We start from the raw sequence: 144,179 nt of genomic DNA, 5'->3' as shown, positions 1-144,179 counted from the left end.
CAGTCAAGTTACCATTGTACCCCTAGGGGGTAGGCCTATATAAACCCCCCAGGGCACCCATGCAAGGGGTTGGATCCTAGTAGTTCTAGACCATACCAGATAGAAGGAGAGAGCTAGCCTTGCCCTCTTCTACCACCAGAAATAGCTCAAGGAGCAACCGTGTAAACACTTGGCCATAGTGATCATGCGGAGACCCCGCAGAGCAGCTGTAGGGGTATTATCTCCCCGGAGAGCCCCGAAGCTGGGTAAGATTCGCCGGCGAACATGTCTTCGCCTCATCCCGTTTACAGGCACCGGTGACGTTCTACTCGCCCCCACCATGATAATCCATCCGTTGGCATATGTCGCACTAAACCCCCAACATGTGGTGACTCCGGCCCTTGATCCGGAGCAGATTGCGCTGTCCGAGGACGGGTGGATGGACCCCGCCCTAGAGGCCGCACACTCAGCGGCGATAGAGCCGAATACTGACTTCACCTCCTATGAGACCTATGTTGCTGGACCTTTGGATTCGTCCGCGGCCACGGTCTCCGAACCGCCCGTGTTCGTACCTATCAAATCTGATTGGGCGCCGATCATGGAGTTTTCCTTCGTGGATATCTTTCAGCACTCGCCCTTGGGCGATGTGCTAAATTATTAAGTTCTCTCTCCTTGTCAGGAGGCCCTTGGCTGAACTGTGTTCGGCTCGAGTGGGAAGCTGACAACAAAGAAATTCATTCCCCACCCACCACCCACTTAAGAGCCACTGTCGATGACTTAACCGACATGCTTGATTTCGGCTCCGAAGACATTGATGACATGGACGACGATGCGGGAGACGAACAGGAACCACCGCCCGCAGGGCGCTGGACTGCCACTTCAACATATTATATATACATGGTGGATACACCCAAAGAAAATGATGACGAGCAACGGGAGGAAGCAGCGAAGGACAATTCCCTCGAGAAGCAACCAAAGAGACGGCATAAGCGCCGCTCCAAATCCCGCCCCGGCAAAAACAGCGATAACAGTGCAAGAAAGAGTAACACCCCGGTCGACCCCAAAGGAGACAACAACCACATGAACCCAGTGGTGGAGCAGGGTGAACCATCGGACGGCGAACATAGTACGGAGCCACTGTCTGGTCATGACGACCCCGAGGGTAAAACTCATCACCCTGTCTCCGCAGACATGAATAGTCCGGACAGCGATGCACACATCATCCCTGAAAGACACTTGGAACAAGAGAACCTTCATAAAAGGCTAATTGAAACCGCCCGGAGCTTTAAGAAGCATAAGCAAAGGCTTAAGACCGCACAGAATACGCTCAATAGCAGATGGAATAAAGTGCTTCACACGGAATAAAAGTACGGCGGTAATCAACACACAAAAACCTATCCAAAGTGCAAGTTGTTGCCTGAATTCAATGACGAGGCCTTAGAGCCCACTCAGCCGGAAAATAAAATGGTCAATCAACTGGACCGGCCACCCCGTGGCCGCGACAGGGCGGCTAACGATGATGTACACAAAAAAGCTGGTTTCACCAGGTCCATTTACGAACCTAGGAAGCGCGTTCCGGCATAGAATCATCGCCGCCCAAATGACTATACTGACAGAATAATAGTTCGGAATCAATACCGAACACTACAACCGTCAGACACACCAAAATACAGGGGTGTCGCGCACCCCCTATGCTTCACCAACAAGGTACTGGACCATGAATTCCCAGAAGGATTCAAACCCGTGAACATAGAGTCACACGACGGAACAACAGACCCTGGGGTCTGGATTGAGGACTTTATCCTTCACATCCACATGGCTCGTGGAGATGATCTCCACGCCACCAAATACTTGCCCTTAAAGCTGAAAGGACCAGCTAGGCACTGGTTGAAAAGCCACCCCGAAAACTCAATTGGAAGTTGGGAAGAGCTCGAGGATGCTTTTAGGGCTAGTTTTCAAGGGACCTATGTCCGACCTCCGGATGCAGACGCATTAAGTCACATAATTCAGCAACCCGGAGAGTCAGCCTGAAAGCTTTGGAACAGATTCCTCACTAAGAAGAATCAAATTGTTGATTGCCCGGACGCCGAAGCCTTACCGGCTTTCAAAAATAGTGTCCGGGATGAATGGCTTGCCAGACACCTCGGCCAGGAAAAACCAAGGACAATGGCAGCCCTAACAAGCCTTATGACCCGCTTTTGCGCGGGCGTGGATGGTTGACTGGCCTGCAGTGGCACCAGCAACCCAAGCACATCCGAAGTCAGGGATGGCAATGGAAAACCACGATGCAACAAAAGCAAGCGTCGAAGCAACGAAGACAGCCTAGACAACCCGGCGGTAAACGCCGGATTCAGGGGCTCTCGACCCGGTCAACGGAAAAAGCCATTCAAAGGCAGTAGAGATGGACCGTCCAGCCTAAACAAGATTCTGGACATATTATGTCAGATTCACGGCACCTCCGATAAACCTGCAAATCACACCAACAGAGAATGCTGGGTCTTTAAGCAGGCCGGCAAGCTAAACGCGGAACACAAGGGGAGGGAGACACCAAGTGAAGATGAGGATGAGCCTCACCAACAAAACACTAGTGGACAGAAAAAAATTCCCATCAGAAGTAAAAATAGTGAACATGATTCACATAACAAAGAGGAGGAGCACACACGCACTCCGAGACGTATACACCGTAGAGCCCGTTACCCCCAAGTTCAACCCTTGGTCGGCCTGCCCGATCACTTTTGATCGCAGGGATCACCCAACTAGTATCCGGCATGGAGGATCAGCTGCCTTGGTACTAGACGCAATAATTGACGGATACCATCTCACCCGAGTCCTTATGAACGGCGGCAGTAGTCTTAATCTAATATATCAAGACACAGTCTGCAAAATGGGGATAGACCGAACAAGAATCATCCAAAGCAATACTACCTTTAAAGGAGCAGTACCAGGCCCAGAGGCCCGCTGCACGGGTTCTATAGTACTAGAGGGTGTATTCGGTTGTCCTGACAACTTGAGAAGCGAAGAATTAACCTTCGACATCGCTCCATTATGAAGCGGCTATCAAGCACTACTCGGAAGAACAGCCTTCGCTCGTTTTAATGCAATACCGCATTACGCTTATCTTAAGCTTAAGATGCCCGGTCCACATGGCATCATCATAGTTAGTGGAAACTCAGAGCGTTCCTTACATGCGAAGGAATGTACGGCGGCTTTTGCAGCCGAACGCTGAATGACCCCTCCAACTAGAATAATTGATCGGTCGTCAAGACCGCGGACACGGCTAGATGAGTCCGGCGCACCCCTCGCTATAACAGTTCAGACAAACCCGAGATCGGGTCGATGGATATACCCCCATAGTGTTGGGGAACGTAGTAATTTCAAAAAATTTCCTACGCACACGCAAGATCATGGTGATGATATAGCAACGAGGGGAGAGTGTTGTCTACGTACCCTTGTAGACCGAAGTGGAAGCGTTGACGCAACGTAGAGGAAGTAGTCATACGTCCTCCGGTTCAACCGATCCAAGTACCGTTACTCCGGCACCTCCGAGTTCTTGACACGCGTACAGCTCGACGACGCACCCTCGATCTCTGATCTAGCAGAGGCGCCGAGGGGGAGTTCCGTCAGCACGACGGCGTGGTGACGGTCTTGATGTTCTCCTGTTGCAGGGCTTCGCCTAAGCACCGCTACAATATGACCGAGGTGTAATATCGTGGAGGGGGGCACCGCACACGGCTAAGGAACGATCAATGATCAACATGTGTGTCCTAGGGTGCCCCCTTACCCCCGTATATAAAGGAGGGAGGGAGGAGGTGGCTGGCCCTAGGGGGGCGCGCCATGAGGAGGGGGAAACCTACTCCAAGTAGGTTTCCCTCTCTTTTCCTTATCTTATTTGGAGGGGGAAGGAAAGAGTACTAGTATTAGGAAGTAGTACTAGTAGTAGTAATAGGAAGAGGGGGAAGGAAAAAGGAAAGGGGGGGCCGGCCCCCCTCCCCAATTCGGATTGGGCTTGGGGGGGGGGCGCCCCCCTCCCTTGCTCCTTCTCTCTTCTTCCTACATGGGCCCAATAAGGCCCATATACCTCCCGGGGGGTTCCGGTAACCTCCCGGGGCTCCAAACTTCTCCGGAACCTTTCCGGTGTCCAAATATATCCGTCCAATATATCAATCTTTATGTCTCGACCATTTCGAGACTCCTCGTCATGTCCGCAATCATATCCGGGACTCCGAACAACCTTCGGTACATCAAAATACATAAACTCATAATATAACTGTCATCGAAACCTTAAGCGTGCGGACCCTACGGTTTGAGAACGATGTAGACATGACTGAGACACATCTCTGGTCAATAACCAATAGCGGGACCTGGATGCCCATATTGGTTCCTACATATTCTACGAAGATCTTTATCGGTCAAACCGCATAACAACATACGTTGTTCCCTTTGTCATCGGTATGTTACTTGTCCGAGATTCGATCGTCGGTATCCAATACCTAGTTCAATCTCGTTATCGACAAGTCTCTTTACTCGTTCTGTAATACTTCATCTTATAACTAACTCATTAGTTACATGCTTGCAAGGCTTAGGTGATGAGCATTGCCGAGAGGGCCCAGAGATACCTCTCCGACAATCGGAGTGACAAAACCTAATCTCGAATTATGCTAACTCAACATGTACCTTCGGAGACACCTGTAGTACTCCTTTATAATCACCCAGTTACGTTGTGACGTTTGGTAGTACCCAAAGTGTTCCTCCGGTAAACGGGAGTTACACAATTCTCATAGTTACAGGAACATGTATAAGTCATGAAGGAAGGAATAGCAGAATACTAAACGATCAAGTGCTAAGCTAACGGGATGGGTCATGTCAATCACCTCATTCTCCTAATGATGTGATCCCATTAATCAAATGACAACACATGTCAATGGTTAGGAAACATAACCATCTTTGATTAATGAGCTAGTCAAGTAGAGGCATACTAGTGACTATATGTTTGTCTATGTATTCACACATGTATCATGTTTCCGGTTAATACAATTCTAGCATGAATAATAAACATTTATCATGAAATGAGGAAATAAATAATAACTTTATTATTGCCTCTAGGGCATATTTCTTTCAGTCTCCCACTTGCACTAGAGTCAATAATCTAGATTACATAGTAATGATTCTAACACCCATGGAGTCTTGGTGCTGATCATGTTTTGCTCGTGAGAGAGGCTTAGTCAACGGGTCTGCAACATTCAGATCCGTATGTATCTTGCAAATCTCTATGTCTCCCACTTGGACTTGATCCCGAATGGAATTGAAGCGTCTCTTGATGTGCTTGGTCCTCTGGTGAAATCTGGATTCCTTTGCCAAGGCAATTGCACCAGTATTGTCACAAAAGATCTTCATTGGTCCCGATGCACTAGGTATGACACCTAGATCGGAAATGAACTCCTTCATCCAGACTCCTTCATTTGCTGCTTTAGAAGCAGCTATGTACTCCGCTTCACATGTAGATCCCGCCACGACGCTTTGTTTAGAACTGCACCAACTTACAGCTCCACCGTTTAATAAAAACACGTATCCGGTCTGCGATTTAGAATCGTCCGGATCAGTGTCAAAGCTTGCATCGACGTAACCATTTACGACTAGCTCTTTGTCACCTCCATATACGAGAAACATATCCTTAGTCCTTTTCAGGTATTTCAGGATGTTCTTGACCGCTGTCCAGTGATCCACTCCTGGATTACTTTGGTACCTACCTGCCAAGCTTATTGCTAAGCATACGTCAGGTCTGGTACACAGCATTGCATACATGATAGAGCCTATGGATGAAGCATAGGGAACATCTTTCATTTTCTCTCTATCTTCTGCTGTGGTCGGGCATTGAGTTTGACTCAACTTTACACCTTGTAGCACAGGCAAGAATCCTTTCTTTGCCTGATCCATTTTGAACTTTTTCAAAATTTTGTCAAGGTATGTACTTTGTGAAAGTCCTATTAAGCGTCTTGATCTATCTCTATAGATCTTTATGCCCAATATGTAAGAAGCTTCACCGAGGTCTTTCATAGAAAAACTTTTATTCAAGTATCCCTTTATGCTATCCAGAAATTCTATATCATTTCCAATTAATAATATGTCATCAACATATAAAACTAGAAATGCTACAGAGCTCCCACTCACTTTCTTGTAAATACAGGCTTCTCCAAAAGTCTGTATAAAACCATATGCTTTGATCACACTATCAAAACGTTTATTCCAACTCCGAGATGCTTGCACCAGTCCATAAATGGAACGTTGGAGCTTGCATACTTTGTCAGCACTTTTTGGATCAACAAAACCTTCAGGTTGCATCATATACAACTCTTCTTCTAGAAATCCATTCAAGAATGCAGTCTTGACATCCATTTGCCAAATTTCATAATCATGAAATGCAGCCATAGCCAACATGATTCGGACAGACTTAAGCATCGCTACGGGTGAGAAAGTCTCATCGTAGTCAACCCCTTGAACTTGTCGAAAACCTTTTGCAACAAGTCGAGCTTTGTAGATAGTAACATTACCATCAGCGTCAGTCTTCTTCTTAAAGATCCATTTATTCTCAATGGCTTGCCGATCATCGGGCAAGTCAACCAAAGTCCATACTTTGTTTTCATACATGGATCCTATCTCAGATTTCATGGCCTCTAGCCATTTTGCGGAATCTGGGCTCATCATCGCTTCCTCATAGTTCGTAGGTTCATCATGGTCTAGTAACATGACTTCCAGAATAGGATTTCCGTACCACTCTGGTGCGGATCTTACTCTGGTAGACCTACGAGGTTCAGTAGAAACTTGATATGAAGTTTCATGATCAATATCATTAGCTTCCTCACTAATTGGTGTAGTTGTCACAGGAACCGGTTCTTGTGATGAACTACTTTCCAATAAGGGAGTAGATACAGTTATCTCATCAAGTTCTACTTTCCTCCCACTCACTTCTTTCGAGAGAAACTCCTTCTCTAGAAAGGATCCGATTTTAGCAACGAAAATCTTGCCTTCAGATCTGTGATAGAAGGTGTACCCAATTGTCTCCTTTGGGTATCCTATGAAGACACATTTCTCCGATTTGGGTTCGAGCTTATCTGGTTGAAGTTTCTTCACATAAGCATCGCAGCCCCAAACTTTGAGAAACGACAACTTTGGTTTCTTGCCAAACCACAGTTCATAAGGTGTCGTCTCAACGGATTTTGATGGTGCCCTATTTAACGTGAATGCGGCCGTCTCTAAAGCATAACCCCAAAACGATAGCGGTAAATCGGTAAGAGACATCATAGATCGCACCATATCAAGTAAAGTACGATTACGATGTTCGGACACACCATTTCGCTGTGGTGTTCCAGGTGGCGTGAGTTGCGAAACTATTCCACATTGTTTCAAATGTAAACCAAACTCGTAACTCAAATATTCTCCTCCACGATCAGATTGTAGAAACTTTATTTTCTTGTTACGATGATTTTCTACTTCACTCTGAAATTCTTTGAACTTTTCAAATGTTTCAGACTTGTGCTTCATCAAGTAGATATACCCATATCTGCTCAAATCATCTGTGAAGGTGAGGAAATAACGATATCCGCCACGAGCCTCAACATTCATCGGACCACATACATCTGTATGTATGATTTCCAACAAATCTGTTGCTCTCTCCATAGATCCGGAGAACGGTGTTTTGGTCATCTTGCCCATGAGGCACGGTTCGCAAGTACCAAGTGATTCATAGTCAAGTGATTCCAGAAGTCCATCAGTATGGAGTTTCTTCATGCGTTTTACACCGATATGACCTAAACGGCAGTGCCACAAATATGTTGCACTATCATTATCAACTCTGCATCTTTTGGCTTCAACATTATGAATATGTGTATCACTACTATCGAGATTTAATAAAAATAGACCACTCTTCAAGGGTGCATGACCATAAAAGATATTACTCATATAAATAGAACAACCATTATTCTCTGATTTAAATGAATAACCATCTCGCATCAAACAAGATCCAGATATAATGTTCATGCTCAACGCAGGCACCAAATAACAATTATTCAGGTCTAAAACTAATCCCGATGGTAGATGTAGAGGTAGCGTGCCGACCGCGATCACATCGACTTTGGAACCATTTCCCACGCGCATCGTCACCTCGTCCTTAGCTAATCTTCGCTTAATCTGTAGTCCCTGTTTCGAGTTGCAAATGTTAGCAACAGAACCAGTATCAAATACCCAGGTGCTACTGCGAGCATTAGTAAGGTACACATCAATAACATGTATATCACATATACCTTTGTTCACTTTGCCATCCTTCTTATCCGCCAAATACTTGGGGCAGTTCCGCTTCCAGTGTCCAGTCTGCTTGCAGTAGAAGCACTCAGTTTCAGGCTTAGGTCCAGACTTGGGTTTCTTCACTTGAGCAGCAACTTGTTTGCCGTTCTTTTTGAAGTTCCCCTTCTTCTTCCCTTTGCCCCTTTTCTTGAAACCAGTGGTCTTGTTGACCATCAACACTTGATGCTCCTTTTTGATTTCTACCTCCGCGGCTTTCAGCATCGCGAAGAGCTCGGGAATAGTCTTGTTCATCCCTTGCATATTATAGTTCATCACAAAGCTCTTGTAGCTTGGTGGCAGTGATTGGAGAATTCTGTCAATGACGCTATCATCCGGAAGATTAACTCCCAGTTGAATCAAGTGATTATTATACCCAGACATTTTTAGTATATGCTCACTGACAGAACTGTTCTCCTCCATCTTGCAGCTGTTGAACTTATTGGAGACTTCATATCTCTCAATCCGGGCATTTGCTTGAAATATTAACTTCAACTCCTGGAACATCTCATATGCCCCATGACGTTCAAAACGTCGTTGAAGACCCGGTTCTAAGCCGTAAAGCATGGCACACTGAACTATAGAGTAGTCATCAGCTTTGCTCTGCCAGACGTTCTTAACGTCGTCAGTTGCATCAGCAGCAGGCCTGGCACCCAGCGGTGCTTCCAGGACGTAACTCTTCTGTGCAGCAATGAGGATAATCCTCAGGTTACGGACCCAGTCCGTGTAATTGCTACCATCATCTTTCAACTTTGCTTTCTCAAGGAACGCATTAAAATTGAACGGAACAATAGCACGAGCCATCTATCTACATACAAACATAGACAAGCAAAATACTATCAGGTACTAAGTTCATGATAAATTTAAGTTCAATTAATCATATTACTAAAGAACTCCCACTTAGATAGACATCTCTCTAGTCATCTAAGTGATTACGTGATCCAAATCAACTAAACCATGTCCGATCATCACGTGAGATGGAGTAGTTTCAATGGTGAACATCTCTATGTTGATCATATCTACTATATGATTCACGCTCGACCTTTCGGTCCCCGTGTTCCGAGGCCATATCTATATATGCTAGGCTCGTCAAGTATAACCTGAGTATTCCGCGTGTGCAACTGTTTTGCACCCGTTGTATTTGAACGTAGAGCCTATCACACCCGATCATCACGTGGTGTCTCAGCACGAAGAACTTTCGCAACGGTGCATACTCAGGGAGAACACTTCTTGATAATTAGTGAGAGATCATCTTAAAATGCTACCGTCAATCAAAGCAAGATAAGATGCATAAAGGATAAACATCACATGCAATCAATATAAGTGATATGATATGGCCATCATCATCTTGTGCTTGTGATCTCCATCTTCGAAGCACCGTTGTGATCACCATCGTCACCGGCGCGACACCTTGATCTCCATCGTAGCATCGTTGTCGTTATGCCATCTATTGCTTCTACGACTATCACTACCGCTTAGTGATAAAGTAAAGCAATTATAGGGCGTTTGCATTTCATACAATAAAGCGACAACCATATGGCTCCTGCCAGTTGCCGATAACTTCGGTTACAAAACATGATCATCTCATACAATAAAATATAGCATCATGTCTTGGCCATATCACATCACAACATGCCCTGCAAAAACAAGTTAGACGTCCTCTACTTTGTTGTTGCAAATTTTACGTGGCTGCTACGGGCTTAAGCAAGAACCAATCTCACCTACGCATCAAAACCACAACGATAGTTTGTCAAATAGACTCCATTTTAACCTTCACAAGGACCGGGCGTAGCCACACTCGGTTCAACTAAAGTGAGAGAGACAGACACCCGCTAGCCACCTTTAAGCACGAGTGCTCGTAACGGTGAAACCAGTCTCGCGTAAGCGTACGCGTAATGTCGGTCCGGGCCGCTTCATCTCACAATACCGCTGAACCAAAGTATGACATGCTGGTAGGCAGTATGACTTATATCGTCCACAACTCACTTGTGTTCTACTCGTGCATATAACATCAACGCATAAAACCTAGGCTCGGATGCCACTGTTGGGGAACGTAGTAATTTCAAAAAATTTCCTACGCACACGCAAGATCATGGTGATGATATAGCAATGAGGGGAGAGTGTTGTCTACGTACCCTTGTAGACCGAAGCGGAAGCGTTGACGCAACGTAGAGGAAGTAGTCGTACGTCCTCCGGTTCAACCGATCCAAGTACCGTTACTCCGGCACCTCCGAGTTCTTGACACGCATACAGCTCGATGACGCACCCTCGATCTCCGATCCAGCAGAGGCGCCGAGGGGGAGTTCCGTCAGCACGACGTCGTGGTGACGATCTTGATGTTCTCCTGTTGCAGGGCTTCGCCTAAGCACCGCTACAATATGACCGAGGTGTAATATCGTGGAGGGGGGCACCGCACACGGCTAAGGAACGATCAATGATCAACATGTGTGTCCTAGGGTGCCCCCTTACCCCCGTATATAAAGGAGGGAGGGAGGAGGTGGCCGGCCCTAGGGGGGCGCGCCATGAGGAGGGGGAAACCTACTCCAAGTAGGTTTCCCTCTCTTTTCCTTATCTTATTTGGAGGGGGAAGGAAAGAGTACTAGTATTAGGAAGTAGTACTAGTAGTAGTAATAGGAAGAGGGGGAAGGAGAAAGGAAAGGGGGGGCCGGCCCCCCTCCCCAATTCGGATTGGGCTTGGGGGGGCGCGCCCCCCTCCCTTGCTCCTTCTCTCTTCTTCCTACATGGGCCCAATAAGGCCCATATACCTCCCGGGGGGTTCCGGTAACCTCCCGGGGCTCCAAACTTCTCCGGAACCTTTCCGGTGTCCAAATATATCCGTCCAATATATCAATCTTTATGTCTCGACCATTTCGAGACTCCTCGTCATGTCCGCAATCATATCCGGGACTCCGAACAACCTTCGGTACATCAAAATACATAAACTCATAATATAACTGTCATCGAAACCTTAAGCGTGCGGACCCTACGGTTCGAGAACGATGTAGACATGACTGAGACACATCTCTGGTCAATAAACAATAGCGGGACCTGGATGCCCATATTGGTTCCTACATATTCTACGAAGATCTTTATCGGTCAAACCGCATAACAACATACGTTGTTCCCTTTGTCATCGGTATGTTACTTGTCCAAGATTCGATCGTCGGTATCCAATACCTAGTTCAATCTCGTTATCGACAAGTCTCTTTACTCGTTCTGTAATACTTCATCTTATAACTAACTCATTAGTTACATGCTTGCAAGGCTTAGGTGATGAGCATTGCCGAGAGGGCCCAGAGATACCTCTCCGACAATCGGAGTGACAAAACCTAATCTCGAATTATGCTAACTCAACATGTACCTTCGGAGACACCTGTAGTACTCCTTTATAATCACCCAGTTACATTGTGACGTTTGGTAGTACCCAAAGTGTTCCTCCGGTAAACGGGAGTTACACAATTCTCATAGTTACAGGAACATGTATAAGTCATGAAGGAAGCAATAGCAGAATACTAAACGATCAAGTGCTAAGCTAACGGGATGGGTCATGTCAATCACCTCATTCTCCTAATGATGTGATCCCATTAATCAAATGACAACACATGTCAATGGTTAGGAAACATAACCATCTTTGATTAATGAGCTAGTCAAGTAGAGGCATACTAGTGACTATATGTTTGTCTATGTATTCACACATGTATCATGTTTCCGGTTAATACAATTCTAGCATGAATAATAAACATTTATCATGAAATGAGGAAATAAATAATAACTTTATTATTGCCTCTAGGGCATATTTCCTTCACATAGGTGGCGCTAGGGGCTTCCTGCATGTAAAAAGAACTATAGTTCGGTTCGATCTTACTTAGATTAAATTTCCATGGTCTATCAAGAATAACCTATTTTCCACATGTCGGAGTTATTGGCGACGGATACCCCAAGAAGGCATGACAATAAATCAAGACAACGGGGCTAGCAAAGCCCATCAGTCTGACTGCCCGGCCGCTCCTATCGGCTCCCCGTCCGACTGCTATTCCCGGCCGGCTGTCGGCTGCCGACTGCGCCAACCATCCGGCTGCCGACGGCGCCGACCAACCGACTGCCGACTGCGCCAACCATCCGGCTGCCGACAGCGCCGACCAACCGGCTGCCGACTCCAGCCCAACTCGACATTGACAAGACACCGACAAGACATCGACAAGACAGACACACCACGGCCATGCCTGGCCACTATTGCTGCATAGGCGTACACTATTCATCCATCACCATCAACAGTGTGCAGTACCATCAATAGTGTAACTTGTCCCCTGGGCACTAGTATATAAAGTGATCCAGGGGAGCGAGCCATCGGGCCATGGCGACAAGGCCTCACGCAGGTTAGCAAGCTAACTAGCTATCCATCCATCCAGGATGAACACACTCCGTGCATACATGCTAACTAGCAAGCTAGCTAGCACACACACACCATTCATCCATCCACCCACGGCCAGGCACACACTTGTGCTCATATGCATATATGAGGCCAGATGCCTATGGCACTGACCTCAGATACAGCTCCAGAAGCATTCTGTACCGGATATACTCACACATGCAGGAGTAGGGGTGTTATCTCTCCGCAGAGCCTCGAACCTGGGTAAACTACCGCGTACTACTCGCATACCCGCTCCCGGGCCTATCAGCAGTAGTCTTGCCCACCATGATAAGCCATCCTTTAGCATATGTCACACCCAACCCCCAACATTTGGCGCCCACCGTGGGGCGGTACTATGCTACCGCACTGCTGCTGGTTTCGCAGTCCGGGCGGGACCATCTTCGCCATCACCGCCGCGGCGTCGAGCCGTCTCTCCGGAAGCGCTTGGGGGCTCGACTTCGACCCATCCCCGCAGCGGCCACGCGGGACGGCACGTCCTCGTCGTTGGCCTCGCCGCCTTTGTCATCACCACCGTTGCGACGCCGGTTGTCCGTCCGTGCACGCCGCGCGCGGGTCCTTGCTTCGGTCGGACGCATCCGTCCGTGCACCGCTCGCGTCCGCTCCCCTTCGTGCTGTGCTCCATCCGAAATGCGCGTCGCTCCTCTAGATACCATCTGCTTGCAAGCTAGCTAGATGCAAGTCAACCATAGCCATACACAAGCTAGTTAACCCCCGTACATTGGTCCGATGATGGCTAGGAACCAAACCACTTCTAAAGTTCAGCTGGGCACGCCACTACGCCCGTGGGTTTCTGCCGATGCTGCCTTAGCGGTAGCTCACCTTGGCCACACCCATGTGCGCGCCAAGCCTGCTGCTCGAGCGCAGCCGCTTCCTCCTCTATCGCTACCGCTGCAACTGCCTCTGATGCGCTCCAGCCTGAGACAGCGGCACCCACTGTAACACCTCGGATGTAATTTACCTTATATGTATCCCAACTCTTGCCGTTTCCGGCCTAAGTTATTTTATTTTCCTCGGGTTCAGGTTTCTTTCTCGTGTGCATTTTTGTCTTTGTCGTGCATCTCATATCATGTCATCATGTGCATGGCATTTGCATACGTGTGCGTCTCATGCATCCGAGCATTTTCCCCGTTGTCCGTTTTACATTCCGGCGCTCCTATCTCCTTCGGTGCCCCTTTCTACCTCTTTTCGTCTGTGGGGGTTAAACACTTCCGAATTGGACCGGGACTAGCCAAGCGGTCTTGGTTTACTACCGGTAGACCGCCTGTCAACTTCCGTGCCATTTCGACTTCGTTTGATACTCCAACGGTTAACCGAGGGACCGAGAAGGCCTCGTTTGTGTTGCAGCCCAACACCCTTCCAATTTGGCCCAAAACCCACCAAAAACCCTTCCATCATCTAGAGCGTTTGATCACGATCGCGTGGCCGAAAACCGTGCTCAATTTGGAGCCTCCTAGCTCTTCCTACCTATAAAACTAGGCCTTCCCCGAAATTTTCGGATCTTCCACCCCCAAAGCCTAAAAAAAATCCCCGCCGCTACCGGACAATGTCCGCCACCTAGCGGACACACCGCCGCCAGCCACTCACCGGACGCCAAGTGGAAGCTGGCGCCCACTTTGCCGCCGCGGACCCGAGAGCCGTAGCCGGCCCTCCCATCGTCCGTCCGGGCCGAGCCGGATCCGTGTCCCCGCCACCGTCCTCCTCCCGTCCGGTGGTCCTTCCGCCGCGCCGCTGCACGCCATCATCACCGGCGCCCGGCGCCGCCTCAAGTCCCACTCTGGCGTGCTGCCCCGACCGGCTGCCGCGCTCCTCCGCCGCCCCTTCGCCGACCCGCTCCGGCGCCGCCCACCGCCGCCGTCTGCCGCTCCCTCGTCTCCCGCGCCGGCGTCCACTACTCCGGTGAAGTCCCTCCACTCCGGCATCAAGTCCCACTCCAGCCGCCGTGTCCTTCGTCTCCGGCGATCCTCGGGAGCTGCACCTGCTACAGTGCTCGCCCTGATCCAGATCCAGATTCAAACGAGGGTTGACTTTTATCCCAAACCATAGATATTTTTGCAATCTTCATCATGTTGTATCTCTGCATCTGTAATTCCGATTTGCGCGTGTAGCATATCAAAATGTTCATCTCGGCGAGTAAATCATTTCATCTCATTGCATCATTTTCATTTGAGCTCATCTTGGTGCCCGAAATGCTGTTGGAAGAGGGCTATGTGGTGAATTTGTCAGATCTGTTTCATCAAATAGCTATTTGTCATTTTTGCCATGATTAATGTGTGCATGCTATGATCCTGAGCTCTACATGTGTTTTGTTATATGCCATGCCATCTTGGCAGATGTGCTTACCATGCATTTTTTGTGATATGTGTGGTGACTAGCACAAGCTTGCAAAGTAGCGTAATCGGTAATGCTGATTTCAGGGACTTTGAATTTCGGCCCAAATCTCGGGGCTACACCCAGCGGGTGCGCTGACGCGCCCCCGCCAAGAAGAAGACAAAGTAGTTGCCGGGAGATCCGGCCCGACTGCTCAGCAGTCGGCCCGAATCTCAGGGGTTACACCCAGTGGGTGCGCTGACACGCCCCCGCAAAGAAGAAGACAATGTAGTTATCGGGAGATCCGGCCCGACTGCTCAGCAGTCGGCCCAAATCTCGGGGGCTACACCCAGCGGGTGCGCTGATGCGCCCCGCGACGAAGAAGACAAGGTAGTTGCCGAAAGATCCGGCCCAACTGCTTAGTAGTCGGCCGAATCTCGGGGGCTACACCCAGTGGGTGCGCTGGCGCACCCCCACGGAAGATTGCAAACAAGAGAAGAGTTTTGTCCGGCTGCCAGCAGCCGGCAGAAGAGAAAAAAGAAGAAAAAGGGCGCTGCAAGATGCCTCGCCGGCTGGCCGGCCTAGACCCCCCTTCAATTACCCGGAGGCTCGAAGGCTACACCCAGCGGGTGCGCCAACGCACTCCGCGAGCGCCAAGCCGCGCCAGCTGTCTTTGGCAAAATTCCACCTCGCCTACATGAAAATCAATGTGAGCTCCTCACCCGCATATTTTTGCACCGCGAAAGCACGGATAACCTTGAGTGATACTCGGGGACTATCTCCGCATTTTATTACAGTTGCATCACTGTTTATCCCGGTGCCAGCCAGAGTTGGCCCGGGGACTGGCCGCTTGGCCTGAGATGTTAGTTCCCGCAGACGGCTACGCGAAAAACGTCCGGGAAGAAAAAATGGCTCGGGCAACCCGGCCGTTTCCTTTACAAGTATCTACTCGGTTGAATCTGCTCCCAGACTCTAAGTACTATACACTCCGCTTCACAGCCCACTCTCAGCCACAGACCATAGAGCGGCTGTCCGGCAAGCGAGAGCACAAGCCAAAAAGCGAAGGGAACACGAAAAAGATTAAGGGGGCTCGGACGAAACCGAGTCAGCACCCTTTGCATAAACTTGCAATGCTAAAAGAAAACATTTGATATATCTGTGTGGACTAACTTTGTCTTTTTGCATGATCATTTCCGTGGGGAACCCCCCTCCTCGCTCGGAGGCTCGGAGACTACATTAACACATGCCAAGGAACCTCCGCCCAACTTTGCCAAGTTGCCCGAAGGCTCGGGGTCTACTGTCGGAGTTATTGGCGATGGATACCCCGAAGAAGGGATGACCATAAATCAAGACATCGGGGCTAGCAAAGCCCCTCATTCCGACTCCCCGGCCGCTCCTGTCGGCTCCCCGTCCGACTGCTCTGCCCGACCAGCTGCCGGCTGCCGACTGCGCCAACCATCCGGCTGCCGACAGCACCGACCAATCGGGTGCCGACTGCAGCCCGACTCGACACCGACAAGACATCGACAAGATAGCCACACCGCGGCCATGCCTGGCCACTATTGCTGCATAGGCATACACTATTCATCCATCACCATCAACAGTGTGTAGTACCATCAATACTGTAATTTGTCCCTTGGGCACTAGTATATAAAGTGACCCAGGAGAGCGATCCATCGGGCCATGGCCACAATGCCTCACGCAGGCTAGCAAGCTAACTAGCTATCCATCCATCCAGGATGAACACACTCCATGCATACATGCTAACTAGCAAGCTAGCTAGCACACACACACACCCATTCATCCATCCACCCACGGCCAAGCACACACTTGTGCTCATATGCAACTCGAGGAGCATTCTGTACCAGATGCCTAAGGTATTGACCTCAGATACAACTCGAGGAGCATTCTGTACCAGATATACTCACACATGTAGGAGTAGGGTAGTTATCTCTCGGGAGAGCCCAAACCTAGGTAAACTATCGCGTGCTACTCGCATACCCGCTCCCGGTCCTATCAGCAACAGTCTTGCCCACCATGATAAGTCATCCTTTGGCATATGTCGCACCCAACCCCCGACATTTGGCGCCCACTGTGGGACGGTACCCATCCAGGACGGCACTGCTGCTGGTTTCGCAGTCCGGGCGGGACCATCTTCGCCATCACCGTCGCGGCATCGCGGCGTCTCTCCGGTAGAGCTTGGGGGCTCGACTTCTATCCGTCCCCGGAGCGGCCGCGCGGGATGGCGCGTCCTCGTCGTCGGCCTCTCCGCCTTCGTCTTCACCACCGTTGTGATGCTGGCTGTCCGTCCGCGCGCGCCACGTGCGGGTCCTTGCTTCGGTCGACCGCATCCGTCCGCGCACCGCTCACGTCCTCTCCCCTCCGCGCTGTGCTCCGGCCGAAACGCGCGTCACTCCTCCATATACCATCTTCTTGCAAGCTAGCTAGATGCAAGTCAACCATAGCCATACACAAACTAGTTAACCCCCGTACATTGGTCCGATGATGGCTAGGAACCAAACCACTTCTACGGTTTACCTGGGCATGCCACCACGCATGTGGGTTTCCGCCGATGCTGCCCGAGCGGTAGCTCACCTCGGCCACACCTATGTGCGCACCAAGCCTGCTGCTCGAGCGCAGTCGCTTCCTCCACTATCACTACCGCTGCTACTACCTCTGATGCGCTCCGGCCTCAGCCATCAGCACCCACACCCTCTTGCTCCCGTCGTTGTTGTGCTGTTGCTCTTGTCGTGGCCCGCTACTAGCTCCTGCTGCTGTTGCTACTTGTTGCGTTACCGCACTTGCCTCCGTTAGCATGTTTGTCGGCAACCGCACGCGTGCCGCATTGACCGGCTCGCCATCCCGTCCTGGCCGGCTCCCGCGCTGCTCCACGCTAGACTGATGCATGTACCTGGAAATTCAGGGTTCATTATCAAGGGCTTTGCTCAGCCCGGTATATATTATAAAGTCCGAATACCTTAGGGAGTGTTCGGCGTCGTGAGTTTGGCCTTATATGCATCAACTCCGAATCATGTCTTTGGTCAAATGTTGGGTTTGCCTGGGTCCCATGTTTTGCTACCTTACGTTCCGCTCTATCGGCTAAGGCGGCACCGGGAGAACTACTGCAATTGTGCCCTGGTTCATCCGGATGAGCACCTCAGTAGAGAAAGCCGAAAACTGACTGTCATGATTAGGGGTGGAAAGTGGTAGCGGATAATCCGAAATATCCGATATTCGTATTCGAGAAAATGCCTATTCGTATCCGAAACATCCGCATCCGAACCAAAATGGTAATGGAAATTATCCATATCCGAATTTATTAAAGAAATAAAAAATAAAATATGGTATGAGATTTTGACACAAATATGGATATGGAAGTGGATATATCCATATCCAAATAAGATTATGGGAGGTAATTTTTAAAATCCTAGGCCCAATATTCCAATTATCCAACATAAAAGCCAAATAAGTGGTCAAATTTTACTCTTTATATGATTAAACTTATAAATAATTATGGATTACAATAGTATTTATTCATAAACCTATTTATCATTGACTTATTGTATGTCACACGTTGATTATTTTAGGTCACATAGCTATCGACTAATTTACTTAAGCAATATGTTGATATTATTCGTATCCGTTCCGAATCAAGAAATATCCGATACGTATCCGTATTCGAATAATATCCAAGCCGTATCCGTATCTGATAACATCCGTATTCGGATTCGTATTCGTTTTGAAAATATGAAAATGGAAGTGGTAAGAGCACTATCCGATCCACATCCGATCCGTTTCCACCCCTAGTCATGATAAAGCGTGAGACTGGTCAACCACTCGAGGACTCAGCGGAATCTTCGTGATTCCTCCGCATTAACGAAGGACCGTTTTCCCGGTCATGTATGTACGTGCACCGTATTCGGATAAGCGTGGAAATACCAGGGGCTATATAGTAGCCCCACTGTCCAACTCCTATGGCTAAGTGAAAGTGTTAAAGCAATATAGTCCGATTGCCTTGTTCGCCGCGCTATCACCTCCTTCATGGACCAAGACGTTGGATCAAGTGTGAATACGTGCTTTTCTGAACACCCCCGCATTATGTGCGTGGGGGCTGAAGCCGACGACTGCAAACTTTCAGGTTATATACTTACATAAACGGCCGCACATGAGGCATCATAATACCTTCAGGAAATAAAAACAGCCTGTATAATTTAAATAATACTATTTTTACAATGGGGATACATGTCACTCGAACATGATACACTTCGAGCACTGAGCCTCTATTAAACGAGTGCCTTCTAGGACTTCTTCTAAATAGTGCTCGGCCGAGACCTGGCCTATGGCCGGACTCTGGGTTGCAATAGCGGTGGCATCCATCTCTGCCCAGTATGTCTTAACACGGGCAAGAGCCATTCATGCACCCTCTATGCACGCCGACCTCTTTGCAGCATCGATATGCTGCACAGCACCAAGGAATCATTGCACTAAACCAAAATAACTATTCGGCTTTGGTCCTTCCGGCCAAAGATGATCCACGACAGACCTCATGGCAAGCCCGTACAACCTATGGAGCTCAGCCCACTCGGCCATTTGCTCATTTAACTACAGCGGACGCGTCGGAGCACTGAACTGCGACCAAAACAACTTCTCTACTTCGTGATCTTCTTGATCTTTGAAAACTTCAGTCGCATCAGTAGCACTCATTGCCAAGTCTGCATACGCGTCTGCAGCACTCCATAATCGATCCAGAGGGGCATACTTCGGATCTCCGAACTTCATCCGCAACAAAAAGGGCTTCCCAGCCATGATATCTCCGGCTTGACGGAGCTCCTCCTCTGCCGCTCTGATTTTAGAACGGGTTTCCTTGGATGCCTCCACGGCTCTCTTCAGGTCAGCCGCTCTCACTTGGCTTTCCTTTTCAAGAAGCTCATATCGGCCGGCGGCATGTTTCAGCTCAACAGCCATCTTGGCTATTTCCTCTTCGCTCTTGCGATGAGCAACCTGCTCGGCTCTTAAGTCTTCGGCCGCCTTTAGGGCGGCCGCATCACTTCTCCTGGCTTGTTCCTTGGATCGGGCAAGTTCCGCCCGAAGGGTCTCCACGGCCGCAGCTCCATCTGCAGTCAAAACATGTTATAGATACTAGCATCATGCTCCTCTTAATACTTGTTGACCACCCGAAAATACATACCCTGTGCCTCGTCAAGCCGCTTGTTCACAAGTGCAATGTCGGCATCTGCCACGTCCAGTTGCCGGCTCAGTCCGGCCAACTCAATAGTCTGGCCAGCCACCGGACCATCCGCAGCCTGCACATGAAAAGCAACGCGATCATTACTTGGGACAATGATCCTCTGTTTGCCGCCTAGGGACAGCAACCAGAGTCTCAGGGGCTACTATCTGTATAGAGCACACCTAGCGTGTGCGGTACCGTCAAATTTTTTTATATTACTTTGGGTACCTCAAAGGCTTTTAGCAGGCTCGTAAAAGCTTCATGCAACCCACTTTTGGCGGATGAGATCCTCTCAACCACCGTACCCATTAAAATACGATGCTCCTTTGAGATAGCCGCTTGCTCCAAAAGATCTGTCAGTACGTCCGGTTGCACACCAGGTAATCCTGGACTCTTTCCGTGACTCCCTTTAGGAGCTGAATACTCCGGACTTCGGGTGGCCGAAGGGTTACCTTCTGGCCTTGGCGGATCAGGAGAAATCCTCCGTGATGACACCTCACGGTCATCCGCCCCAGGTGGCGGGGAGACAAGGGTAGGCGTTTCACTGTCCATCATCTCCGGAAGAAGATCCCCCGAAGACGAACTCTGTCGGGAAGAGCTATGACCCGAACTGCAAGACATATGTCTCGGTTATTGTTCGTGGAGATAAAGCAAAATATATTTACCAAAAGTACTTTTGTTCACTTACAGCTGGGTGGAGGGCTGATCCCCTTGCGGGCACTGTGCGGAAGGAATGCCCTCTAGGTTAGGGCCCCCTAGCGAGGGTTTGTTCTCTCATTTGGAAACCCTTGTTTCCAAGTCTTCAGGAGCGGTCCTTTTCCTTCCTTGGGGAGAGGGAATTTCAGATTCTTCTCCCCGGTTATCCTCCTTCTTGGAGGTACTAATTCCCCGGTTTGGATGAGTAACGCGCGAGGCTCGCTTTCGGCTTCTTCATCTCTCCCTTTATCTTCCCCCGAGGGCACTTGATAAGGTGCGCGCTCGAGCATCCTGGCTACTACAGGATCCGGCGAGCCCTCGGGAAGGGGGGCCGAACACCTGATCATCTTTGCCTTTCTTACCCAGTCCTGGCCAAGAGCAATTCTTTCATAGTTATGTTATGACAAATGAAAGGACAGTGTGTTTGATCATGGAAATACTTACCTGGGTATCTGGACGATTACAGTTGAGACCCGAATCCTCGGTGGTGTCCGGACACTTTATTCGTGATCCAAAGAACAATCCATACATCTCTTCGAGCGTCACGCCAAAGAACTGCTGAATTGTTCGCGGTCCTTCCGGGTTGAACTCCCACATACGGAGAGATCAACGTTGGCATGGCAGGACCCAACGAACTAGCATAACTTGCATTACTTTGACGAGACCGGCATCCCTCTTGAGGAGATCTCGGATGCGACTTTGCAATGTCAGCACGTCATTAATCGGCCCCCAGTCTAGCGCCTTGTTGACCCATGACGCTAGTTGTGGTTGGGAGCCCGAACGGAAGGCGGGGGCAGCCACCCACTTAGTACTTCGGGGAGCTGTGATGTAAAACCACTCCTGTTGCCATAAGTTGGACATCTACAGGAAGGAACCCTTTGGCCATGGGGCATCGACGCCTTTGCTTATTGAGGCACCTCCGCATTCTGTGTGTCAGCCATCGATCATCTTCAGCTTCACATTGAAGGTCTTGAGCCATAAGCCGAAGTGTGGAGTGATGAGGAGGAAGGCTTCACATACAACGATAAACGACGAGATGTGGAGGATGGAATCTGGAGCTAGATCATGGAAATCGAGCCCATAATAGAACATGAGCCCTCTGACAAAGGGATCAAGACTAAAGCCTAGCCCTCGGAGGAAGTGGGAAACAAATACGATACTCTCGTTGGGTTCGGGAGTGGGGATGACCTTCCCTCGGGCAGGCAGCCTGTGCGAGATTTTGGCGGTCAGATACCTGGCCTCCCTTAGCTTCTTGATGTCCTCCTCTGTGACAGAAGAAGCCATCCACCAGCCCTGAAGGTTGGATCTGGACATGATTGAAGGTCCGAAGTGCTTCTCCTGAGCCTTGGGTGTTGGAACTCGGGGTGGGGGAAGGGAGGGATTGAGCGCGAGAAGAAAAGGACAGGCTTTGGCCCCTTTATAAAGAAGGTGAATATCAAGCGTCCTCCGTGTGGCCGTTTGGAACTTGCCTAAAATTGAGGAGTCATACTAACGAGCACGATTGGGTTACCCACACCCGTATTGATGAGAATCCCGTGACAAGGGGACACAATCTCTGCTTCGACAAGACGTGCCAATAAAACTGCCTCACAACACGTGCAGTGGCAGGCAGGGAAAAATGGTTCGAATAATAACCAAGGCCATGCCGTGATGTCACATTATGAAAAGTTGTCAGCAGATTAGATTTGTGGAAATATTGTACTCTCTACGGTGGTATGTGGAATTTGTTTTGCAGAGCCGGACACTATCCTTGTGTTCAAAATCTTCTATGGAGTATTCGGAGGAGGAACCCGCCTTGCAATGCCGAAGACAATCTACGCGCCGGACTCATCGTCATTGAAGCCTGGTTCAGGGGCTACTGAGGGAGTCTTGGACTAGGGGGTCCTCGGACAGTCGGACTATATCCCTTGGCCGGAATGTTGGCTACGAAGATACAAGATTGAAGACTTCGTCCCGTGTCCGGGTGGGACTCTCCTTTGCGTGGAAGGCAAGCTTGGCAATTCGGATATGTATATCTCCTCCCTTGTAACCGACTCTGTGTAACTCTAGCCCCCTCCAGTGTCTATATAAACCGGAGGGTTTAGTCCGTAGGACAACAACAATCATACCATAGGCTTTAGGGTTTAGCCTGTCCGATCTCGTGGTAGATCAACTCTTGTAATACTCATATCATCAAGATCAATCAAGCAGGAAGCAGGGTATTACCTCCATCGAGAGGGCCCGAACCTGGGTAAACATTGTGTGCCCCGCCTCCTATTACCATCTGCCTTAGACGCACAGTTCGGGACCCCCTACCCGAGATCCGCCGGTTTTGACACCGACAGTGGTGGATTGCCTCTTGGGCTAAATGAAGAACTACTTGCAGCGGAATAAGTACTCAGAAGTAAACATAACAAAACATGAGCATGGTCTTCATGATGAAATGAAAACAAACACAAAGTACAGAAAGCATAAACACAGGATAAATAGAATGAAGACCAAAATACTGAAGAAATTGAGCAGAGGAAATAGAGGAAGTCTTCAGTCAAAGTCTTCAAACAGATATGAACAAGCACACAACACAGAAATGAGGAAATGGAAGGGTTGAGGAAATGGAACCAATTAGCTCGGTGAAGACAATGATTTGGTAGACCAGTTCCAACTGCTGTGACAGTTGTACGTCTGGTTAGGGCGGCTAGGTATTTCAACCCGAGGACACACAGTCCTGGACACCCAGTCCTGAACATGCAGCTCAGGACACTTAGTCCTCACCGTATTCCCCTTGAGCTAAGGTCACACAGACCTCGCCCAATCACTCATGGTAAGTCTTCAGGTGACTTCCAAACCTTCACAGACTCGGTCACTCGGTGATCCACAATTTCCTCTTGGATGCTCTAGACCATGATGCCTAACCATCTGGAAGATGCACAATCTTCAAAGGTAACAAGCGTCGGATCCACGCATGATCAATCTCTTCAGTGATGCTCAATCAATTTGGGTTTGTAGGTGTTTTGGTTTGGTTTTTCCTCACTTGATGATTTTCACTCAAAATCCTCGGATGATGGGATGCTCTCAAATGACAAGTGTCAGTTTCTCTCAGAGCAGCCAACCATCTAGTGGTCTCCGGTTGGGGACGTCAGGACGACGCCAGCCCCTCGACTAGCCAGCATTTTAGAACCGTTGAAGTGCATGATCCAATTGGAGTATGCATCGTACTCTTTACGGAGTTCGGCCTCCGTCCATTCAGCGACAAAGTCGGCCAATACTTGCGACTTAATGGCTCTTCGAGGTTTGTATGTTATGTCGAACCTGGGGAGCTCAATTGCCCATTTAGCAATCCGGCCCATAGCGTCGCGGTTGTTTATAATATCATTAAGTGGCACTTCTGAGGCTACTGTAATCGAACACTCTTGAAAGTAGTGTCGCAGCTTCCGGGATGCCATGAATACCGCATAGGGAATTTATGGGTACCGTGATTTGCATGGAGTGAGGACAGTGGATACATAGTATACCGGCTTTTGAAGAGGGAATTTATGTCCGTCAGCTTCTCGTTCGATGACGAGCACTGGGCTTACAACTTGATGAGTTACTGCAATGTACAACAGCATTGGTTCACTGATGTTTGGCGCAGCCAGGATTGGGTTGGATGCCAAAATGGCCTTTATTTCTTACAATCCGGCCGTGGCAGCGTCTGTCCACTCGAAGTGTTCGGTGAGCCGAAGGAGGCGATAAAGGGGTAAAGCCTTTTCTCCTAAGTGGGAGATAAAGCGGCTTAGAGCTGCCATGCATCCAGTTAACTTCTGGATTTGTTTGAGGTCTGTTGGGGTAGCCAACTGTGACAAAGCTCGGATTTTGGCCGGATTAGCTTCAATACCTCTACTGGAGACGATGAAACCCAGGAGCTTTCCGGCTGGTATGCCGAAAACGCATTTTTCTGGATTGAGCTTGATGTCGTATGTTCGGAGGTTGTCGAATGTGAGCCTCAAGTCGTCTATCAAAGAGTCGACGTGTTTGGTTTTGACGACCACATCATCTACGTATGCCTCTAGTGTTTTGCCGATTTGTTTCTCCAGACATGTCTGAATCATGCGCTAATATGTTGCGCCAGCGTTTTTGAGCCCAGAAGGCATTGTGTTGAAACAGAAGGGACCGTATGGTGTGATGAATGTTGTTGCGGCTTGGTCGGACTCCGCCATCTTGATTTGGTGGTAACCGGAGTATGCGTCGAGGAAACACAATGACTCGTGTCCTGCGGTACCATCAATAATTTGATCAATGTGGGGGAGGGGGAAGGGATCCTTTGGGCAAGCTTTATTGAGGTCCTTGAAATCGACACAAAGGCGCCAGGATTTATCCTTCTTTGGTACCATCACCAGGTTTGCTAGCCAGTCCGTGTGTTTTATTTCTCTGATGAATCCGGCCTCCAATAACTTGGCTAGTTCCTCTCCCATGTCCTGTCTCTTAGGTTTGTAGAAACGCCGAAGAGCTTGCTTGACCGGCTTGAATCCCTTTAGGATATTGAGACTATGCTCGGCCAGCCTGCGTGGGATTCCCAGCATGTCTGAGGGATGCCAGGCGAATATGTCCCAATTCTCGCGCAGGAACTCGCGTAGTGCGGCGTCCATTGCGGGGTTTAACTGTGCCCCGATGGAGGCTATTTTTGTAGGGTCCATTGGGTGGACTTGGAATTTGACTATTTCATCTGCTGGTTTAAAAGAGGTGGACTTGGATCTCTTATCAAGGATCACGTTGTCCCTGTCCACTATGGAGTGTAGCGTGGTTAATTCCTCGGCCGAGAGGGCTTCGGATAATGCCTCGGGGGCCAGTGCGGCTGTTTTGTTTTCGGCGCGGAGTGCTGTGTCCGGATCACTGGCGAGGGTGATGATTCCGTTGGGCCCGGGCATTTTGAGCTTCATGTACCCATAATGGAGTACGGCTTGGAAGATCGTGAACGCCTCACGTCCTAAAAGGGCGTGGTATCCACTGCTGAACGGGGCCACTTCAAATGTAATTTCTTCGGACCTATATTTCTCTGGCGTACCGAATACCACATCTAGTGTGATTTTCCCAGCGCATCATACCTTCCGACTTGGTATGATTCCCCTGAAGGTTGTGCTACTTTGCTCAATGTGGTTCCAGTCTATTTCCATTTTTTTGAAGAGTTTCCTCATAGATGAGGTTTAATCCGCTGCTGCCGTCCATGAGTACTTTGGTGAGTCGAAATTCGTCCACAATTGGACTAGGGACCAGTCCGGCTGGTGCTCGGGCTGTTCGGAATTTAGGTTTGTCACTGGCATTGAAGGTAATAGCCGTGTCACTCCATGGATTTATTGCTGCTATGTGGCAGATTTCGGCCATGCTGCGGAGTGTTCGCTTGCGCCTATTATTTGACGCGAAGGTCTCAAAGACTGTTAACACCGTATTGTTATCCACGGGATGGTGCTCTGTGGCATTTGGGATAACAAGATCCTCACCACTTTTGGCCACCTGCCGGAGTATCCAACATGTTCTAAGGCTGTGCGTTGGTATTGTATCCGCTGTACTATGAATTTTGCAGGGTCTGTTAAGCCATCCCTCCAGTACGGTTCCATGCCCTGTAGAGGGTTTTTGTTTCTTTGCAACTATCTCGGGTGTCTTATGATAGTGCACCCTTTTACTTCGAACTGGGTGTATATTCGGAGCCAGATTATCCCAAAATTTCATTTCGGTTTTCCAGGCGCTTTCCATCGCACAGTACTTTCATACTATGGACGCCAAGTCAATGAAGCGTGATATGTCACATCGACTTAAGGCGTTAATGATTCCCTTGTCCGTGCAATTATTGCAGAAAAGTGAGATTGCATCTTCCTCGCAACAGTCCTTAACCTTGTTCATCACAAGGAGGAATCTGGCCCAATAATGATGTACTGTTTCATGGGGCTCTTGCTTGATGTGGGAAAGATCGTTTATGTCTGGGTGGGTGGGTGGAATTGAGTCCGAGCCCCTACCCGATCTGAGACCCAGGGGCTGAGGAGTTTCCAATCTTGGAAGTTCGGGTTCCGGAGTGCTGCCCGATAAGTCTGGCCCGCTGCCTGATTCTAGGTTCAAGGCTTGGCTGATGTCCTCCCATAAGCGGGTATCTGGCTCGGAGAGCTCAGGAATCCGGACATAGTTAGTCCTCAAAATAGAGGAAGAGTTGCCGTATTGTTCCTCCACCACCACAACGTGATGGGTGACCGATGGAGAGTTAATCTCCCTTTGATCGGGTTTAAGCCCAATCCGATCACAGTCTGTAGCGACTCCCAAGGCAGCGAGGCGATCCAAGAGTTTGTTTAGGGAAGAGAGCTCCATTGGATCCATCTGCTCAGCGAATTTCGAGCCGATGTGGATGCTGTTTTTGATGACCGGAGAAGTCATCATCGATGCAGCGGCCGAACAGGCAGTCATGACAAAACTGCCTAGCCGGAGAGTTTGGCCGACAGCCAGAGCTCTCCCAGCGGTAATGTTGTTTTTAACAATGAGATGAGGCATCCTTCCTTATGGTGACGTCACAGAGGAACTCTCAATGAAAGCACCAATGTCAGTGTAAAAACCGGCAGATCTCGGGTAGGGGGTCCCAAACTGTGTGTTTAAGGCGGATGGTAACAGGAGGCAGGGGACACGATGTTTTACCCAGGTTCGGCTCTCTTGATGGAGGTAAAATCCTACGTCTTGCTTGATTTATTCTTGATGATATGAGTATTACAAGAGTCGATCTACCACGAGATGGGAGAGGCTAAACCCTAGAAGCTAGCCTATGGTATCATTGTATGTTGTCCTACGGACTAAAACCCTCCGGTTTATATAGACACCAGAGGGGGCTAGGGTTACACAAGGTCGGTTACAAAGGAGGAGATATACATATCTGTATTGCCTAGCTTGCCTTCCACGCCAAATAGAGTCCCATTCGGACATGAGACGAAGTCTTCAATCTTGTATCTTCATAGTCCAACAGTCCAGCCAAAGGATATAGTCCGGCTGTCCGGAGACCCCCTAATCCAGGACTCCCTCACTCAGAGACCAGAGGAACTTCTTCTCTGTCACTTAAGAAATTGGCTGAGCTGTATGAGATTTCAATGGCGTCACTCGAAGGGATTGGTAGGTGTAGGATTTGAGTTGAGCATCACTTGGAAATTTTTCCTTAGTATTTCCTTGACCCCCTTTAACACATGGTGTTTCCTATGACTCAAGAAAGAGAAAATAAAACAAAGAAAACAAAAGTCTTCATGCTTCATGTTCCTCGAATGAATACCAAGTTTTCAGGATCACACCAATTTCTTCACTTTCAAAGTCTTCAGAAATCCAAAGTCTTCAGTCGAAGAACTTCATTTTTAGGGGTCGACTTTGTCTTTAAATATCAAACTCCTCATAGACTTATAGACCTGTGTACACTCACAAACGCATCAGTCCCTTAAGCTATAAGTCTTCAATACACAAAAATCACTAAGGGGCACTAGATGCACTTACACTTAAGAACACATAAATGGAAGGCCTACTAACTAAATGGCATCACGGGATGCTTTCCAGAATGGTGGCCAAAATCATCACACCGGGAACACAAAACATGGCTAGATTACTAGGTGAATCCCTGAAACACCTAGGGTCATAATAATGGATCCAACATATATGTCGAGGCAATAGAGTACCTCAACTCAATGATTAGTGTGGTTTAACTGGCCCAAAGGGACATCGGGAACGGAAAGAAGGGATTTGCAAATGCATCAGACTATTTAGAAACCTGGAATGACTCGGACAGCATAACGACTGCAAATGCTCGAAATAGACTTGAGACATCCTGTAAAATAGTGGCATGACCACTCAACACCACAAAATCAAGGTTCCAAGACCAACTGTTAACACACAGAATTACTAGAAACTGAATTGGGACTTGAATTCATCAATCCTATAAGTCTACGGGTTAGTAACACGTGATCCTGATAGAAGAAGAGAAAGCCTAGTTCCTTCACCCCATAGAAAAGATAGGATGACTCGGATCAGAAGGCCATAAGGTAAAGAAGTAAAAAGTGCATTATGTTCCTTCCCACAATCAATTCCCCTATATATAACTAAAGCATTTCTAGACTCGACTTCGACCAGTTTGGCTTGGTAGTCCTACAGGCAGTCAGGCTCTGATACCAAAGCTGTCAGGACCCCGATCCCAAGTCACACCGGTCTAGCATGTAACACATCATATCACTTTGTGGCCTCACGCACAGTATTCCCACGGGTGCCACCTTACCTGGCCCAGGACCGTTTGTGCCTTTTGGCTCACGTATATGATAGTGTCACTAGCATCCATATGACAGAGAACCCGGGCCGACATGGCTAGTCGTAAACCCAAAGTGGCACTAACTTACAGGAACATGCATACATGACCCAGCAACGAACGTGTCGGTCATCAGCGAGTGAATCTGGGCTGTAGCAGGCTAACAGGACTCCGGTAGACACCGCGTGACATTTCCCCGAAGGGACAGACACAGGAACGAAGAAGGACACATCCCGGCCAGCCTAAGTATTCCAGAGCAGTAGCAAGCTACCATGGCTCAGTGGAAGAACTAGGAGACATTTCCTGGTAACAAAGGCTACTAAGGATAAACAAGTAGGTTGTCGGATCCCACACATACCAAGCATTTCAAAACATACACAGAATATGCTCTATATGTGCAAATACAACATGGCATCACAAAGAAACTCTACAACTCAAAGTATTTATTCATTAGGCTCCGAGGAGCCAAGTATTACAAACATGGGTCTCATGACCCAACATACAGAGCATACAAGCAACAAAGAGGAAGCATAAACATGTCTGAGTACAGCAACTACAAATGAAAAAGGCTGAGAAGCCTGACTATCTACAAGACCCTGCCGAGGGCACAAGATTGTAGCTAAGGTAACAAGCTAAACATCGAAGTCCACGTGGAACTACTAGTGAGACTGAAGTCTCTTTGCAAAACATAAAATAAGCAAACGTGAGTACAAATGTACCTAGCAAGACTTACATCAGAACTAGCTACATATGCATCAGTATCAACAAAGGGGTGGTGGGGTTTAACTGCAGCAAGCCAGCTTTGACTCGGTGGCTATCCTAAACTACGACTGCAAGTAATTCTTTTGATGTGGCGCACACGAGTCCACATATTTACCAATCAATACACCACTATGGATCCGCTCCCATCTCCCTACGAGAACGCCATCCATAGAACTCACGCTTATCTTGCACATTTTAGAGTATCCACTTTCACTTGTCTATGAACTATATAGGCAACCCAGAAGTCCTTTAGCGCGGATGCCGCTATTCGAATAGATGATGTTAACCCTGCAGGGGTGTACTTCTTCACACATGCTCTCACCACTTATCGTCGTTTACACGACATGTACTCGGCAACCTTCAAGCGGAAGCCTAGCGAGGGTGTCGGCCACGAACCGACTAACCAAACAAGTCTCAGTCCAGGTTTATCGCCTATTCGGGTTCCATCTGCAAGGAGATCCGGCCGGGGTTTCGCTCACGGCCCCAAACAATGAGTTCAGGGTTCCCGAGGCACCAAACGGGCATCCCGGTACACCGTGCCTCGTGTCTCTACCGCATGATAGCCCACCCCTAGGGTCAGCGCTACGCACGGCCCTCAACACATATCCTACAAGCACCAGAAACTAGTTGCAACTCCTGGACAGTGATCAAGGCGATTAATAAGTCGAGAGGGGCACTTAAGCATTCCAATGCATGGTAGTAGCTGTTCATGGATCACAAACACAGAACTCAGTTCCTGAGGACGGTTTCAATGAGACAACCACCATGTACTCCTACATGGCCTGTCACCGCTACCTTTACCAAATCGTGTTCACACACTTAGCTCTCAACAGTAGGACATGTTCACAACTTTCCAATTCATCCCCAATGAATCAGACCTGACACGACTCTAAGCAATAGCAGGCATGACAAACAAGCATGAGTGAGTAGGCACATCAGGGCTCAAACAACTCCTACTCATGCTAGTGGGTTTCATCTATTTACTGTGGCAATGAAAGGTCATGCAGAGGAAACGTGTTCAACTACCGCACCATGTAATAGTTGAATCGTTGTTTTCCAAATGCAGTAAAAGAGACCAGGAGCGAGAGAATGGCATTGTATCAGAATGAACAAGGGAGTTCTACTTGCCCGGCACTTCTAAAGATAATAATAGCTCTTCATAGGTGTCATCGATCTCATCGTCGGAATCACGTCTACTGAGAGGGGACAAATACCGGCAAATAGAGAAAGAACACAATCAATGCAATGCAAAAATATGATGCATGATCATGACATGGAAATATGTTGTGGTTTGAGCTAATGCAACTAGAAACAGAAGGGTTTGGGTTGATTTGAACCAAAGGTTCAAATTCAAATTCAAACTATGAAATCCAAAGTGCATTAACATGTTTTGAACTATACAGCAAGGTTAAGTTGCTTTAACATGCATGAAACCAGTACCAATGGATAGATTGGATTTTTTTGATAATTTTTCACATATAAATCTTTTCATTTTGAGCTATAGATTATTTTCTATGATTTTTTTGAAGTTTAAGCCTTTTTCTGGATTTTCTGATTAATTAGAATTAAACTAATTCCAAAAAAGGATTTACCGCATCAGCACTGTGTCAGGGTGACATCAGCAGGTCAACTGGGTCGGCCAGGTCAAACCCGACGGCTGGGACCCACACGTCAGTGCCTCAGGGCTGGTTTGGGTGGATGACAAGTGGGACCGGTCAACGCTGACTTGGTCAAAGTTGGAGCCGACATGCGGGGTCCGCAAGATTAGCACTAATCTAAACATGAATTAAACTAACCTAAACAGGCATAGGGGCCCACATGGCAGTGCCTATGGGGGTGTTTAGCGGGGTCATTAGTGCTAACTAAACTAGTGCCACGTCAGCAGTTGACGCCGGCGACCACAACAATGGTGGGGCTCACCGGAGTTGCTCGGGACAGCACTACAGAGCACTGTTTCACACGTGGTCTGTGGCTATGGGTTGCTGGGCTTCGCGCACATCCATGGAAGTAAGCGGTGGGAGCTGGGGTGGCCTGTGGCAGCGGCGGCAGCAAGCTGTGCGGCGGCCAGAGTTCGGGGGCATGCGGGCATGGGGCTGCGATGCCCATGTGTGATGTTGTGCTTGGCTCCTATGGCACCTGCGTGGTGCGGTGAACACGTGGGTGTGCTCGGTTGGGGGTTGCCGCGGCTGTGGCCACGACCGCGGGAAGCTTGGCGGCAATGCGGTTCCGTCTCCGGCGGAACAACGACTACGGCGTGTAAACGGAGCGTCGAAGAGGGGGGGGTTCGGGTCAGTGGCTCACGGGGATTGCAGTAGTGCAGATGGAGAGCTCGGAGGAGGTATGAGGCGAGTGGGATGGCGGAGGTGATCTCGGCAACCCGAGGGAGAAGAAGGCGACAGGGGCGGCGCTTCGAGGCGTCCGGCATCGCGTGAGTCGACGGAGAGGACAAGGCAGACGAGGCGGAGCTTCTGGACTTGGGCGGAGGGAGAGGAGGTGGCTCTGGCCGCGGCAACTGCAAGCGGCAGCGACGATGATGTTCGGCCATGCACGTGAGAGAGAGAGGAGGGGATGAGAGCGAGGGAGAGTGCGAGAGAACGAAAGAGAGGGAGGGTTCGATCCGGACGGCACCGCTGAGAGGGCTCATGGTGTTGCGTTGGGGGGAGGCAGGCAAGCAGGTGGAGGCATGGTGCGCTTGGGCGCGTGCGCGCTTTGTGCTGCCTCTGCCTACTGGCAGAGGAGAAAGATGACTGGCAGGAGGGCCAGGTGGGCCGGGCCAGCAGGTACAGCAGCGGGCCGCCAGGTTAGTTCCCTCTTTCCCCATTTCTGTTTCTGCTTTTCTATTTTGCATATGTGTTTTGAATTTGGTTTTGAAACCAATTCAATTTTGTTGCTTCTAAAAAATATTGTGGGAGCTAGATGGGTTATTGTAGAGACTCACAAAATGTTTCAGAATTACTGGAGCTAAAAATATAATTATAGGAATTTATAACTCCAATGCAAATACTTATTAGATTAATTCAGAGACCATAAATACCATAGAAAAATGTGAATCATCACTGGTTATGGTTTTCACTCTTTTCCATAAATAATGAACATTTTTGGAGGGCATTCTAGGTTCATTGAAAATATTTTGAGTTGAACCTATTTGAATTGATTTAGTGCCAGGGCTTGGTCATCCCCAATTCAAATTTCCTTTGAATTTAAACATGATGACTTGATGATCAAGCAAAGTCAAGCAAAGACTAATCTAGGGCTCTGACAGAGGGGTCCACATTTCTAATCCATGCCATGCCAATCATTTAGCTTTCATAAAATATTTATCTTGAAATAGTATTAGCTCAATGAGCTATATGTTGTTAGGAATTACCAAAACCACCCAAGGATAGTTGCACTTTCAATCTCCCCCTTTTTGGTAATTGATGACAACATATAGATCAAAGCTTCAACAAATGATAATAAGATTGAAATACATCGTCGCTTTGAGAAGTATGTGATAAGCAAGAGCTCCCCCTAAATGTGTGCATGATTTAAAGTTTTCTTTTGAATGCAAATGCACAATCGATTAGGATCATGGGTCACTCTTCCATGTCACATACATCTTGGTGGAGCGCTCAAAAAATGATATAACTTAAAAGCATGCACTCATCACCAAGCAAAATGAATGATCATATACAGATATAAAAGATAGTATCATCCCAGCAAGCATTAAAGTAGCATTTGATCAATCACATGATCACACAAGGACATAAAGTATCTCACACAGGCATACAATAAAAAGTTCAACCAAAAGGCAAAGAAGCAAAACACTCTCTCGAAGCCTATGATCTATACATATTTCTCCCCCTTTGGCAACAAGTTACCAAAAACTTCAAATATGCATAGTGCTATGCGTCTCTCAGGCTTGGTCTTCGGGAGGTGGTGTAGAGAGAACTCCAAGGACAAAGGAATCCATTGATGTAGTTGGAGCTGGTGGAGTGGCTGCTGGAGGTGGTATTGAGGTTGTGGCTGCTGGTGCTGATGTTGTTGCTCTTGTATCAGATACATGCACTGCAGCAGACCTCTGTCCACTAGGCACACGCCGAAATGCATCAGTAGTTGCCTTCCCTCTCTTCTCTTCTGCTTCCTCCTGGAGTGGCTCAACTGTTGTTTGAATCTCAGTTACCTTCAAATCAAGATCATAAAATTTGGTTTCTATGATCCTCTCCAAGCTCTCCTGGATTTGAGTCAGGGTGGCCAAGCCCGTCTCAATCCTCAGTGTAGACTAGATCAGATATGCAAGTTGATCTTGCTTGCTCTTAAGGAAAACTTGAGATGTGAGGGAGTCCTGGATTAGGGGGTCTCCGGACAGCCGGACTATACCCTTTGGCCGGACTGTTAGACTATGAAGATACAAGATTGAAGACTACGTCTCGTGTCCGGATGGGACTCTACTTGGCGTGGATGGCAAGCTAGGCAATACGGATATGTATATCGCCTCCTTTGTAACCGACCTTGTGTAACCCTAGCCATTTCCGGTGTCTATATAAACCGGAGGGTTTTAGTCCGTAGGACAACATACAATCATACCATAGGCTAGCTTCTAGGGTTTAGCCTCTCTGATCTCGTGGTAGATCAACTCTTGTAATACTCATATCATCAAGAATAAATCAATCAGGACGTAGGGTTTTACCTCCATCAAGAGGGCCCGAACCTGGGTAGAACATCGTGTCCCCTACCTCCTGTTACCATCCGCCTTAGACGCACAGTACGGGACCCCCTACCCGAGATCCACCGGTTTTGATGCCGACATTGGTGCTTTCATTGAGAGTTCCTCTATGTCGTCGCCGTTAGGCTTTATGGCTCCTTCTATCATCGATAGCGATGCTGTCCAGGGTGAGACTTTTCTCCCCGGACAGATCTTTGTGTTCGGCGGCTTCGCACTGCGGGCTAACTCGCTTGGCCATCTGGAGCAGATCGAAAGTTATGCCCCTGGCCACCAGGTCAGATTTGGAAGCTTAAACTACATGGCTGATATTCGCGGAGACTTGATCTTCGACGGATTCAAGCCTCTGCCTTGTGTGCCACGCGGTCACGGTGAGTATGATTTATCTCTACCATCAGACAGTGTTCAAGAGATCGCACCGGCAGCCGCTCCGACCCTCAATTCAGAGCCAGTTGCGTCGTCCATGGACGGGTGGATGGACCCCACCACGGAGGCCTTACCCTCAGCGGCGATCGAGCCGAACATCGACCTTACCCTGCGTGAGAGCCGTGTTGTCAGACTGCCGGACCCTTCTCCGGCCACGGACTCCGAACGGCCTGCGCCTGTTCCAAGCGAATCCGATTGGGCGCTGATCATGGAGTTTACCTCCGCGGATATTTTTCAGAACTCGCACTTTGGCGACATACTGAACTCATTAAGGTCTCTCTCCTTGTTAGGAGGATCCTGGCCGAACTATGTCCGGCAGGATTGGGATGCAGATGATGAAGAAATTCACTGCCCACCCACCACCCACTTAGTAGCCACTGTCGACGACTTAACCGACATGCTCGACTTCGACTCAGAAGACATCGACGGTATGGACGACGATGTGGGAGACGAAGAGGAACCACTGCCCACAGGGCATTGGACAACCACCTCATCATACGATATATACATGGTGGACACACCCAAAGAAGGTAATGGCGATGAGACATCAGAGGATGACCCCTCCAAGAAGCAACCCAAGTGCCGACGTCAGCGGCGCCGCTCTAAGTCCCGCCAAAGCAAAAGTGGTGATACTGGCACATGAGATAATAACACTCCGGATAGTGCCGAAGATGGCAACAATCCCCTCCAGCATGATCTCACGAGCAAGTTTACTCAAATATTACATCCTTTGGACATTCGTCCGCTACAAGACGAGCACCCTTCAAGACACCCTCATAATACATTTCGGGGGTGCGATGCTCCTTGCCCTGTGGCGGTCCTTCCTTGATCAACTTCACGGTGTCTAGCTTGGCCCATTGCACCTTCAGACGGGCAAAAGCCCGATGTGCACCTTTGATGCAGACGGACCGCTTGACGACTTCCAGCCGTGGGCAGGCATCCACAAGCCGCCTCACCAGGCCGAAGTAGCTGTTCGGAAGGGCGTCGCCAAGCCACAGCCGGACTATAAAGCCCTTCATGGCTTGTTCGGCTGCCTTGTGTAGCTCGCCCAGCTGCTTTAGCTGGTCGCTCATAGGCATCGGGTGTTCGGTCCCAGTATACTGAGACCAGAACAGCTTCTCTGTTGAGCTTCCCTCCTCGGCCTGGTAAAACTGTGTGGCATCCGACACGCTGCGGGGCAAATCTACGAATGCTCCTAGAGAGCTTCGGATTCGGGTTAGTAATAGGTAATTTACTTTCACATGCTTGCTTTGCATATAGAATGCCTTACCTGCCGCTATTTTCTTCATCGCGTCAATCTCCTGGAGGGCCTTTTGGGCTTCGGCCTTGGCACTCTTTGCGCTCTCGAGGGCCGCGGCAAGCTCAGACTCTCGCGTCTTCGAGTCAAGATCCAACGCCTCGTGCTTCGTCACGAGAGCTTGGAGCTCTTGCTACACCTCGCCCACCCGAGCCTCTTGCCTTTCCCGCTCGGTGTGCTCCTTGGCCGCTTTATCTTCGGCCTCGGACAGCGCTTTCTTTAGGGTTGCCACTTATGTCGTGGCCCCTGGCAAATTCATGATGATCCTGTCATTTTGCAATCGCGTTCTTTTTATACATATCCATAGACTAGGTACTACTTACCTTTGTTCTCTTCGAGCTGCCTCTTGGAAAAGCCGAGCTCGTCCTTGGACCCTTTAAGGTCCTGCTTCAGTGCGGCGACCTCCGCAGTCAGTGCGGCAGATGCCAGCAGCGAAGCCTGCATACGCATATTGACATACTTATATTAGACTCCTGCGATATAATTTGATCCTCTGTTCGGCTTTTCTTCATGAACACCGAACATAGCATCAGGGGCTACTGTCTATGCAGTAATATTTTTCCCCATATTTCAAAAAATTACCTCAAAACCAGTTAGAAGGCTGGCACAGGCTTCAGTCAGCCCGCTCTTGGCAGCCTGAACCTTCTGAACCATCGCACTCATAATAGTGCGGTGCTCTTCGTCGATGGAAGTGCTGTGAAGCGCTCCCATCAGATTGCCCGGTGCCTCTGGATGGACAGAGGTCACCGGCACAGGCGTCTTGCCCCTCTTAGACGGAGGCCGCCTGCCTGAGTACGGAACCATTAGAGGTTCCGGCACGGTCTTCGGCTGAGGGCCAAACTCAGAGCCCTCGGGAGCCTTGCTCCCTCTACTCCCGGAGTCCGGAAGGTCGCCTTGAGGTGCCTCCGGGACGGTCTCCCCTCGACCCAGTGCCTCTTGAGACAATACCTCGGCGTTGTCCGCAGGGCAAGGGGAGGTGGCGGTCGGAAGTGGATCGCTATCCATATCCGACAAGCCCAGGGAGCCGTCCGACGATACATCGATGCGGGCTCGTGGCAGTCTGCATAATCATAATTCGGCGATAGGAGAAGCGGTGCGACAAAGGTATGCTATGAACCACTCTGGCATCCGGATACTTACGATTTCGCCAGGGGCTTGGCCCTGAGCAGCCACTCATCTTCGCCATCGGCAGCGGTGGTGGAGTAGTTGTGACACCCCAAAATTTTAACCTTGTTTTATTAATTAAAATTTTGCCAGGAAATTTAAACTTTTATTTTCTGGATTTTATTTTGGTTTCAGGGCCTTTCTTTACCTTATTATTATGGAATTTTTACCTCAAGTGAAAAACTTTCCAAATATATTATTGGACTTGTTTGCCCTTTCAAGAAAAAACATTTCTATTTATCAGTGGAATTTATTTGCATAATTATTTTGCTCTGAGCTTTAACCCTTAAAGTGATTTTTCATTAGTTTTGGAGCTCTTTCTGAACTGCAACCATTCGATAGATTTATTTAAAATTCCAACCAAAATTTGGGGATGTCATGTGATGTTTTTAAATCACTTTTATGCAAAATATATTTCATTCATGGGATATTTTGAGCTCTACACCAAGTTTTCAAATCTAGTCCAGTGGGAAATTTTGCACTACAACCCATTTAAATATTTCTTTCTAGCCTCCACCAAAATTATGGGATATTAATGGGAGTATATTATTCAATTTTATGCAAAAAAACCAGTGATGTTCTTCGCAAAATTTGAGTAAAACAACCTCTTTTCATTCTGGCCCAGTTGGGTGTTTTCTACTGCATCCCTAATTAATTTTGCCCTAGTGACCATGAGCTTTCTCCTGCTTGTAGTACACCATACAAAACCCTTAAGTCCAGGAGAGTGGACTCATTGGAGGATTTTAAATGCATGCAAGCATGCCCTTTTCCATCTGACCAGAACTGAAGTTTTGCAAAACTTGCACTAACAAGTTTCTGCTTTTGACAAACTAACCTCACCACCCTCTGTATCATCTAAAGAGACCCCAGTCTGGAAGATTTGGCCACCCCAAGAGTTGCCTAGTTGTCCTTAGCATTTTGTCAAACACCTGGTATGCATGGCCAGTTTTGGCATGATTTTTGTTTTGCACTGTGATCTTGCCCCTCTGTACATATTGGCATGTCCACTAATCTCCCTAATGCCTCTAGCCTAGACCTGCTAATTGCCAGCCTTGCTCGAGAACTCTAGAATGCCCTGGCATTTTGTCGAGCACGACGTGTGCGTGCTCTGGGCGTGCCCAGAGCGCGCGTTTTGCACGTGCGGGCGCCGAGCCGCCGCGTTGCACGGCTGCCTCCCGGCGCCCGCTCTGGCCTCTCCCCACTCGCAGCCAGCGCCCCGACTCCCACCTCACTGCAGAGCTGCCTGGACCCCTCGTCCTGGCGCCCACAGTGCCACCGACGCTAGCCGCCGATGGCCGCAGCAGGGCTCTGCCGTGAACGGCGCTGCCCAAACCACACCAGCGCGCCAGCTCGCTCATGGAACAGCCCAACCTCATCCGCAAGGCCGTCCGCAAGCGCTAATCGCCGGCACGTCGCCCTGCCCCCTACAAAACGGCGGTCGCCGACGATCTTATCCACGGCCACCGTCAGAACCGACCTCATTGCACTATAAAAGGAGGCCCCCGAGCTCGTCTAAGCCCTCAGGCAGCCTCATACCATCCTCCAAGTGCCCCCCACAGCCAGAGAACGACGGGAGGAGGCCGTCTTCCCCATCTCTGGCAGGTTCGGCCGCCGCCACCCTCCGGCTCCGCTCGACGCGACCAGAGCCTCCCCCATCCAACCAGTGCCAGCATCCCCTCCCCCTCGATCTCGCGGAGCCACCCAACACCTCAAACTCGCTCGAGAACCACCGTAGCCCAAACCCACATTGCTCCCGAAGCCTCCTCCGCCGCGGAGCTCGCCGCTGACGACTCCCTCCACCCCCGCCGACCCAACGACCACCGGGAGGACCGTCCCGGTCTTGCAAATCCATCCCGACCCTCTGGAGCCGCAGGGAGCCGCCGTTCGCCGGCGTTGATCGCTGGAGCCCCCACCTCTGTTCAGCCAGAGGAGGATGGAGGCGGGGCGACCGGTCAAAGCTGACAAGTGGGCCCCCTGGACCCACTGTCAGCGACCCCGATCGAGTCCACGCTAGCGTAAGTGGAAGCGCAAACCCCCGAATACATCTCCTCTGCTTCCAAGACGTATTCTGCCCAAAACGTTTTCCCTTTTTCTGTTTTATTTTAAAAACAGAATTTGACTAAACTTTGACTGGCTATAACTTTTAAAATTTAAATCCAAATGACTTGACTCTTTTTCTCTTGTTTCCCAAATATTTATTTCAAAATTTTCCAAACAACTTTTTTTGTACTATTTTTAAAGTATGTGTTAATTCAAATTTATTCAAAATAGGATTTGTTGGAGAGAGAAGAAAACTTTCAAAAGTTTTGGAAAGCACCTCACCTCTCCACACCTTGAAGGCAAGCATTTTTGAACCCTGGCATAATATTATCGTGTGATGTTTGATACAGCTACAACACCGCCGTGACACGGAGTATCCGTTATTTTCTTTGTAAGAACATGATCATACTCATGAGTGCATATTGATGATCTCATATTACTGGAACTTGATAAGTTTGCGATAGTAATCATTCTCACATGCCTTTTTTGTCTACCGGAAGGAAGCCGGGAAAGCCTCTGTCTTGGGTAGACACGAGCTTATGTCTGGTTCCCCGTCGAGACGGTTGTGTCCGGTATGTCAAGATGAGGTATGATGAGTAGAGATACTGTCTGTTGGATTGAAATATATTTGTTATACTAATCAAGCAGGAAATAATTAAGCCTCCGAAGTCGGCCGTAGATTGAGTCTTGTTATAGTAACCCCCATACTTGTTTCATGCTGCCACCTATCCCTGCCGTAGGTAGGGTACGGTTCAGTAGGTTGTCAACCCCTGTCTAGAACACACCGTACAGAGAGGCCATTGTGGAAGATACCGACTGCAGCCGGTAGGCATGCCACTTGGTCCGGGGGCATGGGTGTTTCCGGTTGGGACCAAGAGGGGGGCACCCCTTAGAGCGTGTGATAGAAATTTGATCCCATGCTACGCGAGATTGTAGCCTCCCCACTTAGAGTTTTGCTTAACAGATGTCGTGGATGATTCCAGACACGAGTAAAGAGTACACCCTCTGCAGAGATATTATACCTATTCGAATAGCCATGTCCATGGTTAAGGACCACAGTCTGGGATGGGTCAAGTGTCGGTCTTAGTGTCGGTCTTCCGAGGAAAAACTACTAAACCAGATCATTGAGTATGACCTGTGACATATGATGATTATGATTATTATTATTATGGACTAACCATTTATGTTATTTGAATTATTGAGTATCCCTGGGACGGTTCTACCTCCTGGATACCCACTGTGATTATTCTTATATAAGCCCTTTATGTGGTGTCGCACAGACGCCCGACTGTGGCATGCTTGTTATTTCATTTACTTATAAGCCCTTTATGTGGTGTCGCACAGACGCCCGACTGTTGCATGCTTGTTATTTCATTTACTTATAAGCCCTTTATGTGGTGTCGCACAGACGCCCGACTGTGGCATGCTTATTATTCCTTTTATATATAGGCCCTTTCTGTGGTGTCGCTCAGACGCCCAACTGAGGCATGCTTCATATTGTTATCCTTTCGAGGCGTCGCTTCAGACACCCGATCGGTGCTTTTCATTTGTACACCTTGATTGTTTACTCATGTTTTATTTGAATGATCTGCTTGCGCACATCATGAACCTTATTTTTATAACTGACAAAGTGATCATAGAATGTTTCAAAACATGATTAACAGTGGTCATATTATACCTGTGTTCATAATGCTTGCGAGTACATTCAAAGTACTCATGGCTTGTCCCTGGCTATTGTCTTGGCCAGATTTCTTGCGTGGAAAGGAGCGTTGCGATGACAGCCCCGGAACCTACGCAATGGTGATAGAAGCCTCGCGAAGATAGGAGTTACCCTAGTCAGTTGTTCCTGTGGGAAATGGAGTCCCATAGACGCTGATGATCCGCAAACCGCTTCCGCCATCAACCACTAGAAACCAATTGTTGTACCCATAGGCCAGAATGGTCTTGTACTACATATTTTGTATTTTGCTTGGAGTTTCTGTAACAAGTTGGTGTCTCATCAGCTAACTGTAATCCTGGGGCTGGTGAGCACAAGGGCCGCTTTTGGGAAATTAATATCCCGAAAAACCGGTCCTGACAAACTTGGTATCAGAGTCAGGCTGACCATTGGCTAATCCTATCTTAGCCAGGTCGAAAAACCTAGGTAAACCAACCGACTAGACCTTAACCAGACCCCGGCCAAGCTTCTCGTGTAAGATAGCCACACAGTGACCCAACACCTTTTGGCAGTCGGTGCCCAACCTATCAGCCTAGCCTATCGATCACGCGCCAGTGACCGGCCCCTAAATAGTCTTTTTCACAAGCGTGCGAAGGAAGACTCTGTCCCCTTTTTTTATAAAAAGGGCATGCTAGCCTCAACCCAGCACAGCACAACCTCTACCCCAAACCGAGCTATAATGCCAGGACCCATTGTTCACAATGAGACCACAGCAACCAACCTTGAAGGTTTTGTGACCGTGCTAGCAAACCTCACCCGCCGTGCCTTTGCATTAGAAGAGCCCCCAGAATATGTTGTGTACCAAGGGTCCATGAGCGGTGTGAGCCGCCAATTTTGGGCCACTATGCACATCTATGGTAGGGGTCTATCACCAGAACGCCCCTATAGGTTCACCGGAAGGACAACTTGCTTTGAGCCACAAGCCATCCAATTAGCTGCTCGAGAAGCTATAGTTCAACTCCGGCACTTGTTGCCCAGAGTTAATTGTCGCTCCTTCTACTACTACCCCAGCCGTGATGGGTATGGTAGACCACCCCAAGTTGCCAATGGAGATCACGAGACGGATCCTGCATTATTGCATCTAGTGCACTATGTAAGGGCACTAGAGGGACTGTTCGATCAAATCACCCTTGATATGATCGCAGCTCGTGGAGAGCTGGTTCGCCGAGCCCCGGCAAGAAGAGAAGATGAGCCTGATGCCGACAAACCAGTCATGCTATTCGGACAACCGATCGAGACCTTGAGGTCAGCCCCAGCCATCAACCAAGGTGCTTTGATGACCCCAGAAGTGCTTCGTCGCCTTTTGGGAACGCACTCCAACGGGATTGTGGCCAACAATCCCCGTGATGGTCATCATCGCTACCCCGACCCTGCAGTTCCTCAACCTCCTCCAGGTAACCCCGACAGTGAGGCCAATGGAGAAGCCTCGACATCCACAAGGCACGCCCGCTTGGATATAAACGAGGTAGACTAAGTCACTCGAGTAGTACCGAGTCTTAGTGTACCCCACACCCTATAAATTGTGTGACCTTGTATCGCCGCAATGTTGCCTCCATGTGCGCCCCTATTTTAATGGTAGCTGTGCATAAGTGTGTTGATGTATGGTTGCATTTTTTTATTTCGGGCGTAGCTACCAAAACCAACCCCGACGGCACCCACAGTAACACGTCACTTTTGTGAGATGTGTGTATCTGTGGCCTTGACCCCGACCCCCATGAAAGTAGAACCGACAAAACAGTTGCCCCTCACCGCGGTAAATAACCCAGCCCAGTTGCTATATAAAAGGCCACCTCATCACCGTGCCAAGTACCCCTCGTCTTGTGCACCACCCTCACAACCATTTCTTGCCATGACGAGCCCTAGCATTTATCTGAGAACCCCAGATGCAACCCCAGGTAGCTTTGTTAAAATATTGTGGGACTTTACCTGCAGTACCATGGGTTCTACCCAGCCACCCAGTACGAGCTGCTCAAGTCGAGGATCACCGCATCCACCTCGAAATATTGGGCAACAGTACACATCCCTCCCGTAAACTGAAATCAATACCCAGCGGAAGTCTCCTTCCTGGGGAAATCTATGCCTACTCCGCAGATGGCCATAGAAGCGGCTGCACATGAAGCGCTTGTTCGCCTTCGATTCGCGGTACCCTATGCCAGCGAACGAGAGTATTATTACTTTCTGAGCCGTGCAGCACCCGGGGAAGTGACATCTTTTCCCGGTGGACGAATTGAGAGAGACCCAGTACTGGCCAACCTTGTCCAGTATGTCATCGCTCAAGAGTGTTTGACCCAGTGAGTAATGGGTTATCTCCAGAGCCTCGCTGATTTAAATCCTCAGATTGCCATCGGCAGACCACTGAGACCCGACCAAGAGAGACGCGTTCATCGACTGATCAAACCGCTTCCCCTGATAGAAGAAGAGTGTGCCCCAGTACCAGAGACCTTTTCTCGGGACCCCGTTCATTTGCCATTTTCATTCTAAACGTCACTGCTATGTTCTTTTATTCTCGCATTTAGTTAAGTGTTGTAGCTCATGTGTGTTATTCTAAATCTTGTGGGATGAGATAAATATTTGGTTTCAAGTATTGTGAGTAGTTTTTGCTGTTGTAAATTTTGTCTAACTAATTTTCTCTCGCAAAAAAAATCCTGGAGTGAGATTTCTTTTCCCTGAGTTGCTACAGCATATATCTCCTTACGACATGGATTTTTATTCACGCAGCACCACGGCAACAGACTCACAACTACACCCACTCGAACACATACACTACCTGCAACACCACGTAAATGTGTTGCATCTGGCAAATCATCTCCCTAATACACCACAGTCTCTGAAGGAGAGATTAGTGGGTAATGATCCGGGTACAAGTTACCCAGCATACCGACAACAGTTAGCACCCGACACCACACCTACTCCTCGTGATCACCAAAACCGCGAAGAGCCAACACTCGAGCGGCAGCATCACAACGATCATCGAGGATCATCACACACAGGAGCACGGAGAGCCCCAGCAATGCTGCCAGCCCTCCGCATGCCAGGATCACGTACTAGTCTGGCACCGCCCTCGCCATTAGAGCCTCATCTCGAGCCCCTGTAAACGGAAATGGAGGAGGAAGAAGGAGAAGGAGAAGTGAGGATAGGTGTGAGGAAAAAGAGAGAAGCACCTCGGCCGTTTTTATAGCTCGAGATCGGTGTACGGTGGGCGAAGTCCACCAGCGCCGCTCATCGTCTGATCGCCGGTGTTCGGAAGCGAATCCGCGAGCAGTGCCGACAGCACGCTGGCCCGCGAGGTGAGTGCACGCTGCACTGGCAGCTACCACGCCGCGCACTACCATGGTACGGCCTAGATGCCCTACACGCTAAACGTCGCCGATGGAGAAAGCGCGGGACAGCGCGCGGGAGAGAGGAAGAAGAGAGAACCAGAGGGAGAAGAAGAGACTAACAGTGGACCCCGGGTCCACCTGTCAGCCAGTGAGAGCACCGTGCTCCCGGGTACGACTAGCGTATTTTTAAACTTAGAAGTTATTCTAAATTGACTGTATCCAGCGTAGAAATCTCTCGTTTTCCCCCTTAACGTAGATTTTTCCACGCAGCGCCAGTGTTCCACATTGTGGTTTTACACCACTTATTCCTCTCTCCCTGTAGCCACATTTTATTGCATATATTTTCTTAAAACAGCTTTTAGCAAATCTCGAGGACGAGTTTTTTCTTAAGGGGGGTAGTGTTGTGACACCCCAAAATTTTAACCTTGTTTTATTAATTAAAATTTTGTCAGGAAATTTAAACTTTTATTTTCTAGATTTTCTTTTGGTTTCAGGGCCTTTCTTTACCTTATTATTATGGAGTTTTTACCTCAAGTGAAAAACTTTCCAAATATATTATTGGACTTGTTTGCCCTTTCAAGAAAAACATTTCTATTTATCAGTGGAATTTATTTGCATAATTATTTTTCTCTGAGCTTTAACCCTTAAAGTGATTTTTCATTAGTTTTGGAGCTCTTTATGAACTACAACCATTCGATAGATTTATTTAAAATTCCAACCAAAATTTGGGGATGTCATGTGATGTTTTTAAATCACTTTTATGCAAAATATATTTCATTCATGGGATATTTTGAGCTCTACACCAAGTTTTCAAATCTTGTCCAGTGGGCAATTTTGCACTACAACCCATTTAAATATTTCTTTCTAGCCTCCACCAAAATTATGGGATATTAATGGGAGTATATTATTCAATTTTATGCAAAAAAAACCAGTGATGTTCTTCGCAAAATTTGAGTAAAACAACCTCTTTTTCATTCTGGCCCAGTTGGGTGTTTTCTACTGCATCCCTAATTAATTTTTCCCTAGTGACCATGAGCTTTCCCCTGCTTGTAGTACACCATACAAAACCCTTAAGTCCAGGAGAGTGGACTCATTGGAGGATTTTAAATGCATGCAAGCATGCCCTTTTCCTTCTACCCAGAACTAAAGTTTTGAAAACTTGCACTAACAAGTTTCTGCTTTTGACAAATTAACCTCACCACCCTCTCTATCATCTAAAGAGACCCCAATCTGGAAGATTTGGCCACCCCAAGAGTTGCCTAGTTGTCCTTAGCATTTTGTCAAACACCTGGTATGCATGGCCAGTTTTGGCATGATTTTTGTTTTGCACTGTGATCTTCCCCTCTATACATACTGGCATGTCCACTAATCTCCCTAATGGCTCTAGCCTAGGCCTGCTAATTGCCAGCCTCGCTTGAGCACTCTAGAATGCCCTGGCATTTTGTCAAGCACGACGTGTGCATGCTCTGGGCGCGCCCAGAGCACGCATTTTGCACGTGCGGGCACCGAGCCGCCGCGTCGCACGGCTGCCTCCCCGCGCCCGCTCTGGCCTCTCCCCACTCGTAGCCAGCGCCCGACTCCTCGCTCACCGCAGAGCCACCTGGACCCCTCCTCCTGGCGCCCCACAGCGCCACCGGCGCTAGCCGCCGACGGCCGCAGCAGGGCTCTGCCATGGACAGCGCCGCCCGAACCACACCAGCGTGCCAGCTCGCTCGTGGAACATCCCGACCTCATCCGCAAGGCCGTCCGCTAGCGCTCGTCGCCACCATGTCGCCCTGCCCCATACCGAACGGCGGTCGCCGATGATCTTATCCACGGCCACCGTCGGAACCGACCTCGTTGCATAAAAGGAGGCCCCCGAGCTCGTCTAAGCCCTCAGGCAGCCTCATACCATCCTCCAAGTGCCCCCCACAGCCAGAGAACGACGGGAGGAGGCCGTCTTCCCCATCTCCGGCAGGTTCGGCCGCCGCCACCCTCCGGCTCCGCTCGACGCGACCAGAGCCTCCCCCGTCCAACCAGTGCCACCATCCCCTCCCCCTTGATCTCGCGGAGCCACCCAACACCTCAAACTTGCTCGGGAACCACTGTAGCCCAAACCCACATTGCTCCCGAAGCCTCCTCCGCCACGGAGGTCGCTGCCGGCGACTCCCTCCACCCCCGCCGACCCAACGACCACCGGGAGGACCGCCCCGGTCTTACGGATCCATCCCGACCCTCTGGAGCCGCGGGGAGCCGCCGTTGATCGCCGGAGGCCCCGCCTCTGTTCGGCCAGAGGAGGATGGAGGCGGGGCGACCGGTCAAACCTGACCAGTGGGCCCCCTGGACCCATTGTCAGCGACCCCGATCGAGTCCACGCTGGCATAAGTGGAAGCGCAAACCCCCGAGTACGTCTCCTCTGCTTCAAAGACGTATTCTGCCCGAAGCGTTTTCCCTTTTTCTGTTTTATTTTAAAAACAGAATTTGACTAAACTTTGACTGGCTATAACTTTTAAAATATAAAACCCAATGACTTGATTCTTTTTCTGTTTTTTCCCAAATATTGTATAGTTTATTTTGATATTTATTTAAAAAATTTCCAAACAACTTTTTTTGTACCGTTTTTAAAGTATGTGTTAATTCAAATTTATTGAAAATTGGATTTGTTGGAGAGAGAAGAGAACTTTCAAAAGTTTTGGAAAGCACCTCACCTCTCCACACCTTGAAGGCAAGTATTTTTGAACCCTGGCATAATATTATCGTGTGATGTTTGATACAGCTACAACACCGCCGTGACATGGAGTATCCGTTATTTTCTTTGTAAGAACATGATCATACTAATGAGTGCATATTGATGATCTCATATTGGTGGAACTTGATAAGTTTGCGATAGTAATCATTCTCACATCCCTTTTTTTTCTACCGGAAGGAAGCCGAGAAAGCCTCTGTCTTGGGTAGACACGAGCTTATCTTTGGTTCCCCATCGAGGCGGTTGTGTCCGGTATGGCAAGATGAGGTATGATGAGTAGAGATACTGTCTGTTGGATTGAAACATATTTGTTATACTAATCATGCAGGAAATACTTAAGCCTCCTGAGTCGGCCGTAGATCGAGTCTTGTTCTAGTAACCCCCATACTTGTTTCGTGCTGCCACTTGTCCCTGCCATAGGTAGGGTACAGTTTAGTAGGTTGTCAACCTCTGTCTAGCACACACCGTACAGAGAGGCCATAGTGGAAGATACCGACTGTAGCCGGTAGGCATGCCACTTGGTCCGAGGGCATGGGTGTTTCCGGTTGGGACCAAGAGGGGGGCACCCCTTAGAGTGCTCGATAGAAATTTGATCCCATGCTACGCGAGATTGTAGCCTCCCCACTTAGAGTTTTGCTTAACAGGTGCTGTGTTTGATTCCAGACACGAGTAAAGTTAAGCTGGTGTGTGCAATCAGGCGTGTTTTCGACTAAAAGACCGTAGACGGAATTAGTTCCGATGGACTAAGGAAATCCGTTACTCATTGGTAAAGAGTACACCCTCTGCAGAGATATTATACCTATTCGAATAGTCATGTCCATGGTTAAGGACCACAGTCTGGGATGGGTCAAGTGTCGGTCTTCGAAGGAAAAACTACTAAACCAGATCATTGAGTATGACCTGTGACATATGATGATTATGATTATTATTATTATGGACTAACCATTTATGTTATTTGAATTATTGAGTATCCCTGGGACGGTTCTACCTCCTGGATACCCACTGTGATTATTCTTATATAAGCCCTTTATGTGGTGTCGCACAGACGCCCGACTGTGGCATGCTTGTTATTTCATTTAATTATAAGCCCTTTTTGTGGTGTCGCACAGACGCCCGACTGTGGCATGCTTGTTATTTCATTTACTTATAAGCCCTTTATGTGGTGTCGCACAAACACCCGACTGTGGCATGCTTGTTATTTCATTTACTTATAAGCCCATTATGTGGTGTCGCACAGATGCCCGACTGTGGCACGCTTGTTATTCCTTTTATATATAGGCCCTTTCTGTGGTGTTGCTCAGATGCCCGACTGAGGTATGCTTCATATTGTTATCCTTTCGAGGCGTCGCTTCAGACACCCGATCGGTGCTTTTCATTTCTACACCCTGATTTTTTACTCATGTTTTATTTGAATGATCTGCTTGCGCGCATCATGAACCTTATTTTCATAACTGACGAAGTGATCATAGAATGTTTCAAAACATGATTAACAGTGGTCATATTATACCTGTGTTCAGAATGTTTGCGAGTACATTCAAATTACTCACTGGCTTGTCCCTGGCTATTGTCTTGGCCAGATTTCTTGCGTGGAAAGGAGCATTGCGATGACAGCCCCGGAACCTACGCAATGGTGATAGCGGCCTCGCGAAGATAGGCTATCCTGGTCAGCTGTTCCTGTGGGAAATGGAGTCCCACAGACGCTGATGATCCGCAAACCGCTTCCGCCATCAACCACTAGAAACCAATTGTTATACCCGTAGGCCAGAATGGTCTTGTACTTCATATTTTGTATTTTGCTTGGAGTTTCTGTAACAAGTTGGTGTCTCATCAGCTAACAGTAATACTGGGGCTGGTGAGCACAAGGGCCGCTTTTGGGAAATTAATATCCAGAAAAACCGGTCCTGACAGTAGTCCAGAAGGAGGGTCCTTCCCTTCTTGGACCCTTCGGCCTCCTCGGTTGGGGCGGCCTTCCTTTTCTTGTCTCCCGCATCTGAAGGGAGAGCATCTTCTTCTTCCTCCTCGTCTTCGGGGGAGGAGTGCGCCGAGGAGTCCTCGGACGATGAGTCCGATATCATCTGGCGTCGGGAACTCTTTCGGGTTCCCTTGGCCTTCTTGGTCTTCTCCGGCACCTTGTAAGGAGCCGGGGTCAGCATCTCCATCAGGAGACCGTCTGCAGTGTCTTTGGGCAAAGGGGCCAGACAGTTAATCTTCCCCGACGTCTCCACCTAGTCCTGTCAAAGGTAAGGGACCTTAGATCCCGCATAGAGTCAAACTATGAAAAATGAGTATCCTGTAAGAGGTAAAAATAGCTTACCGTGCTGGCTTGGCGCTTCGTGCAGAATCCGCGATCCTTAGTATTGGGAGGGGGAACCTCGGCGCCCTTGAATAGAACCTTCCAGGCATCCTCGTGTCTTGTGTCAAAGAGCCTGTTCAGAATTTCATCCTTTGCCGGGTTGAACTCCCACAAGTTGAAAGCCCATCGTTGACACGGGAGGATCCGGCGGATGAGCATGACCTGGACTATGTTGACGGGTTTGAGCTTCTTGCTCACCATGTTTTTGATACATGTTTGGAGTCTGGTCAGCTCTCCCGAACTACCCCAGGACAGGCCCTTCTCTTGCCAGGAGGTGAGCCGTGTCGGGATGCCAGATCGGAACTCGGGGGCGCTGCCCATTCGGGGTCACGCGGCTCGGTGATATAGAACCACCCCGATTGCCACCCCTTTATGGTCTCCATGAAGGAAGAACCCTTGAGCCATGTGACGTTGGGCATCTTGCCCACCATGGCGCCTCTGCACTCCGCCTGGGGGCCGCTCACTACCTTCGGCTTGGCATTGAAGGTCTTCAGCCATAAGCCAAAGTGGGGCTTGATGCGGAGGAAGGCCTCGCACACGACGATAAACTCCGAGATGTTGAGGATGAAGTTCGGGACCAGATCGTGGAAATCTAGGCCATAGTAGAACATGAGCCCCCGGACGAATGGGTGGAGAGGGAATCCCAGTCCGCGGAGGAAGTGGGTAAGGAACACTACCCTCTCATGGGGCCTGGGGGTGGGGATGAGCTGCCCCTCATCTGGGAGCCGGTGCATGATGTCTTTGGGCAAGTATCCGGCTCTCCTCAGCTTTTGATGTGTCCCTCCATGACGGAGGAGACCATCCACATGCCTCCCGCTCTGGACATGGTTGGAGAGGGTTGAGGTGGGAAGTGCGGACTTGGGTGCTGGAGCTCGAGTGTGTGAAAATGGATGAGCAAAGGAGGAAGAAGGCGTGGATGAAAAGGTGAATCCTTATCCCTTTATATGGACGGACGAAACTATGCGTCCCCACTAGCCTGGTAAAACTTGCTTATCCCCCAAGCACCATAATCGATGGCGCGGTTGGGTTACCCACGTCTGTATTGATGAGAATCCCGTAATAAGGGGAACACAATCTCTGCTTTGACAAGATGTGTCAAGAAACTGCCTCGCGTTGCGTGCGGGGCTAGTTGAAGGAAACGGTTCGAGTAATCACCGGGTCGTGGCGTAATGTCATATTGCCAAAACGTGTCAGCAGATTAGATTTGTGGAAATATTATTCTGTCTACGGTGGTATGTGGAACTTATTTTGCAAGGTCGGACACTATCCTTGTATTCAAATTCTTCCGTGGTGTATTCGGAGGAGGAACCCGCCTTGCTATGCCGAAGACAATAATGCACGTCGGACTCATCGTCATTGAAAGCCTGGTTCAGGGGCTACTGAGGGAGTCCTGGATTAGGGGGTCTCTGGACAGCTGGACTATATCCTTTGGCCGGACTGTTAGACTATGAAGACACAAGATTGAAGACTTCGTCTCGTGTCCGGATGGGACTCTACTTGGCGTGGAAGGCAAGCTAGGCAATACGGATATGTATATCTCCTCCTTTGTAACCGACCTTGTGTAACCCTAGCCCTTTCCGGTGTCTATATAAACCGGAGGGTTTTAGTCCGTAGGACAACATACAATCATACCATAGGCTAGCTTCTAGGGTTTAGCCTCTCCGATCTCGTGGGAGATCAACTCTTGTAATACTAATATCATCAAGAAAATAAATCAAGCAGGACGTAGGGTTTTACCTCCATCAAGAGGGCCCAAACCTGGGTAAAACATCGTGTCCCCTGCCTCCTGTTACCATCCGCCTTAGACACACAGTTCGGGACCGCCTACCCGAGATCCGCCGGTTTTGACACTGATAAGATGCCTCTTCGACACTTGGCATCTTGGCATCTTTCTCAGCCTTTGCTTTGGCTCTCTTTTATTGTGCTTAAGCTGATGACGGTTCCTCCTCATTCATCACTACAGTGTTGTCTTCAAAATCAGGATATAAGGGTAGATGCTCCTTATCCAACAGATATGTTCCTGTGCCCATCTTGAAGTTGATGAGCTCCCAAATGTGTGGAGCATACCCACAACTTCTCTTCTAGTCAGCGACAGTCCTCTTGACTGTTTCTACAATCAGACTCATGACCTTGAACTTCTGAGGGCCATCAAATAGCCATAGCAGGTTGATAGAATGCCCTTTGATCATCTTGTGATCTCCTGACTTGGGTAGCAATGCGTGCCTAAGGATCCAGTTGATGGTACATAGAACAGACAACAAGAAATGTACTAATCCAAGCCTGTGAGTCTCCAAAGCTTTATCTGGGATCTCCTTGTACATGTTTGCCATAGTGTTGTGGTCTTTCTTCTTCTTGGCATACACATCCAAGTCGTCCTCGTGTTCCTTTGGGGCATTTATCAGCTTGGCCCATTCTTCAACAGTGGACTGGTACCTAGTACCTTCTGACATTCAAATGATCTTCCCATCTGGGTAAAAGTGAGCAGTAGAGTAAAACTGCATGATCAGCTCATCATTCCATTTTGTGAGCTTCTGTCCAACAAACTCATCTACTCCACATGCTTTGAAGCTGTCATAAACTCCTGGGAAGTGATCTTCATTCTCCTTGACGAATTCCCAATCAACCCATTTCATGTCACAAACAATGGGCTTCTTGTCAAGCAAAATAGTTTCATAGAAGTCTTGCTATTCTTTTGTGTGGAACCTGTAGTCAACTGCAGTCCTTCTCACAGCATAGGGATCATACTGTCTCCACTATCTTAGTCCAGCATCTTTTCTGATGTGCATGTCTTCAGCCACTGGATGAGTATCATTGTGGTCTGGGATCTTGGGTTTCAACTTTCTCAAAACAAGAGACTCATCATCCTCTTCTTCAGCTTCAGGTACTGGGGCCTTGTTCTTCTCTTCAGCAGGAATACTTCTGGTGTTCTTCTTGGGCTTAGGAGGCTTCTGAGCTTGAGCTTTTGGAGCAGCTTGGCTTTGATGTTGCAGCCCCTGACTTTATAGCATCTCCCGTAAGCTTCTGAGCTTTTGGTGCTGGAGCATCCTCTTCTTCTTGTTCATCTTCAGTGGGATCTCTCATCAGGGAGGGATTGCCAATGACTCTGGCAATGGTCTGCTTGACCCTCTCCTTCCTCTTCTTGCCTTCTCCACCTTCTTTGGGTTCAAGAGTGAACTCCATTGTCTCTTGAGTGGAGGCTCTGGCCTTAGACATAAGAATCCTTATTGCCGGATCCTTCTTATTCATCCCTGGCTTAACTGTAGCAGTTGTGCCATACTCCTTTTTCAGCACCTTCTTTTTGGAGCTTACTTCCTCCTCAGTAGCCACATAGTCCTCATCCTCTAAATCTGAGGTTCTCTTCTTCTTTGTTCTGGTGGCTGCCTTTGGCAAGTTACTTGGAGTGCTGCTGCTGCCATCATCACAAGTGCTTGAGGGATCTGAACCCTCACTCAACTGCACATGTTCCTTAGACCTGTTCTGACTGTCACTCTGATTAGACATCTTTGCAAACTTACTAACAACAGACCCTGTGAATAGATGTAGATGAGGTAGAGTGGATGAGCGTCACAAAGTGCAGAGATTTTGCAAAAGAGATGACTTAAAAGCTTAGTTTTAGTTCTCCACAGAAAGCATTTCGGAGCTACCGATTTGTAAACTCGGCGATACCGAAGCAGCTTTTGGAACCTAAACTGGTGAACTCGGTCAGACCGAGTCATAGTTCGATGGCACCAAGACTGCTAGTGTTTCACAAAGAATTGAACTCGATCACAACGATTTGAGATTTTTGGTCAGACCGAAAATGCATGTGCTATGGCCTAAGCCAAAATCAGTGAGACCGATTTCTACAATTCGGTCGGTCCGAGATGAGTCCGGCGGAGACCTAACCCTAAATTTTCAAATCGAATTTAACCTAAGGGATGTTTTCAGTGGATAGAGTGTTTGCATACGTGGTAAGGATCATGGAAAAACAATGTGCTATGAATGAGAGGTAAAAGAATAGCACAAACAGTCGAACCCATACCCTAGTTCGACGGGGGTTCGCTACGGCAATAACGGTGGGGAAGATTTCTGTTGACGGCGGCGGAGACCAGCGGCCGGAGGTCGCTGGCGGTGAGGAGATGATCCGGACACCCGAGGACGCAGAGAAGGACACGCGCGGGGTGAAGACTTTTGGAGGAATTTCCAAAATTCAACCCGCGAGTATATATTTCCCGACCATGTTGGTGTGATCGAGTGGAACAACTCGGTGGCACCGAGATGCAGAATTGCGAGCGGTTACTGCAACTCGGTGTGACCAAAAAGTTCAAATCGGTTGCACCGAGATTGAAAACCTAGATCAACTTAGTGAACTTGGCGTGACCGAAGTGGCTGACTCGGTCATACCGAAATGCACAAAGAGGTTTTGGAAGTTTAAGTCTATGACGAATCGGGGACTCTAAGTGCTCCTCACACAGAGTGGTTCAAATCTTACTTGATCAAACTTTGTGATGTAGCATGAATAGAGTTTGAGATGAGAAAAGCATGGATAGCTAGAGGAGGTTCTTAGGCATTCTTGTCCATCCATTTGGCAAAAGAGAAAAAGCCAAACAATCAAAGCAACAAATGGATGTCCTCGAATGAGTAAAATATGCAACTAACATGCTCACACAATAAGATGGCAAATGAAATATGTCACAAAGCATGCACAATCACTCCAGCATCTATCAAGCAATTTGCGATGATCAGGTCATCTATATATAAGTATATTGACTGAGGAGTCAAATGAGAACATTTGATCATAGGTCATATTCACCGTTTAAGCACAAGTGGGGTTGCCACTTTTACATAAAGCATTGTTGTGTTCACACCATTAGAGTTTCTTTAGCTCAGTTGATTCGAGTAAAGCTCCCCCTAGATGTGATATCCCCCCTAAGAGGGATGAACTAACATTGGGTTTTGTCGATGATGACTTCATGTAGGTGTTGAAGATGTAGATGCTCAATGTTGATGTAGATCATTTGGAGCAATCCATTAGAGTGAGTTGCACTTTCAATACCTACACGGGTTAGTCCCACAAGGAACAAACAAGAATATCCATAAACATAGATTGGTGTTCACATGGGATGATGTCCATTAAAGCATTAGGTTACCTTGTTCCTTGTCTTACCAACAAGAGGGTTTATGACTCCTTGAACTAGTGCAAGATGTGGAAGTTGTTTGCACTTGTCCTCGCCAAAATGATATGAGTGAAGTATGTTGGCGGAGTCACCCTCAAGAACTCTCTGGTTCTTCTTAGGGATCCACACCATCTTGATGGGAATCCTTGGAGTTGTAGTCATACTTGATGAAGTAGAACTTGATGTAGTCTTGGGAACCCACTTGACCAAGGCTTTGGGAGCTTCCTCAAATGCATCAATCTCCTCTTGAAGGTTGTCCTTGCCTTTTTGCTTGTGGTCTTGTGGTGGAAGATCATCTTGAGCTTGTGTTCCTTGGAAAGAAGTAGGATCATACTTCTCTTGTTGAGGAACAAATTTCATCTTGGGGTATTGATCTTCTTCCCACTCAACTCCATTGGCATTGAACTTTCGTTCAAAACGAACACCGTGATTCTTCCGGTGTCTTCCTTGCTTGCGTACAATTTCCTCAAATTGCTTACTTCCGACAAGGCTCTTGTAAAAACCTTTCTCTATAATTCCCTTCAATAAGCTATTTTCTTGCTCAAGTGTAACTTGGCTAAGAGAATCATTAGTGGAATCAAGATAACTACTAGAAGCAACATCATTGGGTTTAGCATGATTATTGTTACTACTAGAAAAATCTTTCTTACTCTTGTTGCTAGATTTAACTTGTGGCATGTAAGTAGACAAGAGTAAACTCTTGGCAATGTAAGGAGAAATTTTCTTGCAAAGATCATCATTGATCTCTTTCAAGACCCCATGCCCTTGCTCAAGGTTGAGCTTTTTGAAGCGTAACTTCTCATGAGTCTTTAAAAGCTCTCGATGATTTTCCAAGGTAGTTTCATGAGCTAACTTAAGAGTGTTTAGTTCTTTAGTTAGACGCTCAATCTCCTTCTTATCATCGTCATTCATTTTATCTTGATTAGCATGATTAATAGCAAGTTCATCATAGTTTTCATCACTAGAATTGTCAACAAGTAAATCATCATCATCTAGCAAGTCATCTTCATCACTATTGAAATCAACATACTCGGGGTATGATACCTTTGGGCCTTTAGCCATGAAGCATCTTCCAATTCCTTCATTTGGTGACTCAAATATGTCGTAGGAGTTGGTTGACACAAGTGCTAGACCGGCAACACCTTCATCTTGAGTATATTCGGAGTCGGAGTCATAACTTCTCTCGGAGTGATCATCGGAGTAGGAGTCGGATACCCATTCACCAACGTGAGCTTGATGCCTTCGTTTTGTGTAGCTCCTTGATGATTTGTCCTTCGTTTCCGAATCCTTGCTTCTCCGTGATGTTCTCCGTTCATAACGGTCATCTCTACTCCTTATTTCTCTTGGTGGTGATTCTTCTCTTCTACTTCTTCTTTTGTAGGGAGTCGTACACTCATTGGAGTAGTGTCTGGGTCTTCCACAATTGTAGCAATTACGTTCACAACTTGAAGATCGTTTGTCATTGTAGGACCTTGACTTGGAACTTCTTTCCTTGCTTCTACTCTTGTAGAACTTGTTTAAATTCTTCACCGTTAGGCTCAATTCTTCATTGAAGGCTTGTTTCTCACTTGATGATGTGGGAGCATGACATGAGGCTTTGTAAGCACCAATTGACTTGTTGTGAAGCTCTTCCTTATCCTTGAGTAACATCTCATGAGCAACAATTCTTCCAATGACTTCCGTTGGCTTGAGATCTTTGTAATTGGGCATCATTTGGATCAATGTGCACACAGTATCATATTTTCCATCCAAGGCTCTTAGGATCTTCTTGATGATGAATCTATCGGTCATCTCTTCAGTCCCTAAGCCGGCAATCTCATTTGTGATGAGAGGAAGCCTAGAGTACATTTCAGCGACACCTTCACCATCCTTCATTTTGAACTTGCCAAGTTGACTTTGAAGAACATCCAATTTGGATTCCTTGACGGAGTCAGTACCTTTGTGCATATTGAGGACCCACAAGTATAGGGGATCTCCCTTCAAAGATAAAGGGGAGACCTTCTTCTTGATAACATCATTGGGTATACCTACAAGCTTAAATAATCCACAAACTTCATCCATGTAGATTAAGTGTAAGTCGGGATGCAATGTCCCATCTCCTACAAAAGGATTAGCCACCAGTTTCTCTATCATAACCGAAGGAATTTTGAAGTAAACATTTTCATTTTCAGTAGGTTGAGGGGTAACTAATTGTGGTTCCGAACGAGGTGAAGATACCCCGAACAAACCCCTCAAAGGATTATGTTCCATAGTAACAAGTGACAGTAAATTTCAGCACACTATATAAATTTTCCTTACCAAAGGCGCTTCAGTCCCCGGCAACGGCGCCAGAAAAGAGTCTTGATGACCCACAAGTATAGGGGATCTATCGTAGTCCTTTCGATAAGTAAGGTGTCGAACCCAACGAGGAGCAGAAGGAAATGATAAGTAGTTTTCAGTAAGGTATTCTCTGCAAGAACTGAAATCATCGGTAAGAGATAGTTTTGTGATAAGGTAATTTGTAACGAGTAGAAAGTAATAAAAGTAAATAAGGTGCAGCAAGATGGCCCAATCCTTTTTGTAGCAAAGGACAAGCCAAGACAAACTGTTATATGAAGGAAAGCACTCCCGAGGACACATAGGAATTATCGTCAAGCTAGTTTTTATCACGATCATATGATTCACGTTCGGTACTTTGATAATTTGATATGTGGGTGGACCGGTGCTTGGGTGCTGTCCTTACTTGGACAAACATCCCACTTATGATTAACTCCTATTGCAAGCATCCGCAACTACAAAATAAGTATTAAGGTAAACCTAACCATAGCATGGAACATATGGATCCAAATCAGCCCCTTACGAAGCAACACATAAACTAGGGTTTAAGCTTCTGTCACTCTAGCAACCCATCATCTACTTGTTACTTCCCAATGCCTCCCTCTAGGCCCAAACAATGGTGAAGTGTCATGTAGTCGACGTTCACATGACATCACTAGAGGGATGACAACATACATCTCATTAAAATATCGAACGAATACCAAATTCACATGACTACTAATAGCAAGACTTCTCCCATGTCCACAGGAACAAACGTAACTACTCACAAAGCATATTCATGTTCATAATTAGAGGGGTATTAATATGAATAATGGATCTGAACATATGATCTTCCACCAAGTAAACCAACTAGCATCAACTACAAGGAGTAATCAACACTACTAGCAACCCACAGGTACCAATCTGAGGTTTGGATACAAAGATTGGATACAAGAGATGAACTAGGGTTTGAGATGAGATGGTTCTGGTGAAGATGTTGATGGAGATTGACCACCTACCGATGAGAGGATCATTGGTGATGACGATGGTGATGATTTCTCCCTCCCGGAGGGAAGTTTCCCCGGCAGAACAGCTCCGCCGGAGCCCTAGATTGGTTCCGCCTCGTGACGGCGGAGTTTCGTCCCGTAAGCTTGCTTATGATTTTTTTCTCGGACGAAAGACCTCATATAGCAGAAGATGGCTATCGGAGGGCCACCAGGGAGCCCACGAGGCAGGGGGCGCGCCAAGGGGGGTAGGGTGCACCCCCACCCTCGTGGCTGGTGGGTGGCCCCCCTCTGGTACTTCTTGTGCTCAGTATTTTTTATATATTCTAGAAATAACTTCCGTGAAGTTTCAGGACTTCTGGAGCTGTGCAGAATAGGTCTCAAATATTTGCTCCTTTTCTAACCCAGAATCCCAGCTGCCGGCATTCTCCCTCTTCATGTAAACCTTGTAAAATAAGAGAGAATAGGCATAAGTATTGTGACATAATGTGTAATAACAGCCCATAATGCAATAAATATCGATATGAAAGCATGATGCAAAATGGACGTACCAACTCCCCCAGGCTTAGACCTTGCTTGTCCTCAAGCGAAAGCTGAAATCAAAAAATATGTCCACTTGTTTAGAGATAGAGGTATTGATAAAAATAAAATACGGACATGAGGGCATCATGATCATTCTTAGAACAACAATATATATATACACATAAACACTATTCTGATCACGGGATCAGAATAATATTCTGATCACAACCTGAACTGCCTGAGTAACACGCCTGAATTTCCCTGTGTACGAACCCGAACTTCTGGCTATCTTCGCAACCGTGGCTTCTACCGCGATTTTTTCTGATTATTCGTGTTGTTTGTGATGCAAGTGTAATGTGGACACGGTTTTTAGCAACTAAATACTCGTTTTAAATAGGAATCTCGCTCATAGGCGGATTTTGCACTCGGGTCATGATGAACTCGTGTTTTTTGCAATTTTACTGCCTGAGTTGTTCGACCTGAACTTCCCCATGTGCTAGGTTGAACTCCGCCAACATTGCCCAAATTGGGCTTGCTATATACCGTTGGAAAGCTATGGACACCAGTATCATCACCTAAGTTAAATTTTTGGCAAAATGTAAGTGGTTTAAGAGCAGTTTTGAAAATCGTTTTTTCTTCACACAAAAAACGTGAATCGTATTTTTGATCGCATTTCTAAACTGTTTATCGGAATGAGGCAAATAATATGGCGTTGGAAATCTGCTAAAAACCGCTCATTCCACATGTTGAAGGTTTTCTCTAATTCCCTATGGTTAAAGAGTAATTTGGAAAATCGTAAAATTTCGCAAACCGAACAGCCGACTTCGTATTTTGGATGTCATTTCTAATCGGGTGATCCAATTGAGGCAAATGATATGGCGTTGGAAAGCTTATGGAATTGCAATAATTTTTCATGTTAAAAGTTTTTCTAATTTTCAATGGTTTAAAATTAATTTAGGAAACGATACAAGTTCCATCGAGTTCGTATTTTCGAGCTAATTTTTTAACCGTACGTCCAAATGCAGCAAATGATATGGCATTGGAAAGCTTGAAGAAATGTGAAACTTTTTTTGTATATATTGTTTCTCCTAATTCATTACGGTTTTATGTCAGTTTTCAAAATGGCTAAAAACGTATTTTTGCCATAATTTCTATAAATTTGATCGGAATGGGGCAAATAATATACCGTTGAAAAGCTAAGGAAAATGCGAAACTTTTTCATGTTGATGGTTTTCTATGATTCACAGCCGTTTTCAAGTAATTTGGAAAATGGCGAGCGCATTCGTTCTGCCTTTATTGCGAAACAAATCCTTCGAAAATGCACCACGTGAAGTACCTGAACTTCTCGGCATGTCTACTTGAACTTCACTTTGTTTTTCACGTGTTTTTTTATGCTCGTAGTTCTCCATCCACTGCTAGTATATCTCCATCCATTCACCGGAATTGAGCAGGTGATATACCGATGGAAAGCTGCTGTAAACACGCAACTTTCCCGGGTTGATCATTTTTTCATACTCGTGAGGATTTTAAAAGTTTTTCATCTAAAATTCACTCAGCGTAGTAGTTGAACTTCCTGCTGTGTTCACGTTGAACTTCTGTGATGTATTTTTGTTTGTAATTTTCTCATCCATTCGTTAGTGTTACACAAATAATATTCCTTTTGTACAAACGTCTCTCACAATAAAATTTTTAACTTTCGCCGACCGAGGACTTGAACTTACACAAATGATATTCATGTTGTTTTGAGGTAAATTAGAAAATGGCGAGATCATGATTTATGCGTTCATCGCGAACGGGAATGCACTGCGTGAAGTAGTTGAACTTCTCGGGCATGTCTGTTTGAACTTCACTCTGTTTTTTACGTGATGTTTTTTGCATTGCTTGAATTAGTTGAACCTCTGGGGCATGTCTGTTTGAACTTCACTCTGTTTCACTTTATTTTATTTTCTTATATGAAATACACACCATGTAGTACGTGAACTTCCGGTTGTTATCACTTTGAACTTCTCTCTGGTTTGAGAGAGTTAATTTAAAACACACAAAAAACACATTTTTATGTATTTTTGACATCTAATTAGACGGTGAACCTCTGTCACAAGATTTTTGTTGAACTTTTCCTCGCCGAGCACTTGAACTTCTAGCATTCTTTTTCGTTTATGGGTTGTTTTTAAAAGTGCAAAAAATGGCGTTGTGTTTTTTATTTTTTGAACAGGTAAATCCTAGGTTTTAATAAACTCCGAACTTCTCTGTTATTTTGATTTGAACTTCACCTTTTTATATTTTGAGTAAAGAATAGTATTCGATTTTTATACGGAAATACAAGTTAACCTCTCGAGCAAGAAGTTTTGAACATCTCCGGACAGAGCACTTGAACTTCTTTCAACAAACCTTTTAAGCTTTTATTTTTCTATACTTTTATTCTCACCTAAAATGCATTCCTTGCAGTACTCGAACTTCTCGTTGTTTTGACCTTGAACTTCTGTCATGTATTTTTGTTCAACCTCTCTTACATGAATTTTTGAGAGATATTTCTTTCGAAATACCAAAAACAACAACATTTTTTCTGTATTTTAAACATGTAAATATATGATCAATCTCTCTTACAAGAATTTTTGAACATTCCCGAGCAGTGCACCTGAACTTCTAGCAGCAAATGTTCCAGACTTTACCTTTTTTATTCTCATATGAAACAAACTCCACACAGTAGTAGGAGTGTTATGTGTTTCACATTTGAACTATGCCGACATTTTAAGGTAACTTTTAACCCCCATTATTTTGTATAGTAAACATCAAACTCCTTTGTTATTTTAATTTGAACTGATTGGTTATTATTTTAAGAAACAAGAAATCCATTTTCTTTTAATAAACATTGACCCGCTCTGTTTTTTAAATATGAACTTCTTACTTTTAGTTTTGTAGAAATAGGGAAAATATGAGTTGTTTTATAAACATTTGATCTTCTCGATTATTTTCATTCGAACTTATTGGTTTCATTCTTTAGCAACGAGAAAAAACTTTTTTTTGTTGACAAGCATCGAACCACTCCATTATTTAAATTTGAACTTCAAGGTTTTTTTCTTCTAGAACAGAGGAAATCCATTTCTATAAATTATTCGAACTGCTCTATTATTTTAATATGACCTTCTTGGGCTTTTTTAGCAACGCTGAAAAATATATGTTATTTTACCAATATTGAGCTGCTTTTGTTTTAATTTGATCTTGTTGGTTATCTTCTTTCAATAAGTAGAAAATCCATGGGAAAAATTGTACACCCATAACACTTTTTTTAGAACGCTTGATTTTCATTAATTTGTAACACGCACACACAGCTAGTGCACACACTACATCAACAAACCACATGCACTAATGCATGCACGTTTTTCCTTACAATACAATTTCTTTGCATTAGGCTCGAGTTGTAAAGAAGTATATTCTCCTTAGTAAGTAAGATTTAAGAGTAATATAATAATGGTACTTGAGAGGCGGAGTAAGTGGATGGCCACATGAGAAGCGGTGGCTTCTTTCTCCACCACAACTTCATTTTCTTTTCCTATCCACTCACCACACACACACATATCATGAAACATACAACTTTGCCTGTCTATTTCTTTCTGAACTTTCAGCAGGGGGATCTCTGAACTTTCAGCTTAATTTTCTTTACTCACTATAGATCGCATTACTACAGATGCTACTGCAGCTCATCCCATTTTGGCCACGGAACTTGTGCATCCTCGGAAGATGAGGTGGAGCACCAGGGTGGAGGCAGTGAGCTTGCGGACGAGCTGCAGCCAGTTTTTGATGGCTGGAATCGTCCCGAACCCGTGAACAGCAGCGGCTGCGGTGCGGCTCCGCAATAGTTGGTGAAAGCCGCAGGCTGGGAAGGCCCTTGCTCCATGTTGAGGTAGCTAGCATCCGCGCAGGCGGAGGATGAAACTCTCGAGTTGCCACTTTTTTAGAGCCCGGACTGCTACAAAATCTCTGCCTGGTCGCTCCGTCGTGGTCGGTGACGAGCAGCAGGAGAGACGGCCGTCGTAGGGAGCAATGGAGCTGGGCATTGGGCTCGCCGTGGGGAGCACCGGGGAGGGGGAGGGGGCGCGGGGGAGGAAGGTAGGTCCACGCGAGGAGACCGGCGGCTGGGTCCCGGGAGGAGGCCTGCTGCGGGGTTGCAGGAGGCGGGGTCCGGCCACGGCGACGTTTGTGGTAGGCGGCGGCGGGGCGTGCAGGAGGTCACGCGGCGGTGGGGGATCCCGGGTGGTCGGGGCGGCGGCGGGGGAGTCGGGGAGGTCGCGTGGCGGCGCGGGGGAGGTGGTTCTGGGGCGGGGCTGGAGTTTGGTGGTGATGAGATCAGGGGTGGGTGTTTTTTTGTCGCTGCAGTTGTGGGAGTTCGGCAACACCGCTCGCGCTCCTTATAGAGCCCGTCGTGATCCAAATAGTTATTTTGATCCCAGGATCAGAATAGTTCTACTCTCTCTCTCTCTCTCTATATATATATATATATAGTCATATGATCTCTTATGCTAAAGTAACAAGTCAATCACAATTTCAAATATGAATTATAAACTTCGTTGAGAACCAACAAACTCTAATATCAATCATTGAGGGAATTGCAATTTATCATAACATAGGAAAGAGTCAATATAAGAGCTTTTTAGCAAGTCCACATACTCAACTATCATTTAGTCTTTCACAATTGCTAACACTCACGCAATATTTATGGGTATGAAGTTTTAATCGGACACGGAGAAAGGTAGGGGCTTATAGTTCTGCCTCCCAATGTTTTACCTCAAGGGTAATGTCAACAATAATAGTTCATGAAGACTCACATCCAATTAGCTATATATATCAGGATCTTTCCAACACATTTTGCTTGCCAAGGGATAAATTGTAAAAAGGAAACGTGAAGATCACCATGACTCTTATGTAAGGTAGAAGATAAATGTAAAATATAAGCCCTTCGCAGAGGGAAGCAGAGGTTGTCATGCACTTTTATGGTTGGGTGGACAAAATCTTAATGCAAAAGAACGTCACTTTATATTTCCACTTCTGATATGGACCTTTATTATGCAGTCCGTCGCTTTTATTTCTTCCACATCACAAGATCGTATAAAGCTTATTTTCTCCACATTAATAAGTCATACATATTTAGAGAGCATTTTTTATTGCTTGCACCGATGGCAACTTACTTGAAGGTTCTTACTCAATCCATAGGTAGATATGGTGGACTCTCATGGTAAAACTGGGTTTAGTGATATTTGGAAGAACAAGTAGTATCTATACTTGGTGCAAAGCAATTGGCTAGAAAGAGAGGGAAAGGCAAGCTCAACATGTTGGATGATCCATGATAATATAATTTATCTCAGATGAAAGAAAACATAACCCATTATGTTGTCTTCCTTGTCCAACGTCAACTCTTTAGCATGTCATACCTTAGTGAGTGCTCACAATCATAAAAGATGTCCAAGATAGTATACTTATATGTGAACCTCTCTTTCTTTACTACTTCCTATTAATTGCAAGGATGACCAAAACTATGTTTGTCAACTCTCAACAACTTTTATTCATCATACTCTTTATATGTGAGCTCATTACTCTCCATAAGATCCATATGATCTCTTTGTTTCTTTTTATTTCTTCTCTTTTATTTTATTCCCTCAAGATCATAGAAAAATAATAAAGCCCTTGACTCAACACTAATCTTTATTATATATAGCTCACGGACTCGATTACATAGAAGGATCATAAAGCAAAAACTCACAACTAGATCATGCTAAAACTTTATTCTACTAGATCAGGATATTATCAAAAGGATCGAACTAAGAAAAATGGTAAAGATAAAAGTGATGGTGATACGATACCGGGGCACTCCCCCAAGCTTGGCAGTTGCCAAGGGGAGTGCCCATACCCATGTGATTATGTCTCCTTCTTTGGAGGTGATGACGTGATATTCTTGGTGATGATGCCCCTTAGGATACGATTCTCTTCCTCGAGCTTATTGACCTGCTGCTTGAGGTTCATTATTTCCTTACGGAGCTTGCCAGTGACGGCTAAAGCTTCTTTCACCCAAGGATGTTGCATAGCTGTGGGAGAACAAGTAACACTCTTTTTCATATTTTCATAAGAAAGAAATCTAACATTGGAAGGGATAACCGAGTTTGGAATAGCTGAGCTCTGTGGTTCCCCCATCATGAATCCTGCCAGGAAATGAGAAGTAACTTCTTGATCCTCCTCCATGGTATCTATACTTTTCAAGTCAGCTTCCATATCTTCCTCCGTTGAGGGCCCAAAGTGATAGGCATCGCTGTTTGCCCCTAGACCTAGTGTCGGATGAGACACCCGGCTCTCCCTGACTGACTCTTGAGAATACATCTTGCTCTAATCTGTGGCAGAAATAGCTCGAAACAAAGACAGGAGATATTTGTGTGATACGGTGGTCAAAACCTTTGGGAGATTATATAATGATTTTTTGCCGACAAAAAGAAGTATCGTGCAAGAAAACGGAGTCCGGAGAGCACAAGGGGTGCCCACGAGGCAGGGGGCGCCCAGGGGGTAGGGCACGCCTCCCACCCTCGTGGAAGCCTCGTGTCCTTCCTAGTCTGCTTCTTATTTTCCTATATTCTTAAATATTCCAAAATGAAGAAATATTGCCATTAGAACTGTTTTGGAGTCGGTTTACTTATCGTACCACGTACCTATTCCTTTTGGGAGTCTGAAACGTTCCGGAAAGTGTCCCTTATGTATTCCTCCGGGGTTACGGTTTCAATAATATTAATTTCAACATTTATGGGATTACCTAAGATATAATGTTTGATTCTTTAACCGTTCACCACCTTGGGATTTGTGCCTTCGAAGTTGTTGATTTTTATGGCACCAGAATGATAGACCTCCTCGATAACGTAAGGACCTTCCCATTTAGAGAGAAGTTTGCCTGCAAAAAATCTTAAACGAGAGTTGTATAGCAATACATAATCACCTACATTAAACTCACGCTTTTGTATCCTTTTGTCATGCCATCTTTTAACTTTTTCTTTAAACAGTTTGGCATTCTCATAGGCTGGGTTCTCCATTCATCAAGTGAGCTAATATCAAATAACCTCTTATCATCAGCAATTTGAAATCATAATTGATCTCTTTAATGGCCCAATATGCCTTATGTTCTAGCTCAACAGGTAAGTAACATGCTTTGCCATAAACCATTTTATATGGAGACATACCCATAGGATTTTTATATGCAGTTCTATAAGCCCATAATGCAACATCAAGTTTCTTGGACCAATTTTTTCTAGATCTATTAACAGTCTTTTGCAAAATTAATTTGAGCTCTCTATTACTTAATTCTACTTGACCACTAGACTATTGGTGATATGGAGATGCAATTCTATGATTAACATCATACTTGGCAAGCATTTTATGAAAGGCACCATGAATAAAATGTGAACCACCATCAGTCATTAAATATCTAGGGACTCCAAACCTCAGAAAAATAAATTTTTTAAGCATCTTAATAGAGGTGTTATGATCAGCACTACTAGTGGGAATAGCTTCTACCCACTTAGTAACGTAATCAACAACAACTAAAATATGTGTATACCCATTAGAGGAAGGAAAAGGTCCCATATAATCAAAGCCACATACATCAAATGGTTCAATAACAAGTGAATAATTCATAGGCATTTCTTGACGTCTACTAATATTACCAATTCTTTGACATTCATCACATGATAAGACAAACTTACGGGCATCCTTAAAGAGAGTAGGCCAATAAAAACCGGATTGCAATACCTTATGTGCAGTTCTATCTCCAGCATGGTATCGTCCATAAGCCTCGGAGTGACACTTGCATAGGATCTGTTCCTATTCATGCTCAGGTACACAACATCTAATAATACCATCTACTCCTTCTTTATAAAGATGTGGGTCATCCCAAAAGTAATGTCTCAAATCACAGAAGAACTTTTTCTTTTCCTGGTATGTGAAACTAGGTGGTATAAATTTAGCAACAATATAATTAGCATAATTAGCATACCATGGAGCAGTTCGAGAAGCATTTATGACATTTAATTGTTCATAAGGAAAGCTATCATCAATAGGTAGTGGGTCATCAAGAACATTTTCTAACCTAGACAAGTTGTCTGCAACAGAGTTCTCAGCTCCCTTTCTATCAATAATATGCAAATAAAATTCTTGTAGAAGGAGAACCCATCTAATAAGTCTAGGTTTAGCATCTTTCTTTTCCATAAGGTATTTAATTGCAGCATGATTAGTGTGAATTGTTACTTTAGAATCAACAATATAAGGTTTAAACTTATCACATGCAAATACAACTGCTAAAAATTCTTTTACAGTGGTAGCATAATTTCTCTGGGCATTGTCTAGAGTTTTACTAGCATATTGAATAACATTTAATTTCTTATCCACTCTTTGCCGTAGAACAGCACCTACAACATAATCACTAGCATCACACATAATTTCAAAGGGTAAATTCCAATCAGGTGGCTGAACAATAGGTGCAGAAATCAATGCTTTCTTAAGTATTTCAAATGCTTCTGCACAATCATCATCAAAGACAAAAGGAATATCTTTTGTTATAGATTAGTCAAAGGCCGAGAAATTTTTGAGAAGTCCTTAATGAACCTCCTATAAAAACCGGCGTGACCGAGGAAGCTTCTTATACCTTTAATGTCCTTGGGACATGGCATCTTTTCAATAGCATCAACTTTAGCTTTATCAACTTCAATGCCTCTTTCAGAAATTTTATGCCCCAAGACAATACCCTCGTTAACCATAAAGTGGCATTTCTCCCAATTCAGAACAAGATTAGTTTCTTCACATCTCTGGAAAACTCGATCAAGGTTTCTCAAGCAATCATCAAAAGAGGACCCATAAATGGAGAAATCGTCCATGAAAACCTCACATATCTTTTCACAAAAGTCAGAAAATATAGCCATCATGCATCTTTGAAAGGTAGCAGGTGCATTACATAAACCAAAAGGCATACGTCTATAAGCAAAAGTACCGCAAGGGCAAGTAAAAGTGGTCTTTGCTTGATCATCAGCTAACACGGGTATTTGAGAGAAGCCAGAGTAACCATCTAGAAAGCAAAAATTTGTATGTTTGGATAATATTTCTAGCATTTGATCAATAAAAGGTAAGGGGTAATGATCTTTTTTAGTAGCTTTATTTAATTTGTGGAAATCAATTACCATCCTTTAACCTATAATAATTCTCTGTGGGATCAATTCATCTTTATCATTAGGAACAACAGTAATACCTCCCTTCTTAGGGACACAATGGACAGGACTTACCCACTGACTATCAGCAACGCGATAAATTATACCTGCCTCAAGGAGCTTTAGTATTTCTTTTCTTACCACTTCTTTCATCTTAGGATTCAGCCGTCGTTGGTGATCAATAACTGGTTTGGCGTCTTTATCCAAATTTATTTTGTGTTGACATAGGGTGGGACTAATGCCCTTAAGATCATCAAGAGTATATCCAATAGCAGCACGGTGCTTCTTCGGAGTTTTCAATAATTTCTCTTCCTCCTTCTCTGAAAGCTTAGCACTAACAATAACATGATATATCTTCTTTTCATCAAGATAAGCATATTTAAGAGTATCAGGTAATGGTTTAAGCTCAAACACAAGATCACCCTTGGGTGGAGGAGGATCCCCTAGGATTTCAACAGGCAAGTTGTGTTTCAGAATAGGTCCCTATTTAAAGAATACTTCATCTATTTCCCTTCTTTCATTCATGAACAGATCATTTTCATGGTCTAGTAAATATTGTTCTAAAGGATCAGTAGGAGGCACGGCAATAGAAGCAAGACCAATGATTTCATCGTTACTAGGCAATTCCTCATCATAGGGTTGTCTACTAAATTTAGCAAAATTAAACTCATGAGACATATCCCCTAAACCAACAGAAACAATATCCTTATTGCAGTCTATCTTAGCATTAACAGTATTCAAGGAGGGTCTACCAAATATAATGGGACAAAAGATATCTTGTGGGGAACCAAGAACAAGAAAATCAGCATGATATTTAACCTTACCACACGACTTCAACATCTCTAACAATCCCAATTGGTGAAATAGTATCTCTATTAGCAAGCTTAATGGTAACATCGATATCTTCTATCTCAGCTGGTGCAATATCATGCATAATTTCTTTGTATAAGGAAATAGGTATTGCACTAGCACTAGCACCCATATCACACAAGCCATGATAACAATGATCTCCTATTTTAACAGAAATAATAGGCATGCCTACCACATGTCTATGTTTATCTTTAGCACCAAGTTTAGCAGTTCTAGTAGTCTCATCAAAAAAGTAAATAACATGCCCATCAATATTATCGGCCAAGAGATCTTTAACCATAGCAATATTAGGTTCAACTTTAATTTGCTCAGGGGGTTTGTGTGTCCTAATATTACTCTTGTTGACTACAGTTGAAGCTTTAGCATGATCATTAATTCTAAGAGGGAAAGGTGGTTTCTCAACATAAGCAGTGGGAACAATAGGATCATCATAAGTGATAGTTTTTTCTTCAACTTTAATAGGTGCAACTACTTTTGTTTCAATGGGAGGATTATATTTAAACCACTTCTCCTTAGGGAGATCAACATTAGTAGCAAAAGATTCACAGAAAGAAGCTACTATCTCAGAGTCAAGTCCATTGTCGGTGTGAAAACCAGCGGATCTCGGGTAGGGGGTCCCGAACTGTGCGTCTAGGCCAGATGGTAACGGGAGGCAGGGGACACAATGTTTTACCCAGGTTCGGGACCTCTTGATGGAGGTAAAACCCTATGTCCTGCTTGATTAATATTGATGATATGGGTAGTACAAGAGTAGATCTACCACGAGATCGGAGAGGCTAAATCCTAGAAGCTAGCCTATGGTATGATTGTATGTTGTGGTTGTTGTCCTACGGACTAAAACCATTCGGTTTATATAGACACCGGAGAGGGTTAGGGTTACACAAGGTTGGTTACAAAGGAGGAGATATCCATATCCGTATTGGCTAGCTTGCCTTCCACGCTAAGTAGAGTCCCATCCGGACACGAGATGAAGTCTTCAATCTTGTCTCTTCATAGTCTAACAGTCCGGCCAATAGAGATAGTCCAGCTGTCCGGAGACCCCCTAATCCAGGACTCCCTCAGTAGCCCCTGAACCAGGCTTCAATGACGATGAGTCCGACGCGCAGTATTGTCTTCGACATTGCAAGGCGGGTTCCATCATAGAAGAATTTGAATACGAGGATAGTGTCCGACCCTGCAAAATAAGTTCAACATTCCATCGTAGAGAGAATAATATTTTCGCAGATCTAGTTTGCTGGCTTGTCTTGGCAGCATGACGTTATGTCATGGCCCGGTGATTATTCGAACCGTTTCCTTTAACCAGCCCTGCACATAACGCGAGGCAGCTTTTTGACACATTTTGTCAAAGTAGAGATTGTGTCCCCTTATTACGGGATTCTCATCAATAGGGTGTGGGTAACCCAACCGTGCCATCAATTACGGCGCTTGGGGGATAAGCGAGTTTTACTAGGCAAGTGGGGACGCGTAGTTTCGTCCGCCCGTATAAAGGGATAAGGATTCATCTTTCTATCCACGCCTTCTTCCTCCTTCGCTCATCCGTTTTCGCACACTCGAGCTCTAGCGCCCAAGTCCGCACTTCCCACCTCAACCTTCTCCAATCATGTTCGGAGCAGGAGGAAGGTGGATGGTCTCCTCCGTCACGGAGGAAGACATCAAGAAACTGAGGACAGCCAGATACCTGCCCGACGACATCGCGCACTGGCTCCCAGATGAGGGGCAGCTCATCCCCACCCCCAGGCCCCATGAGAGGGTAGTGTTCCTCACCCATTTCCTCCATGGACTGGGATTCCCTCTCCATCCATTTGTCCGGGGGCTCATGTTCTATTATGGCCTGGATTTCCACGATCTGGCCTCGAACTTCATCCTAAACATCTCAGCGTTTATCGTCGTGTGCGAGGCCTTCCTCCGAATCAAGCCCCACTTCAGCTTATGGTTGAAGACTTTCAATGTCAAGCCGAAGGTTGTGGGCGGGCGGCAGGCGGAGTGCGGAGGCGCCATGGTGGGAAAGATGCCCAACATAACATGGCTCGAGGGTTCCTTTGTGGAAACCATAAAGGGGTGGCAATCAGGGTGGTTCTACATCACCGAGCCGCGCGGCCCTGCATGGGCAGCGGCCCCCGAGTTCCGATCTGGCATCCCCACACAGCTCACTTCCTGGAAAGAGAAGTGCCTATCCTGTGGTAGTTTGGGAGAGGTGACCGAACTCCAAACATGCATTCAAAACATGGTGAACAAGAAGCTCAAGCTTGTCAACATGGTCCAGGTCATGCTCCACCGCCGGATCCTCCTGTGCCAACAACGGGAATTCAACTTGTGGGAGTTCTACCCGGTGCAACACCGAACTCTGAACAGGCTCTTCGACACGACTCACGAAGATGCCTGGAGGGTGCTGTTCAAAAGCGCCGAGGTCCCCCCTCCTATCACTGAGGATCACGGATTCAGCGCGAAGCGCCAAGCCAGTGCGGTAAGCTGCTTTACATTTCATAGGATGCTTATTTTTTATAGATTGACTCCATGCGGGATCTAAACTCCCGTACCTTTGACAGGACTGGCACAAGACGGCTGGACAGATCGACTGTCCGGCTCCCTTGCCCACTACTAGGGAAAAGCCTACCAGCAGCGAGGGTTTTGGGCCTCTCAGTAGCGCGGGCACCGGCGCTACTAATAAGGCGCTACAGCTAACGTATAGCAGTAGCGCCGGTTGTCCCACGCTACTGCTATACATGAATAGCTGTAGCGCTCTTTGGGAAAGGGCGCTACTGATATTATCTGCAGCGCTGTTTGCTGGGACGCGCTGCTGACAATGCGGCGCTACTGCTAAATTTCCCCCCTCGCTACTACTAGTTTATTTATTAGTTTTTTTCCTGCATATTTGTTTTGTATTTGAATAGGCTTTATACAATAATCTTTAGCATATCATACACATACAAATGTAATCATAGCATATACATACAATTAGTCTCATCAAATCATGTCATCATCATAATCATCATCCAACACAAAGTGGTCTCTCGTCATCATCTCGAAAATAGCAATACAAGTCTCGAATGATATGCAAATACATCGTCATCCATCTAAACAATGATATACGCGAGAAGAGCTATCACAATGATATACGCGAGAAGAGCTATCGCATTAGCGTGCACCTCTAAACTAACTACTGCCTGTCGCTCGGAAACCGGAAGGGCCTGACACTCCAGCCACTTGTCGTATATATACTCCTGGCATAGCACTTCTTCGCCTTCTATGATCTATGCACCTGCATCATCACATGAGTTGATGATATGCAACATATATAGTTGAGCAACAAAAAGAGACAGACTTGGCAAAAATAAAAACAACATATCATAAGCATAAATAACAAAGTTCATCGTACCCCAAAATGCCCTAACTAGAGTGATTTTCGCTAGTCGAGGAGGAGGATGGTTTAATTACATCACAAATAAAGTTTCACCGTGCATAACTCAAAGTTTTGTCATACAGAAAGTATGGACTAAACGGACACATTGTCATATATCGACAATCACTCCAACATGTCGTTCCATCCATCCAAGTCAGGGAGATAGTCCCCGAGCCTAGTGAAAGGCTTCAGGTCGAGACGCTGAGAGGCTATCCATGTTCGGACGTATTCCCGCAAAATTTGTCCTTCTCCGTAGAACATCCCTATTTTTCCGACGACCTCCTTCATGATGATTTGGGCAAGTTCACGCTGGATGTTATAGAACTCAGCTCGAAGTCGATGATCCTCGATATCTCCTATGTCCTTTGCCCATTGCAGAAAATGGGCATCGCTAGATCTAGGTGAGATGCGAAGGTTTTGGTGATCCCGTCTGTACTCCAGCATGTGGTGTAGGACATAGAATCCATCATTAAGAGAATCGTTCGGTTGCTGGATGCAGCAAAAGTCGGTCTTATGGCCAAAGGCGACCCTGCCGCCCCTTCTCTTCTTGTCCCTGACCTCTCCACCCCTTGCTTGGTAGTAAAACATAGCACTGTCGAGAACATCCTTGATGTGGGTGTAATCCTTTTTGTGAATGTTCTTCGACGAGTCCAAGTAAAGAGCGTGGGAGAATCGGGGGTAGAGGATGATGAGGACGGCGCGCCCGCCGCTGCGCAAAATAAGTCCTCAAATTAATTAGCCTCCACCGTGCAAATAAATGATTGAAATCGAAGGAAGGATAGCAGCACAGATGACTTACACGGGATGATAAGGCACGAGAATCGCCCCCTTGTCCTTATTGGTGAGCATGAAACTGACGATGTAATCCCTCACGTATTCACGGTGATTTGCGCAGACTCCCAAGAAGCCCTCGTGCATGTAGTACGGGTCAACGACACAGATATGAGATATCTGCTCAACCCCGATGATGTAGTTCATGTGCAAGGCATAAAGGCGGACAAACGTAAAATCCAGCTTCTTCACGTGAAACATGTCGAATATGTAATCGAATCGGAGGAAGAACTTATCCGCGGGGAATCTGTCGACGTACGACATTTGCTGCGGAACGTTAACCACGTAGAGTGGGTATCCTGGATCTTTCGAGGCGATGAGGTCTTTCTCTACCCGTAGCACATCATCATGAAGTCTCTTTAGATCGCCGAATCTGGACCGTAGCATTGTTGCAGGTAGGATTGGTTGACCGGGGATATGCCATTTATCCGCACCGGGGATATCTATACGGTCCTGAAGCCGAGGCTGCTGAGATGGCTAGATCATAGAAACAGCTTTTTTGCCTTTCCTCGCTCTCTACCTAAACTTCTTTACTACCGGAAGGTCGTCCATAATATGTTGAGACGGCAATTCAGGCACCGACTCATGACGCTCAAACCCTGAGGAGGCGCCAGTATAGACATACTATTCAGCAGCGCCATCGTCGTCCTCATCCTCATCCATGGCGACGTCATCAGCGACTAATGGAGCCTCCTCCTTACCCCTTCCGCTATAACCCAACCCGACACCCGACGATAATTGGGTAGGTGGGGTGTTGATGTTCATACCTTGCTGAGGCTGCGTGCTCGTGGGTGTGCTCCCGGCCGCCTCCAGACGAAGCAGACTCTTTGGCCACAATAGGAGCCACCCAGCATTGGAAAAATCACCAAGCCGCCATGGTGTCCCGTCGTCATCCCCCAGTAGTACTGGAGGAGGCAAATTCTCGTGGCCCGATTTGACAGTGGCCACGGAAACCTTGAAGATGTTCGGGGGGATCGGCCGGCTGTGGAACAATGGTTCCTTCGGCTCCATTATCATCGCCTTTCCCACGTCCACCTTCTGGTCGCCGATGGTGTACAATATGGTGCACGGGGTTTCGTCGGCCTGCAAAGAAAAGTCTGCGACGTGAGACACCCGAAAGGCAACGAAAACGGGAGATTATACATTTATATTGAAGGGGGCCGGTGTGACAGATACCGTGAGGCCATCGAGCTCAGCCAAAGATAAAGCACCGCCTAGCACGTCCAGTGTGGGAGCCGGTGCAGGAGCAGGTGCAGCTGCAGGTGCTGGTGCAACGCTAGTCGAGCTGCTCCCCGCCAAGAAGTCAGCAAGGGGAAAGTCCGCTGCATCTTTTTTTGGATTTTGCCTAGTCCAATTGAAAACGGCCGGAACCAAGGTAGTAGAAATATCTAAAGCCACCTGTTTTGCGGCAGCTACCGCTGTTGCGACTGTCTCAGTTGATTTCCTTTCAACCACAATCTCAACCCTCTTGTCGATGTTTTCTTTATTTAACCTCCATCTTTCCTTTCTCTCCTCCGTGGTCTCACGGTAGTACTTCTTCCACGTGGCGCCGTCTCCGACACCGTGCACGCGTCCATATGACGGTCGAGTATCCACCGGTTGTTGTTTAAATATGTTCAACGCCCGGTTGAATGGAGTGTCCCACTTGGGCCTCGCCAATGCCTCAGACTGCGAGTTGCTTTCGGCTGCAATCCTGTGCTGCTCTCTCTGCAAAAGGCACAATGATCGTTTACAAATATGACTAACGTGTGCAGTCGAATTGATCAGAAACTAAAATTACCAGCAGTCTCATGAACTCCGTAATGACCGGTGTTGTCTCGTAAACCTTTTTCACTGGGTCCCAACGGTGCCAGGCCCTGAGGACGTCACGCTCCTGCGGGACGGTGAACTCTGCCAAGGGGTCTAGGATGCCCAGACACGCGGCTTCCGCGTCCTCCTTGGCCCATTTGGACCTCTTTCCACCGTAACCACGGCTTCCGAGGTGGTGGCTCCCAATGTTCCTATCTTGAAGCCCCTTCATGTACTTAGAATTTTTTTGGCATCTTCGGCCTCGCAAGCCTCCTTGAATATTTGAAACTCCTCTTCCGTGATTGTCGGATTATCCTTTACAATCTCGGAGTAGGGTTCCTTCTTGTCGATGATCCTTGCTTTCACTCGATTTTTCCAGGCGGCCAACGCGTGGCTAAACTTGGTCATGGCGTGTTTGTTTATCTTCTTCATTGTCGGGTCCTCATCTGGATCTTTATAATCCTTCTCATTCCAGCTCGTGAACAAGAATATCTGGTGAAACTTCTTTAGGAGGGAGCTCCTCATATTTTCTATCTTCTGTAGTTTCTCATCGTTGATGGTGGTGGTTGTCCATACGATGCAGCCTATTTGATTGCCGTAGCATCGATGCGCTTCCTCGGGCACCGTTGGCTCAAAATTGTTGTCGTCCACCTCCGTGACCACCACTCTAGTAGTCCTGAGTTTGTTAGGAACCCGTTGCCTCTTTGCTTTCGGTTCAACACCGGCTCCGCTCCCCGAGGTAGCGCCGGTCTCAGTCTCAGCGCCGGTCTCGATGCCGGTCTGAGTCTGAGCGCCGGTCTCAGTCTCAGCACCGGTCTGCGTGTCAGATCCAGTCCCCGATGCCACCGGTGGGCCCAGCAATAACATCGGTTGATCATCGGTAAGGCTAAAAAATTCGTCTGCCACCCGGTAGGCGTCGTCGCAATCACAAGAACCCTGTCCTTCATCGTTGCTAGCCATGTTTCCTATGATTAAATCTAGTCAATTAATTCTAGACCTAATAAAATGAATAATGACATAAAAAGGCCTATTTTTTGCAGGAATGTTGACTCCTTCCTGGTGCGGCAAATCACGGGCACTCGATATATCCTAGTTTGTAGCACAAGTCATGCCGAAATTCACGGAAAATTTCGACATGAGCTTTGCTAAAAAGTGGACAAATCGAGAACCTGAAATTTGCCGGAAAAGAAATGAATCAACATTCCGGCAAAACATAGGCCACTAAGCATCATTCCCTGCAAATAGTGTCCAAATATACACGAGCAACCACATGTCCAAATTTCGCAAGCTAATTCAAAAACAAAGTGTAGAAGAAAATTCATTTAACTACTAATAGAACAAAATTCAGTTAACTTTAGTGCTCTATAATGATGAAAGGAAAAAAAATTCAGTTAACTACTAATTTCATTCATTTAGGTTATTCATTTAACATCACCTAATTAACCTACTGTACCAATACTACTAGCAGCACTACTAACCTAATTAACCTAGCAAAACTCTAGTGCCCTAACTGAAAAACATCTAATTTTTTCTCTAAAATACAGAGAGAGATGAGTGAGGGGGAGGGGTGGGGGACTTACAGAGAGGGGAGAGACGGTGGCGGGGAGGTACCATGCTCGGTGACGGAGGCAGGGGCGGAGAGGGTGGGCTCGGGCACGGGCAAGGGCGGTCCTGGGCGGGCTCGCGCGGCGGTGAGGTGGAGGGCGCCGAAGGTGACGTGGAGGGCGGCCTTGGGCGGCGGCTGTGAGGCGGAGGGAGGCCTCGGGCGGTGGCGGTGAGGCTAAGGGCGGCCTCGGGCGGCGGCGGTGAGGCTAAGGAAGGCCTCGGGCGGCGGCGGTGAGGCTGAGGGCGGCCTCGGGCGGCGGCGGTGAGGAGACGGCGGCGAGGGCGAGGGACGATTTGGGGAAGAATTGGTGGCCGGGGGCGGGGTGGGGGGAAAGCGTTGTTTAAGTGAAACGTAATGGTAGCGCGTTTCCGGAAACGAGCTATAGCTAAGTTAGCTATAGCGCGTTTACTGAAACCCGCTACTGCTATTCCTTTCTCCTTTTTTCCCTTTTTTCACTTTATTTTATTTCCGTTAGCAGCAGCGCTTTACACGTAAGCACGCTGCAGCTAAGGAGATTAGCAGTAGCACTGGGCCATTATACGCGCTACTGCTAGGTTGGGCTAGCCATGTGCGCCTAGTTCGAACGTAGCAGCAGCGCTTTTCGCTAGTACGCGCTACTGCTAAAGTCATAGCAGTAGCGCGGTTTATTCATGCGCGCTGCTACTAAGTAGCAGCAATGCTTGATTTTGTACAGCGCTACTGGTAAAATTCTGTGTATAGGCTTTTCCCTAGTAGTGGCCCAAAGGCCCCGCAGACGCTCTTCTGGCGAAGATGTTGACTTCGGCCCCTCATACGGTGCCGGAGAAGACCAAGAAGGCCAAGGGAACCCGAAAGAGTTCCCGACGCCAGGCGTCGTCGGACTCACCTTCCGATGACTCTGCGGTGCACTCCTCCCCCGAAGACGAGGAAGAAGAAGAAGATGCTCCCCCTCGGGCTGGGGGAGATAAGAAAAGGAAGGCCGCCCCAACTGGGGGTGCCGAAGGGTCCAAGAAGGGAAGGACTCTCCTTCCGGTCAGTCCCACCGCCGCCGACGAAGGCGAAGACGAGTGGTTGCCCAAGGACAAGCCCCCGGGGAGATCGTAAGTATTCGGTGACCAGAGTAACTCATGGCATTCCTTTGTCGCACTGCTTTCCCTAACGCCGAACACAATTATGCAGGCCTCCACGAGCCAGTATCGATGTATCATCGGATGGCTCCCTGGGCTCGTCGGACATGGATAGCGATCCAGTCCCGACCGCCACCTCCCCTCATCCTGCCGACAACGCCAAGGTGTTGTCTCAAGAGGCACCGGATCGAGGGGAGACAGTCCCGGAGGTGCCTCAAGGTGACCTTCCGGACTCCAGGAGCCGAGGTGACGGGGCCCCTGAGAGCTCAGAGTTCAGCTCTCAGCTGAACACCGCGTCGGAACCTCCAGCGGTTCCAGGCTCGGGCAGGCGGCCTCCTTCTAAGAGGGGCAAGACACCTGTGTCGGTGACCTCTGTCCATCTAGAGGCGCCGGACAATCTGCTGGAAGCGCTTTGCAGCGCTTCCATCGACAAGGAGCACCGCACTATCATGAGTGCGGTGATCCAAAAGGTTCAGTCTGCCAAGAGCGGATTGACTGATGCATGTGCCAGCCTTCTAACAGGCTTTGAGGTAAGTGTTTTAAAATGTAGTAGAAATATTACCGCATAGACAGTAGCCCCTGATGCTTTGTTCGGTGTTCACGAAGAAAAGCCAAACAGAGGATCAAACAATATCGTAGTTGTCTAATATAAGTGTGTCAATATGCATATGCTGGCTTCGCTGTTGGCGTCCGCCTCACTGACTGCGGAGGTCACCGTACTGAAGCAGGGCCTTGAGGGGTCCAGGAAAGAGCTTGGCCTTGCCAAGAGGCAGCTCGAGGAGAACAAGGGTAAGTAATACCCTGTTTATAGATATGTATATATAAAAGAAGACACGATTGCAAAATGACAGGATCATCGTAAATTTGCCAGGGGCCACGACCGAGGTGGCGACCCTGAAGCAAGCGCTAACCAAGGCCGCAGATAAAGCGGCCAAGGAGCGCCCCGAGCGAGAGAAACAAGAGGCTCGGGTGGGCGAGGTGCAGCAAGAGCTCCAGGCTCTCGTGGCGAAGCATGAGGCGTTGGAGCTTGACTCAAAGACGCGGGAGTCCGAGCTTGCCGCGGCCCTCGAGAGTGCAAAAAGTGCCAAGGACGAAGCCCAAAAGGCCCTCCAAGAGATCGACGCGATGAAGAAGATAGCGGCGGGTAAGGCTTTCTATATGCAAAGCAAGCATGTAAAAGTAAACTACTGATTACTTACCCGAATCTGGAGCTCTCCAGGAGCATTCGCAGATTTGCCCCGCGGTGTGTCCGATGCCGCACAATTTTACCAGGCCGAGGATGGAAGCTCAACAGAGAAGCTGTTCTGGTCTCAGTATGCTGAGGCCGAACACCCGGTGCCAATGAGCGACCAGTTGAAGCAGATTGTTGAGCTACATAAGGCGGTCGATCAGGCCATGAAGAGCTTTATAGTCCGGTTGTGGCCTGGCGATGCCCTTTCGAACAGCTTTTTTGTCCTGGTGAGGCGGCTTGTGGATTCCTGCCCGCGACTGGAGGTCATCAAGCGATCTGTCTACATTGAAGGTGCACGCCGGGCTTTCGCCCGTGTGAAATTGCAGTGGGTCAAGCTAGACGCCGTGAAGCTGATCAAGGAGGGGCCGCCAGAGGGCAGGGAGCACCGCCACCCCGAGATGTACTACGAGGGTGTTCTGCCGGGTGCCCGTCTCATCGCGGACGAGTGTTCAAAAGATGTAATATTTGAATGAGACTTGCTCGTTTTATCCTGTATTTATGAAAACTTTTTTCATATGCGCTATGCAACGCTTGTTTGAATTTAAAATATTACCTTCTGTTTGGCTGTTTATCCAATCTGAGAGATGGCTAGTCCTCGGCTTCTGCCCCCATGCCACGAGTGCTGGGGTGTTTGGGATAAACCTAAGCACTCTTGTTCCCATGTTTGGGTCCTTCGTGGGAGGTGCTCAGCACAGCGAACAAGGCAACCGGACTAATAATGCTTTATCACTCTCACTTAGCCATAGAATTCTATAATTTCAAATTTCGGCGAAGCCCCTGGTATTCGGAAGGCCGAATTTGGGGTGCGATACACGCCTTTAAGCTGGACAGGGCCGACCCCTCGCTCTAAGTGGCATAAGTCTTTAGGGACTCGAAAACCTCGCCGAATAGCGACCAGTCTCTCGCCTTATCATGACAGTCAGTTTGAGCTTTCTCTACTGAGGTGCTGAACCCAGCAGAACCGCGGCACAATTGCAGTAGTTCTCCTAGCGCTACCTTAGCCGATAGAGCGAAACGTAAGGTACCAAAACATAGGAGCCGGGCAAACCCAACATTTGACCAAAGACATGATTTGGAGCTGATGCATATAATGCTATAAGTTCGGGGTGCCGCACTTGTGAAAGTGTTCGGACTTTTCACACCGCATTGTGGGGTACGTAAGCCCCTGGTGTGTTGGTCGTACCAATGTGTATGGTTGCATGGTGTCATTAATGAACACACACACACACACACACACACACACACACACACACACACATATATATATATATATATATATATATATATATATATATATATATAACAAGAATGCAATAATAGTCGTAATGTCATGCATTGTGTATTCAGAAAATTGCGTTAAAGTAGAATGATACAGATAGTGTGATAAGTAAAGAGTAGGACTACGTCCCTTCCAAGGGCAAGCTGAGGAATGATATTAAATCGAATATTTCGCTCGTTACTGTAATCCACCTAGGAATTCTGTGGTATGACTTAGTTGTCTGCCTCCTTGGTTGCCGCATCATGTGTTTGGCAATAGAGCTGCCGGATAGTATTTCCACAGATTAAGGTCCTGAAAAAAAGAAAAATAACCAAGCGGGAAGTCCCTAGTGCGGTTTAAGCCACATCTTGGGGCGTGCCGCAGTTGTGCCCCCCTCCCCACCTGTGCCCATGGTATTTTTAATGCGTAATTATGTACGTGCGGCATGAGTTTCGCCGTTGGGCTGGGATTGGGGTGGCCGCCACATTGCTACGCGAGCTCAGATCGCGCCAGGCGGTCTATTTGCCGATTTCTCCGAGCGCGCTTGAAGGTGTCCGGGCTTTGAAGCATCGAACGGGTTGATTGCCTTGAGAGGCTGCTTTGCGCTTCTGCTGCGAGGGTTGCGGTGTGCTCCTCTGTTCGAAGAGAGCGCTCTATGTTTCCGTTGACTGTAATAACTCCGCGAGGTCCTGGCATCTTGAGCTTGAGGTATGCATAATGCGGTACCACATTGAATCTAGCAAATGCGGTTCGCCCGAGCAGCGCGTGATAACCACTGCAGAACGGGACTATATCAAAGATTAACTCTTCGCTTCGGAAGTTATCTGGGGATCCAAAGACCACTTCCAGTGTAATTGAGCCTGTGCAATGGGCCTCTACACCTGGAATGACGCCTTTAAAGGTCGTTTTTATGGGTTTGATCCTTGAGGGGTCTATACCCATTATGCACACTGTGTCCTGATAAAGCTGGTTAAGGCTGCTACCGCCATCCATAAGGACTCGAGTGAGGTGAAATTCGTCAATGATTGGGTCTAGGACCAGTGCGGCGAATCTGCCATGATGGATACTAGTGGGGTGGTCCCTGTGATCGAACGTGATCGGACAGGAGGACCAAGGGTTGAATTTTGGGGCGATTGGCTCCAACGCATATACGTCCCTGTGCGCACGCTTCCGCTCCCTCTTGGGGATGTGGGTTGCGTATATCATGTTCACCATCCGCACTTGCGGGGGAAACCTCTTATGTTGTCCGATGTGTGGCTGCCGGGGCTCTTCCTCGTCATCGCTATGCGGCCCCTTGTCCTTGTTTTCAGCAATTTACTTGCCGGCCTGCTCGAACACCCAACAATCTCTGTTGGTGTGATTGGCTGGCTTGTCTGGGGTTCCGTGTATTTGACACGAGAGATCGAGTATACGGTCCAAGCAGGACGGACCCGACGTACTTTGTTTGAATGGCTTTTTCCGCTGACCAGGTTTAGAGCCTTTGAATCCGGCATTGACTGCCATATCCTCGGTGTTTTCGCTGTTAATATGGCGCTTATGTTTGTTGCGACGTGACGTGCTATTGCCGTCCTTAGTATCCGGGGTACCATGGTTCTTTGATATGTTATTACTGCGAGCCAGCCAGCTGTCTTCTCCCGCACAAAAGCGGGTCATGAGCGTCGTGAGAGCTGCCATAGATTTCGGCTTTTCCTGACGAAGGTGCCGGGCGAGCCACTCGTCTCGCATGTTGTGTTTGAAAGCCGCTAAGGCCTCTGCATCTGGATGGTCGACGATTTGATTTTTCTTTGTAACGAACTGAGTCCAGAATTGCCTGGCCGACTCTTCTGGCTGTTGAATTATGTGGCTCAAGTCATCGGCGTTTGGTGGTCGCACATAAGTGCCCTGAAAGTTGTCGAGGAATGCGGCTCCCAGATCTTCCCAACAGCTAATGGAGTCCGCTAGCAAGCTGTTAATTGAGGTGTGTGCGGCGTGTAAGTCATCACCGCGGGCCATGTGGATGTGGAGGAGGAAATCCTCGATCCATACTGCGGGATCTGTTGTGCCATCGTATGATTCAATATTTACATGTTTGAAACCTTCTGGGAATTGATGTTCCATTACTGCGTCTGTGAAGCATAAGGGGTGTGCGGCGCCTCTGTATTGGGCTATATCGCGACGCAGCTCGAATGGGTCTTGCCCGCTGTGTTCGGCCCGGCCGGATTTGCTTTTACTGTATCCCGTGTGACGTTTATCGTCTCGCAGAGTGGTGCGCCATCGTGATCCATAGATCGATCTTGCATGCTTTGCTTTGTCCTCCAATATGTCTCGCAGGTCTGGCGTATCTCCCCATGCCTTTTTATTTGAATGGCGTCGGGGTGGAGGCTGAGCTTTTGGTTGGAATGCCTCTCTATTGCGTCCACGAGGTAGTCGATCAGCCGTATCATATGCTTCTTCCTCCAGTCGGGGTAGTAACCTGCACTTTGGGTAATTCTTGGAGGGGCACTCGAGTTTATATTCCTCGGCCGCGAGGACTTCAGTCCATCTGTCAGCTAGCAGATCTTGATCAGCTTGAAGCTGCTAGTGCTTTTTCTTCAGGCTATTTGTTGTGGCCATAAGCCGGCGCTTGAAGCGCTCTTGTTCGACTGGATCCTCTGGTACGGCGAATTCATCGTCGCGGAGGCTTGCCTCATCTTCGGAGGGGGGCATGTAATTGTCATCCTCCTCCTCTGCCGCTCTCTCAGGAGAGCTGGCTCCTCCATCCTCTCTGCTCTAAATCTTGCTGGAGGGGATTGTTGTTGGATTCGGCACTATCCGGAGTGTTATTATCTCATGTGCCGGTATCACCACTTTTGCTTTGGCGGGACTTAGAGCGGCGCCGCTGACGTCGGCGCTTGCGTTGCTTCTTGGAGGGGTCATCCTGTGCTATCTCGTCGCCAATGCCTTCTTTGGGTGTATCCACCATGTATATGTCATATGACAAGGTGGCTTTCTAGTGCCCTATAGGCGCTGGTTCATGTTCGTCTCCTACATCATCATCCATACCGTCGATGTCTTTGGACTCGAAGTCGAGCATGTCGGTTAAATCATCGATAGTCGCTACGAAGTGGGTGGTGGGTGGGCGTCGAATTTCTCCGTCGTCCGCATCCCAATCCTGTTGGCCATAATCCGGCCAGGGCTCTCCTGACAAAGAGAGAGACCTTAGTGAATTCAGAATGTCGCTGAAGGGCGAGTGCTGAAAGATATCCGCGGCGGTGAATTCCATGATCGGCGCCCAATCGGATTCGATTGGCAGGGGCGCGGATGGTTCGGAGTCCGGAAAAGAGTCCGGCACCTTGGAGTCACGGGCTGCGCAGAGGATTAGGCTGGTGTTCGGCTCGATCGCCGTTGAGACTGTAGCCCCTGAGACGGTGTCTAGCCACCCGTCCTCGATTGGCGCAGTTGGATCCGAGCTAAGGGTCGGAGCTGATGCGGGCGCGGCCTCTGGGGTACTATTCGTGTTAGAATAAATCCGAGGCCACCATCGATCATCCGAGGACCAAAGCAATCACACAAGCATGACACGGAGATTTGTTAACGAGGTTCACTGATATGGCTACATCCCCGGGGCCTGACTACGGGTGCTCCTCCCCGTGACACCGTCACAATACCACACCCTAGCCGCCCGGGCGCCGGCACACGCCGCCGGATCCCTCGTGTGCCCGTGCTATTATGTTGGCATAGGTTACATCGTGTGTCTAGCCCCGATATATATGAGAGGCCTAGGATACAAGTGTCCTATTAGGACACAACTCCTACCCTGTCTACACACAGTCCAAAACCAAGTCCAACTGTAACCTATCTTATACAATAATATTTGACACAACTCTAACAAACTCCACCTTGGCGAATATTCTCCACCACCTTGGATTCATCCATGCGTCGAACCTCCATGTACATTGGATTTGAGATACGCCATGAGCACCGCTGCTACTCCCAGATTCCATATGACTCCACCTGCAACTGTAGTCCCTTCTCGTCTTCTTCATAGTCAACACATGAGCAAAATTAAGTTTCTCATTACTCTACTTTGTGCTCCCAACTTTCGGAGTTTCCGTTCAACGCCATCACACACCGATAACTTATCTGCGTGAAAATGAACAACTCACATATTGGATGTCACATACAAGAGTTACCTGAACTCAACATCACCCCTCTTTTTTGACCGTCTGTCTGAAACTTGAAGGAATTTCACCATCGCCCTGTGTCACCTTGAGTCAAATTCACAGTTGTCTCATCCTTTTTCCCGTAAGTCTTTGACATGTCCCATAGCTATAGAAGTCTGCCTCCTTCTGTACTTGTCATCCGCACTTTGCCATGTGCACTGAACACCATAGAATATACGGCCATGTACTCTCTCAGCTTCTGACAATTTCAGACTTTCCGCCACTTTCTCAGATTCTCCATGGTCAACTCCTCTCCATCAACCGGCACTGATAGACCCAGTCACCAACTTGAATCCGGTACTCGTCCACACTGCTTCAACACCCTTGCACACTTTGTCTGATCACATGTATGACCACCGGTGCCTTGGTCTGTCGTTGTGTCCCGTGCTTACCGCACGCCTCGCCGCTATCACCGCATCGAGCCTCTGCTGTCCTGGTCAAGTCTCCCGGGTAGCTAGCCCACACGGCCTCAACCCCCACACTGCAGAGAACCATCGATCATCACCGACCGATGCCAAGTATCACGCCTCCATCAGACCAATGGTACCCAGTCCGATCCACGTGTCTCTCGCTATCCCGCTGAAATAGGCTTCGACTCTCCATGCATTTACGCTGTAGCCCCTTCCATCAGCACAGAGTGAAGTCGTCCATTAGACTCCAGCTCCACCTTCAACATGACTCCATGTAGCTGGCCATGCTACCCTCGCGCCCTGTCGACTTCAAGCTCTCTTTTGTGCACCGTCTTGAATCAACCCCGCGCCATAGTTTGTCGAAGCCGCACAAGCCCTCAAGCCTACACCACGTGTTTCCACGCCCCAGAAGTTGGCCACCATCAGCATCATGCTCCTATGTCATCGTCGCCGAAATCACCGCCGTCTTCTGCTTTGACAGACATCCCATCGGTCCATCAGACCGTCCAGTCCGACCCAGCTGAAATTATCCGACTGCAACCATGCTCCACCCTGCATCTTGTCCGCCTCACACGTCTGTGCATTGCCATGATGCCCTGTGTATGCATGATCCTCTTTGTGCAACACACCTTCCCGTCTGACTACGCTGTCGAACAACACCATTGCTGCCAATATGCCATCTCAACATAATAGGCAAATAACTCCAGAAATAGCCCTCGGCAGTATCCGTGCACATGTAACAACCAGTTCAATCAACTTTATTACAACCATAGCAGCACGTGGACTTCCTTGACCAATTCTTATTCTCTTGCTCTTTTATCTTGTTCACACGTGAGATCAATGTGATGGCAGCCAATGGATCCCATATTCCAAACACGTTTCAGCACTTCTTGGGAATCGATAGTTTTTTCAACAAATCTCATGCACATATACATACAGCCTCCTGCAGCTCTCCAGCTTGGGACCCGGTTGCCCTCCGGCCACATGCCCGCAATGCACGACAGCACGCTGCAGCTCCCCAAGCCACACATCGAACCTAGCCATGCACAAGTCTCAGCTCGAGCAGCCTAACATTGGCATTGCCAGCTTGAAACCAGTGCAGCCCAGCCATGGGCCACGACCTGCTATGCCATCGCCCGCGCCTAGTCCGGCTCGGTCAGCCCGCTTGGCCACCTGACAGCACCTGCTGGCTCCTGCGTTACCCTAACCTGGCTCTGCCGCTACTTCATTGTCTCTCGCTCGCGCAGCCGCAACCTTCGATCAGATCGATCCGATCTTGTCGACCCTCGGCTGCTGCCGCCACTGAAGCATTGCGCTTCTAAAGAGCACTATTTGGCTTGGCCCCTTCCTGCCAAAGATTTGCGATTCCATGATTCTAAGTTCATAACCCTAGCGCCCGCCTCGGCTGCTGGCCCACCTTTCGCGCTGCCTGCTCGGTCCCGCGCGCGGGCGCCCCACTAGGCCATGCTGCTGCCCGGCCACGCGCCTGCCCTAGCGAAGTGCCGCTGCTCAGCTGCAGGACTCCTACCTCTGCGTGCTTCTCCGATTGCTTCCGACACGAACAGAACTCCCGCCTCTATCATCGATCTTCTCCAGTCGCAGATCTCGACCACCGATCGATTCGACAAATTCTTCTCTACCTCTAAATCAACATCTCCATCCTTCGAATCGAACCTTGCTCATGATAGCACTTGTTAGAATAAATCCGAGGCCACCATCGATCATCCAAGGACCAAAGCAATCACACAAGCACGACACGGAGATTTGTTAACGAGGTTCACCGATATGGCTACATCCCCGGGGCCTGACTACGGGCGCTCCTCCCCGTGACACCATCACAATACCACACACCGGCCGCCCGGGCGCCGGCACATGCCGTCGGCTCCCCCGCGTGCCCGTGCTATTATGTTGGCATAGGTTACATCATGTGTCTACCCCCGATATATATGAGAGGCCTATGATACAAGTGTCCTATTAGGACACAACTCCTACCCTGTCTACACACAGGCCAAAACCAAGTCCAACTGTAACCTATCTTGTACAATAATATTCGACACAACTCTAACAATTTGGCGGTAGAGCTAGGTCATACCCATTGTGACAGTGCGGCGCGCCCGGCTGTGGCTCGAATCCGTCGAAGATCAAGTCTCCGCGGATGTCGGCCGTGTAGTTCAAACTTCCAAATCTGACCTGATGGCCAGGGGCGTAGCTTTCAATCTGCTCTAGATGGCCAAGCGAATTAGCCCACAGTGCAAAGCCGCCGAATACGAAGATCTGTCCAAGGAGAAAAGTCTCACCCTGGACCGCATCGCTATCGATGATAGTAAGAGCCATCAAGCCTAATGGTGATGACACAGAGGAACTCTCAATGAAAGCACCAATGTCGGTGTCAAAACCGGTGAATCTCGGGTAGGGGGTCCCGAACTGTGCATCTAGGCCGGATGGTAACAGGAGGCAGGGGACATGATGTTTTACCCAGGTTTGGGCCCTCTTGATGGAGGTAAAACCCTATGTCCTGCTTGATTAATATTGATGATATGGGTAGTACAAGAGTAGATCTACCACGAGATCGGAGAGGCTAAACCCTAGAAGCTAGCCTATGGTATGATTGTATGTTGTGGTTGTTGTCCTACGGACTAAAACCCTTCGGTTTATATAGACACCAGAGAGGGTTAGGGTTACACAAAGGTCGGTTACAAAGGAGGAGATATCCATATCCATATTGCCTAGCTTGCCTTCCATGCCAAGTACAGTCCCATACGGACACGAGACGAAGTCTTCAATCTTGTATCTTCATAGTCTAACAGTCCGGCCAATAGAGATAGTCCGGCTGTCCGGAGACCCCCTAATCCAGGACTCCCTCATCCATATTTAGTGGTAAACTTACGGCAAACATCAGTATCTATAAAAGATTTAACACAATCAAACTTAGGTATCATACCTGATTCCTTACCTTTGTCGAGATCCCAATCTTCAGAGTCGCATTTAATTCTCTCCAATAAATTCCATTTGAATACAATAGTCTTCATCATAAAGGAACCAGTACAAGAAGTATCGAGCATGGAGCGATTGTTGTCAGAAAGCCGAGCATAAAAGTTTTGAATAATCATTTCTCTTGAGAGCTCATGATTGGGGCATGAATATAAATTGACTTAAGCCTCCCCCAAGCTTGAGCGTTTCTTTCTCCTTCGCGAGGCCAAAAATTATATATATAATTACGATCATGATGAACAAGATGCATAGGATAAAACTTCTGATGGAATTCCAATTTCAACCATTTATAGTCCCATGATCCCATATCATCTCATAGCCTATACCATGTCAATGCATCTCCCTTCAAAGATAAAGGGAAGACCTTCTTCTTGATAACATCATCAGGCATACCTGCGAGCTTAAATAATCCACAAACTCCATCCACATAGATTAAGTGTAAGTCGGGAGGCAATGTTCCATCTCCTACAAAAGGATTAGCCAGCAGTTTCTCTATCATAGCCAAAGGAATTTCGAAGTAAACATTTTAATTTTTAGTAGGTTGAGGGGTAACTAATTGTGGTTCCGGATGAGGTGAGGATACCCCAAACAAACCCCTCAAAGGATTATGTTCCATAGTAACAAGTGACAGTAAATTTGAGCACACTATATAAAATTTTCCTTACCAAATTCCACCTACCAAAGGCGCTTCACTCCCCGGCAACGGCGCCAGAAAAGAGTCTTGATGATCCAAAAGTATAGGGGATCTATCATAGTCCTTTCGATAAGTAAGATTGTCGAACCCAACGAGGAGCAGAAGGAAATGATAAGCAGTTTTCAGTAAGGTATTCTCTGCAAGCACTAAATTATCCATAACAAATAGTTTTGTGATAAGGTAATTTGTAATGAGTAGCAAGTAATAAAAGTAAATAAGGTGCAGCAATATGGCCCAATCCTTTTTGTAGAAGGACAAGCCTGGACAAACTCTTATATGAAGGAAAGCTCTCCTGAGGACACATGGGAATTATCGTCAAGCTAGTTTTTATCACGATCATATGATTCGCATTCGGTACTTTGATAATTTGATATGTGGGTGGATCGCTGCTTGGGTGCTATCCTTACTTGGAAAAACATCCCACTTATGATTAAATCCTATTGCAAGCATCCGCAACTACAAAAGGAGTATTAAGGTAAACCTAACCATAGCATGAAACATATGGATCCAAATCAGCCCCTTACGAAGCAACACATAAACTAGGGTTTAAGCTTCTTTCACTTTAGCAACCCATCATCTACTTATTACTTCCCAATGCCTCCCTCTAGGCCGAAACAATGGTGAAGTGTCATGTAGTCGACGTTCACATGACATGACTAGAGGGATGACAACATACATCTCATCAAAATATCGAACGAATACCAAATTCACATGACTACTAATAGCAAGACTTCTCCCATGTCCCCAGGAACAAACGTAACTACTGACAAAGCATATTCATGTTCATAATCAGAGGGGTATTAATATGCATAACGGATCTGAATATATGATCTTCCACCAAGTAAACCTACTAGCATCAACTACAATGAGTAATCAACACTACTAGCAACCCACATGTACCAATCTGATGTTTGGATACAAATATTGGATACAAGAGATGAACTAGGGTTTGAGATAAGATGGTGCTGGTGAAGATGTTGATGGAGATTGACCCCCTCCCGATGCGAGGATCGTTAGTGATGACGATGGTGATGATTTCCCCCTCTCGGAGGGAAGTTTCCCCGGTAGAATAGCTCTGTCGGAGCCCTAGATTGGTTCCGCCAAGGTTCCGCCTCGTGGTGGTGGAGTTTCGTCCCGTAAGCTTGCTTATGATTTTTTTCTCGGATGCAAGACCTCATATAGCAGAAAATGGGTATCGGAGGGCCACCAGGGAGCCCACGAGGCAGGGGGCGTTCCCAGGGGGGTAGGGCGCGCCCCCACCCTCGTGGCTGGTGGGTGGCCCCCTCTGGTACTTCTTGCACTCAGTATTTTTTATATATTTTGGAAAGATATTCCGTGAAGTTCCAGGACTTTTGGAGTTGTGCAGAATAGGTCTCTAATATTTGCTCCTTTTCCAACCCAGAATCAGAGCTGCCTGCATTCTCCCTCTTCATGTAAACCTTGTAAAATAAGAGAGAATAGGCATAAGTATTGTGACATAATGTGTAATAACAGCCCATAATTCAATAAATATCGATATAAAAGCATGATGCAAAATGGATGTATCACATATCAATCAAAGTATCCCAAATTTCCTTTGCATTGTCAAGACGGCTGATTTTTTTTGAATTCTTCGGGGCACAATCCGTTGAAGAGAATATCACAAGCTTGAGCATTGTATTGCAACATCTTCAACTATTCCACACTAGCTTCACGGTTCGGTTCTCTCCCATCAAAGAATTCACCTTGCAAGCCAATACACACAATAGCCCAAACGGCGGGTTTATGTCCAAGAATATGCATTTTCATCTTATGCTTCCAACTAGCAAAATTTGTACCATCAAAGTAAGGACCTCTGCGGTGGTAATTTCCCTCACTAGACGCCATAATCTCCTAGGTTGTGAAACCAAGGCTATGATCACCAAAAGCTATGGAAATCAAGGCAAATGGAGACCAAAGCTCTGATACCACTTGTAGGATCGAAAGTATGTCTAGAGGGGGCATGATTAGACTACTTGACCAAATAAAAATCTAGCCTTTTCCCAATTTTAAGTCTTGGCAGATTTTAGCAACTTAGCACTAGTCAAGTAAACAACCTACACATGAAAGTCTAAGAGTATAGCAGCGGAATATAAAACATTGCACATGAAGGTAAAGGGAGGAGTTTGGAGGGAGAAAACGCAATGTAGACATGGAGATTTTTAGCGTGGTTCCGATAGGTGGTCCTATTGTACATCCACATTGATGGAGACTTCAACCCACGAAGGGTAATGGTTGCGCGAGTCCACGGAGGGCTCCACCCACGAAGGGTCCACAAAGAAGCAACCTTGTCTATCCCACCATGGCCATCGCCCACGAAGGACTTTCCTCACTAGGGTAGATCTTCACGAAGTAGGCAATCTCCTTGCCCGTACAAACACCTTGGTTCAACTCCACAATCTTGATGGAGGCTCCCAAGTGACACCTAACCAATCTAGGAGACACCACTCTCCAAAAGGTAATAGATGGTGTGTTGATGATGAACTCCTTGCTCTTGTGCTTCAAATGATAGTCTCCCCAACACTCAACTCTCTCTCATAGGATTGGATTTGGTGGAAAGATGATTTGAGTGGAAACCAATCTAGGAGACACCACTCTCCAAAAGGTCATAGATGGTGTGTTGATGATGAACACCTTGCTCTTGTGCTTCAAATGATAGTCTCCCCAACACTCAACTCTCTCTCATAGGATTGGATTTGGTGGAAAGATGATTTGAGTGGGAAGCAACTTGGGAAGGCTAGAGAACAAGATTTATGTGGTTGGAATGGAATATCTTGACCTTAACACAAGTGTAGGTGGTTCTCTCTCAGAAAATGTACGATGGAAGTGTATGCATGTTCTGATGGCTCTCTCCATGAATGAAGAGTGGGTGGAGGGGTATATATAGCCTCCACACAAAATCTAACCATTACACACAATTTACCAAACTCGGTGGGACCGAATCAGAAAACTCGGTCAAGTCGATTCAGTTCAAAATGTGAATGTTAGGATTTTCGGTGGGACCGACTTATCAACTCGGTGGGACCGATTTCATTAGGGTTAGGGCATAATGTAAGCTCGGTGAGACCGATTACAAAACTCCGCGGGACCGATTTTGGTAATAAGCAAACAGAGAGTTGGTTAGGCAAACTCGGTGGGACCGATTCGCTCATCTCGGTTGGACCAAAACGTTATGAAGGGGAAACAGAGAGTTTGCATTGCGAACTCGGTGGGACCGATCAGTCATCTCGGTTAGACCGAAATGTTCGAAGGGAAACAGAGTTGCAATCCCATGTCAGTGAGACCGAGATCCCTATCGGTGGGATTAAAGTGACTAGGGTTTCATGGCAGTGGCTATGTCAACTGAACTCGGTGGCGCTGAATGGAAAGATTTGGTGGGGCCGAGTTTGACTTTTGGTTTGGGACATATGTGGATATGAGAAAGTGGTTGAGGGTTTTGGAGCATATGACTAAGCATTTTGAGCAAGAACCTCATTAAGCAACACCTCATCCCCTTTTAATAGTATTAGATTTTCCTATGGACTCAATGTGATCTTGGATCACTAAAAGGTAAAAAGTAGAATCTTGAGCTTGAGCTTGAGCCAATCTTTTATCCTTCGAATTTTGAGGGGTCCACATTTCTAATCCATTCCATGCCAATCATTGAGCTTTCCTGAAATATTTATCTTGAAATAGTATTAGCTCAATGAGCTATATGTTGTTAGGAATTACCAAAACCACCCAGGGATAGTTGCACTTTCACCTTCCTCCAAGGCATCAACCGCCTGCTGGGATGAAAGAATCTGCACAAGTGGCCGGCTGATCAGCCGATGAAAATAGAACCAAGCACAAGAGAAAGAAGAAAAAAGAAAGGGAAAGACTTACGGCAGGCGGAGGGTTGGCTCAAGAGTACGACCGCTTGCTGAACTGCCACTCCCCCTCCGAGAGCTTGCAGTTCGAAATGTAGTTGACCAGAAGGGCCACCTCCACGTCTGGCATCTCCTTTGTACACATCCGGCATGGGTCTCGGTGCCCGCTCATTCGGCTGATCAAATGAGGCCGGCTCTGAAGAGGGATAACCCGGCGCGCCATGAAGGCGGTCAGCAGATCCGAGGCCTAGGGGCCTTTTGACGGTGTCCTGGACTTGGCGGTACTCACCATGTTATCTCCCGATCTATTAGATTGGGCCGAGGACCCCCATGGTTGTATACTCACGGGCCAGTTCGGACGGCTGCCGCATACATGAAAGATGCTACAAGACTTGGTGATCAAGACAAGGACTCCTCCCCACCGGCGTATTCGGCTAGGACTCTTGTTATCCTAGGCCTCTGGTGCATTATATAAACCGAGGCCAGGCTAGTCGATAGATATATACAACAATCATACCATAGGCTAGCTTCTAGGGTTTAGCCTCTATGATCTCGTGGTAGATCAACTCTTGTACTACCCATATTATCAATATTAATCAAGTAGGACGTAGGGTTTTACCTCCATCAAGAGGGCCCGAACCTGGGTAAAACATCGTGTCCCTTGCCTCCTGTTACCATCGATCCTAGATGCACAGTTCGGGACCCCCTACACGAGATCTGCCGGTTTTGACACCGACATTGGTGCTTTCATTGAGAGTTCCGCTGTGTGATCGACAAAAGGATCGATGATTCGCCTGCAGATCAACTACGACTTCGGCGTCTTCATCACCAGTTCGACTGGTCACCTTGGTTCGACCAAGAATTGCACCCCGTGTTCAGATCACCATGTTCGGACGAGGGCCTTCATAAAACATCAACTCCGATCTCTATCAAGATCACGGAGGAATCATCTATGGAGCTCGGGGGCTCAACGTCAACATTGCCCTCAAGCGACCGGGCTGTTTTTTTGGACAGCGAACTCGTATCTGCCACCACCACCTCCTCGAGTATCGCTTTGGCGATCGCTTTGGTGGAATTGTGTGGAATTGAGTCTATAACAACCCTGTAAAATTTCATCAAGTTCCGATGGAGGAATCTCTGGCAATCCACGATATACCGGAGCCCTGTCAAATCTGGATGGGAATTTGGAGGAATTTAGGGCGTGGTGTTCAGCTTCTAGCTCGGACGTCCTTTGGAAGATCCAACCGTTGATCGGCTGCGGAATTCCTATATCTACCACCTCTCAAAATTTCAGCTCGATCCGACCGTCCAAACTCCGGGAACCTTCCGATTAGTGCATCACTTTTCGGATCTGTTTTCTGCGCGAAAACAAATCCGACCCGAGTTCATCTTTTTTATGAACGGGATTTCAGACATCCCTTTTGAAGGAAGTTTTTTATGGGGTATTATGTTTTGTTCCCGAACACATCCCACTAACTTTAAGATCTTTTCAACATGATCTTCAACATCATGCTGGTGTCAAACCAGTCCGGCAATATTACGCGACGGCTGCCGACCTGCGCTAGACACGTCATCACTTTAGCCGAGCTCAACTTCTTCGGATCATCATCTCGGCAAGCCGAACAAGAGTCCGGCATCACGAAGGATAAATCATCATCAACATCGCCGCCCCACGGATTACACGGAGCGGGCATATCGGCATCGCCGCACGGTTGCTTCATCAAGCCCGCATCGACCACGTCACGACCTGCATCGACAGGGCCGCACTATTGCTTCTTCAAGCTGGTGTCCATCACGCCGACCTACTTCGACATCTCGGCTGGACCGGGGGCTTCGCCATCTCTTCATCAACCTACTCCGGACACTTCGGCATCACTAGCCGACCAGCTCCGACATGTTAGCTGGGCCGAGGGCTTTGCCTCGGCGAGTCAACCTTTACCCGCATTGCCATGCCGTCATTTTATCGCCCATCAGGCAATGGGTGTGCGGAGCGAGTCCCAATTTTGGGAATCACCTTCCTTCGGATTGCTACAACAAATAAACCAGGTGCTATTAATCCCAGTATTTTTTGTTTGTTTGGGTTCATTTTTCCCAAGGAATTATTACTCTGGTTTGTCCATGATATGTACACAGGTCTATCAAATGGTGACCGCATTAACGACAGTCGCGTGGTGGTTCGATTAGTTTCCGTACATAGTCCGGCGAACGCTGCATCCAGATCTCGGACCGACCTGTGAATTCAGGCTTTTCCACGCCTTTACTACATCACTCCGACGCCCTGCATCGACATTGACTTCGGCGCGAGGCCATATTTCTTCTATTCCTCACTTTGCATAAATTATTTATTACGCAATGTTTTTTTATTATCATTATTACTATTATCTCCGGTTTGCACTATTTTTTGTGCACAGAAAAATGATCCGAGGACTTTGGCGTCACTCTGTCGATCTGCATTGATCGTGCTATGTCACCACTTCGGCGTGTCGAGCTCTCCGCTCCGCCACCTCGGGACCATCTTGGGGGATGGAACCTTGCCCCGCATCAAGCTCGGACCGCGTCATCAATACCGAACACATTAACCAGCTAAGTCGCTTTCATGCTCAAAGCTTTAATTTCTAACCTGTGTTCGGTTCGACCAAGCATTATACTTTTTCGGAAAAAAGTTGCTTGTAAAGAATTTCCTTGTCCAAACTTTGTTTGTGACGCATAAATTCAAATACCCAATTCATTTGGGAGCTTCCTTCATGAAGCTTTTCCACTTGCATATGATTATACTTGTATGGCTTCGTTCCTTGTTCGTGTATTACGCCACAATATGCACCATATTGACTTAAGCGATTTGCAAGCTAGGTTGCCTCACTCCTGTGTTTACCCCGACGTTCCCGATTGTTCGGCTAGGGAGTAAAGGGAGTACCTCTGCGATTGTCACGATCGGGTCGCCCGAGCCGGACCTCAGACTGGGTGAAGCCGAAAGCTAGCGCTCTTATAGTTTTCAATAATGGTCGGCACACAACGAAACTCATGAGTATAAAAAATCTATTGCACAAGTCTCATAATAACAATGAGCACCGAAGAAAGGTATCAATGGGGGAACTATTTTCTTCGAAGATGCTTCTTACACTTCACGGTAATATAGCATAAGTTCCCTAAGTGCGCTTTGTCTGTTACAGACTTATGGCCTGATTGCCTCGTTATTGGAAACACCGTCGATATTCTCGACAGATGGAATACATAACACTTTTCGGTCCTGGACCGAAGAGGAAGAAGCCGACGGTCGGTTAAGACGCGTTTAAAGTTCGGTTGAACATAGATATGATATAAGTATTTCGGTATATGCAATCATTCTTTTACCCAAGTCACTTGGGGGCTCTTAAATTTATATGAGCCGTTTTATGATAAGTGTTCTTCTTCTTAGTCATTGCAAAATTTTACTATTATTATTATCTATCACTCCTTTTTTCGACACGAGCGTGTGGTCACTAGCTGGGGAGCCTAATTTTTCTCTCAAAGCCGCTAGAGTTTAGTTTGCTAAACTGGCCTAATGAGAAGTACTCCGCCCTCGTGATAGGAGGTTGAAGCCGTAGGCTGACCTGCTTGAAGTCTTGAGATAGGATGTATCATGTTAAAGCACGACAGAAGCACTTCTTTTGCTAAGGCCAATTTTTGATTGGCACCGAACACCTGATCTTGTTCGGACATCTGGTTTTTACTGACGTTTTTTGGTTTTCCAAGCTTATGGCACTTTTAAACTATTTGTGTGTTTTCAGCACAAGTCTCGCAGTGCAACGCCGGACACCTTTAGGGATTCGGCAAAAACATTCTCAGACATTGCTATATATGCATCGGTTTCGAATTGTGTCTTCGGTCAATAGTTGGGTTGCCCGGCTCCTGCACTTGCTTCCTATGTTCTGTTTTGTTCGGCTAGGCGTGCAAAGTGAGAACCACTGTGATTGTTCTTCCAGCTCACGTGGTTAAGCACCTCAGTGGAGAAAGCCGAAAACTGACTTTCACAATAAGCGTAAACTGGTCAGCGATCCGATGACTATGTTAAATGATGGGCCGTTCACAACATTGGCCGAAGTGTTTACGGCTTGACCCCGACTGTCGCCGAACACTACCGGGGGCTATTAACTAGCCTCCCAAACTAAATTCTCAATATTTTGCTCTTACATTAGAGCTGAGGTTTAATGATCATGCTTAGCATGACAACCCAAAGAAAGGAACCGATAGCGGGACTATTTTCTTTGGAAGACATTTCTTCTGTTAAACAGTAATATAACTCTCTGCGTACCTTTGTTTATAAAACCATATGGCCAGATTGCCTTGTTTGTTGTAAAACTTTGCCCTCATAAAGGCTTTATAAAGTAGGACAAACACTCCTCGGCTACTGGCCAAGGAGGTGGAAGCCGATGGTCGGTCAACAAAGTTTTGTACAATGCGGATCCCAGCATTAATGACGTAAAGTACTTGCATACATAGAGTCATTACACATAATTTGCGATTTTACTATGGATATTGATCCTAAACTCGGCCACCCGTGCCCGCATTAAGGCTCGGGGGCTACTGGTCTTCGGGCTTATTATTTACAAATATTGAAGGGGCACATTGATCCCCTGATCTGGTGTTACCACCCGACTAGTGTCTCGGGGGCTACTGCATTGCTTGTCCAATGCAAAAAAAATTATGTGCAATATAGTTTCCGAGGAGATTTTGATCCTTAAGTTGGTCGGCCGCACCCAACCTGAGTCTCGAGGACTGAGCACGCCGCTTTTAGTGTCCCGAAGTATTCGGCCGAGCTTGGACTTGATCCTCAGGCCGATTTTGCAAATCAACCCGAGTCTCTGCGGCTACTGGGATCAGCGGTCTTACGTCATCCTTCAGGTGCATCTCGGGTTTTAGACCGATACACACCTTGAGGGCTACTGGCTATATATCTCGGCAGAGAATAAATTGCACCAGTCAAAAATATTGACAAAAAATCGGCCCATAGTCGGGGTGGTGCACCACCTCGGAAGCAGTCCGGCATAAAGCTCGGGCGCTAGTGGCTGGCTCCATAGAGGGCATTTCCAGCATTAAGGTTGGCTAAACTCCTTCAACTTTTTTGAACCAAGGTGATATGACACCTCGGATATATTCCGGCGTTGGAGCCCGAATACAGTCCGGCGTTGGAGTTTGGATATAGTCCGCCATTGGAGCTCGGATACATTCCGGCGTTGGTGCTCGGTCGCAAAAGATACCTAGAATACAGTCCGGTGTTGGAGCTCGGACGGAAGAGGACACTGCCTCCCGGGAACAACTTCAAACCCGAGGTGTGGCATAAAAATAACAAGGCATTGATAAAGGCCGAAAACTTAAAGGGGCTCCTCGGATACCTGACGTGTAAACTCGTCGAATGCATTTTGGCGATCCTCAAGATTGAAGATGGGAAGATTTGTTGAACCAGTTTCCCAAGACTGACAACCGAAGATGAAGAATAGTTCAGAAGAATCGAGGAGCGTCTCTAACTTCAAGACCAGTTCCGGGGGCTACTGACGGTGTCCTGGTCTAGGGGGTACTCACCATGTTATCTCCCGATCTGTTAGATTGGGCCGAGGACCCCCATGGCCGTATACTCACAGGCTAGTTCGGACGGCTGCCGCATACATGGAAGATGCTACAAGACTTGGTGATCAAGACACGGACTCCTCCCCACCGGCGTATTCGGCTAGGACTCTTGTTATCCTAGGCCTCTGGTGCATTATATAAACCGAGGCCAGGCTAGTCGATAGATATATACAACAATCATACCATAGGCTAGCTTCTAGGGTTTAGCCTCTACGATCTCGTGGTAGATCAACTCTTGTACTACCCATATCATCAATATTAATCAAGCAGGACATAGGGTTTTATCTCCATCAAGAGGGCCCGAACCTGGGTAAAACTTCATGTCCCTTGCCTCCTGTTACCATCGATCCTAGACGCACAGTTCGGGACCCCCTACACGAGATCCACCGGTTTTGACACCGACACCTTTCGACTCCACCATATCCTCGAGCTGGGCAATGGCGGCTGCGGAGGTGGCTGACAGCTTCTTCGGCTTCAAATTCCAGTTGTGGTGGGGCTCAGTCGGCGGGCCGGCTTGATAGGCCGGCAGGTTGATGAAGTCGTGCTCCGGGTGCATGTTCTTCACATAGAAGTAGGATTTTTGCCATAGCTTGATAGCCAGCATCAAGCTGATGGCTGGGAAGGAGTTGTCGATCCCTGGGTGCCTTACCGCGATGAAGGCGCTGCACTGGGCCGCCTCGTTCTTGGCTGCGGTTCCAAGCTTGGTGTAGAAGAATTCCCCCCACAACTCGATGGTGGGGGGAATGCCAAGATATCCCTCGCAGAGGGTGATGAACACCGACAGAAGCACCACCGTATTCGGCGTCAGGTGGTGTGGCTGGAGGCGGTATAAGCGGAGGAAGGAGCGGAAGAATTCGCTCGCCGGCAAGCCGAGGCCGTAGATGAAGTGCGAGTGGAAGATGACCCGCTCGCCTTCCCGCGGCGCCGGCGAGATCTCCGTCTCGGGCGGGGGACGCGCCTCTATGAAGCCTTCACCGGAAAAACGCCGCGTCTGGTGGAGGAACACGATGTGGTCCTCATGGACGTTGGAGCCATCCCAAGCCCCATATAGCACCATGAGGATTTGAGAACGACGATGGCGTGCGACGATGACGAGTTGGCAAGCCTATGGCGGAGCAACGATGCTGTGGGAAGGATGCACTGGACGATGGTCGGCCGCTGCAGCACTTAGGCGAGAGGCAGGGGTGCGGCGGCAGCAGCGAGGAGAGAAAGGAAGAAGAAGGGGGAGGGCACATGTGCGTCTGCCACTCCCCTCCTCCCCCTACTTATAGCCCCAGGCGGCGAAGCCGAGGGTGGAAGAACATGGGGGTCATGGGATTAACTGCGCCCACGACCCCGCGTTTACCGTGCAGTAACTTTGTGTAGTTACTGCGCCTTGGAATGGCAACCGACTCCCTCGGCCGCACCGGATCTGCGCGCGTGTCACGGCTCGGTAGTGGCGGGCCCGGCCTGCAGCGACGTCCTAGGGTTCAAAGAATATTTGGGAATTTTCTCAGATTTTTGTGGGCCATAAAAATGAGGATTGCTTTGGAGCTCATTGAACTAGCTAGGGTTTTAGAGAAGAAAATGAATATTTTTCATTTAAGAAAAATATTCCCAAGATTATTTTGAGATGGATCAGAAGGGGAATTGTGATTAGAGAGGGGAATGATGCACTTGGGTGAAAGCCAAGGGTACCCAAGTGTTTAAGTCCATATGAAAAGATTCAGAAACCCCAACTTTCAAAATAAATCCAAATGAAAAGCAGGCAAATAAGAGAGGGCAAAATCAGGCTGTCACAAACCTCCCCCACATAGAATGAATCTCGTCCTCGAGATTTGGTTGCTTGGGAAAACCACTCTGGATAATGAGCCGTTAGGAATTCTTCCCGCTCCCAAGTTGATTCTGACTCTGACTAATGCTCCCACTGAACCTTGTAAAATTTTCTCACTTTACTGCAAGTGACCCTTTCCATCTGATCCAAAATTTTATACGGTCTTTCTTAATAGGTCAAATCATTTGCCAACTCTACCTCGGCCATAGCAGTCCTTTCTCAGGCAGGGATATGCAACGCCTTAGTTGTGAAACATGAAACACGTTATGCACGTCTGCCAATTCAGCGGGTAGTTCCAACTGATATGCAACAGTACCCACTTGGGACATAATCGGGAATGGACCAATAAACCTGGGTGCCAACTTTCCACGGGTCTGAAATCTCTTGACTCCTTTCATAGGGGTGACTTGGAGGTATACGTGTTCTTTGGGTTCAAAATTGATCTGTCTGTGATTTTCATCATGATAACTTTTCTGTCGAGATTTGGCCAGTTGTAATCTGTCTCTGATTTCCTTAACTTGCTTCTCAGCTTCCATCATGAGATCTGTTCCAAAGATACGGCTATCTCCAGTTTGAGACCAATTTAATGGAGTGTGGCACTTACGGCCATACAGAGCTTCATGCAGTGACATCTTTAGACTGGTCTGGAAGCTGTTGTTGTAAGAAAACTCGGCATATGGCAAGCAATCTTCCCATTTATTTCCTTGGGCTAAAGCACAGGATCGCAACATATCTTCGAGTATTTGATTTACCTGCTCTGTCTGTCCATCGGTCTGAGGATGATAAGCAGTACTATATTTCAGCGTTGTCCCCAAGGCTTGATGGAGACGGGACCAAAAGCGGAGGTAAACAGGGAACCTCGGTCGGAAGTGATGGTTCGAGGTACTCCATGCAGACTGACAATTCTGGATACATACAGCTGCGCAAGTTGATCTGCTTGATATCTGGTGCTGATCGGAATGAAGTGAGCAACCTTGGTTAAGGTGTCCACTATGACCCAGATTGCATCATTTCCTCTCTGAGTCTTAGGCAATCCCATAATGAAATCCATACAAACGTCATCCCATTTCCATTGCAAAACCGGCAGCGATTGGCGGAGTCCGGCTGGCTTCTGATGCTCTGCCTTCACCTTGTTGCATATGTCGCAACAGGCCACAAAATAGGCAATGTCTTTCTTCATTCCATCCCACCAAAATATTTGTCTAAGGTCCTCATACATTTTTGTGCCTCCCGGATGAATGGAATATGAGGATTCATGTGCTTCCAACAGGATTTTCTTCTCTAAGTCCGGCTGATTGGGTACACAAATCCGTCCATGGAATCAAAGAGTACTGAATTTGTCCTTGGAGAAATTTGGGGTCTGCCCTGCCATCGGGCTCTTGGCATGCTTCTGCAGTTTGATGTCAGCTGGCTGGGCCTTGCGGATCTCTTCCTCAAGTGTGGGGGTAATTTCCAAAATATTAGAGAGGCCAGCATCCATTATGACCAGGTTGAGCTGAGCGATCTCCTCTTGGAGTTTGAGAGGCAAGGATTTCGATATGACATTTAAGCTTACAGGCTTTCGACTGAGGGCATTGGCAACCATGTTGGCCTTTCCCGGGTGGTAATTTATTCCAAGATCATAATCCTAGATCAACTCTAGCCATCTTCGTTGACGGAGATTTAAATACTGCTGAGTAAATATGTATTTAAGGCTTTTATGATCGGTAAAAATTTGGCACCTTTTTCCAATGAGGTAGTGTCTCCAAATTTTTAGCGCATGAACCACCAGCCAATTCCAAATCATGAGTAGGATAATTTCCCTCGTGGGGCCATAGCTATCGCGATGCATATTCTACTACCTTGCCGTCTTGCATAAGTACGCAACCGAGGCCTTGCCTGGAGGCGTCATAATACACATCAAAGTTGCGATAAATGTCTGGGAGAGTCGATACAGGTGCGGTTGTCAGCCATATCTTTAGCTCATTAAAACTTTTCTCATAGTCCTCCGTCCATTCAAACTTCTTATCCTTTTTGAGCAGCTCCGTCATGGGTTTAGCAACCTTGGAAAACCCTTTAATGAAACGACGGTAATATCTAGCTAATCCAAGAAATCTCCAGATCTGTGTCACTGTCGTGGGCGGCAACCAATCGAGCACATCTTTTACTTTGCTCGGGTCCATGGCTATACCCTCAGTGGATAGTACATGTCTAATAAACCTAACTTGCTTGAGCCAAAACTTACAGTTACTGAATTTGGCGTAGAGTTGATGGTCGCGGAGTCATTGTAGCACTGCTCGAAGGTGATCCTTGTGCTCGTATTCACCCTTGGAGTAAATGAGGATGTCATCAATGAATACTACCACGAATTTGTCGAGGAAGTCCATGAGTACTTTGTTCATCATATGCATGAAGAAAGAAGGGGCATTGGTGAGACCAAAGGACATCACTATATATTCATAAAGACCATACTGAGTAGTGAATGCAGTCTTAGGAATATCTTCCTTTTTAATTTTGAGCTGATGATATCCGGTCCGTAAATCCATCTTAGAGAATACCTTAGCCCCACTGAGCTGATCAAAAAAATCATCAATCCTTGGCAGCGGATATTTATTTTTGATGGTGATCTCATTCAGCTGTCGGTAATCTACGCACATGCGGAGGCTGCCATCCTTTTTGTCCGCGAAAATAGCGGGTGATCCCCATGGTGAAGAGCTGGGACGAATATATCCTTTTTGGAGCAGTTCATCAAGCTGTTTCTTTATCTCCACTAATTCTGATGAAGGCATCCGGTAATACTTCTTGTATAACAGTGCAGTTCCGGGCACAAGATCTATTGCAAATTCCAGTTCTCGGTCTGGTGGCATGCTTGGTAGTTCTTTTGGAAATACATCAGGGTACTCGCTGACCACATGAATTAATTCTAACTCAGCCACAACGGTGAAAACCAATTCTTGCTTGGATATATTCTTGCGAGCATAGAATTTGGTAGTCTGCCCATTTAGACTGGTCAAAGTGACTTCTCGTGTTGCACAGTTTATACAAACTTGATATTGGGTTAACCAATTCATACCCAATATAATATCCAACTTTTCAGACTCAATAATTATCATAGAGGTTGGAAAGTAGACTCCATTGATATTGATCTCTGGATCACGGTAGACCATGTTGCTCTTGATTAGAGATCCCGAGGTTTGTACCATCATATTTTTGCCCAAAAGTGTACAAGGAAATTTGTTTTGGGCAGCAAAACTCCGAGAAATAAAAGAATGGGAAGCCCAGAGTCAAATAAAATTACGACAGGTATGTCATTAACAGAAAACATACCAATGGCGACTTCGTGGTTCTCTTGTGCTTCATCGGCTGAGAGATGATGCACATGCCCAGTAATGTTTTGCTGGGTTAGGCATGACTCTATAAACTTGACTTGTGGCCTGAATGGGGCATCCGCCTTGTTGTTCTTGGGGGACTGTTTGGCATAATGTCCGTTCTGCCGACAGATGAAGCACGAATTGTTGCGCTGACGATCCTCACGTATTGGGTTGGTCACGATATTCCTGACTTGAGTGGTGGTCTTGTTAACATTATGTTGCCAATTTGGCTTGTATTCCACCTGAGTCTGCTGCCAGGTTCGAGCCTTTTGCACTGGTTGCCCATCCTTCTTTGGCTCAAACTTACGCTTGTTGTCGTTGCTGGCAGGCCTATTATCTGATATAAGCTTGTGCTCCCGTTTAGCAATGAAAGCCTTGTTTACCAGCATTTGGAAATCTGGGAAGTCAAACATACTGAGAGTACATCGGAGTTGCGGATTTAAGCCTCCAAGAAATCTGTCAATATTCCTTTCTACGGTGGCCACCTCATAAAGGGAGTAACGGGCCAGATGATTGATTTTTTGCAAATATTCCTCCACAGACTAATTTCCTTGGACGAGTGCGAGAAATTCACGCTGCTTAACCTTCATAACTCCGGTAGGGATATGATGTTTCCGGAACTGATCCTTAAATTTTTCCCAGGTGATTTCTTCATCAGCAGGCCACATGGCTTTTGTATTTTCCCACCATATGGCCGCAACGCCTTCAAGATAATGAGTTGCAAATGGAACTCTATCATTTTCTTCAGTACGAGTAATCTCAAGCTTTTTCTCAATGGTACGCAACTAATCGTCTGCATCCAACATGGGTCAACAATCTGACTGAAATTGGGTGGCTTGGTCCTTTGAAAATCTGACAGCTTTGAGTAATGACCGTTCTGATTTCCATTATGTCCAACCATAGCTTGCACACTTCTTAATATTTTAAGCAGATCATTGTTCCTTCTTTCCTAAAACATACGTAGAATTTGCTCGGTGGAGGGCGGATTTGGCGGTGGAGGCGGTGGCGGAATGTATGGCTCGGGAGAATGTCCTGCCGGTCGTGCAGAACGACGAAAAGGAGTTCCCTCATGAATGTTGCTACTGCTGCCTCTCCGCATCATCCTATTGTGGATTTTTCCCAAGACAATGCAATCGAGATGAGAAACATCCAAGAATAAATTTGGGGAAAAGCCAGCGACAAATCCCAGAAGAAAGCAAAAAGCAAAGAAAATACGGCGAATAAAGTCCCAAAACAATTATACCTTGACTCATACATGAAAGATAAACAACATGACAGGTTCAACTACTCTCATACATGCAACGAAACATCATGACTCGTACGACTACATCTGTACATCATCCGGACGATTGCGAATATTCCGAGGTACTACTGCTCTGCTGGTGCTGCGGTGTCCTCCCCTGAAGCGGACTCGGATCCTGAACTGACGTGGTTAACGGAAACCTCTGGGTTAAAGGTAACATGACAACGCTGCCTCAAGGGCTCTCCCTCGGGGGCAGGGGCAGGATGAAGCATCGGGGCTACAAGAGTGGTGAGAAGTGAAGCCCACTCGACAGGAGTACCAAGAGGGTTCACCGTCGAGGTACCTGAGCTACTTGGGGGAGTAACCAGTGAAACAGGAGAACTAGAACTGGCTGGAATATAGGGAGTAAATCCCAGAGAAGGTGGAGTAGTGGCAGATCTAGTAGTGACCAAAGCAGCGGCCAAAGCAGTACGGGCACGAGTCAGCTCTCGAGCCAGCTCGTGGATCATAAGATAGCTAGCAGTGACATAACGAGCAAGGTGGCTAGCAACACTATCAAACTCCGGATCAATGATCTGGAAGCGGACACTACCATTGTCGTGTAGAGAAGGGTAGTAAAAGAAACCTGGATGGTTTTGCATTCAGATCTTGTTGTAGCGAAGCTCAACAAGGACCTCGAATGCAGCAAACTGGACAACCTGAGAAGCGGTAGAGGCGTAACCGCTCCGAGAAGTTCGAGTGAAAGAGCCGGAATCGGGTGCGCAGAGTAACCATTGCGTGATACTCATACACCGAATCAGCTAGACGCTCCCGGTACACACGATAGACTAGATCATCTCCGAGGGGGTACAGCCGACGCCACACGTTGCGAAGAAGGTGCGGTGATGTGTACGGCATCAGCTGCAACTGGCACGAATATGGCACCGGAGCCATCTACACTCACAACCATTAGCAGGTTAGCATAAAAATTTAAATCAAGTGCATGCAATGCAACAATCAGCTACATTAGCTACCGACACTCAACTAAAACTCATATCTAACGTCCAGTTAACACGTCAGAGTCTAGCGTGGCCTACAGTCAGCGTGACTCTGATACCAAGCGTTGTGGCACCCCGGCTCAAAGCGACCGGTTTACCCTACATTGCCAGCCCAGAGACCATGTCTTCTGGCAACACACAACATCTTGGTACAGAAAACAACCGCTTTATTGATGCTAGCGGGTCGGAGTTTATATTACAACAGATGTCAAGGCCGAGCAGCACACACGGTGCGGCTGAACAATATGTACATTATTTAGTGAACATAATGGGGCCTCGATCATATCAACTATGTGGCAGCGGAACAACGTCGTAGCGAAAACTCCATGGCACATGGACACTGATGTGGACACGATCTAGACTCGAGCAGCGCTCCTTTCCAACGTGATTTTCCTGAAATCTGGCATGACACACCAGGTCAGTACATTGAATGTACTTGCAAGCTCAAAATAGGCATAATCATAATGACAAGCAATATCATGATATTTAACCAATTAATAATGCAATAATGTTCCAACATGTTGTGCTCATGCTCTTGGGATAAACGTCCCTCGGGACCAACTTACCAACCGTGATCGTTCTCGGATCACAAAACAAACCACCCTTATGGTCTTAACCAGAGTAACTTGTGATCCTTACGGCGATCACCACCACACCACCATCGTGGTCTTAACCAGAGTAACTCGTGATCCTTTCGGCGATCACCACCACACCACCATCGTGGTCTTAACCAAAGTAACTCGTGAACCTTTCGGCGATCACCACCACGACCCATATTGGGTCTCGAACAGATCGATGGCCTTTCGGCCATCATCATCAATGCAATGATCATAACTTAGTGTGCATGTTTATTAACGTTGACTCATCATGGGACCTACTACGAGTTGTCCATGACCGTGGACTCGGCTATCGATAGATTATACACTCTGCAGAGGTAGTACACTGTAGCCACACCACGGAACCCATGGCCTCGCACTCCCATTCGGGTGGACCAACGACATTCCGACAAAACCCTTCCATTGCCATGACACTCTCCCGGCCACTCTGACCCAATCCGTCGCCATCGTCATCATCAACCATCCTCCATCACCAATTTCATGATGCTCACCGCCGTGCGTGAGTAATTCCATCGTAGGCTTGCTGGACGATGATGGGTTGGATGCGATTTATCATGTAATCAAGTTAGTTTTGTTAGGGTTTGATCCCTAGTATCCACTATGTTCTGAGATTGATGTTGCTATGACTTTGCTATGCTTAATGCTTGTCACTAGGGCCCGAGTGCCATGATTTCAGATCTGAACATATTATGTTTTCATGAATATATGTGAGATCTTGATCCTATCTTGCAAGTCTATAGTCACCTACTATGTGTTATGATCCGGCAACCCCGAAGTGACAATAATCGGGACCACTTCCGGTGATGACCGTAGTTTGAGGAGTTCATGTATTCACTGTGTGTTAATGCTTTGGTCCGATACTCTATTAAAAGGAGGCCTTAATATCCCTTAGTTTCCGCTAGGACCCTGCTGCCACGGGAGGGTAGGACAAAAGATGCCATGCAAGTTCTTTTCCATAAGCACGTATGACTATATTTCGAATACATGCCTACATTACATTGATGAAGTGGAGCTAGTTCTGTGTCACCCTAGGTTATGACTGTTACATGATGAACCACATCCGGCATAATTCTCTATCACCGATCCATTGCCTACGAGCCTTCCATATATTGTTCTTCGCTTATTTACTTTTCCGCTGCTATTGTTATCATCACTATAAAATACCAAAAACATTACTTTTGCTACCGTTACTTTTGCTATCGTTACCACTACTATCATATTACTTTGCTACTAAACACTTTGATGCAGATATTAAGTTTCCAGGTGTGGTTGAATTGACAACTCAGCTGCTAATACTTGAGAATATTCTTTGGCTCCCCTTGTGTCGAATCAATAAATTTGGGTTGAATACTCTACCCTCGAAAACTGTTGCGATCCCCTATACTTGTGGGTCAACACTTGTCCAAAACAACGGGTGCCTCCAACTAACAACAATCCTGGGGGAGTTTGTTTGCAATTATTTTCATTTAAGCATGGGACTGGGCATCCCGGTTACCAGCCATTTTATCGTGAGTGAGGAGCGGAGTCCACTCCTCTTGAGAATAACCCGCCTAGCATGGAAGATATAGAATGCCCTAGTTGATACATGAGCTATTCGAGCATACAAAACAGAATTTCATTTGAAGGTTTAGAGTTTGGCACATACAAATTTACTTGGAACGGCAGGTAGATACTGAATATAGGAAGGTATGGTGGACTCATATGGAATAACTTTTGGGGTTTTGGAAATGGATGCACAAGTAGTATTCCCTCTTAGTACAAGTGAAGGCTAGAAAGAGACTGGGAAGCGACCAGCTAGAGAGCGACAACAGTCATGAACATGCATTAAAATTAATCAACACTGAGTGCAAGCATGAGTAGGATATAATTCACCATGAACATAAATATCGTGGAGGCTATGTTGATTCTGTTTCAACTACATGCGTGAACATGTGCCAAGTCAAGCCACTCGAATTGTTCAAAGGAGGATACCACCCCATCATACCACATCATAACAATTTTAATAGCATGTTGGCACGCAAGGTAAACCATTATAAACTCCTAGCTAATTAAGCATGGCATGAGCCATTATAATCTCTAATTGTCATTGCAAACATGTTTCGTTCATAATAGGCTGAATCGGGAACGATGAACTAATCATATTTACAAAAACAAGATAGGTCGAGTTCATACCATCTTCTCTCATCTCAATCAGTTCATCATATATCGTCATTATTGTCTTTCACTTGCACAACCGAACGGTGTGGATAATAATAATAGTGCACGTGCATTGGACTAAGCTGGAATCTGCAAGCATTCAATATAAGGTAGAAGACAAGGTAATATGGGCTCTTTGTTAAATCAATAATAATGCATATGAGAGCCACTCAACATTTTCATCATGGTCTTCTCCTCTCGACCCCCAAAGAAAAGAAAAGAAACAAAACTATTTACACGGGAAAGCTCCCAACAAACAAAAGAAGAAGGAGAAATCTTTTTGGGTTTTCTCTTTAATTACTACTAATACAAGCATGGAAAATAAACTAGCTAAAAGCTACAACTGATTTTTTTTGTTTTTCTTAAGGTTTTTTCAAACACACAATAGGAAGGCTTAAAAATAAATTAAACTAGCATGGATAGTACAATGAAGAAGTATGAGCACCGACAACTAGCATGAGTGTGTGAACATGAATATAATGTCAGTGAGAGATACATACTCCCCCAAGCTTAGGATTTTGGCCTAAGTTGGTCTAGGGCCACGGATCAAAGTTGCCCTCTCCGGTGTACAGAGGAGTGTCCTCAGGGTGCCACTGGTTGGCAATCTCCTCCAGATCCCACTGATAAACAGACTGACGGTAAGGATCAAGTGGTGGCTCCGGCTCAGGCTCTGGAGCTGATGTCAGGCTCCAGTATGCATGAACGGCCTCCGGCAAAACAAGGTACGTGCCTGAAAATATGTTAAACAAAGAGGGAGCATGCAAGGTAATAATCTCATAGTAATTTTTATCAAATATCAATCTATATTTAAGCATCTTCTTCTCATCCTTAACAATAAAATCATGTGCTACCATACTCTTATAATCTAGAAAAATAGGAGGCAACAACTTTTCCTCTTTCTCATAATGCCTAATAGGTATGTTAAAGTGTGCAGCAAGGCGCGAAGCAAAGATGCATCCAAAGATGGGACCCTTTGTGCGGTTCAAATTTAACTGTTTAGCAACAATAGCGCCTAAACTGAAAGTGGTATCACGAAACAAGGCAGGGCGCAGAATAACAATATCGGGGGCACTAAGGTTTCCACTGTTCCCATGACCAATTAGGCATCTACTAGCAAATATTGCAAAGTAACATAGAACGGGAAAATGTATGCTAGTAATTGTTGCATCGGAAACTTTCCCCGTTTCTCCTACATCAATCATATCAATAAATCCCTCCACATCATTATGATGTGGTTCCTCTATGCTGCCCGCAAAGGGTATCTTACAGACCATACAAAACTCATATAGTGACATCTCCTTAACCTCATCATATAAATGAAATTCCACCGAAGGTGGTGATTTCTTAGCATGAAAGTAAAAAATTTGCACGAAAATATTAGTGAGGAGGAGATACAGTTCGCGCTGGTCGCGGAGGAAGTCGATGTGGCCTGCATTCTCAGCTAAATAATAGAAGTCCTCATAAATCCTGACTGCTCTCAAGAACTCATCACAAGGCCATTCGCACAGCCGAACCTCCGCAGTGCGAGGGACATTATATTTGGGCTTCTTATTCTCTTCACCTTGCTTATCCTTCGAGCTTCGGCTCGAAGAGCCCCTCAACAATCTCTTCATCATTTTCTTTCTGTGAAAAATTTCTGAAATTTTTAGTGACTCAAAATAAAAGGGAATCAAACTCAGCAAGATTGATAGAAACTACTCCCACAAGTGCCTAGAGACCATATCATGCATTAAAACTACTTTTGACCACATAAATTTGACATGCAAGCTCAAGAACAGGGTCACCTAAGCAGCAAAAATTTGCAATAAATAAAGCACTAGAACAAAAACTAATTGGACCATTGGAGGAGTCACATGCCGAAGAACAATCCCCCAAAGCAGATTTGTGAGTGGAGCTTTGAGCAAGGAGATCGAAAATGGCAGCAAGATGAGCTAGAACTCGGGTTTGAGCTAGTGGATGATTTTTTCTGGAGGAAGACGAAGTGTGTGGGTGCAAGAATAAGTGGAGGGGTCCACGTAGGGTCCACAAGGCAGGGGGCGCGCCCCAGGGGGGTGGGCACGCCCTGGACCCTCGTAGCCAGGTGGTGGATCCCCCAGGTGTGTTCTAAGTGCCAAATATTCTTAAATATTCTAAAAAAATCATATTAAATTTTCAGGACATTTGGAGAGCTTTTATTTTCAGGGTATTTTTTATTACAAGGATAATTTAGAAAACAGACAGAAAATACTATTTTTGCTTTATCTAATCTAAATAACAGAAAGTAAAAGGAGGGTACAGAGAGGTGTGCTTTCTAACTTCATCCATCTCATGCTCATCAAAAGGAATCCACTAACAAGTTTGATCAAGTCTTGTTCACAAACTCATTCCGAATTGCATGAAACCGGAGAATTTTCGAATAACACTAAGTTACCTCAACGGGGATATGCACATCCCCAACAATAAGAACATTATATTTCTTCTTGACAGTAGGAAGAGGGAATTCAAAACCTCCAATAGTAATCGTTGAAGTTTTTCCAATAGAATTAATACTGTGGACTTGAGGTTGTTTCCTCGAAAAGTGTACCGTATGCTCATTACCATTAACATGAAAAGTGACATTGCCTTTGTTGCAGTCAATAACAACCCCTGCAGTATTCAAAAAGGGTCTACCAAGAATAATAGACATACTATCATCCTCGGGAATATCAAGAATAATGAAGTCCGTTAAAATAGTAACGTTTGCAACCACAACAAGCACATCCTCACAAATACCGACAGGTATAACACTTGATTTATCAGCCATTTGCAAAGATATTTCAGTAGGTGTCAACTTATTCAAATCAAGTCTACGATATAAAGAGAGAGACATAAGACTAACACCGGCTCCAAGATCGCTTAAAGTAGTTTTAACATAGTTTCTTTTAATGGAGCATGGTATAGTTGGTACTCCCAGATTTCCTAGTTTCTTAGGTATTCCACCTTTAACAGTATAATTAGCAAGCATGGTGGAAATTTCAGCTTCCGGTATCTTTCTTTTATTTGTAACAATATCTTTCATATACTTAGCATAAGGATTCATTTTAAGCATATCAGTCAAACGCATACGCAAAAAGATAGGTCTAATCATTTCAGCAAAGCACTCAAAATCCTCACCATCCTTTTTCTTGGATGGTTTAGGAGGAAAAGGCATGGGTTTCTGAACCCAAGGTTCTCTTTCTTTACCGTGCGTACTAGCAACGAGGTCTCTCTTATCATAATGTTGATTCTTTGATTGTGGGTTATCAAGATCAACAACAGGTTCAATCTCTACATCATTTTTATTTCTAGGTTGAGCATCAACATGAACATCATCATTAACATTATCACTAGGTTCATGTTCATTACCAGATTGTGTTTCAGCATCAGAAATAGAAATATCGTTGGGATTCTCAGGTGTATCAGGAACAGGTTCACTAGGAGCATGCAAAGTTCTATCATTTTTCTTTTTCTTCCTTTTAGAAGGACTAGGTGCATCAACATTAGTTCTCTGAGAATCTTGCTCAATTCTCTTAGGGTGGCCCTCAGGATACAAAGGTTCCTGAGTCATTTTACCCCCTCTAGTCACAACTCTAACAACATTATCATTTTTCTTTTTATCCAATTCATTGAGCAAATCATTCTGAGCTTTAAGTACTTGTTCTACTTGAGTGGTAACCATAGAAGCATGTTTACTAATAAGTTTAAGTTCACCTTTAACTCTAGACAAATAATCACTCAAGTCTTCAATCATATAAGCATTACGTTTCAATTGTCTACCAACGTAAGCATTGAAGTCTTCTTGCTTAACCATAAAATTATCAAACTCATCCAAGCATTGGCTAGCAAACTTAGAAGATGGGATTTCACCCTTATCAAATCTATAGAGAGAATTTACCTTTACTACCTGTGTCGGGTTATCAAGACCATGTATTTCTTCAATAGGTGGTAAATTCTTAACATCTTCAGCTTCAATACCTTTTTCTTTCATAGATTCTTTACCTCTTGCATATCTTCAGGACTGAGAAATAGAATAGCCCTTTTCTTCGGAGTTGGCTTAGGAGTTGGATCAGGAAGTGTCCAATCATTTTCATTACTCAACATATTATTCAATAGCAATTCATCTTGCTCAACAGTTCTTTCCCTAAAAACACAACCAGCACAACTATACAGGTGGTCTCTCGAAGCATCGGTTAGTCATCAAATATTTCATTTTTCTTGAGAGGATGATCAGGCAAAGCATTAAGTAATCGAAGAATCCTCCCCCAAGCTTGTGGGAGACTCTCTTCTTCAATTTGCACAAAATTATATATTTCCCTTAAGGCAGCTTGTTTCTTATGAGCGGGGAAATATTTAGCAGAGAAGTAATAAATCATATCCTGGGGACTACGCACACAACCAGGATAAAGAGAATTAAACCATGTTTTAGCATCACCCTTAAATGAGAACGGAAACAACTTAAGCATAAAGTAATAGCGAGTTTTCTCATCATTAGTGAACAGGGTGGCTATATCATTTAATTTAGTAAGATGTGCCACAACAGTTTCAGATTCATAGCCATAAAAAGGATCAGACTCAACCAAAGTAATTAACTCAGGATCGACAGAGAAATCATAATCCTTATCGGAAATACAGATAGGTGAAGTAGCAAAAGCAGGGTCATATTTCATTCTAGCATTCAAGTATTTTTCTTTCAGCTTAGCTAATAGTTTCTTAAGATCATATCTATCATTCAAGCTAAAAATTCTCTAGCAGTTTCTTCATCCATAACATAACCCTTAGGCACAACAAGCAATTCATATCTAGGGGGGAATCTTCATCATCACTTTCATCAATATTATCGGTTTTAATAATTTCATTCTCTCTAACCCTAGCAAGTTGTTCATCAAGAAATTCACCTAGTGGCACAGTATTATCAAGCATAGAAGTAGTTTCATCATAAGCATCATGTAAAGCAGAAGTGGCATCATCGATAACATGCGACTAATCGAAATGAGTAGCAGGAGTAGGTGTCGCAAGTTTACTCATAACAGAAGCTGAATCAAGTGCAGAGCTATAGGGCAGTTCCTTACCTCCCCTCGTAGTTGAGGGATAAATCTTGGTTCTTTCATCTTTAAAATTCTTGATAGTGATAAACAAATATAAATACCAAGTGACTCAAAGAATAGAGTTATGCTCCCCCAGCAATGGCACCAGAAAATAGTCTTCATAACAAAAAAGTATAGGGGATCACAACAGTTTTCGAGGGTAGAGTATTCAACCCAAATTTATTGATTCGACACAAGGGGAGCCAAATAATATTCTCAAGTATTAACAGTTGAGTTGTCAATTCAACCGCACCTGAAAGACTAAATATCTGCAGCAAATTATTTAGTAGCAAAGAAATATGGAAGTAACAGTAATAGTGGCAAAAGTAATAGTATTGATTTTGTAGTGATTGTAACAGTGGCAACAGAAAAGATACTAAGCAAAGATCAATATGTGAAAAGCTCGTAGTGATTGGATCGCTGATGGATAAGTATGTCGGATGCGATTCCTCATGTAACAGTTATAACATAGGGTGACACAGAACTAGCTCTGGTTCATCAATGTAATGTAGGCATGTATCCCGAATATAGTCATACATGCTTATGGAAAAAAACTTGCATGACATCTTTTGTCCTACCCTCCCGTGGCAGCGGGGTCCTATTGGAAACTAAGGGATATTAAGGCCTCCTTTTAATAGAGTACCGAAACAAAGCATTAACACTTAGTGAATACATCAATTCCTCAAACTATAGTCATCACTGGGAGTGGTCCCGATTATTGTCACTACGGGGTTACCGGATCATATATAACACATCGTAGGTGACTATTGACTTGCAAGATAGGATCAAGAACTCACATATATTCATGAAAACATATAGGTTCAGATCTGAAATCATGGCACTCGGTCCCTAGTGACAAGCATTAAGCCTAGCAAAGTCATAGCAACATCAATCTCAGAACATAATGGATACTAGGGATCAAACCCTAACAAAACTAACTCGATTACATGATAAATATCATCCAACCCATCACCGTCCAGCAAGCCTATGATGGAATTACTCACGCACGGTGGTGAGCATCATGAAATTGGTGATGGAGAAAGGTTGATGATGACGATAGCAACGGATTCCCCTCTCCGGAGCCCCGAACGGACTACAAATCAACCCTCCCGAGAGAGATTAGGGCTTGGTGGAGGCTCTGTATCGTAAAACGCGATGAATCCTTCTTTCCGATTTTTTTCTCCCCGAACGTGAATATATAGTCGGAGTTGGGGTCGGTGGAGCCTTAGGGGGGCCACGAGATAGGGGGGCGCGCCCCCAGGGGGTGGGCACACCCCCCACCCTCGTGGACAGGGTGTGGGCCCCCTGATATTGATTCTTTCGCCAATAGTTTTTATATATTCCAAAAATATTCTCCGTGAAGTTTCAGGTCATTCCGAGAACTTTTATTTCTGGACAAAAATAACACCATGGCTATTTTGCTAAAAACAATGCCAGTCCGGGTTAGTTCCATTTAAATCATGCAATTTAGAGTCCAAAACAAGGTCAAAAGTGTTCGGAAAAGTAGATACGACGGAGACGTATCAGAGATCGAGTGACAAGGTGTGCGCGTGATAGAAGGTACCCCGAGAGATATCGAGGTAGACATATGGATGGAAGGAGACAATACCTGTGTTCCAGATGGCTAGTGAGAGATAATCATACTTAGGGGGGAGTGCTTGTGCCTATGATGGAGTGAGGGATTATGGTACTTAGGGGGTGCATGTCACATAGAGAGAGAACAAGGGCGGAGAGTGTTGGATGGTGTTGGGGAACGCAATAATTTCCAAAAATTTCCTACGCACACGCAGGATCATGGTGATGCATATCAACAAGAGGGGAGAGTGTTGTCTACGTACCCTCGTAGACCGTTCGCGGAAGCGTTATATCAATGCGGTTGATGTAGTCGTATGTCTTCACGATCTGATCGATCCAAGTACTGAAAGCATGGCACCTCCGAGTTCTGCACACGTTCGGCTCGGTGACGTCCTCGCCTTCTTGATCCGGCAAGAGGGGCGAAGTAGTAGATGAGTTCCGGCAGCACGACGGCGTGGTGACGGTGTTGGTGAAGAACAATCTCCGCAGGGCTTCGCCTAAGCACTACGAAAACTATGATGGAGGATAAACTAGAGGGGACGGGGTTGCCGGCACACGGCTTGGTGTTTCTTGATGTGTCTTTGGTGGTAGCCCTGCCCCTCTATTTATATGTTGAGCCCTGGGGTCGAAACTTGGAGCAAAAGCCTCCTCAAAGTCGGTTTTGCCCGAAAGGCAAGAGTCCCACTCGGACTCCAGGACCAAACGCCACAATCCTTGCTGTCTGGCCTAGACGCCATGGGCCTCGGCGTCTGGCCAGGGCCAGACGCCAGGGTCTCCGGCGTTTGGCCCCCTGGCCTCCGCATAACTCCTTTTGCACCGACTTATAGCCCCATGGGCCTGACCCTTGGCCAAACCATATCATCCAATATATGAATCTTTACCTCCGGACCATTCGGGAGCTCCTCGTCATGTCCGTGATCTCATCCGGGACTCCGAACAACATTCGGTCACCAACATACATAACTCATATAATACTATATCGTCAACGAACGTTAAGCGTGCGGACCCTACGGGTTCGAGAACTATGTATACATGACCGAGACACCTCTCTGGTCAATAACCAATAGCGGGACCTGGATGCCCATATTGGCTCCTACATTTTCTATGAAGATCTTTATCGGTTAGACCGCATAACAACATATGTTGTTCCCTTTGTCATCGGTATGTTACTTGCCCGAGATTCGATCGTCGGTATCTCAATACCTAGTTCAATCTTGTTACCGGCAAGTCTCTTTACTCGTTCTGTAATACATCATCCCACAACTAACTCATTAGTTGCAATGCTTGCAAGGCTTATAGTGATGTGCATTACCAAGTGGGCCCAGAGATACCTCTCCGACAATCAGAGTGACAAATCCTAATCTCAAAATACGCCAACCCAACAAGTACCTTTGGAGACACCTGTAGAGCACCTTTATAATCACCCAGTTACGTTGTGACGTTTGGTGACACACAAAGTGTTCCTCCGATAAACGAGACTTGCATTAATCTCATAGTCATAGGAACATGTATAAGTCATGAAGAAAGCAATAGCAACAAACTAAACGATCAAGTGCTAAGCTAATGAAATGGGTCAAGTCAATCACATCATTCTCCTAATGATGTGATCCCGTTAAACAAATGACAACTCATGTCTATGGTTAGGAAACTTAACCATCTTTGATCGACGAGCTAGTCAAGTAGAGGCATACTGGTGACACTCTGTTTGTCTATGTATTCACACATTTATTATGTTTCCGGTTAATACAATTCTAGCATGAATAATAAACATTTATCATGATACAAGGAAATAAATAATAACTTTATTATTGCCTCTAGGGCATATTTCCTTCAGTCTCCCACTTGCACTAGAGTCAATAATCTAGATCACATCACCATGTGATTTAACATCAATAGTTCACATCTTTATGTGGTTAACACCCATAGTTCACATCGACATGTGACCAAAACCCAAAGGGTTTACTAGAGTCAGTAATCTAGTTCACATCACTATGTGATTAACGCCCAAAGAGTACTAAGGTGTGATCATGTTTTCCTTATGAGATAATTTTAGTCAACGGGTCTGTCACATTCAGATCCGTAAGTATTTTGCAAAGTTCTATGTCTACAAAGCTCTGCACGGAGCTACTCTAGATAATAGCTCTCAATATGTATCTAGATTGATACTTAGAGTCATCCACATCGGTGTCAAAGCTTGCATCGACGTAACTCTTTACGACGAACTCTTTTATCACCTCCATAAATTAGAAATATTTCCTTAGTCCTCTAAGGATAATTTTGACCGTTGTCCAGTGATCTACTCCTAGATCACTATTGTACTCCCTTTCTAGAAAGATGCTAAGGTATACAATAGGACTGGTAAACAGCATATCATACTTTATAGAACCTATGACTGAGGCATAGGGAATGACTTATCATTCTCTTTCTATTTTCTGCTGTGGTCAGGTTTTGGGTCTTTACTCAACTTCACACCTGGCAACACAGGTAAGAACTCCTTCTTTGACTGTTCCATTTTGAACTACTTCAAAATCTTGTCAAGGTATGTACTCATTGAAAAATCTTATCAAGCGTCTTGATCTATCTCTATAGATCTTGATGCTCAATATGTAAGCAGCTTTATCGAGGTCTTTCTTTGAAAAACTCATTTCAAACACTCCTTTATGCTTTGCAAGAATAATTCTACATTATTTCTGATCAACAATATGTCATTTACATATACTTATCAGAAATGTTGTAGTGATCCCACTCACTTTCTTGTAAATACAGGCTTCACCGCAAGTCTGTATAAAACTATATGCTTTGATCAACTTATCAAAGCGTATATTCCAACTCCGAGCTGCTTGCACCAGTCCATAGATGGATCGCTGGAGCTTGCATATTTTGTTAGCACCTTTAGGATAGACAAAAACCTTCTGGTTGCATCATATACAACTCTTTCTTTAATAAATCCTTTAATGAATGCAGTTTTGTTTATCCATTTGCAAGATTTCAAAAAATGCGGCAATTTTCTAACATGATATGGACAGACTTAAGCATCGCTACGAGTGAGAAAATCTCAACATAGTCAACACCTTGAACTTTGTCAAAAACCTTTTTCGACAAGTCTAGCTTTGTAGATAGTAACACTACTATCAGCGTCCGTCTTCCTCTTGAAGATCCATTTATTTTCTATGGCTTGCCGATCAACGGGCAAGTCAACCAAAGTCCACACTTTGTTCTCATACATGTATCCCATCTCAGATTTCATGGCCTCAAGTCATTTTGCGGAATCTGGGCTCATCATCGCTTCCTCATAGTTCATAGGTTCGTCATGGTCAAGTAACATGACCTCCAGAATAGGATTACCGTACCACTCTGGTGCGGATCTCACTCTGGTTTACCTACAAGGTTTGGTAGTAACTTGATCTGAAGTTACATGATCATCATCATTAGGTTCCTCACTAATTGGTGTAGTAGTCACAGGAACAGATTTCTGTGATGAACTACTTTCCAATAAGGGAGCAGGTACAGTTACCTCATCAAGTTCTACTTTCCTCCCACTCACTTATTTCGAGAGAAACTCCTTCTCTATAATGGATCCATTCTCAGCAACGAATATCTTGCCTTCGGATCTGTGATAGAAGGTGTACCCAACATTTTCTTTTGGGTATCCTATGAAGACACACTTCTCCGATTTGGGTTTGAGCTTATCAGGTTGGAACTTTTTCACATAAGATTTGCAACCTCAAACTTTAAGAAACGACAGCTTAGGTTTCTTGCCAAACCATAGTTCATACGGTGTCGTCTCAACGGATTTAGATGGTGCCCTATTTAACGTGAATGTAGTTATCTCTAATGCATAACCCCAAAACGATAGTGGTAAATCGGTAAGAGACATCATAGATCGCACTATATCTAATAAAGTACGGTTACGACGTTCGGACACACCATTACACTGTGGTGTTCCAGGTGGCGTGAGTAGTGAAACTATTTCACATTTGTTTTAACTGAAGGCCAAACTCGTAACTCAAATATTTTACTTCTGCGATCATATCGTAGAAACTTTTATTTTTGTTACGATGATTCTCCACTTCACTCTGAAATTCTTTGAACTTTTCAAATGTTTCAGACTTGTGTTTCATCAAGTAGATATACTCATATCTGCTCAAATCATCTGTGAAGATTAGAAAATAATAATACCTGCCATGAGCCTCAATATTCATCGGACCACATAGATCAGTATGTATGATTTCCAACAAATCTGTTGCTCGCTCCATTGTTCCAGAGAACGGAGTCTTAGTCATCTTGCCCATGAGACATGGTTCGCAAGCATCAAGTGATTCATAATCAAGTGATTCCAAAAGCCCATCAGCATGGATTTTCTTCATGTGCTTTACACCAATATGACCTAAACGGTAGTGCCACAAATAAGTTGCACTATCATTATTAACTTTGCATCTTTTGGCTTCAATATTATGAAAATGTGTATCACCATGATCGAGATCCAACAAACCATTTTCATTGGGTGTATGACCATAGAAGGTCTTATTCATGTAAACAGAACAACAATTATTCTCTAACTTACATGAATAAACGTATTGCAATAAACATGATCCAATCATATTCATGCTCAATGCAGACACTAAATAACATTTATTTAGGTTTAATACTAATCCTGAAAGTATAGGGAGTGTGCGATGATGATCATATCAATCTTGGAACCATTTCCAATACACATCGTCACTTCACCCTTAACTAGTCTCTATTCATTCTTCAACTCCCGTTTCGAGTTACTATTCTTAGCAACTGAACCAGTATCAAATACCGAGGGGTTGCTATAAACACTAGTATAGTACACATTAATAACATGTATATCAAATATAGCTTGTTCACTTTGCCATCCTTCTTACCCGCCAAATACTTGGGGTAGTTCCGTTTCCAGTGACCAGTCCTTTGCAGTAGAAGCACTCAGTTACAGGCTTAGGTCCAGACTTGAGTTTTTTTCACTTGAGCAGCAACTTGCTTGCCGTTCGTCTTGAAGTTCCCCTTTTTTCCCTTTGTCCCTTTACTTGAAACTAGTGGTTTTGTTTACCATCAACACTTGATGCTTTTCTTGATTTCTACCTTCGTCAATTTCAGCATCACGAAGAGCTTGGGAATCATTTCCGTTATCCCTTGCATATTATAGTTCATCATGAAGTTCTACTAACTTGGTGATGGTGACTAGAGAATTTTGTCAATCACTATTTTATCTGGAAATTAACTCCCACTTGATTCGAGCGATTGTAGTACCCAGACAATCTGAGCACATGCTCACTGCTTGAGCTATTCTCCTCCATGTTTTAGCTATAGAACTTGTTGGAGACTTCATATCTCTCAACTCGGGTATTTGCTTGAAATATTAACTTCAATTCCTGGGACATCTCATATGGTCCATGACATTTAAAACGTCTTTGAAGTCCCGATTCTAAGTCGTTTAAGCATGCTGCACTAAACTATCAAGCAGTCATCATATTGAGCTAGCCAAACGTTCATAACATCTGTATCTGCTCCTGCAATAGGTTTGTCACCTAGCGGTGCATCAAGGACATAATTCTTCTGTGCAGCAATGAGGATAAACCTCAGATCATGGATCCAATCCGTATAATTTCTACTAACATCTTTCAACTTAGTTTTCTCTAGGAACATATCAAAAATAAAACAGGGGAGCTAAACGCGAGCTATTGATCTACAACATAGATATGCTAATACTACCAGGACTAAGTTCATGATAAATTTAAGTTCAATTAATCATATTACTTAAGAACTCCCACTTAGATAGATATCCCTCTAATCCTCTAAGTGATCACGTGATCCATATCAACTAAACCATGTCCGATCATCACGTGAGATTGAGTAGTTTCAACGGTGAACATCACTATGTTGATCATATCTACTATATGATTCATGCTCGACCTTTCGGTCTCCGTGTTCTGAGGCCATATCTGTTATATGCTAGGCTCGTCAAGTTTAAGCTGAGTATTCCGCATGTGCAACTGTTTTGCGCCCGTTGTATTTGGACGTAGAGCCTATCACACCCGATCATCACGTGGTGTCTCAGCACGAAGAACTTTCGCAACGGTGCATACTCAGGGAGAACACTTATACTTTGATAATTTAGTGAGGGATCATTGTCACATCCCTAGTTCTGGTAATGCCTAGTGCTAACATATGGTGTTGCATCATGTCTACTTTACTCAGAAAATTGAAATGGGGATGACAGAACCCCCAACACCCCATTAATCCAACTAGGATTTACTAAAATCTTTTTCAATGAACCTGAAATGCCCTTCTAAAATGTTCATCATCTTTGCCTTGCCTTAAACCTCTGACAAAAATGGTGCACATATTTCTAGGACATCATAGGGTCACTAAATTAAATCATACTCTATTGCATTTGGGCATTTAAATGCTATGGAATATTTTAGATGTCCAAATAATCCTAAAATGAAATGTTCCATGTTGGTTATATGCTAACCAGTGGGCATGAGCAGTTTGGTGATTTTTGAAAGTGCCTAAGCATTTTTAGAAAAGCCACAAAGTTGCAGAAAAATAGAAAACGGGAAATAAAAGATAGAAAGAGACTTACCTGGCCTACCTCGACGGCCCAGTAGGCAGCCCACCTGGCCGGCCCAGCTCAGCGCCGCTGCCAGTCATCTCCCACCTCTCACCAATAGGATGACAGGCGTGTGGCCGCCGTGTGCGCGCGCACGCGCTCGCGAGCTCCTGCTTGCCGCTGCTGCTGGAGACAGCCACGAGCGCCACGACACCCCCTGACCGCCCCTCTCTCTTTGGACCCCCTCCTCCTCCTCCTCTGCTCTCTCTCTCCCGCGATCGACCACGAGCACCTGAGAGCGCCGACGAGCACCACCGCGGCCCTCGTCCACCCCTCGCCTCGCCGATGCTTCCAGAAGAACCGCCGCACCTTCCTCTTCGTCTCTACCAACCCAAGTGACGCCGGAAGCCCCGTAGCACCGTCCCCGCCAACGTCTTCTTCCTCCGGACGCCGGAGATCGGCTTCGCTGTTCCGCCCGCACCGGACCTCCCCCGAGCCGCTGACCTCTTCAATGTGATCGCTGTGAGCTTCCGCGCCGAACCCCTCTCTTCTCCCTCGTGTTCGCGAGCTCCAGGAAGCATCTCCGCCATGGCCGAGAGCTCAGCTCCGCCACGCATGTCGCCGCCGTCATTCTAGCCACCGCCGCTCGCGTCTGAACCTATAAACGCACTCAGTGCGTTCCCAGGAACCCGTAGCACTCGCGGGTTCGCCCTGCCGTGCCCTGTAGCGCTGCCTCTGAGCACACCCGAACTCCGGCCGTCGGGCAAGTTGCCGCCGCCGTCGATTTAGGTCACCTGAGCTACTGCTGCGTGCACCACAAGACGTAGACGAGCTCCAGAATCACGTAGAGCCTCTCAGCCATCGATTTGGTTGCCATAGGAGCTTTTCCGACGCCCCCCGCCCGGCTAACCAAGTTAGTTAGGGTTAAATTTAATTAGGTTAGTTAGTCTAATCACTAACATGCGGGACCCACTGGTCAGTTTGACCTGGGCTGCCCTGTTGACTCGCTTAGATCATGCTGATGTAGTGCTGACGCAGTAATTCATTTTATGGAATTGGTGTAATTCTAAATAATTAGAGATTTTAGAAAATGTTTAAAACTTGTAAAAATCATAGAAAATAATCTATAACTCCAAATGAAAAGTTTTATATATGAAAAATTATCAGAAAAATCCAATCTATCCATTTATGCTACTTTCATGCATGTTCAACCAACTTATACCCCCTGTATAAGTGAAAACATGATAATGGCATTTTAAATACCCCTTATGGAGTTTGCATATGAACCCTTGGTTCATATGGACTTCATTTAAATTGTTGCTAGATGCATTAGTACAAATCATAGCATATTGCCATGTCATGATCATGCATCATATTGTCGCATTTGCATTGATTGTGTTCTTCTCTATTGTCGGTGCTTGTCCCCTCTCGGTAGGCGTATCCCGACGATGAGTTCGATGACACCGATGAAGAGCTATAATATCTTCAGAAGTGCTAGGCAAGCAAAACCCCCTTGTTCATTCCGCTATAGCCCGGTTCACCAGAGTCCTGCTAGCCCAGCACTACTGCTCCGGAACACTTGACTGGCCGGCATGTGATTCACTTCGTTCCTGTGTCTATCCCTTCTAGGAAATGTCACGCGGTGACATCCTGAGTCCTGCCTAGCCTGCTACAGCCCGGTTCACCGGAGTCCTGTTAGCCCAGTGCTACAGCCCGGATTCGCACGCTGCTGACCGACATGCTCGATGTTGATTCATGTATGCCTGTCCCCGTAAGTTAGTGCCACTTTGGGTTCACGACTAGTCATGTCGGCCCGGGTTCTCTGTCATATGGATGCTAGCGACACTATCATATACATGAGCCAAAAGGCGCAAACGGTCCCGGGCCATGGTAAGGCGACACCCGTGGGAATACCGTGCGTGAGGCCGCAAAGTGATATGAGGTGTTACCGGCTAGATCGATGTGACTTGGAATTGGGGTCCTGACAATCATCTTATAATGCTACCGTCAATCAAAGCAAGATAAGATGCATAAAAGATAAACATCACATGCAATCAATATAAGTGATATGATATGGCCATCATCATCTTGTGCTTGTGATCTCCATCTCCGAAGCACCGTCATGATCACCATCGTCACCGGCGCGACACCTTGATCTCCATCGTAGCATCATTGTCGTCTCGCCAATCTTATATTTCCACGACTATCGCTACCGCTTAGTGATAAAGTAAAGCATTACAGTGCGATTGCATTGCATACAATAAAGCGACAACGATATGGCTCCTGCCAGTTGTCGATAACTCGGTTACAAAACATGATCATCTCATACAATAAAATTTAGCATCATGTCTTGACCATATCACATCACAACATGCCCTGCAAAAACAAGTTAGACGTCCTCTACTTTGTTGTTGCAAATTTTACATGGCTGCTACGGGCTTAGCAAGAACCGTTCTTACCTACGCATCAAAACCACAACGATAGTTTGTCAAGTTGGTGCTGTTTTAACCTTCGCAAGGACCGGGCGTAGCCACACTCAGATCAACTAAAGTTGGAGAAACTGACACCCGCCAGCCACCTGTGTGCAAAGCACGTCGGTAGAACCAGTCTCGCGTAAGCATACGCGTAATGTCGGTCCGGGCCGCTTCATCCAACAATACCGCCAAACCAAAGTATGACATGCTGGTAAGCAGTATGACTTATATCGCCCACAACTCACTTGTGTTCTACTCGTGCACATGACATCTACGCATAAAACCAGGCTCTGATACCACTATTGGGGAACGTAGTAATTTCAAAAAAATTCCTACACACACGTAGGATCATGGTGATGCATAGCAACAAGAGGGGAGAGTGTTGTCTACGTACCCTCGTAGACCGTTCCCGGAAGCATTATATCAACGCGGTTGATGTAGTCATACGTATTCATGATCCGACCGATCCAAGTACCGAAAGCATGGCACCTCCGAGTTCTGCACACGTTCGGCTCGGTGACGTCCTCGCCTTCTCGATCCAGCAAGAGGGGCGAAGTAGTAGATGAGTTCCGGCAGCACGACGGCGTGGTGACGGTGTTGGTGAAGAACAATCTCCGTAGGGCTTCGCCTAAGCACTACGAAAACTATAACGGAGGATAAACTAGATCGGATAGGGTTGCCGGCACATGACTTGTTGTTTCTTGATGTGTCTTTGGTGCTAGCCCTGCCCCTCTATTTATATGTTGAGCCCTGGGGTCGATACTTGGAGCAAAAGCCTCCTCAAAGTCGGTATTGCCCAAAAGGCAAGAGTCCCACTCGGACTCCAGGACCAAACGCCACAATCCTTGGCATCTGGCCCAGACACCATGGGCCTCGGCGTCTGGCCCAGGGCCAGACGCCAGGGTCTCCGGCGTTTGGCCCCCTGGCCTCCGCAAAACTCCTTTGCACCGACTTATAGCCCCATGGGCCTGACCCCTTGGCCAAACCATATCATCCAATATATGAATCTTTACCTCCCGACCATTCCCGAGCTCCTCGTCATGTCCGTGATCTCATATGGGACTCCGAACAACATTCGGTCACCAACATACATAACTCATATAATACTATATCGTCAACGAATGTTAAGTGTGCGGACCCTACGGGTTCGAGAACTATGTAGACATGACTGAGACACCTCTATGGTCAATAACCAATAGTGGGACCTGGATGCCCATATTGGCTCCTACATTTTCTACGAAGATCTTTATCGGTCAGACCGCATAACAACATACGTTGTTCCCTTTGTCATCGGTATGTTACTTGCCCGAGATTCGATCGTCGGTATCTCAATACCTAGTTCAATCTCGTTACCGCCAAGTTTCTTTACTCGTTCCGTAATACATCATACCACAACTAACTCATTAGTTGCAATGCTTGCAAGGCTTATAGTGATGTGCATTACCGAGTGGGCCCAGAGATACCTCTCCGACAATCGGAGTGACAAATCCTAATCTCGAAATACGCCAACCCAACAAGTACCTTCGGAGACACCTGTAGAGCACCTTTATAATCACCCAGTTACGTTGTGATGTTTGGTGGCACACAAAGTGTTCCTCTGGCAAACGGGAGTTGCATAATCTCATAGTCATAGGAACATGTATAAGTCATGAAGAAAGCAATAGCAACATACTAAACGATCGGGTGCTAAGCTAATGGAATGGGTCATGTCAATCAGATCATTCTCCTAATGATGTGATCCCGTTAATCAAATGACAACTCATGTCTATGGTTAGGAAACTTAACCATCTTTGATCAACGAGCTAGTCAAGTAGAGGCATACTAGTGACACTCTGTTTGTCTATGTATTCACACATGTATTATGTTTCTAGTTAATACAATTCTAGCATGAATAATTAACATTTATCATGATATAAGGAAATAAATAATAACTTTATTATTGCCTCTAGGGCATATTTCCTTCAGATGGGTCTATATGTAGCGCGAGCAAGACATGTGTATGTGTGAACCAGGGAGATATACAGTTTGAGAGAGATAGAGGAGCCCCGATAAGGCTGAGTGGTGCGTCAGATAGCTGAGAGGGGGAAAGAGATATTCCATCCGCTCGATAATGCAGTGCATGTAAATTTTTTAGAAGTCAAACTTTGGAAACTTTGATCAGGTTTACGCAAATGTTATTTATATCTACAATACCAAAGATACATCATACGAAACTACATCTCATGATGAATCTAATGATATATGTTTGCCCTTCTAGATGTAAATGTTTTTCACCACGTACATGCTCCAACTTTGTGATGTTTGACTTTTCAATAGATCTATATGCTATGGACCGAAGAGAGTGCCTAAGTCGAGAGAGATCAAGTGTGTGTGAAGGAGAATGAGTGCGTGTGCAAAAAGAGTGTGTGTGTGAAAGAGAAAGGGGAAACAAACAATAAATTAGAGAGAGTGTGTGCTTTTTCGTTTCTTATGCAAACATATCACGCATGCATCTCCGAGATAGAAAAGCAAGGTGAGGAGATACACGAAGATATCTAGTGCGTGATTGTTTGCAACGAAGAGAGACACCCCTATAGCACATGTCCAATAGAGGTCTGGCCAACAAGGAACAAAGGTCGAGAGAGACACATGGAGAACATGGACGCATGGGGATGGAGAGAGGGTGTGTTTGTGATAGAGAGATCCCCTCAAGATCGTGAGGGGACTATATGGGTGGGAGATCGAGGGAGGTGCATGCACGATAGAAAGATACCCCGAGAGAAATCGAGATAAACCATGCACATGTTTGTGATGGAGACTAATATTAGCTAGTCATACACATATGGGGGGATTGCGTGTGCCTACATTTGAGTGAGAGACCATCATACTTGGCTAGGCATGAGATTGTGTGTGTGTGCATGTGAGATGGAGAGAGAACGAGGGAGAGAGATAGAGTTTTAGATGGGTCTATCAAGTGCAGAGAGATATGCATGTGTATGTGTGACCCAGGTAGATGGAGAGTTTGAGAGAGAGAGAGAGAGAGAGAGGGAAGAGCTCCAAGGCGATAGAGTGGTGCGTGAGAGAGTTATGGGAAACGAGCCAAGGAATTTGTGTGTGTACGGTGAGTGCACCCAAGATATTTAGCTTGGACCAGAGAATTGTACATAGTGTGCGAGAGAGACCTATAGATGGAGTATATATGCATGTGAACTAGAAAGACCCCCCCCCACACACACATACACAGAGAGAGAGAGAGAGAGAGAGAGAGAAGGAGAGAGAGGGATAGGGACCAAAAAGGTTTGTGTGTTGGATGCGTGTGACGGAATTGAAGATTTTCGGAGAGAGAGAGAGAGAGAGAGAGAGAGAGATCAGGAGTCTGGAAGAGGGGGAGGTTGCGTTTTATGCATCAAAGACTGATATAAACCATGTTTCGATATATACTTGCATTCAAATATTTAAATTGGAGAACATGTTGTCTGCAATCCACACATGAACGGAGATATGCATATATCAAACAAGTTCATTAATTTGACTTTCAACATGTTCATGGAGTACTATAATACTGTACAACATGCTACTCGATTGAGGTGTTCAATTTTGGATTTAGTTCACTATTTCAACCTGGTGAACAAGCTATTTCATTGAATCGAGATATTTCATTTTGGGTTTGATTTCCGTTTTTGAGTGGGTCAACTATTTGTCATATAGTAAATTGATACGTCTCCATCGTATCTACTTTTCCAAACACTTTTGCCCTTGTTTTGGACTCTAACTTGCATGATTTGAATGGAACTAACCCGGACTGACGCTATTTTCAGCAGAATTGCTATGGTGTTATTTTTCTGCAGAAATAAACATTCTCGGAATGACCTAATAGTTCACGGAGAATATTTTTGGAATTTATAAAAAAATACTGGCAAAAGAATCAACACTAGGGGTCCCACACCCTGTCCACGAGGGTGGGGGTGCGCCCACCCCCTGGGGCGTGCCCCCTATCTCGTGGGCCCCCCTGAGGCTCCACCGACCTCAACTCCAACTCTATATATTCACGTTCGGGGAGAAAAAAATCAGAGATAAGGATTCATCGTGTTTTATGATACATAGCCACCGCCAAGCCCTAATCTCTCTCAGGAGGGCTGATCTGGAGTCCATTCGGGGCTTCGGAGAAGGGAATCCGTCGCTGTCGTCATCATCAACCTTCCTCCACCAATTTCATGATGCTCACCGCCGTGCGTGAGTAATTCCATCATAGGCTTGCTGGACGGTGATGGGTTGGATGAGATTTATCATGTAATTGAGTTAGTTTTGTTACGGTTTGATCCCTAGTATCCATTATGTTCTGAGATTAATGTTGCTATGACTTTGCTATGCTTAATGCTTGTCACTAGGGCTCGAGTGCCATAATTTCAGATCTGAACCTATTATGTTTTCATGAATATATGTGAGTTCTTGATCCTATTCTGCAAGTCAATAGTCACCTACTATGTGTTATGATCCGGTAACCCCAAAGTGAAAATAATCAGGACCACTCCCGGTAATGACTATAGTTTGAGGAGTTCATGTATTCACTAAGTGTTAATGCTTTGTTCCGGTACTCTATTAAAAGGAGGCCTTAATATCCCTCAGTTTCCAATAGGACCCCGCTGCCACGGGAGGGTAGTACAAAAGATGTCATGCAAGTTCTTTTCCATAAGCACGTATGACCATATTCGGAATGCATGCCTACATTATAGTGATGAACTAGAGCTAGTTCTGTGTCACCCTATGTTATAACTGTTGCATGAGGAATCGCATCCGACATAATTATCCATCACTGATCCATTGCCTACGAGCTTTTCACATATTGATCTTTTCTTAGTTACTTTTCTGTTGCCACTGTTACAATCACTACAAAAACTATTACTATTACCTTTTCCACCGTTACCGTTACTTCCATATTACTTTTCTACTAAATACTTTGATGTAGATATTAAGTCTTTCAGGTGCGGTTGAATTGACAACTCAACTGTTCATACTTGAGAATATTCTTTGGCTCCCCTTGTGTCGAATCAATAAATTTGGGTTGAATACTCTACCCTCGAAAACTGTTGCGATCCCCTATACTTGTGGGTTATAAAAAATCTCTAGCAACGAGCATGTAAAAACAAATTGCTCCCGAGCATCATCTCTCCATATAAAAAAGAAGTGGCAAGCTAATATTTCAAAATTTGATTTGAATCGACTTGGGAAGGTAGATGTGGATGCTCGTTCTCCCAAAATTTGATCGAACCGTTAAACACCCTCTTCTCGGTGGAATTCGCCCGAGCAAATAAATGGGAGACACGAAATACTGGCCTATGTGGGACACACATCAATTGGCCCATTGTACATCGAGGGTAGGTTCGTAACTTCATCCAAGCGCACCTTCTCCTTGGCCGAAATGACATGTGCCGAATAATTCATAAACCATGGTCGGCAAAACACCTTCTCCTCGCCCGAAATAGCTCACGCCCACTATATTTGAAAACACGCCCTCCTCGCCCGAAATCGCTCGCACCCACTATTTGGGAGAAGCAATGTTGCTCTACTATCCCCAACCCTCAGTACACAGACCTAAGCCGAGAAGCCTAAAGAAGGGGTAGAACTATAACTCCCCCCACATTTCAGACAAATGCGTTCGTAAGACTTGGTTCCCCCTCCCAATTCCCCATTCATACCTCGTGGGCGCCAAATCACCTTCTCCCCGAAAGCTCCCTTCTCCTGAGCCGTGAAACCCCAGCCCCTCCTCCATGGTACCCCCACCGCACCAAATTCACAGTCGCCCTCCTCTCTAATACCGGAGACGCTGCCCATTTGCCATCGTGCATTGGGCCGTGTGCCTCTTACTCCGTGCTACCAGAGCTTCCTCGACGACGGCCGCGTGAACCATACCGGAGCCCATTCACCCCCGCCGTTCTTCACGGCGCTGGAGCGGCTCCAACTTTGGACCCATCCAGAGCCTCGGCGCTGCTTCCCCGTAGCCGTCGACCATCGTGACATCTCTGCTTCCCTGCCGTTGGTAGCCACCGCAACCGCGCCAGCCTCACCGACTAGGAAGCTGGAGCTTCCTACTTCACCGGGCTGCCGGATAGGTCGCACCCTCATCTCAAATCACTTTATTTAGGTGTCAGTTGTCTGAATTTTTATTCTGGGCCAATCGATTCTCAATGGGAAGCAGCACCCCTCGAGCCGGCGGAGCTCCTAGGCTGCTAGTTGGCTGGTGCCTAACGTAAGGGTGTGGGGGTGCAAGTTCGCCGCGGAAGCAGCGCTTAGATGGCTATCTTAGAGTTGCGTGGGTTGAAGGTACTGCCACCGCCGGACCTGGATGACGGTGAGTCTTTGTGGATTGGCCCGGGGGTGGCGCAACCATGGCAGTACGGTGCGGCGGGGAGCGGGGTTTTGGTCGGGGCCATGGACGGCGGAGGCAGGCTGCTCTGCCGGTGGTCGCCGGCTCTTTGGGGAAGATTTCGAACAGTGTCAGCCGGGAGGCACAAGATGGCCATCAAGCCATCCGGCGTAGATCGGACAGTACCAAAATAAAATAAAATCATGTGACCCCAATTTAGTCTTCAGTCAACAGACGTGTGACCACTCTTGTACCTTGATGTTGATCTCTTAGGGTATTTCTTCAGATCAGAGATATGTGTCATTCTTAACATTATGCGTTTTCTGCATCTTCAGCCACACCGTCTTCCGACTCACCACATCTGCTCCAACAAGGGAAGCATACACCAGAAGGGAGCTATAGTCCCCACTCAAAAGTTCCCTGCATCGAATGCGCGTGCCCAACATGGACAGCCACAACAACTGCAGGGCCATCGACAAGTCAGCACATGATGCTCACTCCTATGGATGGCAGCCAGATAGGTTGTACCATCATCTTACTTGTGTGCAATATTTATGGCTTTGTTATTCATCTAAGCATGGAAAATAGATTATCGCATTTCACTATATATTCATGCTGACCTCTTACGGGTCTTGTTCAGGAGTTAACGTTGTTCCATAGTTCAGCTAAGAGACTTGTTCTTTAGGTAACGCAGTTCCATAGTTATCATCCATCAGCCAATGCTATCCCACAGGCTGGTGATTATAGTATTATACCACTTCTAGTATAACCTATGTTGTCCCTTAATACTTTTGTGTGCCATCTAGTTAATCTCGAGTACAAACGATACATATTCTGTATCTTTCATCTATGTTCTCCCTTTAGTTTTTGAGACCTATTGCTGCTAGTTAACCCCGGTCCAACTATTTATGTCGTCTCCTACAGACACTCATTACATAAATTTAGCTAACTACTAGTTGTCTTCCATGCATGTCAGATATAATTGCACACACTAATTTATCCACAAGAACCTCACGGAGCAATGTAACGTCCAACAAACTTGACATCAATGATACCCAATATGATGCAACATATAAAGGCAGTTCTTCACAAGACTTGCAGAAAGATGATGAATCCTATTCATCCCATAAGGTCCTTGCTCTAACTTGGCCCTTGATATGGGTACAACATGCATATAATGTCCTGGAGTGCATCTACTCTGTTGCAATGCCTTATGCTTAGCCTGCTGATCATGCATGTAAATATGGCATGCCTTCCTTTTTTTCAGTACCTATTCCATTCATGATAACATGTTTTCAAACTCAAGTACTGTCATTCTACTCTATCGCAATGCCATCTGCTTAGTTTGGACATCATGCTTCTCAATATCTTATGCATTGTTATTCATCAGTATGTACTTCATCTGTCTACCATACCATGTTTTTTACATTGAAGTGTTGTTCTAGTGGTCTCTTGCAATGCCATCTTAGTTTCCCAATCATACACGCATATGTTGCCTTAGTGTTTTTCTGTATGTATTCCTCTAGCATACAGTTTTACATTCAAGTAGTGTTTTTACACTGTTTTCCTATCGTATCCCTAGCTCTTACATCATACTCCCTCCATCCGGATTACATGTCGCAAAAATGGATAAAACTGGATGTATCTAGAACTGAAATACGCCTAGCCCATCCATTTATTTCCAGATGGAGGAAATACATGTCAATATGTCATGCCTTTCTATTCTTCAGTACCTATTATGTCTCTGTTGTAGCACATTTTATAATTGAAGCACTATTCTTCTATATAAGGCATGCAAGGGGAAGACGTCTATGTTAGAATCTGAAGGGTTACAAACCAGGTCTTTGCAAAAGATCCAAACGCCAGGAGATAATAAACCAACTCCAGTTTTCATAGATACTGCTCCAGCATAGAGAAACCCAACTCCCACTGATAATAAGAAGATTCCAGTGGCCAAAGAACTAGTCCGCTCCAGTCTAGTAAAAATATGTCAACTCCATTCTAAGAAGCATGTGTGTATCCTTGCATCATGAAATGTTATAGCATTCTGATCATATTTTCTACATGTTTCTTACACATCTCTCTTTTAGAAAATAAGGTTAAACGATAGAAGATTTCTTCCATTGGGATCGTATTCGAGGAAAATATCTTGCGGGAATTCTCTGTGCTCCAATGCTGATGTAAGTACCTGTTGTATATCACTCTATTTTTACATCAGCATGTATTTTGTTAATCTGCATGAATCCAACCTTTATCTGATCGAAAATTAGTTGTAGCAAAATGTTAAAGGCGCCAATGTTGATCTTTGCAAGGAAAACTGCCTGGTAGTTTTGGATACTGAGCTGCATGAGTGTACTATCTCATATCATGCACATTACTGAATTGTAGTGCTGCTCTAGTTGCCCATTCATTCATTTTGTCAATGTTGCTTTTGTATTACCTTACCTGACTGATGATAGTTGTGCCATATTGTGTTAATTTGGTGTAGGCTAGTTGCCCAAATGTTCGTTGTGTAATGTCGCTTTCCTATTATCTGACCTGGCCAATGATAGCAATGCTAGCGTGTTAATTCAAGTACTCTGATTCTACTCTATCGCAATGCTAGTGTGCAGGCTGTTGAAGATAAGAAGACAAACTCTGAAAACAGCAAGGCAACCCCATTGTTTCTTTCCAATAAAACTAGGCCAGGTAATATGGCAATAACTCATGATTAATCTGTTCGGTTCCCCTCCTAATTTATGTTATGATGCAGTGGTCGAGACACTCTCCACTATCAATAATACAAGCCTGCCAAAATCTCCATATGAATCTGTTAAGTTTCCTCTGTCTTGAATGCAACGGAAAAAATGTATGTTTGTGAACCAATTAATGGCTGAAGCAATGATGGAAATGGTGGAGGAATCAGAGGTGCACATTTGTGTGCAACAACAACTGATCAATGTTTTCAGAGACAATGTAGCAAAGTAGCAAGAACTTGCCCACATGCTTATGGGTGTCATCCGTGCTGAGTTGCAGATTGTGACGTTGTAGATTGTTAGGTTTTGTTCATTTATTTGCACTGGCATCAATCTTTGATTGCCTAGTGGATGTAATTTCCTGTAATATATGCTAGACGTGCAATGTTTTTCCCTGTTGCCGTAACTTCTCTTGATCGGTTTTGGTCCTGTGCATAATTCTTCATCATAATGGGCTCAAATTATCTAATTGGGCATAAAGACATGTACGAACTTTAGTGGCCCCATTAAGTTAATGGGCCGTTACCATGCTGAAAGTTAATGGTCGGCCCTCTTACCTCCCGGGTCGTTAACAGGCTGACATCGAAGCGGGTGACAGGTGGGCCCATTTGATTTCACGGGCCGTTAACAGGCCGTTACTAAGGTTGGGCTACATATGGCCCAACTATACCATGGGCCTTTAGTAGGCCGAAAGAGACAGCGGGCTCGTACTGGACCATGAAGAGTATGGGCCGCTAAGAGGCCGAAAGTTAGGTCATACAGTAAATGGCCCAACTGTGTTGTGGGCCTTTAGCAGGCCGAAAGAGAAACTGGGCTGGTATTGGACCATGAAGAGCATGGGCCGTTAAAAGGCCAAAACTCAGGTCCGACTACAAATGGCCCAACTCATTTATGGGCCATCAATCGGCTAAAAGACACACCGGGCCGGGAATTGGCCCAACACGTAAATGGGTCGCTAAAAGGCCGAAACTAAGGTCCGACTACAAATGGCCCAACTCATTTATGGGCCATCAACAGGCTGAAAGACACATCGGACCAAAAATTGGCCCAACACTTAAATGGGTCGCTAAAAGGCCGAAAGATGTACATCCTGAAAATTGGCACATCCCTTGAATGGGCCGTTAACAGGCCGAAAGCACATCGGGCCGATATTGAGCCCAAATATATAGCGGGTTGTTAACGGGCTCGAACTAACGATGGGTTGCAATGGTGTCAACTTTAATGGGCCATTGACGGGCCGAATTGGCACATCTCGTATGGGTCGTGGGCTTAAATGGACCTGACACAAGTAGGCCTTATATGGGACGGCCTGCTAATTTTACTAGGGCAACCTTTTTCACCGGAATGGGCCACTGTTGGGCCGCGCCACATGTCGACCTATCATAGGCGCCTTCTGTCCAATGAGTGGATGACATATGTCCCAACGGTGAGCCAACACATGTTTCCTCCGGCAAATGATAATTTTACACGTGGAAAATCCCCATTGGTCTGGGCTGTTAACAGGTTATCGGATCCAAAATCGGACCCGATAGCTTAACGACGACCCGTTACAATGGATGCCACATGTCGGTCACCCTTGACAAAACCACTTTCATGATGCGCCATCTATCATCGTGGAAGTGGACACTTCCATGATGATAATTTTGGTAATGTGCATGCATGACAGAAAACATGACCTACTGTGACAAACACGTATCATCACGGAAGTGTCTTTTTTTGTAGTGATCGCACACTCCCTTTACCTTCGGGATTAGTGTTGAACCTAAAATAAATGTTATTTGGTGTTTGCGTTGAGAATAATATGATTGGATCATGTTTATTGCAATACGGTTATTCATTTAAGTAAAAGAATAATTGTTATTCTATTTACATGAATAAAACCTTCTGTGGTCATGCACCCAAGGTGACTGGTTTACTGAATCTCGATCGTAGTGATACACATATAATATTGATGCCAAAAGATGCAAAGTTGATAATGATAGTGCAACATATTTGTGGCACTGCCGTTTAGGTCATATTGGTGTAAAGCGCATGAAGAAACTCCATGCTGACGGGCTTTTGGAATCACTTGATTATGAATCACATGATGCTTGTGAACCATGCCTCATGGGCAAGATGACTAAGACTCCGTTCTTCGGAACAATGGAGCGAGCAACAGACTTGTTGGAAATAATACATACTGATGTGTGTGGTCCAATGAGTGTTGAGGCTCGTGGCGGGTATCATTATTTTCTGACCTTCACAGATGATTTGAGCAGATATGGGTATATCTACTTGATGATACATAAGTCTGAAACATTTGAAAAGTTCAAAGAATTTTAGAGTGAAGTGGAAAATCATCAGGAATAGACCATCGCTCGTCCCCGACCACCACTCATAAGGAAGACAATCAAATAACACCTCATGTTTCAAATTTGTTACACAACATTTACCATACGTGCATGCTACAGGACTTACAAACTTCAACACAAGCATTTCTGAAATTCACAACTACTCAACTAGCACGACTTTGATATTATTACCTCCATATCTCAAAACAATCATCAAGCATCAAACTTCTCTTAGTATTCAAAACACTCATAAGAAAATTTTACTAATCTTGAATACCTAGCATATTAGGATTTTAAGCAAATTACCATGCTATTTAAGACTCTCAAAACAATCTATGTGAAGCATGAGAGATCAATAGTTTCTATAAAACAAATCCACCACCGTGCTCTAAAAGGATATAAGTGAAGCACTAGAGCAAATGACAAACTACTCCGAAAGATATAAGTGAAGATCCATGAGTAGTCAAACAATTATGCAACTATGTGAAGACTCGCTAACATTTAATAATTTCAGATCTTTGTATTTTATTCAAACAGCAAGCAAAACAAAAGTAAATAAAATGACGCTCCAAGCAAAACACATATCATGTGGTAAATAAAAATATATCTCCAAGTAAAGTTACCGATGAACAAAGACGAAAGAGGGCATGCCTTCTGGGGCATCCCCAAGCTTAGGCTCTTGGTTGTCCTTGAATATTTCCTTAGGGTGCCTTGGGCATCCCCAAGCTTAGGCTCTTGCCACTCCTTATTCCATATTTCATTGAATCTTTACCCAAAACTTGAAAACTTCACAACACAAAATTTAACAGAAAACTTGCAAGGTCCGTTAGTATAAGAAAATAAATCACCACTTCGGTACTGTTTTGAACTCATTATAAATACATATTGGTGTAATATCTACTGTATTCCAACTTATCTATAGTTCATACCCTCCGATACTACTCATAGATTCATCAAAGTAAGCAAACAACACATCAAAAACAGAATCTGTCAAAAACAGAACAGTCTGTAGTAATCTGGATCAAACGTATACTTCTGGAACTCATAAAATTCTCAAATAAATTTCTGGACCTGAGTAATTTATCTATTAATCATCTTCAAAAAGAATTAGCTAAATAGAACTCTCCAAATAAAAAATGGCAGGAAATCTCGTGAGCGCTAAAGTTTCTATTTTTTACGGCATGATCGCAAAGACTTTCCCCAAGTCTTCCCAAAGGTTCTAGTTGGCACAAGCACTAATTAAAAGCATAAAACCACATCTAAACAGAGTCTAGAAGTATTATTTATTACTAAACAGGAACAAAAATAAAGTTGGGTTGCCTCCCAACAAGCGCTATCGTTTCACGCCCCTAGCTAGGCATGATGATTTCAACGATGCTCACATTTAAGTCTAACCCACTTCCTATGCATAGGGATTTTGTGAGCAAACAACTTGTGGGAACAAGAATCAACTTGCATAGGAAAGTAAAACAAGCATAACTTCAAAAATTTTAAGCACATAGAGAGGAAACTTGATATTATTGCAATTCCTACAAGCTTATATTCCTCCCTCATAATAATTTTCAGTAGCATCATGAATGAATTCAACAATATAACCAGCACCTAAATCATTCTTTTCATGATCTACAAGCGTAGAAATTTTACTACTCTCCACATAAGCAAAATTCTTCTCACGAATAATAGTGGGAGCAAACCCAACAAAATAATTATCATGTGATTGAAAATTAAGATCAAGATGACAAGTTTCATGGTTATCATTATTCTTTAAATCATACGTGTCATCACAATAATCATCATAGATAGGATGCATGCTTTCATCATAGTAAATTTGCTCATCAAAGCTTGGGGGACAAAAAATATCATCTTCATCAAACATAGATTCCCAAAGCTTGTGGCTTTGCATATCATTAGCATCATGGATATTCAAGGAATTCATACTAACAACATTGCAATCATGCTCATCATTCAAATATTTAGTGCCAAACATTTTAATGCATTCTTCTTCTAACACTTTGGCACAATTTTCCTTTCCAACATACTCACGAAAGATATTAAAAAGATGAAGCGTATGAGGCAAACTTAATTCAATTTTTTGTAATTTTCTTTTATAAACTAAACTAGTGATAAAACAAGAACTAAAAGACTCGATTGCAAGATCTAAAGATATACCTTCAAGCACTTACCTCCCCGGCAATGGCGCCAGAAAAGAGCTTGATGTCTACTACACCACCTTCTTCTTGTAGACGTTGTTGGGCCTCCAAGTGCAGAGGTTTGTAGGACAGTAGCAAATTTCCCTCAAGTGGATGACCTAAGGTTTATCAATCCGTAGGAGGCGTAGGATGAAGATGGTCTCTCTCAATAAACCCTGCAACCAAATAACAAAGAGTCTCTTGTGTCCCCAACACACCCAATACAATGGTAAATTGTATAGGTGCACTAGTTCGGCGAAGAGATGGTGATACAAGTGGTATGTGGATGGTAGATAAATGTTTTTGTAATCTGAAAATATAAAAACAGCAAGGTAACTAATGATAAAAGTGAGCGTAAACAGTATTGCAATGATATGAAACAAGGCCTAGGGTTCATACTTTCACTAGTGCAAGTCCTCTCAACAATAATAACATAATTGGATCACATAACTATCCCTCAACATGCAACAAAGAGTCACTCCAAAGTCACTAATAGTGGAGAACAAACGAAGAGATTATGGTAGGGTATGAAACCACCTCAAAGTTATTCTTTCCAATCAATCCGTTGGGCTATTCCTATAAGTGTCACAAACAGCCCTAGAGTTCGTACTAGAATAACACCTTAAGACACAAATCAACCAAAACCCTAATGTCACCTAGATACTCCAATGTCACATCAAGTATCCATGGGTATGATTATACGATATGCATCACACAATCTCAGATTCATCTACTCAACCAACACATAGAACCTCAAAGAGTGCCCCAAAGTTCCTACCGGAGAATCACGACGAAAACATGTGCCAACCCCTATGCATAGGTTCATGGGCGGAAATCGCAAGTTGATCACCAAAACATACATCAAGTGAATCACGTGGTATCCCGTTTTCACCACAGATACGCACGGCAAGACATACATCAAGTGTTCTCAAATCTTTAAAGACTCAATCCGATAAGATAACTTCAAAGGGGAAACTCAATCCATTACAAGATAGTAGAGGGGGAGAAAACATCATAAGATCCAACTATAATAGCAAAGCTCGCGATACATCAAGATCATACCACCTCAAGAACACGAGAGAGAGAGATCAAACACATAGCTACTGGTACATACCCTCAGCCCCGAGGGAGAACTACTCCCTCCTCGTCATGGAGAGCACCGGATGATGAAGATGGTCACCGGAGAGGGATTGCCCCCTCCGGCAGGGTGCTGGAATGGGTCTAGATTAGCTTTCGGTGGCTATGGAGGCTTCTGGCGGCGGAACTCCTGATCTATTGTGGTCCCCGATCGTTTTAGGGTATGTGGAGATATATAGGCGGAAGAAGTACGTCAGGGGGCCACGAGGGGCCCACGAGGGTGGAGGGCGCGCCCAGGGGGTGGGCGCGCCCCCTACCTCGTGGCCTCCTCGTAGATCCCCTGACATGCACTCCAAGTCTTCTGGGGTTCTTCTGATCCAAATATAAGTTCCGTGAAGTTTCAGGTCAATTGGACTCCGTTTGGTTTTCCTTTTATGTGATATTCTAAAACAAGGTAAAACCAGAAACTGGCACTGGGCTCTGGGTTAATAGGTTAGTCCCAAAAATGATATAAAAGTGTATAATAAAGCCCATAAACATCCAAAGCAGTAGATAATATAGCATGGAGCAATCAAAAATTATAGATACGTTGGAGACGTATCAGCCCGTAGCATTCTCCACCTCGAGCGTCACCTTGGATATCTTCTCGTCATCTTGCGCCATGCAGCTCGTCCGGCTTCTAATTCAGCCGATGCCTTTTCGGCAGCAGCATCGCTACGCCGGGCCTACTCCTTGGCCCGGGCCAGCTCCGCTCGAAGAACTTCAACGGTGGCAGCACTATTTGCAGCCAAATTTCAGCGTTATGCTTACACTACAAACATGTATGAGGATTGAACCGAATACATACCTTGCGACTCGTCAAGACACATATTGATTAAAGCAAGATCATCCCCTGCCACATCAAGCTTCCGCTGCAAATCAGCAATCTCCATTGTCCGGGAAGTGGCCAAAGGGGAAGCAGCGTACGTTCAAGGTTTATCAGGTTAGTCCTCAAAATGATCGTTTTTTGATCCTCCGTTTTGCTTCCCAACGGAAGCCAACCCGAGTATCAGGGGCTACTACCTATACACAGGCATATCTTCACAAATGACAAATAGCTGAAAATATTGTGTTACAAACCTCGAAGCCCTTCAGTAGGCTCATGAGGTACGTTGTTCCCCCCAGACAGATGCTTTCCGCAACATGTCTCGCAACATATCCGGAGTCTCTGGGTTTCTAGAAACTGCTCCAACAACACGATCATCCTTTGAAGGAATCTGCTCGCATGCCTCCAAAATCGCTGTCGACTGTGAACCGGGCAGTCCGGGGCCCTCGTTACCATCAGCCCCGGAATCTCGGACAGTCAGAGGTCCACCTTGGGGTACCGCCTCTTCTCTCCCCTGGTCTAAATGGACCCTCCGGGATGACACTTCAGAGTCATCTGCCTTGATGGGCGAGGAGGTTGGAGGAGGCGTCTCGCTCTCCATCATCTCTAGAAGAAGACTCCCCGAAGAAGAGGATCGCCCAGAAAAACTCTGTGCTGACCTGTAAAAAAGCATGAATGCGTTATGGTAACAGCAACGGGACAGGAAGCTATCAAGGCACTCTGGATTCTCCTACGGTTTGACCGAGGGTTTGTCCCCTTGTTGGAGCTGCTCAACGGCATCGTCTTCCAAGCGCAAGCTGGTCGACAGTGGCATCTTGCCCTTCTTGAAAAACCGCTCCTCCTCATCTTCGAAGGCGGCCCTTTTCCTCCTGTTTGGAGAGGGAACACTTGGTCCTTTCCTGCCTCCATCTTCGGGCGAGGAAAGGTCGATTTCTCCGGACTCAGTGTCCGACTTGCCTCCAGAACCAAGGTCATCTTGGGTCCTCTCGCCCTCCCCTATTGATTCCTGGTATGGCACCGAGGCCGGCATCCTTGTTAACACAAGAGTAGCTCAGTCTTTGGGAAGGGGAGCCGGACACCTAATCAATTGCACCTTCTTTATCCAGCCCTGAAAAAGGATGATACCATTGGTTTCTTGCCACTGGATATCTGACTATAAGGTATTCGGCAAACGTGTACTTACCGGGGTGTCCGGATGGTTGCAGTCTAGGCCGACATCTCTAGCAGTGTCCGGCCATTGCCTTCGTTTTCCAAAGACTAATCTCCACATTCCTTCGTGTGTTGTGCCAAAGAAGTTCTAAAGAGTCCGCGGCCCTTCCGGATTGAACTCCCATAGGCAGAGAGGCCATCGCTGGCACGGCAAGGTCCGACGAACTAGCATTATATGAACGACGCTGGCTATGTCGATGTCCCTCTCAATGAGGTTCCGGATGCGACTTTGCAGAGTTTGCACATCATTCATTGATCCCCAATCTAGCCCCTTATTAATCTACAATGCAAGTTGAGTTGGAGGGCTGGGTCGAAATACGGGCACGGTCGCCCACTTGGAGATGCGGGGCTTGGTGATATCGAACCACCCCTGCTGCCACAGATCGGAAGATTTGGTGAAGGATCCTTTCAGCCAAACAATGCTAGCAAGCTTGCTTACTACAGCGCCGCCGCACTCGTCCTGCTCCCCCTCTACCACTTGCGGCTCCACATCGAAGGTCTTGAGCCACAAGCCAAAGTGCGGAGGAGTTCGGAGGAGGGCTTCACATGTGACAATAAACGTCGAGATAAGAAGAATAGAGTCCGGGGCCAAATCGTGGAAGTCTAGCCCGTAATAATACATGAACCCTCGGACGAAGGGGTTAAGTGCAAATCCCAACCGACGGAGGAAGTGGGACACGAACACGACCCTCTCGCCGGATCTGGGGGTGGGAATGACCTGCCCCTCGGCGGGAAGCCGATGATGGATTTCAGCGGTCAGGTACCGCGCTGCCCGAAGCTTTGCAATGTCTTCCTTTGTGACAGAAGAGGCTACCCACCGCCCTTGACGACTAGATCCGGGCATGGTTGGGGCTGGTGGTGACGGAAGCCCGAGAGTTGGAGCTCAGGGTAGCAGGAGTTGAGGAAGAGGCAGGCCTGGAAGAAAAAGATGGGTATGTACCCCTATATAAAGGCTGCAAATATCAAATGTCTCCTCTCGGGCCTCAAGAACCTGCTTGTTTCCAAGGAATTGTACCCAAGTGACGGTTGGGTTGCCCACGTTCGGGTCGATAGGAATCCCTTAAAAAGGGATGTACGATCTCTGTTTGGATAAAATACGCCAATAATGCCATGTCCTGGGACGTGGGGCGACGGGCCGGCTAAAACGGTTCGCAAGTAAAGGCCGGTGTTATATTACCAAAAGGTGGTCAGTGGGTTGAACCCATGAAATATTGTTACTCTACGGTTGTGCATACAAGTCCGGATCCGACCGCTATCTTGAAGTTCAGATAACAAGGAACCCACCGTGCAATGCCGAAGACAATCTGCGCGCTGAACTCCTCGTCATTGAAGCCAGGTTCAGGGGCTACTGACGGAGTCTTGGACTAAGGGGTCCTCGGGCGTCCGGCCTGTTATCTATTGGGCCAGATTGATGGGTTGTGAAGACATGAAGACCGAAGACCATACCTGTGTCCGGATTGGACTCTCCTTGGCGTGGAAGGCAAGCTTGGCGACCTACTATGAAGATTCCTTCTTATGTAACCGACTCTATGTAAACCCTAGATCCCCTTGCTGTCTATATAAACCAGAGGGGATAGTCCAGAAAGGACACCTCCATTACCATAGTCATGTAGGCTAGGCTTTTAGGGTTTAGCCACCACGATCTCATGGTAGATCAACTCTTGTAACACCCATATTCATCAATATCAATCAAGCAGGACGTAGGGTATTACCTCCACAGAGAGGGCCCGAGCCTGGGTAAACATTGTGTCCCATGTCTCCTATTACCATCGGTCCTAGACGCACAGTTCGGGACCCCCTACCCAAGATCCGCCGGTTTTGACACCGACAGTGACCGTGAAGGAATTGACAACCCCTTTGTCGCATTGGTTGCGAGGTTCTTATTTGTTTGTGTAGGTATGAGGTGACTCACGCGTGGTCTCCTACTGGATTGATACCTTGGTTCTCAAAAACTGAGGGAAATACTTACGCTGCTTTACCGCACCACCCTTTCCTCTTCAAGCGAAAACCAATGCAGTGCTCAAGAGGTAGCACTCATCCGCCAGCTATGACATCGAGGTCATCAACAGCGACGGCCTAAGGTGGGCTATGTCACAGGTTAAGTGGCCCCCGGATAGTCTCGGCCTCACCTTGGACCGGCTCGTCTCTGCCGAGTGGTGGCCGCCTTGACGTCTTCAAGTCGCTCCCGCGGACCTGCATTGTTTGCCGCTTTGGAAGGGACCCAACACTGCCATTTCAAGCCATAGGGGAGCCACCGTCACTTCCGTTTCAAAGTCACCTCCATTGACCGGCTATCAAGTTGAGTCGCCATGGTCGGATCAATTCCTCAATATGGCAGTCGCTCCGTGAGGTTTCTGGAGTTCTTTTCGAGACAAGTCCTGAGAAGATTCGCCGGGGCGCTGAAAAATCGAATTAGCAAATCCAGCGGATGTCAACTAGTTGTCCCATGATCATAAAATCTTCTGCAGTCCGAGTGAAGGCCGAAGCAAACCCAACCATCGATTCCCAAAAGTGGCTAAAGACACGTAGGCTGGTTAAAGCATCACTCCTAAAAAAAGGGGCCCATGATCCGAGGGACGCGGATGTGAATCCATCCAAACTAACCACGACCTATGGCTGGCTTCGTTCCACCTCCGGCTCGAATCCGCCTCCGCTGCTACCATACCACGCCGAGCCGTCACTATTAAATCGCCGGCCTCAAGATGCTAACCGGCGCGCCAAGACGCCCGTCGCTGAGCCGCTGGCCGCTTCTACTGCCTATCTCCACCGAGTCGTCGACGTACTGCCGATACTAGTACATGGAGGAAGAGAAAGACAGAATAACAGCCATGCATGGCACATCTACACTGATATTTGGTCCGATCAAATTCTAGCCTACACGCGGATCATTTGTCGTCCGGATAAATCAGGTGATATTCATCCGAGTCTACTTTTAAAACATATTGTTTTTTGTCAAAAAAACAATCTATCTTTGCTGCAATGTTTTTATGCAGGATAATTATTTATGACAAATGTATTGTCATACCGCAGACATGGGGCGCGTGCCAGCATAGTTTTGCAGTGGCATTCTTCCGGGCCATGCTACTCGACGGATACACATGCAAATCGCCGCCCCCGCTATTCAGTTTACATCCGTCCACGCATGCGGCCGACTCATTGTCCGCACCGGTTTACAAACATCACGGCCAATTCACCCGTCTGCACCGGTTTACCCCACTGCGGTCGGTTCACCCGTGATTAATTTCAGCTTCATACAGTTATCATCAACTTCATGGCGGGTTATTTCCGGCCTAAACACATCAGGTGATACCCATATGAAATATATTTTATTAGCACATATTATTTTTATCAAAGAGCAGTTTATCTTTGCCTTGGTCTGCAATACTGTTTATGCAGGACAATTGTTCATTACAAATGAGGCGCTATGTTACGGGCACGGAGCACGCGCTAGTAACATTCTGCACTGGTGTTTCGTCCGTGTCCTACCACCCGGTGAATGAACGTGAGAAGGTCGCCGTCCCTGTGTCCCGGTTTACATCAGCTTGCCGGGACCGCGCCCGCGATTAACTCGCCCGTTAGAGCCGGTTTATGACACCGGTGCCGATCTTCCCCGTCCGCACCAGCTTACAATGACGCGACCGACTCATCTGTCCGAGCTGCCTCTGATGTTGCGGTCGTCCTTGTCGT

Source organism: Triticum dicoccoides, chromosome 2A (genome assembly GCF_002162155.2).
Source record: "Triticum dicoccoides isolate Atlit2015 ecotype Zavitan chromosome 2A, WEW_v2.0, whole genome shotgun sequence".
In the NCBI taxonomy this organism is placed as follows: domain Eukaryota; kingdom Viridiplantae; phylum Streptophyta; class Magnoliopsida; order Poales; family Poaceae; genus Triticum; species Triticum dicoccoides.
The sequence above is the reverse complement of the archived record's forward strand: the minus strand, read 5'-3'. Positions refer to the sequence as shown.